The sequence below is a fragment of the Eublepharis macularius genome, chromosome 15 (genome assembly GCF_028583425.1).
Source record: "Eublepharis macularius isolate TG4126 chromosome 15, MPM_Emac_v1.0, whole genome shotgun sequence".
Classification (NCBI taxonomy): domain Eukaryota; kingdom Metazoa; phylum Chordata; class Lepidosauria; order Squamata; family Eublepharidae; genus Eublepharis; species Eublepharis macularius.
In genome coordinates this window covers 19235914-19380092 of record NC_072804.1, presented here as the reverse complement: position 1 = coordinate 19380092, position 144179 = coordinate 19235914, and the positions used below count along the sequence as shown (strand labels likewise).

At 45.5% G+C, this 144179-nt stretch overlaps 2 protein-coding genes and 1 long non-coding RNA gene across 3 annotated transcripts; 1 reads left to right on the top strand and 2 right to left on the bottom strand.

The window, feature by feature from the left end:
• Nucleotides 1-85798: 85798 nt before the first annotated feature.
• Nucleotides 85799-87146, bottom strand: LOC129342898 (uncharacterized). The gene is made up of 2 exons (XM_054998857.1): nt 86739-87146; nt 85799-86509 (listed from the first exon to the last, which is right to left on the bottom strand). The coding sequence occupies exons 1-2, from the start codon at nt 87144-87146 to the stop codon at nt 85799-85801; spliced, it is 1119 nt and encodes a 372-aa protein (XP_054854832.1).
• Nucleotides 87147-105734: 18588 nt separating this feature from the next.
• On the top strand, nt 105735-143391 carry LOC129342786 (uncharacterized). The gene is made up of 4 exons (XR_008598256.1): nt 105735-105830; nt 136624-136672; nt 139245-139340; nt 142777-143391. It is a non-coding gene; the product is annotated as an uncharacterized LOC129342786 (long non-coding RNA).
• Nucleotides 112171-118603, bottom strand: FGFBP1 (fibroblast growth factor binding protein 1). The gene is made up of 2 exons (XM_054998672.1): nt 118519-118603; nt 112171-113876 (listed from the first exon to the last, which is right to left on the bottom strand). Exon 2 carries the CDS (start codon nt 113850-113852, stop codon nt 113145-113147), a length of 708 nt encoding a protein of 235 aa, XP_054854647.1. The 5' UTR covers nt 113853-113876; nt 118519-118603; the 3' UTR covers nt 112171-113144.
• Nucleotides 143392-144179: the final 788 nt, after the last annotated feature.

The following is a 144179-nucleotide window of genomic DNA, read 5'->3' as shown; positions in this document are numbered from 1 at the left end:
TCCATTTCTCCCCTTTGCTACATGCTGAGTAGACACAGATGCAACCAGTTTTCCAACCTTCATCCACTGATTCTGCTGTTTCTTGAAAAAACAGTTCAAGAAAGAACCGCGTAAGAAAGGAAAGCGGGGCCAGAAGAAGAACCATGTTAAAATCTCAGGGACACAGAATAGCCCTTCAGGACAAGCTGCCAACCAGACAGACCTCTTGAATCCGGAGGTAATTCATCTTTATTTCCTTCCAGAAACGGAGGAACCAGCAGAGATCACGGCCGAGTTTATTTTTGAACAGCCTCCAAAGACACTATTGGTCTTTGGATGACACATTTACTCCTGTGACTCTAATCATCCTCCAGTAGCTTGTCAAGAGTTCCAGAAAATTCTCAGCAACTGTAATTCGGCAGGAAGTGCATTCCATGAAGCTTCAGTGACCTCCGGCATGTATCTTCACTGTTGTGCCCTAGAGGGAACATACATGCTTCAGCCCACTCAGAGCAAAGCGGCAAGTGACGCCTGACACAGGTTGGACACTTGTCAGCTGCCGTCAAGTTTGGATGGGAAATGTAGGCGTCCTGGTCTTACAGCTTGGCTCTCCATTACAGCTGCAAGACCAGGACGCCTACATTTCCCATCCAAACTTGAGGGAAGCTGACAAGTGTCCAACCTGTGTCAGGCGTCACTTGTAGCTTGGCTCTCAGGAAGTCAGCTTATGGAAAAGCAGGGAGGAGACTTGAACCCTTAGGATTGGCAGCAGCCAAAAATACAACTTTCATATTCCAGGCACAAAAGGGATGGTGATTTTTCAGAACCTGTAGCCAGGAAATAAGGATAATCCCTGGCCAAAGGAAAAAGAAAGAAGGGATATGGAATGGTAGGGCTAATATTTTTCTCCTTCCTTCCGAAATGATCCACCATAGAAATGTCCTTCCACAGGTTCAGTCAGTCCTGAAAAACCGGCCAGTAACGGATGGCAGTGTGCCAACGAAAGCTGCCCAAAAGAACCTGGAGGTGGTCCCGGGACCGTCTGTTGTAAGTTCAAAGCAAAAAGGGGGAGAACTGATGGCATTCTGGAGGGAACAATCTCAGATGTCTCCTTTTTCTTAAAGAGGAGCCAAAAGAACCACCAGAAGTCACAAGCGCATGTCCCAGGAATGCTTTATCTTTTTAAAAGATACACTAACCTAATTGCCCCCATAGCCAAAAGAAACACATCGGACCAAACATGTAGCTGACACTAAGATTTCTTTATTACAATCCAAATTGCCCAAAAGATCAAACGCTCCCCCCCTATAATGCAGGACCCCGAAGAGGCTGCCTCCATCCGCTCTGCAAGGCTTTGGGCAACGGACCCTGGCTCCAAGCCCAACAACCCTGAATGCCATGGCTTGCTTTTCCTCGTCTGCACCACACTTGGGCAGAGACACTCCCTCCACTGTCACACCACGCAGAGCGAAGGGTTAAGCGTTGAGGAGCATCCCCAAGCAAGTCCCACCCCCACCCTCTGCGACCACACTGCCGTGGCATCACACACCCATTCTTGCTATCCCACCCCACCCCGCCCCACTGGGCTGTTCCATGGCTTTGTAATGCAACCACCATACTGAAAATAGAAAGAAAACTCAGAATATCTATGAGTTTGCAAGAACGCTCTCGTCAGTCATGTGCTTTGGCTACAGAGCATCTACTTCCTGGCTCTTTCCATTTTAGACAGCCGCTGAAATGTCAGCAGATATTACCGACATGCTCTCATGCATATATCCTGACCTTGAAGTCCAGAAAGTTGCCCCCAGCATGAGAGTCTGTATTTTGCCCCTTCCTATCAGGAAACGGGAGGAAGCACAAAGTTATAATCTGCCTTCTCTTTCTTCTAGAGACCCAAGGAAACAATAACGAGTGGCGGAAAAAAGAAAGCAAAAAACCCAAAGAGAGCACCCAGATCGCCTCAGCCACCGAGTCCCCCATTTCGACCCCCATCGTTACCTCGACCCCCATCTCCTGTACGCCTTTTCCTGAAATGGCCCCCGGTTAGCCCAAGACTCCAACCCCCAGTTCCCGCAGCTCCCCCAAGATCTAACCATATCCTCATTCCATCCTCCCGACATTACTCAGCACCGATACATAACCGCAGTTCGTGCTCGATAACACCACCACCTATCAAGATCAGACGGACTATGTGAAGGGGATGGCTTCGTTGAAATCCTTCTTGTTCCAGCGGAGTAAGTCCTACTCCTACTGCAGTGCTTGTTTATTGTTGTTGGTATTGTTATTATTTATTAATTTCCATTAGGGATCAGGGAAAAGGGAAAACCAGTTTCAAAAATATCATACATTCTGCTTGAAACATCACTCTACTTACCTACATTTTCCAGGATTCATCATTTAACTGTGGTTACTAGTAATTACAATATTGCCATCATATAATTACAAAATTTGGGTCCTTATCTTTATTTCTCATCCAGTTGTAGAATGGGGACCACGGTGCAGCACAGTCTTCTTCCACTTGTCCTTTCATTAGTAAAGTCAATTTGTCTAGTTCCGCATTTTCCGTCATTCTCATAGTCAGCTCCTCCTGCTGGGGTATTGCTGGTCTTTCCCAATAAAACGCTAGTAGAATTCTTGCTGCTGTCGCTGCCTGTACAATTGCCTGTACACTCAAATATTTCTGCTTGTTTAAGCCTCTCTCACAGCAAATTTGCTCCACCTCTGCTAGCAGGACCTGTTTTTGATGGTTTGGCAGTGGACCACTTAGTCGAGAGGTTTCTTGAGGTTTTTCCCCCTGCTGCACGTGCCCTTGGTGTGAGGCCTGCCTCACCCCAGCCTTGCCTACCCGTGCCAAGTCCAGCTTGGAAACTTCCTGGCAATTTAAGGGCAGCACCAGGAGAAGGCGGAGTTTGGGGAGGGGAGGGGAGGGGAGGGAGCTCAGCAGGGATGCTTCTTTCGTCAGAGAAAGAGAAGTCCTGGAGCACCCACTCTCTGTAGCCGTTCTAGGACTTTCATTTTTCATACCGTGCACTCCACCCTCCAAAGCGCCTTCTCCTCCTGGCCCAGGTTCTCTGTCATCTGGAGATCAAAGACTGACGTGAGGATACAGCCAGTGCAACATTCTTGCACCAATTCCTTTTCCGGAGTTGCAAAGCAGTGCCTGCAATGGCACAATCGATCAGGTCAGGAAGAGTGAATGAATGAGAATTCCTCCTCAAAGTCCGGACCACAGATGATCGCTAAAGCTAGAGCTGTCCTCCTTTCGAGATTTGTAAGATCAGTTCTCAGGCCATCTGCACGGATGAGCCTCATCTCATGCTGTCTCCCAATGTTCCCCGTCAACTTGCAGTATACTCCTCACTTGTTGTCTTTGTCAGATACCGAAAGGTCCCTAAGAGGAGGTCTCTTCTCTGAAGAAAGGCAAATCTATCCACGGAGGGCTCCTCTAAATGTGACTTTGGCCCAGGCTGATTCACACATTGCAGAGTCCTTGTGGCCACCACAAGGATGTGGGAATGCTCCGGGAATTCCAAAGAGCATGGGGGTTCGATTGGATCAGAACTGTGGCGAACCTGGAGAAGGGGCTGCAGCCTTCCACCCATTCGTGGTTTCCTGACATGAAAAAACCCAGAGGTGCCACTGTTTGCGTCCTTGGGAAACGTGTCTGTCCCAGTGTCTTTGGGGACCAAGAGAAGGGAAACCATTCTGGATGCGGGGTTGTGGGATCCCTGGACTAGCATGTTCAGCAGAGGAGCCCTGACGTGATAAAAGTGGGACATTCTCCCCGAAACCAAGGAAGGGTAATGGTGGAAGGAGTCTCCCATCCTGCAGTGGAGGAGAGATCTGCAGAAGGTAGAGACATGCGGGCAGTGTTGGAAAATTAGCAGAGATTATGCAGAATTGCGCATTGGAAGTAATGAGAGTTGACACAGACTCCAGTGTAGCTTTGTAAAATTACTTTCCTAAGAGGATAACAATTAGGGTTACTTTGGAAGAAAATAACAAACTGCCAATAGACGACATCTTGCTAGATAAGACTAAATAGACATGGTACATGAGAGAGTGAGAGAGAGTGAACAAAGAGCAGTAAAACTTCAGTATAGCGCATCACTTAATTGCACCCCCGCCCCCGCAATTAACAAGTTGCCCAATCGGAAATCCCACTTCTACTTCATTATTCATAGAGACTTCCCTTTCTATGGCAGGAATCTTTACTTGAAGCCCTAATGGTTACATTCTAAGTAAGTTTACCAATTAAGTAACGCAAACAGTTTAACTCTTTTGCGACTGAAATGGAAACACTTGCTGCAGTCCCAGCAGGCAGAGGGGAAGCCCTGAGATTGTCAAGAATGGGACATGGTCACTTAAGGTCAAGGATGGCCATGGATAACTTCTCTCACCTAGCTTTGGCCAAGGAAACTGTCCAAAACTTTAGGGGCAGAGATTTTCCCTTCTGCCTGAGAGAACGTTTCCTTTCCCCCGCTTTCGCCTCCCTGCTGCACAGGAAAACAACAAGCAGTGCAGAGCAGATCCAGTGACTAGAACCAGGGATAGACAGCTTTAAAAGGGGATGCAAAGATTTAATAGTGGATCAGTCTATCAGTGGCTACACAGTAACCAATCTTGAGTAAGAGGGGATCTGGAGGGGAATCTCTGCTAGATCTGGTAGCACTAAGAAAGGAGGTTTTGGCAAGTCGGAAACAAAGTTTATTGCCTTAGAACACACGAATGTAACCCTGAAGTCTGCCCCTTCCGAGCACTTCTCAGCCGCAGAAGCTAAAGAGCACCAAGCCAGCTTCCCTAAAGGCGCAGCTCTCTCCAAAACTCCGTGTGCATTTCCCTGGGATTAGTGAGCAGGGGGGCTGCTGCCAGTGAGGGGGAGACTTCCTTCTGGGATAGCATGGGGCAGGCGAGCCTGCTCTGGAGAAGGACTAAGGTGGGGGGCATGCCAATAGTTTCCGGGAAGAAGTTCAGTTCAGGTGCATAAGGGAACCTGGACTGGTTTCCCATAGGAGGGCAACCTTGACCTCTGTCAAAGCGCTTATCGCTTTTTGCCCAGAACTTCCCATTTAGGATGCCTTTCTTTAATAAAGAAAGTTACGAGCTGATCATCGCTCCTCCTTTTGCTTTGACTATTTTTCAGGGCCATCGTTAAAATAAAACCTTTAAAAAGTTTGCTGGGGTTCTTTGTACTTTTCACACTCGGTGCCTGATCTGGCAGGTTAGATACTCTGGTGTAAACACTCTTCCCTTCTTATTCCTGCAGAGCACAAGAAATCTAAGAAGAAGAGCTCTTTTGTTGCTGCAGAAAATCAGCATTGTGCAGCCATTCAGCAGACAAGAATGACTTCCTTGGACCAATGGAGAAGGCAGGCAGGAGAGAGAGAACACACATTTACTCCCTGGAAGACCAATGGGATGAGCAGCATCAGCAGTGCCTGGGGGGTCAAGCAGGAGCGTTTCCATTTCCTCCCCATTTGGAGATCGAACTTTGGGACCTTGGATATTCTGACCTGGTGCCTTTTCACTGTGCCACCAATTCCCCTGCAGTTTCCTCTTCAAAGCTCCATATGCCAGGTGAAGGAAGCAGGGGTGGTGAGGGTGGCCTAATGTGACAATAGTTCTGGATTCAGGAATCAAAGGGAAGCTGGGGGGGGAGTACTTGGGGGGAGACAAGAAGGAACCAAGAATTTCCAGCTTGAGTTGTGAACATCCAGGTGGTTCCGTAGGTGGCTTGGAGGTCATTGTAATTCCAGGAGTTATACAGGCACCATCTGGAGGATCACACCTCAAGGATAGCCCCGTCTCCACAGTGTCGGATACCAGCTAATAGTAGCAGGAAAGGTGACAGTTACCAAATGTACGAAGAGGTCATGGTTCAGTGATCAAAGGGAAGCTGGGACAGGTAGGACTTAGTGGGCAGAAATGGAGGAACCAAGGGTTTCCAGCATGAGTTGTGAAAATCCAGGTGGCGGCTGGAGAATTCAAGGAATGAAAACTGACCGTCCGGTGCCACAGGTCACATCCAGAGAGAAAATGGCTGCTCTGGAGGGTGGACAGTACCGCAGATTAACCTGCTGATCTCTAGCCCTCAAACGCCACCCCCTTCAGGTTTCACCCCAAATCCTCAGGCATTTCCTAACCTGAAACAGACCACCCTATTACCAGCTCTCGGATGGAACTACCTGGAGATTTGGGGGTGGGGCTGGGGCCTGGGGAGGTCAGGGTTTCTGGAGGGGCTTCATTACAGCAGGTTATAATGCCATCTAGTCTACCCACAAAAAGAGCCATTTTCTTCAGGGGAGGTGACTTCTGTGGCCTGGAGATCATAAATATAATTCCAGGAGATCTCCAGCTGTGACTTAATCCTAGCAGGTTATAATGTCATCTAGCAATCGAGAAAAGAGCCATTTTCTCCATGCCTCTGTGGCCTGGACATCCCAGAACATACTTCAGTAAGCATGTTTCCGATGACTCACCTCAATTCCATTGTGCGGGTGCGCTCTCACTTGCCCCTAGAGGGAAAGAGCCAAATTCTTGGGGAGGACTGAGAGACAGGTGGGGTGTGTAGAGGAAAGGCAGGTAGGGAGGCAATGGGGTTTTGGGGAGGGCTGAGAGCCAGGTGGGGTGTGGAATGGAGAGGCAGGGAGAGAGATAATGGGGTTTTGGGGTGGGCTGAGCGCAAGTTGGGATATAGAGAGGAAAGGCAGAGAGGGAAGCAACGGGGTTTTGGGGAGGGCTGAGAGCCAGGTGTGGGGTGGAGAGAAAAGGCAGGGCAGGAGGCAACCGGGGTTTGGGAAGGGTTCAGAGGCAGGTGGGGGTGTGGACAGTAATGGCAGGTAGGGAGACAATGGGGTTTTGAGGAGGGCTGAGAGCCAGGTGGGGTGTCGAGAGGAAAGGCAGTTAGGGAGGAAGTGGGGTTTGGGGGAGGACTGAGAGCCAGATGGGGTGTGGAATGGAAAGGCAGAGAAGGAAGGAATGGGGTTTTGGGGTGGGCTGAGAGCCAGGTGGGGTGTAGAGAGGAAAGGCAGGGAGGGAAGCAATGGGGTTTTGGGGAGGGCTGAGAGCCAGGTGTGGGGTGGAGAAAAAAGGCGGTAAGGGAGGCAATGGGGTTGTAGGGAGAGCTGAGAGCCAGGTGGGGTGTGGAAAGAAAAGGCAGGGAGGGAGGCAATGCGGTTTTGGGGAGGGCTGTGAGCCAGGTGGGGTTTGGAATGGAGAGGCAGGGATGGAGGCAATGGGCTTTTAGGGAGGGCTGAGAGACAGGTTGGTTGTGTAGAGGAAAGGCAGGTAGGGAGACAGTGGGGTTTTGGGGCATCTGAGAGCCAGGTCGGGTGTGGAATGGAGAGGCAGGGAGAGGCAATGGGGTTTTGGGGAGGGCAAAGAGCCAGGTGGGTTGTAGAGAGGAAAGGCAGGGAGGGAAGCAATAGGGATTTTGGAAGGCCGAGAGCCAGGTGGGGTGTGGAATGGAAAGGCAGGGAGGGAAACAGTGGGGTTTTAGGGAGGGCTGAGAGCCAGGTGGGGCATGGAAAGGAAAGGCAGGGAGGGAGGCAATGGGGTTTTGGGGAAGGCTACGAGCCAAGTGTGGTGTGGAAAGAAAAGGTTGTTAGGGAGACAATGGGGTTGTAGGGAGGGCTGAGAGCCAGGTGGGGTGTGGAAAGAAAAGGGAGGGCGGGAAACAACGGATGTTTGGGAAGGGTTCAGAGGCAGGTGGGGGTGTGGACAGTAATGGCAGGTAGAGAAGCAATGGGGTTTTGGGGAGGGCTGAGAGCCAGATGTGGTATAGAGAGAAAAGGTGGTTAGGGAGACAATAGGTTTGTAGGGAAGGCTGAGAGCCAGGTGCGGTGTGGAAAGGAAAGGCAGGTAGGGAGGCGATGGGGTTTTGGGGAGGGTTGAGAGCCAGGTGGGGTGTGGAAAGAAAATGCAGGGCGGGAGGCCACGGGGGTTTGGGAAAGGTTCAGAGGAAAGTGGGGGTGTAGGTAGTAATGGCAGGTAGGGAGACATTGGGGGTTGGGGGAGGGCTGAGAGCCAGGTTGGGTGTGGAATGGAAAGGCAGGGAGGGAAGCAATGGGGTTTTGGGGAGAACTGAGAGCCAGGAGGGGTGTGGAATGGAAAGGCAGGGAGGGAAGCAATGGGGTTTGGGGGAGGGCTGAGAGCCAGGTGTGGTGTAGAGAGGAAAGGCGGGTAGGGAGGAAATGGGGTTTTAGGGCGGGCTGAGAGCCAGGTGGGGTGTGGAATGGAAAGGCAGGGAGGGAAGCAATGGGGTTTTGGGGAGAACGGAGAGCCAGGAGGGGTGTGGAAAGGAAAGTCAGAGAGGGAGGCAATGGGGTTTTGGGGAGGGCTGAGAGCCAGGTGGAGTGTGGAATGGAAATGCAGGGAGGGAAGCAATGGGGTTTTAGGGAGGGCTGAGAGACAGGTTGGTTGTGTAGAGGAAAGGCAGGTAGGGAGACAGTGGGGTTTTGGGGAGGTCTGAGAACCAGGTGGGGTGTGGAATGGAGAGGCAGGGATGAAGGCAATGGGGTTTTAGGGAGGGCTGAGAGACAGGTTGGTTGTGTAGAATAAAGGCAGGTAGGGAGACAGTGGGGTTTCGGGGCATCTGAGAGCCAAGTCGGGTGTGGAATGGAGAGGCAGGGAGAGGCAATGGGGTTTTGGGGAGGGCAAAGAGCCAGGTGGGTTGTAGAGAGGAAAGGCAGGGAGGGAAGCAATAGGGATTTTGGAAGGCCGAGAGCCAGGTGGGGTGTGGAATGGAAAGGCAGGGAGGGAACCAGTGGGGTTTTGGGGAGGGCTAAGAGCCAGGTGGGGTATGGAATGGAAAGGCAGGGATGGAAGTAATGGGGTTGCGGGGAGGGCTGAGAGCCAGGTGGGGTGTGGAATGGAGAGGCAGGGAGGGAAGCAATGGGGTTTTGGGGCGGGCTAAGAGCCAGGTGGGGTATGGAATGGAAAGGCAGGGATGGAAGTAATGGGGTTGTGGGGAGGGCTGAGAGCCAGGTGGGGTGTAGAGAGGAAAGGCAGGTAGGGAGGCAATGGGGTCACATCCAGAGAGAAAGTGGCTGCTCTGCAGGGTGGACAGTACCGCAGATTAACCTGCTGAACTCTAGCCCTCAAACGCCACCCCTTCAGGTTTCACCCCAAATCCTCAGGCATTTCCTAACCTGAAACAGACCACCCTATTGCCAGCTCTCAGTTGGAACTACCTGGAGATTTGGGGGTGGGGCTGGGGCCTGGGGAGGTCAGGGTTTAAGGAGGGGCTTCATTACAGCAGGTTATAATGCCATCTAGTCTACCCACAAAAAGAGCCATTTTCTTCAGCGGAGGTGACTTCTGTGGCCTGGAGATCATATATATAATTCCAGGAGATCTCCAGCTGGGGCTTAATCCTAGCAGGTTATAATGTCATCTAGCAATAGAGAAAAGAGCCATTTTCTCCATGCCTCTGTGGCCTGGAGATCCTATAACATACTTCAGTAAGCATGTTTCCGATGACTCACCTCAATTCCATTGTGCGGGTGCGCTCTAGCTTGCCCCTAGTGGGAAAGAGGCAAATTCTTGGGGAGGACTGAGAGTCAGGTGGGGTGTGTAGAGGAAAGGCAGGTAGGGAGGCAATGGGGTTTGGGGGAGGGCTGAGAGCCAGGTGGGGTGTGGAATGGAGAGGCAGGGAGAGCGGCAATGGGGTTTTGGGGTGGGCTGAGAGTCAGGTGGGGCGTAGAGAGGAAAGGCAGGTAGGTAGGCAATGGAGTTTTAGGGAGGGCTGAGAGTCAGGTGGGGTGTGGAATGAAACGGCAGGGAGGGAAGCAATGGGGTTTTAGGGAGGGCTGAGAGCCAGGTGGGGTGTAGAGAGGAAAGGCAGGTAGGGAGGCAATGGGGTTTTAGGGAGTGCTGAGAGCCAGGTGGGGTGTGGAATGGAAAGGCAGGGAGGGAAGCATGGGGGTTCTAGGGTGGGCTGAGGGCCAGGTGGGGTGTGGAATGGAGAGGCAGGGAGGGAAGCAATGGGGTTTTGGGGCGGGCTAAGAGCCAGGTGGGGTATGGAATGGAAAGGCAGGGATGGAAGAAATGGGGTTGTGGGGAGGGCTGAGAGCCAGGTGGGGTGTAGAGAGGAAAGGCAGGGAGGGACGTAATGGGGTTGTGGGGAGGGCTGAGAGCCAGGTGGGGTGTAGAGAGGAAAGGCAGGGAGGGACGTAATGGGGTTTGGGGAGCTCTGAGAGCCAGGTGGGGTGTAGAGAGGTAAGGCAGTTAGCGAGGCAAATGGCTTTGGGGGAGGGCTTAGATTCTGGAGGGGTGTGGAATGGAAAGGCAAGGAGGGAGGCAATGAGGCTTTGGGAAGGGGTCAGAGGCAGGTGGGTTTGAGGAAAATAATGGCATTTAGGGAGGCAATGGGGTCACATCCAGAGAGAAAATGGCTGCTCTGGAGGGTGGACAGTACCGCAGATTAAATTGCTGATCTCTTGCCCTCAAACGCCACCCCCTTCAGGTTTCACCCCAAATCCTCAGGCATTTTCTAACCTGAAACAGACCACCCTATTGCCAGCTCTCGGTTGGAACTTCCTGGAGATTTGGGGGTGGGGCTGGGGCCTGGGGAGGTCAGGGTTTAAGGAGGGGCTTCATTACAGCAGGTTATAATGCCATCTAGTCTACCCACAAAAAGAGCCATTTTCTTCAGGGGAGGTGACTTCTGTGGCCTGGAGATCGTATATATAATTCCAGGAGATCTCCAACTGGGGCTTAATCCTAGCAGGTTGTAATGTCATCAAGCAATCGAGAAAAGAGCCATTTTCTCCATGCCTCTGTGGCCTGGAGATCCTATAACATACTTCTGTAAGCATGTTTCCGATGACACACCTCAATTCCAATGCGCGGGTGCGCTCTCGCTTGCCCCTAGTGGGAAAGAGGCAAATTCTTGGGGAGGACTGAGAGCCAGGTGGGGTGTGTAGAGGAAAGGCAGGGAGGGAAGCAATGGGGTTTTGGGGAGGGCTGAGAGCCAGGTGGGGTGTGGAATGGAAAGGCAGGGAGGGAAGCAATGGGGTTTTGGGGAAGGCTGAGAGCCAGGTGGGGTGTGGAATGGAAAGGCAGGGAGGGAAGCAATGGGGTTTTGGGGAGGGCTGAGAGCCGGGTGGGGTGAGGAATGGAAAGGCAGGGAGGGAAGCAATCGGGTTTGGGGGAGGGCTGAGAGCCAGGTGGGGTGTGGAATGGAAAGGCAGGGAAGGAAGTAATGGGGTTGTGGGAAGGGCTGAGAGCCAGGTGGGGTGTAGAGAGGTAAGGCAGTTAGGGAAGCAATGGGCTTTGGGGGAGGGCTTACATTCTGGTGGGGTGTGGAATGGAAAGGCAAGGAGGGAGGCAATGGGGTTTTGGGAAGGGGTCAGAGGCAGGTGGGTGTGAGGAGAATAACGGCAGTTAGGGAGGCAATGGGGTCACATCCAGAGAGAAAATGGCTGCTCTGGAGGGTGGACAGTACCGCAGATTAATCTGCTGATCTCTAGCCCTCAAACGCCACCCCCTTCAGGTTTCACCCCAAATCCTCAGGCATTTCCTAACCTGAAACAGACCACCCTATTGCCAGCTCTCGGTTGGAACTACCTGGAGATTTGGGGGTGGGGCTGGGGCCTAGGGAGGTCAGGATTTCAGGAGGGGCTTCATTACAGCAGGTTATAATGCCATCTAGTCTACCCACAAAAAGAGCCATTTTCTTCAGGGGAGGTGACTTCTGTGGCCTGGAGATCGTATATATAATTCCAGGAGATCTCCAGCTGTGACTTAATCCTAGCAGGTTATAATGTCATCTAGCAATCGAAAAAAGAGCCATTTTCTCCATGCCTCTGTGGCCTGGAGATCCTATACCATACCATGTTTCCGATGACCCACCTCAATTCCATTGTGCGGGTGCGCTCTCGCTTGCCCCTAGTGGGAAAGAGGCAAATTCTTGGGGAGGACTGAGAGCCAGGTGGGGTGTGGAATGGAAAGGCAGGGAGGGAAGCAATGGGGATTTAGAGAGGGCTGAGAGCCAGGTCGGGTGTGGAAAGGAAAGGCACGGAGGGAGGAAATGGTGTTTTGAGGAGGGCTGAGAGCCAGGTGGGGTTTAGAGAGGAAAGGCAGGGAGGGAAGCAATGGGGTTTTGGGGAGGTCTGAGAGCCAGGTGGGATGTGGAGAGGAAAGGCAGGGAGGGAAGCAATGGGGTTGTAGGCAGGGCTGAGAGCCAGGTGGGGTGTGCAAAGAAAAGGCAGGGCGGGAGGCGACGAGGGTTTGGGAAGGGGTCAGAGGCAGGTGGGGGTGTGGACTGTAATGGCGGGTAGGGAGGTAATGGGGTTTTAGGGAGGGCTGAGAGCCAGGTGCGGTGTGTAGAGGAAAGGCAGGTAGGGAGACAATGGGTGTTTGGGGAGGGCTGAGAGCCAGGTGGGGTGTGGAATCAAAGGCAGGGAGGGAAGCAATGGGGTTTTGGGGAGGGCTGAGAGCCAGGTGGGGTGTGGAATGGAAAGGCAGCGAGGGAAGCAATGGGGTTTGGGGGAGGGCTGAGAGCCAGGTGGGGTGAGGAATGGAAAGGCAGCGAGGGAAGCAATGGGGTTTTGGGGAGGGCTGAGAGCCAGGTGGGGTGTGGAATGGAAAGGCAGGGCGGGAGGCAATGGGGCAGGTGGGTGTGAGGAGAATAATGGCAGTTAGGGAGGCAATGGGGTCACATCCAGAGAGAAAATGGCTGCTCTGGAGGGTGGACAGTACCGCAGATTAACCTGCTGAACTCTAGCCCTCAAACGCAACCCCCTTCAGGTTTCACCCCAAATCCTCAGGCATTTCCTAACCTGAAACAGACCACCCTATTGCCAGCTCTCGGTTGGAACTACCTGGAGATTTGGGGGTGGGGCTGGGGCCTGGGGAGGTCAGGGTTTAAGGAGAGGCTTCATTACAGCAGGTTATAATGCCATCTAGTCTACCCACAAAAAGAGCCATTTTCTTCAGCGGAGGTGACTTCTGTGGCCTGGAGATCGTATATATAATTCCAGGAGATCTCCAGCTGTGACTTAATCCTAGCAGGTTATAATGTCATCTAGCAATCGAGAAAAGAGCCATTTTCTCCATACCTCTGTGGCCTGGACATCCTATAACATACTTCAGTAAGCATGTTTCTGATGACTCACCTCAATTCCATTGTGCGGGTGCTCTCTCGCTTGCCCCTAGTGGGAAAGAGGCAAATTCTTGGGGAGGACTGGGAGACAGGTGGGGTGTGTGGAGGAAAGGCAGGTAGGGAGGCAATGGGGTTTTGGGGAGGGCTGAAAGCCAGGTGGGGTGTGGAATGGAGAGGCAGGGAGGGAGGCAATGGGGGTTTGGGGAGGGCTGAGAGCCAGGTGGGGTGTGGAAATTATAGGCAGGGAGGGAGGCAATGGGGTTTTGGGGAGGGGTGAGAGTCAGGTGTGGTGTGGAGATTAAAGGCGTTTAGGGAGACAATGCGTTTTTGGGGAGGGCTGAAAGCCAGGTGGGGTGTGGAATGGAAAGGCAGGGAGGGAAGCAATGGGGTTTTAGGGAGGGCTGAGATCCAGGTGGGGTATAGAGAGGAAAGGCAGGTAGGGAGGCAACGGGATTTTAGGGAGAGCTGAGAGCCAGGTGGGGTGTGGAATGGAAAGGCAGGGAGGGAAGCAATGGGGTTTTAGGGAGGGCTGAGAGCCAGGTCGGGTGTGGAAAGGAAAGGCACGGAGGGAGGCAATGGTGTTTTGAGGAGGGCTAAGAGCCAGGTGGGGTGTAAAGAGGAAAGGCAGGGTGGGAAGCAATGGGGTTTTGGGGAGGTCTGAGAGCCAGGTGGGGTGTGCAGAGGAAAGGCAGGGAGGGAAGCAATGGGGTTCTAGGGAGGGCTGAGAGCCAGGTGGCGTGTGCAAAGAAACAGCAGGGCGGGAGGCAATGGGGCTTTGGGAAGGGTTCAGAGGCAGGTGGGGGTGTGGACAGTAATGGCAGGTACGGAGGCAATGGGGTTTTAGGGAGGGCTGAGAGCCAGGTGCAGTGTGGAATGGAAAGGCAGGGAGGGAAGCAATGGGGTTTTGGGGAGGGCTGAGAGCCAGGTGGGGTGTGGAATCAAAGGCAGGTAGAGAAGCAATGGGGTTTTGGGGAGGGCTGAGAGCCAGGTGGTGTGTGGAATGGAAAGGCAGGGAGGGAAGCAATGGGATTTTGGGGAGGGCTGAGAGCCAGGTGGGGTGTGGAATGGAAAGGCAGGGAGGGAAGCAATGGGGTTGTGGGAAGGGCTGAGAGCCAGGTGGGGTGTAGAGAGATAAGGCAGTTAGGGAGGTAATGGGCTTTGGGGGAGGGCTTAGATTCTGGTGGGATGTGGAATGGAAAGGCAAGGAGGGAGGCAATGGGGTTTTGGGAAGGGGTCAGAGGCAGGTGGGTGTGAGGAGAATAATGGCCAGTTAGGGAGGAAATGGGGTCACATCCAGAGAGAAAATGGCTGCTCTGGAGGGTGGACAATACCGCAGATTAATCTGCTTATCTCTAGCCCTCAAACGCCACCCCCTTCAGGTTTCACCCCAAATCCTCAGGCATTTCCTAACCTGAAACAGACCACCCTATTGCCAGCTCTCGGTTGGAACTACCTGGAGATTTGGGGGTGGGGCTGGGGCCTGGGGAGGTCAGGGTTTAAGGAGGGGCTTCATTACAGCAGGTTATAATGCCATCTAGTCTACCCACAAAAAGAGCCATTTTCTTCAGGGGAGGTGACTTCTGTGGCCTGGAGATCGTATATATAATTCCAGGAGATCTCCAGCTGTGACTTAATCCTAGCAGGTTATAATGTCATCTAGCAATCGAAAAAAGAGCCATTTTCTCCATGCCTCTGTGGCCTGGAGATCCTATACCATACCATGTTTCCGATGACCCACCTCAATTCCATTGTGCGGGTGCGCTCTCGCTTGCCCCTAGTGGGAAAGAGGCAAATTCTTGGGGAGGACTGAGAGCCAGGTGGGGTGTGGAATGGAAATGCAGGGAGGGAAGCAATGGGGATTTAGAGAGGGCTGAGAGCCAGGTCGGGTGTGGAAAGGAAAGGCACGGAGGGAGGAAATGGTGTTTTGAGGAGGGCTGAGAGCCAGGTGGGGTTTAGAGAGGAAAGGCAGGGTGGGAAGCAAAGGGGTTTTGGGGAGGTCTGAGAGCCAGGTGGGGTGTGGAGAGGAAAGGCAGGGAGGGAAGCAATGGGGTTGTAGGGAGGGCTGAGAGCCAGGTGGGGTGTGCAAAGAAAAGGCAGGGCGGGAGGCAACGGGGGGTTTGGGGTGTGGAATGGCAATGGGGTTTTAGGGAGGGCTGAGAGCCAGGTGCGGTGTGTAGAGGAAAGGCAGGTAGGGAGACAATGGGGTTTTGGGGAGGTCTGAGAGCCAGGTGGGGTGTGGAATGGAAAGGCAGGGAGGGAAGCAATGGTGTTTTGGGGAGGGCTGAGAGCCAGGTGGGGTGTGGAATGGAAAAGCAGGGAGGGAAGCAATGGGGTTTTGGGGAGGGCTGAGAGCCAGGTGGGGTGTGGAATTGAAAGGCAGGGCGGGAGGCAACGGGGGTTTGGGAAGGGTTCAGAGGCAGGTGGGGGTGTGGAGAGTAATCGCACGTAGGGAGGCAATGGGGTTTTAAGGAGGGCTAAGAGCCAGGTGCGGTGTTTAGAGGAAAGGCAGGTAGGGAGACAATGGGGTTTAGGGGAGGTCTGAGAGCCAGGTGGGGTGTGGAATGGAAAGGCAGGGAGGGAAGCAATGGGGGTTGGGGGAGGGCTGAGAGCCAGGTGGGGTATCAAGAGGAAAGGCAGTTAGGGAGGCAATGGGGTTTTGGGGAGGGCTGAGAGCCAGTTGGGGTGTGGAAATTATAGGCAGGGAGGGAAGCAATGGGGTTGTAGGGAGGGCTGAGAGCCAGGTGGGGTGTGCAAAGAAAAGGCAGGGCGGGAGGCAACGGGGGTTTGGGAAGGGGTCAGAGGCAGGTGGGGGTGTGGACAGTAATGGCGGGTAGGGAGACAATGTGGTTTTGGGGAGGGCTGAGAGCCAGGTGGGGTGTGGAATGGAAAGGCAGGGAGGGAAGCAATGGGGTTTTAGGGAGGGCTGCGATCCAGGTGGGGTGTAGAGACGAAAGGCAGGTAGGGAGGCAACGGGATTTTAGGGAGAGCTGAGAGCCAGGTGGGGTGTGGAATGGAAAGGCAGGGAGGGAAGCAATGGGGTTTTAGGGAGGGCTGAGAGCCAGGTCGGGTGTGGAAAGGAAAGGCACGGAGGGAGGCAATGTTGTTTTGAGGAGGGCTAAGAGTCAGGTGGGGTGTAGAGAGGAAAGGCAGGGTGGGAAGCAATGGGGTTTTGGGGAGGTCTGAGAACCAGGTGGGGTGTGCAGAGGAAAGGCAGGGAGGGAAGCAATGGGGTTCTAGGGAGGGCTGAGAGCCAGGTGGGGTGTGCAAAGAAACGGCAGGGCGGGAGGCAACGGGGCTTTGGGAAGGGTTCAGAGGCAGGTGGGGGTGTGGACAGTAATGGCAGGTAGGGAGGCAATGGGGTTTTAGGGAGGGCTGAGAGCCAGGTGCGCTGTGGAATGGAAAGGCAGGGAGGGAAGCAATGGGGTTTTGGGGAGGGCTGAGAGCCAGGTGGTATGTGGAATGGAAAGGCAGGGAGGGAAGCAATGGGGTTTTGGGGAGGGCTGAGAGCCAGGTGCGCTGTGGAATGGAAAGGCAGGGAGGGAAGCAATGGGGTTTTGGGGAGGGCTGAGAGCCAGGTGGTGTGTGGAATGGAAAGGCAGGGAGGGAAGCAATGGGGTTTTGGGGAGGGCTGAGAGCCAGGTGGTGTGTGGAATGGAAAGGCAGGGAGGGAAGCAATGGGGTTTTGGGGAGGGCTGAGAGCCAGGTGGTGTGTGGAATGGAAAGGCAGGGAGGGAAGTAATGGGGTTGTGGGAAGGGCTGAGAGCCAGGTGGGGTGTAGAGAGGTAAGGCAGTTAGGGAGGTAATGGGCTTTGGGGGAGGGCTTAGATTCTGGTGGGGTTTGGAATGGAAAGGCAAGGAGGGAGGCAATGGGGTTTTGAGGAGGGCTAAGAGCCAGGTGGGGTGTAGAGAGGAAAGGCAGGGAGGGAAGAAATGGGGTTCTGGGGAGGGCTGAGAGCCAGGTGGGGTGTGGAATGGAAAGGCAGGGAGGGAAGCAATAGGGTTTTGGGGAGGGCTGAGAGCCAGGTGGGGTGTGGAATGGAAAGGCAGGGAGGGAGGCAATGGGGTTTGGGGGAGGGCTGAGAGCCAGGTGGGGTGTGGAATGGAAAGGCAGAGAGGGAAGTAATGGGGTTGTGGGGAGGGCTGAGAGCCAGGTGGGGTGTGGAATGGAAAGGCAAGGAGGGAGGCAATGGGGCTTTGGGAAGGGGTCAGAGGCAGGAGAGTGTGAGGAGAATAATGGCAGTTAGGGAGGCAATGGGGTTTTGGGGAGGTCTGAGAGCCAGGTGGGGTGTCAAGAAGAAAGGCAGTTAGGGAGGCAATGGGGTTTTGGGGAGGGCTGAGAGCCAGGTGGGGTGTGGAATGGAGAGGTAGGGAGAGAGATAATGGGGTTTTGGGGTGGTCTGAGCGCAAGTTGGGATGTAGAGAGGAAAGGCAGGGAGGGAAGCAACGGGCTTTTGGGGAGGGCTGAGAGACAGGTGTGGGGTGGAGAGAAAAGGCAGGGCAGGAGGCAACCGGGGTTTGGGAACGGTTCAGAGGGAGGTGGGGGTGTGGACAGTAATGGCAGGTAGGGAGGCAATGGGGTTTTGAGGAGGGCTGAGAGCCAGGTGAGGTGTAGAGAGGAAAGGCAGGGAGGGAAGCAATCAGGTTTTGGGGAGGGCTGAGAGCCAGGTGGGGTGTGCAAAGAAAAGGCAGGGCGGGAGGCAACGAGGGTTTGGGAAGGGGTCAGAGGCAGGTGGGGGTGTGGACTGTAATGGCGGGTAGGGAGGTAATGGGGTTTTAGGGAGGGCTGAGAGCCAGGTGCGGTGTGTAGAGGAAAGGCAGGTAGGGAGACAATGGGTGTTTGGGGAGGGCTGAGAGCCAGGTGGGGTGTGGAATCAAAGGCAGGGAGGGAAGCAATGGGGTTTTGGGGAGGGCTGAGAGCCAGGTGGGGTGTGGAATGGAAAGGCAGCGAGGGAAGCAATGGGGTTTGGGGGAGGGCTGAGAGCCAGGTGGGGTGTGGAATGGAAAGGCAGGGCGGGAGGCAATGGGGCAGGTGGGTGTGAGGAGAATAATGGCAGTTAGGGAGGCAATGGGGTCACATCCAGAGAGAAAATGGCTGCTCTGGAGTGTGGACAGTACCGCAGATTAACCTGCTGAACTCTAGCCCTCAAACGCAACCCCCTTCAGGTTTCACCCCAAATCCTCAGGCATTTCCTAACCTGAAACAGACCACCCTATTGCCAGCTCTCGGTTGGAACTACCTGGAGATTTGGGGGTGGGGCTGGGGCCTGGGGAGGTCAGGGTTTAAGGAGAGGCTTCATTACAGCAGGTTATAATGCCATCTAGTCTACCCACAAAAAGAGCCATTTTCTTCAGCGGAGGTGACTTCTGTGGCCTGGAGATCGTATATATAATTCCAGGAGATCTCCAGCTGTGACTTAATCCTAGCAGGTTATAATGTCATCTAGCAATCGAGAAAAGAGCCATTTTCTCCATGCCTCTGTGGCCTGGACATCCTATAACATACTTCAGTAAGCATGTTTCTGATGACTCACCTCAATTCCATTGTGCGGGTGCTCTCTCGCTTGCCCCTAGTGGGAAAGAGGCAAATTCTTGGGGAGGACTGGGAGACAGGTGGGGTGTGTGGAGGAAAGGCAGGTAGGGAGGCAATGGGGTTTTGGGGAGGGCTGAAAACTAGGTGGGGTGTGGAATGGAGAGGCAGGGAGGGAGGCAATGGGGGTTTGGGGAGGGCTGAGAGCCAGGTGGGGTGTGGAAATTATAGGCAGGGAGGGAGGCAATGGGGTTTTGGGGAGGGGTGAGAGTCAGGTGTGGTGTGGAGATTAAAGGCGTTTAGGGAGACAATGCGTTTTTGGGGAGGGCTGAAAGCCAGGTGGGGTGTGGAATGGAAAGGCAGGGAGGGAAGCAATGGGGTTTTAGGGAGGGCTGAGATCCAGGTGGGGTGTAGAGAGGAAAGGCAGGTAGGGAGGCAACGGGATTTTAGGGAGAGCTGAGAGCCAGGTGGGGTGTGGAATGGAAAGGCAGGGAGGGAAGCAATGGGGTTTTAGGGAGGGCTGAGAGCCAGGTCGGGTGTGGAAAGGAAAGGCACGTAGGGAGGCAATGGTGTTTTGAGGAGGGCTAAGAGCCAGGTGGGGTGTAAAGAGGAAAGGCAGGGTGGGAAGCAATGGGGTTTTGGGGAGGTCTGAGAGCCAGGTGGGGTGTGCAGAGGAAAGGCAGGGAGGGAAGCAATGGGGTTCTAGGGAGGGCTGAGAGCCAGGTGGCGTGTGCAAAGAAACAGCAGGGCGGGAGGCAACGGGGCTTTGGGAAGGGTTCAGAGGCAGGTGGGGGTGTGGACAGTAATGGCAGGTAGGGAGGCAATGGGGTTTAAGGGAGGGCTGAGAGCCAGGTGCAGTGTGGAATGGAAAGGCAGGGAGGGAAGCAATGGGGTTTTGGGGAGGGCTGAGAGCCAGGTGGGGTGTGGAATCAAAGGCAGGTAGAGAAGCAATGGGGTTTTGGGGAGGGCTGAGAGCCAGGTGGTGTGTGGAATGGAAAGGCAGGGAGGGAAGCAATGGGATTTTGGGGAGGGCTGAGAGCCAGGTGGGGTGTGGAATGGAAAGGCAGGGAGGGAAGCAATGGGGTTGTGGGAAGGGCTGAGAGCCAGGTGGGGTGTAGAGAGATAAGGCAGTTAGGGAGGTAATGGGCTTTGGGGGAGGGCTTAGATTCTGGTGGGGTGTGGAATGGAAAGGCAAGGAGGGAGGCAATGGGGTTTTGAGGAGGGCTAAGAGCCAGGTGGGGTGTAGAGAGGAAAGGCAGGGAGGGAAGCAATGGGGTTTTGGGGAGGTCTGAGAGCCAGGTGGTGTGTGGAGAGGAAAGGCAGGGAGGGAAGCAATGGGGTTCTAGGGAGGGCTGAGAGCCAGGTGGGGTGTGGAATGGGAAGGCAGGGAGGGAAGCAATGGGGTTTTGGGGAGGGCTGAGAGCCAGGTGGGGTGTGCAATGGAGAGGTAGGGAGAGAGATAATGGGGTTTTGGGGTGGGCTGAGCCCAAGTTGGGATGTAGAGAGGAAAGGCAGGGAGGGTAGCAACGGGGTTTTGGGGAGGAGAGAAAAGGCAGGGCAGGAGGCAACCGGGGTTTGGGAACAGTTCAGAGGGAGGTGGGGGTGTAGACAGTAATGGCAGGTAGGGAGGCAATGGGGTTTTCAGGAGGGCTGAGAGCCAGGTGGGGTGTGGAATGAAGAGGCAGGGAGGGAGGCAATGCGGTTTTGGGGAGGGCTGAGAGCCAGGTGGGGTGTCGAGAGGAAAGGCAGTTAGGAAGGCAGTGGGGTTTTGGGGAGGACTGAGAGCCAGATGGGGTGTGGAATGGAAAGGCAGGGAAGGAAGCAATGGGGTTGTGGGAAGGGCTGAGAGCCAGGTGGGGTGTAGAGAGATAAGGCAGTTAGGGAGGTAATGGGCTTTGGGGGAGGGCTTAGATTCTGGTGGGATGTGGAATGGAAAGGCAAGGAGGGAGGCAATGGGGTTTTGGGAAGGGGTCAGAGGCAGGTGGGTGTGAGGAGAATAATGGCCAGTTAGGGAGGCAATGGGGTCACATCCAGAGAGAAAATGGCTGCTCTGGAGGGTGGACAATACCGCAGATTAATCTGCTTATCTCTAGCCCTCAAACGCCACCCCCTTCAGGTTTCACCCCAAATCCTCAGGCATTTCCTAACCTGAAACAGACCACCCTATTGCCAGCTCTCGGTTGGAACTACCTGGAGATTTGGGGGTGGGGCTGGGGCCTGGGGAGGTCAGGGTTTAAGGAGGGGCTTCATTACAGCAGGTTATAATGCCATCTAGTCTACCCACAAAAAGAGCCATTTTCTTCAGGGGAGGTGACTTCTGTGGCCTGGAGATCGTATATATAATTCCAGGAGATCTCCAGCTGTGACTTAATCCTAGCAGGTTATAATGTCATCTAGCAATCGAAAAAAGAGCCATTTTCTCCATGCCTCTGTGGCCTGGAGATCCTATACCATACCATGTTTCCGATGACCCACCTCAATTCCATTGTGCGGGTGCGCTCTCGCTTGCCCCTAGTGGGAAAGAGGCAAATTCTTGGGGAGGACTGAGAGCCAGGTGGGGTGTGGAATGGAAAGGCAGGGAGGGAAGCAATGGGGATTTAGAGAGGGCTGAGAGCCAGGTCGGGTGTGGAAAGGAAAGGCACGGAGGGAGGAAATGGTGTTTTGAGGAGGGCTGAGAGCCAGGTGGGGTTTAGAGAGGAAAGGCAGGGTGGGAAGCAAAGGGGTTTTGGGGAGGTCTGAGAGCCAGGTGGGGTGTGGAGAGGAAAGGCAGGGAGGGAAGCAATGGGGTTGTAGGGAGGGCTGAGAGCCAGGTGGGGTGTGCAAAGAAAAGGCAGGGCGGGAGGCAACGGGGGGTTTGGGGTGTGGAATGGCAATGGGGTTTTAGGGAGGGCTGAGAGCCAGGTGCGGTGTGTAGAGGAAAGGCAGGTAGGGAGACAATGGGGTTTTGGGGAGGTCTGAGAGCCAGGTGGGGTGTGGAATGGAAAGGCAGGGAGGGAAGCAATGGTGTTTTGGGGAGGGCTGAGAGCCAGGTGGGGTGTGGAATGGAAAAGCAGGGAGGGAAGCAATGGGGTTTTGGGGAGGGCTGAGAGCCAGGTGGGGTGTGGAATTGAAAGGCAGGGCGGGAGGCAACGGGGGTTTGGGAAGGGTTCAGAGGCAGGTGGGGGTGTGGAGAGTAATCGCACGTAGGGAGGCAATGGGGTTTTAGGGAGGGCTAAGAGCCAGGTGCGGTGTTTAGAGGAAAGGCAGGTAGGGAGACAATGGGGTTTAGGGGAGGTCTGAGAGCCAGGTGGGGTGTGGAATGTAAAGGCAGGGAGGAAAGCAATGGGGGTTGGGGGAGGGCTGAGAGCCAGGTGGGGTATCAAGAGGAAAGGCAGTTAGGGAGGCAATGGGGTTTTGGGGAGGGCTGAGAGCCAGTTGGGGTGTGGAAATTATAGGCAGGGAGGGAAGCAATGGGGTTGTAGGGAGGGCTGAGAGCCAGGTGGGGTGTGCAAAGAAAAGGCAGGGCGGGAGGCAACGGGGGTTTGGGAAGGGGTCAGAGGCAGGTGGGGGTGTGGACAGTAATGGCGGGTAGGGAGACAATGTGGTTTTGGGGAGGGCTGAGAGCCAGGTGGGGTGTGGAATGGAAAGGCAGGGAGGGAAGCAATGGGGTTTTAGGGAGGGCTGCGATCCAGGTGGGGTGTAGAGACGAAAGGCAGGTAGGGAGGCAACGGGATTTTAGGGAGAGCTGAGAGCCAGGTGGGGTGTGGAATGGAAAGGCAGGGAGGGAAGCAATGGGGTTTTAGGGAGGGCTGAGAGCCAGGTCGGGTGTGGAAAGGAAAGGCACGGAGGGAGGCAATGTTGTTTTGAGGAGGCCTAAGAGCCAGGTGGGGTGTAGAGAGGAAAGGCAGGGTGGGAAGCAATGGGGTTTTGGGGAGGTCTGAGAACCAGGTGGGGTGTGCAGAGGAAAGGCAGGGAGGGAAGCAATGGGGTTCTAGGGAGGGCTGAGAGCCAGGTGGGGTGTGCAAAGAAACGGCAGGGCGGGAGGCAACGGGGCTTTGGGAAGGGTTCAGAGGCAGGTGGGGGTGTGGACAGTAATGGCAGGTAGGGAGGCAATGGGGTTTTAGAGAGGGCTGAGAGCCAGGTGCGCTGTGGAATGGAAAGGCAGGGAGGGAAGCAATGGGGTTTTGGGGAGGGCTGAGAGCCAGGTGGTGTGTGGAATGGAAAGGCAGGGAGGGAAGCAATGGGGTTTTGGGGAGGGCTGAGAGCCAGGTGGTGTGTGGAATGGAAAGGCAGGGAGGGAAGCAATGGGGTTTTGGGGAGGGCTGAGAGCCAGGTGGTGTGTGGAATGGAAAGGCAGGGAGGGAAGTAATGGGGTTGTGGGAAGGGCTGAGAGCCAGGTGGGGTGTAGAGAGGTAAGGCAGTTAGGGAGGTAATGGGCTTTGGGGGAGGGCTTAGATTCTGGTGGGGTTTGGAATGGAAAGGCAAGGAGGGAGGCAATGGGGTTTTGAGGAGGGCTAAGAGCCAGGTGGGGTGTAGAGAGGAAAGGCAGGGAGGGAAGAAATGGGGTTCTGGGGAGGGCTGAGAGCCAGGTGGGGTGTGGAATGGAAAGGCAGGGAGGGAAGCAATAGGGTTTTGGGGAGGGCTGAGAGCCAGGTGGGGTGTGGAATGGAAAGGCAGGGAGGGAGGCAATGGGGTTTGGGGGAGGGCTGAGAGCCAGGTGGGGTGTGGAATGGAAAGGCAGAGAGGGAAGTAATGGGGTTGTGGGGAGGGCTGAGAGCCAGGTGGGGTGTGGAATGGAAAGGCAAGGAGGGAGGCAATGGGGCTTTGGGAAGGGGTCAGAGGCAGGAGGGTGTGAGGAGAATAATGGCAGTTAGGGAGGCAATGGGGTTTTGGGGAGGTCTGAGAGCCAGGTGGGGTGTCAAGAAGAAAGGCAGTTAGGGAGGCAATGGGGTTTTGGGGAGGGCTGAGAGCCAGGTGGGGTGTGGAATGGAGAGGTAGGGAGAGAGATAATGGGGTTTTGGGGTGGTCTGAGCGCAAGTTGGGATGTAGAGAGGAAAGGCAGGGAGGGAAGCAACGGGGTTTTGGGGAGGGCTGAGAGACAGGTGTGGGGTGGAGAGAAAAGGCAGGGCAGGAGGCAACCGGGGTTTGGGAACGGTTCAGAGGGAGGTGGGGGTGTTCACATTAATGGCAGGTAGGGAGGCAATGGGGTTTTGAGGAGGGCTGAGAGCCAGGTGGGGTGTGGAATGAAGAGGCAGGGAGGGAGGCAATGCGGTTATGGGGAGGGCTGAGAGCCAGGTGGGGTGTCGAGAGGAAAGGCAGTTAGGGAGGCAGTGGGGTTTTGGCGAGGACTGAGAGCCAGATGGGGTGTAGAATGGAAAGGCAGGGAAGGAAGCAATGGGGTTTGGGGGAGGGCTGAGAGCCAGGTGGGATTGAAAGGCAGGGAAAGTGGCAATGGGGTTTTGGGGTGGGCTGAGAGCCAGGTGGGGCATAGAGAGGAAAGGCAGGGAGCCAAGCAATGGGGTTTTGGGGAGGGCTGAGAGCCAGATGTGGTGTGGAGAGAAAAGGCGGTTAGGGAGGCAATGGGGTTTTAGGGAGGGCTGAGAGCCAGGTGGGGTGTGGAATGTAAAGGCAGGGAGAGAGGCAATGGGGTTTTGGGGTGGGCTGAGAGTCAGGTGGGGCATAGAGAGGAAAGGCAGGGAGCTAAGCAATGGGGTTTTCGGGAGGGCTGAGAGGCAGATGGGGTGTGGAAAAGAAAGGCACGGAGGGAGGCAATGGCGTTTTGAGGAGGGCTAAGAGCCAGGTGGGGTGTAGAGAGGAAAGGCAGGGAGGGAAGCAATCAGGTTTTGGGGAGGTCTGAGAGCCAGGTGGGGTGTAGAGAGGAAAGGCAGAGAGGGAAGCAATAGGGTTGTAGGGAGGGCTGAGAGCCAGGTGGGGTGTGCAAAGAAAAGGCAGGGCGGGAGGCAACGGGGGTTTGGGAAGGGGTCAGAGGCAGGTGGGGGTGTGGACAGTAATGGCGGGTAGGGAGGTAATGGGGTTTTAAGGAGGGCTGAGAGCCAGGAGCGGTGTGTAGAGGAAAGGCAGGTAGGGAGACAATGGGTGTTTGAGGAGGGCTGAGAGCCAGGTGGGGTGTGGAATCAAAGGCAGGGAGGGAAGCAATGGGGTTTTGGGGAGGGCTGAGAGCCAGGTGCGGTGTTTAGAGGAAAGGCAGGTAGGGAGACAATGGGGTTTTGGGAAGGGATGAGAGCCAGGTGGGGTGTGGAATGGAAAGGCAGCGAGGGAAGCAATGGGGTTTTGGGGAGGGCTGACAGCCAGGTGGTGTTTGGAATGGAAAAGCAGGGAGGGAAGCAATGGGGTTTGGGGGAGGACTGAGAGCCAGGTGGGGTGTGGAATGGAAAGGCAGGGAGGGAAGCAATGGGGTTTTAGGGAGGGCTGAGAGGCAGGTGGGGTGTGGAAAAGAAAGGCACGGAGGGAGGCAATGGCTTTTTGAGGAGGGCTAAGAGCCAGGTGGGGTGTAGAGAGGAAAGGCAGGGAGGGAAGCAATCAGGTTTTGGGGAGGTCTGAGAGCCAGGTGGTGTGTGCAAAGAAAAGGCAGGGCGGGAGGCGACGAGGGTTTGGGAAGGGGTCAGAGGCAGGTGGGGGTGTGGACTGTAATGGCGGGTAGGGAGGTAATGGGGTTTTAGGGAGGGCTGAGAGCCAGGTGCGGTGTGTAGAGGAAAGGCAGGTAGGGAGACAATGGGTGTTTGGGGAGGGCTGAGAGCCAGGTGGGGTGTGGAATCAAAGGCAGGGAGGGAAGCAATGGGGTTTTGGGGAGGGCTGAGAGCCAGGTGGGGTGTGGAATGGAAAGGCAGCGAGGGAAGCAATGGGGTTTGGGGGAGGGCTGAGAGCCAGGTGGGGTGAGGAATGGAAAGGCAGCGAGGGAAGCAATGGGGTTTTGGGGAGGGCTGAGAGCCAGGTGGGGTGCGGAATGGAAAGGCAGGGCGGGAGGCAATGGGGCAGGTGGGTGTGAGGAGAATAATGGCAGTTAGGGAGGCAATGGGGTCACATCCAGAGAGAAAATGGCTGCTCTGGAGGGTGGACAGTACCGCAGATTAACCTGCTGAACTCTAGCCCTCAAACGCAACCCCCTTCAGGTTTCACCCCAAATCCTCAGGCATTTCCTAACCTGAAACAGACCACCCTATTGCCAGCTCTCGGTTGGAACTACCTGGAGATTTGGGGGTGGGGCTGGGGCCTGGGGAGGTCAGGGTTTAAGGAGAGGCTTCATTACAGCAGGTTATAATGCCATCTAGTCTACCCACAAAAAGAGCCATTTTCTTCAGCGGAGGTGACTTCTGTGGCCTGGAGATCGTATATATAATTCCAGGAGATCTCCAGCTGTGACTTAATCCTAGCAGGTTATAATGTCATCTAGCAATCGAGAAAAGAGCCATTTTCTCCATGCCTCTGTGGCCTGGACATCCTATAACATACTTCAGTAAGCATGTTTCTGATGACTCACCTCAATTCCATTGTGCGGGTGCTCTCTCGCTTGCCCCTAGTGGGAAAGAGGCAAATTCTTGGGGAGGACTGGGAGACAGGTGGGGTGTGTGGAGGAAAGGCAGGTAGGGAGGCAATGGGGTTTTGGGGAGGGCTGAAAGCCAGGTGGGGTGTGGAATGGAGAGGCAGGGAGGGAGGCAATGGGGGTTTGGGGAGGGCTGAGAGCCAGGTGGGGTGTGGAAATTATAGGCAGGGAGGGAGGCAATGGGGTTTTGGGGAGGGGTGAGAGTCAGGTGTGGTGTGGAGATTAAAGGCGTTTAGGGAGACAATGCGTTTTTGGGGAGGGCTGAAAGCCAGGTGGGGTGTGGAATGGAAAGGCAGGGAGGGAAGCAATGGGGTTTTAGGGAGGGCTGAGATCCAGGTGGGGTGTAGAGAGGAAAGGCAGGTAGGGAGGCAACGGGATTTTACGGAGAGCTGAGAGCCAGGTGGGGTGTGGAATGGAAAGGCAGGGAGGGAAGCAATGGGGTTTTAGGGAGGGCTGAGAGCCAGGTCGGGTGTGGAAAGGAAAGGCACGGAGGGAGGCAATGGTGTTTTGAGGAGGGCTAAGAGCCAGGTGGGGTGTAAAGAGGAAAGGCAGGGTGGGAAGCAATGGGGTTTTGGGGAGGTCTGAGAGCCAGGTGGGGTGTGCAGAGGAAAGGCAGGGAGGGAAGCAATGGGGTTCTAGGGAGGGCTGAGAGCCAGGTGGCGTGTGCAAAGAAACAGCAGGGCGGGAGGCAACGGGGCTTTGGGAAGGGTTCAGAGGCAGGTGGGGGTGTGGACAGTAATGGCAGGTAGGGAGGCAATGGGGTTTTAGGGAGGGCTGAGAGCCAGGTGCAGTGTGGAATGGAAAGGCAGGGAGGGAAGCAATGGGGTTTTGGGGAGGGCTGAGAGCCAGGTGGGGTGTGGAATCAAAGGCAGGTAGAGAAGCAATGGGGTTTTGGGGAGGGCTGAGAGCCAGGTGGTGTGTGGAATGGAAAGGCAGGGAGGGAAGCAATGGGATTTTGGGGAGGGCTGAGAGCCAGGTGGGGTGTGGAATGGAAAGGCAGGGAGGGAAGCAATGGGGTTGTGGGAAGGGCTGAGAGCCAGGTGGGGTGTAGAGAGATAAGGCAGTTAGGGAGGTAATGGGCTTTGGGGGAGGGCTTAGATTCTGGTGGGGTGTGGAATGGAAAGGCAAGGAGGGAGGCAATGGGGTTTTGAGGAGGGCTAAGAGCCAGGTGGGGTGTGCAATGGAGAGGTAGGGAGAGAGATAATGGGGTTTTGGGGTGGGCTGAGCCCAAGTTGGGATGTGGAGAGGAAAGGCAGGGAGGGTAGCAACGGGGTTTTGGGGAGGAGAGAAAAGGCAGGGCAGGAGGCAACCGGGGTTTGGGAACAGTTCAGAGGGAGGTGGGGGTGTGGACAGTAATGGCAGGTAGGGAGGCAATGGGGTTTTCAGGAGGGCTGAGAGCCAGGTGGGGTGTGGAATGAAGAGGCAGGGAGGGAGGCAATGCGGTTTTGGGGAGGGCTGAGAGCCAGGTGGGGTGTGGAATGGAAAGGCAGGGAAGGAAGCAATGGGGTTTGGGGGAGGGCTGAGAGCCAGGTGGGATTGAAAGGCAGGGAAAGTGGCAAGGGGGTTTTGGGGTGGGCTGAGAGCCAGGTGGGGCATAGAGAGGAAAGGCAGGGAGCGAAGCAATGGGAGGGCTTTGGGGAGGGCTGAGAGCCAGGTGAGGTGTGGAGAGAAAAGGCGGTTAGGGACACAATGGGGTTTTAGGGAAGGCTGAGAGCCAGGTGGGGTGTGGAATGTAGAGGCAGGGAGAGAGGCAATGGGGTTTTGGGGTGGGCTGAGAGTCAGGTGGGGCATAGAGAGGAAAGGCAGGGAGGTAAGCAATGGGGTTTTGGGGAGGGCTGAGAGGCAGGTGGGGTGTGGAAAAGAAAGGCACGGAGGGAGGCAATGGCGTTTTGAGGAGGGCTAAGAGCCAGGTGGGGTGTAGAGAGGAAAGGCAGGGAGGGAAGCAATGAGGGTTTGGGGAGTTCTGAGAGCCAGGTGGGGTGTAGAGAGGAAAGGCAGGGAGGGAAGCAATGGGGTTGTAGGGAGGGCTGAGAGCCAGGTGGGGTGTGGAATGTAGAGGCAGGGAGAGAGGCAATGGGGTTTTGGGGTGGGCTGAGAGTCAGGTGGGGCATAGAGAGGAAAGGCAGGGAGCGAAGCAATGGGGTTTTGGGGAGGGCTGGGAGCCAGATGTGGTGTGGAGAGAAAAGGCGGTTAGGGAGGCAATGGGGTTTTAAGGGAGGGCTGAGAGCCAGGTGGGGTGTGGAATGGAAAGGCAGGGAGGGAAGCAATGGGGTTTTAGGGAGGGCTGAGAGGCAGGTGGGGTGTGGAAAAGAAAGGCACGGAGGGAGGCAATGGCTTTTTGAGGAGGCCTAAGAGCCAGGTGGGGTGTAGAAAGGAAAGGCAGGGAGGGAAGCAATCAGGTTTTGGGGAGGTCTGAGAGCCAGGTGGGGTGTAGAGAGGAAAGGCAGAGAGGGAAGCAATAGGGTTGTAGGGAGGGCTGAGAGCCAGGTGGGGTGTGCAAAGAAAATGCAGGGCGGGAGGCAACGGGGGTTTGGGAAGGGGTCAGAGGCAGGTGGGGGTGTGGACAGTAATGGCGGGTAGGGAGGTAATGGGGTTTTAGGGAGGGCTGAGAGCCAGGTGCGGTGTGTAGAGGAAAGGCAGGTAGGGAGACAATGGGTGTTTGGGGAGGGCTGAGAGCCAGGTGGGGTGTGGAATGGAAAGGCAGCGAGGGAAGCAATGGGGTTTTGGCGAGGGCTGAGACCCAGGTGCGGTGTTTAGAGGAAAGGCAGGTAGGGAGACAATGGGGTTTAGGGGAGGGCTGAGAGCCAGGTGGGGTGTGGAATGGAAAGGCAGCGAGGGAAGCAATGGGGTTTTGGGGAGGGCTGAGAGCCACGTGGTGTTTGGAATGGAAAAGCAGGGAGGGAAGCAATGGGGTTTTGGGGAGGGCTGAGAGCCAGGTGGGGTGTGGAATGGAAAGGCAGGGCGGGAGGCAATGGGGCTTTGGGAAGGGGTCAGAGGCAGGTGGGTGTGAGGAGAATAATGGCAGTTAGGGAGGCAACGGGGTCACATCCAGAGAGAAAATGGCTGCTCTGGAGGGTGGACAGTACCGCAGATTAACCTGCTGAACTCTAGCCCTCAAACGCAACCCCCTTCAGGTTTCACCCCAAATCCTCAGGCATTTCCTAACCTGAAACAGACCACCCTATTGCCAGCTCTCGGTTGGAACTACCTGGAGATTTGGGGGTGGGGCTGGGGCCTGGGGAGGTCAGGGTTTAAGGAGAGGCTTCATTACAGCAGGTTATAATGCCATCTAGTCTACCCACAAAAAGAGCCATTTTCTTCAGGGGAGGTGACTTCTGTGGCCTGGAGATCGTATATATAATTCCAGGAGATCTTCAGCTGTGACTTAATCCTAGCAGGTTATAATGTCATCTAGCAATCGAGAAAAGAGCCAGTTTCTCCATGCCTCTGTGGCCTGGACATCCTATAACATACTTCAGTAAACATGTTTCTGATGACTCACCTCAATTCCATTGTGCGGGTGCTCTCTCGCTTGCCCCTAGTGGGAAAGAGGCAAATTCTTGGGGAGGACTGGGAGACAGGTGGGGTGTGTGGAGGAAAGGCAGGTAGGGAGGCAATGGGGTTTTGGGGAGGTCTGAGAGCCAGGTGGGGTGTCAAGAGGAAAGGCAGTTAGGGAGGCAATGGGGTTTTGGGGAGGGCTGAAAGCCAGGTGGGGTGTGGAATGGAGAGGCAGGGAGGGAGGCAATGGGGGTTTGGGGAGGGCTGAGAGCCAGGTGGGGTGTGGAATGGAAAGGCAGGGAGGGAAGCAATGGGGTTTTAGGGAGGGCTGAGAGCCAGGTGGGGTGTGGAATGGAAAGGCAGGGAGGGAAGCAATGGGGTTTTAGGGAGGGCTGAGAGCCAGGTGGGGTGTGGAATGGAAAGGCAGGGAGGGAAGCAATGGTGATTTAGGGAGGGCTGAGAGCCAGGTGGGGTGTGGAAAGTAAAGGCAGGGAGGGAGGCAATGGGGTTTTGGGGAGGGCTGAGAGCCAGGTGGGGCGTGGAATGGAAAGGCAGGTAGGTAGGCAGTGGGGTTTTGGGGAGGGCTGAGATCCAGGTGGGGCATGGAGAGGAAAGGCAGGTAGGGAGGCTTGAATTGTGAACATCTAGGGGGTGGCTGGAGAATTCCTGGAACAAAATTAGACCTTCCACTACCAGAGTTCACATCCAGAGAGAAAATGGCTGCTCTGGAGGGTGGACAGTACCGCAGATTAACCTGCTGATCTCTAGCCCTCAAACGCCACCCCCTTCAGGCTTCACCCCAAATCCTCAGGCATTTCCTAACCTGAAACAGACCACCCTATTGCCAGCTCTCGGTTGGAACTACCTGGAGATTTAGGGGTGGGGCTGGGGCCTGGGGAGGTCAGGGTTTAAGGAGGGGCTTCATTACAGCAGGTTATAATTCCATCTAGTCTACCCACAAAAAGAGCCATTTTCTTCAGGGGAGCTGACTTCTGTGGCCTTGTGATCATATATATATAATTCCAGGAGATCTCCAGCTGCCATCTGGAGGTTCAGAACTGAACCTCTACACCCCACCTGGCTCGCTCCACTTCAGTTCTGAACCTCCAGGTGGCAGCTGGAGATCTCCTGGAATTATATATATATATATGATCTCCAGGAGGAGCCAAGGGTTTCCAGCTTGACTTCTGAACATCCCCTGGTGGCTGGAGAATTCCAGGAATGAAGGGGGTCATAGAGTTCACAGAGTGTCTGCCCTAACGTATCGTAGTGGTAGCTATGAAGTCCTTACTGCAAGAGATCAATTGTCCGTTTTCAGGAAAATACTTGCTTACCTTGACCTCATCCCCTAATAAAAGAAAAGGCTTTCCTTGGTCCTCCAGGGCGAATCACTGTGGCTCTGCCAACGGCCAATTAATACAGCAGGTCCTCTTTCCGATGGCACTGCCAGAGCCAGACCTGTTCCGGTTGTCATCAGGTGCCATTCTTGTCTCACGCCTGCAGCCCTAGCTCCCAGTCGTCTCAGTTCTTCTTGCTTCCACCCCCCATAAAAAAGTGCAAAGATGATAAAGTCATGGGACCAACTTATCATTGACCAAATAACAGGACATTTAGCCAGCACCTCATCCACGTCCAAGTTCTATGAAAAATGGTGGCACTTTTTAGACTTTATAGATAAGACAGAAGCCCCCCCCCCCCAAACCATTTATATCAAAAACATTTGGATAGTTAGTTCCTCAAGCAAAATTACTTTGAAAGTATATTGTATATTACTTCTAGTTGTAAAGGTTAAAAACTACAGTATTTTGTTGTGAAAGCATATTTGTAAGCAACCTTATTGTTATTCAGCAGCATTACCTTCTGTGTTCACTGTTTAATATTTAATGTTTACTGGTGTTTTTTATTATTATTTTAAATAAATAAATAAATAGTTTTTAAAAAAAGATGATAAAGTCACTGCCATGTCCTTGGGGTATAAACAATGCAATTTACACCCCCTTATGGCCCATAAACACTGGACATGTGGCCTTTTTCAAAAAAGAAGGGACGAGCCCCCCTCCCATCCCACTTTCTCCCAGTGGTGCTTTCTTGGTTCACAGCAAGGATCTGACTTTATGCCCTTGATCCTTTCCTCCAAGGGAGGGCGCGCTCAATTCAATTTACCTCCCTGCCTTTTAGTAATCAAGCAACATTCATGTGAGCAAGCCCCAGGATAATGTACAACAGGTGGGCAGTTTTGCGACTAATTAGATTCCGGACAGCTTGTTTGCTTGTAGTAAAAGCATGTATATTTGCCGATTTCACACTTATTACAGTGACAACAGATTAGTCAAAGGCCAGGAGAGAATACTACATTACTTTCTATTAAGCCTTGATGTGGAAGACTGAAGCAAACTCCTTGACTTTGTTTTTTTTTAATAAAGACCAATCACTATGCTGTAAATAAGTTACAACGTATATAGTTGATGCAAACAAGGGTTTCTAGTTAGGTGATTCTTATTGGGTGTTAACAAAGCTGGGGGCGTGGTCTGGGGGGGTTGAAGTTGTGTATAAATATTTGCGGCTTGCCCCCTGTGTTTCAGCGATGTTCCTGCTGAATAAAGAGCTTGTTGAAATCACTTTAGAGTCTGAACCCACTACTTAGCACTCAGACATGTTGATTTCAAACATAAAACACTTACACACCAATGATGATGGGGCACACCCATTGTGGAAATGGCCTGTGACATTCTTAACACTCAGTGAAATGGAAGCCTGTCCCAGGCATGCTTGGGCCCGACCCCTCTTCTTTGGTCCGCTAGTTGTTTGCACCGAAGAGGGTGTGTGGTCCCTTTGGTCCATAAGCCTGGTGCCTCTGAGCATGTGCAGCGTCTCCCCTTTTATATACAGACACACAAACACACATACAGGAAGTTTCCTGAAAAAGTAATTTATGGTTCAAATTCCTTTATGCATTTGCAGAGGGCTCCTCCCAAACTCCCACACAAGGTAAACTTTTTTTTCCATTCTGTAAACTGCCCCAGCGCAGTTCACAATGTCTCTGAGAATATGCAGACTGACTTTGTCCTAACTATTCTTCCCCCTGGGAAAAACTGGATTCTTATTTATACTCACAAAAATCTTCTGGGATTTGGAGGCCTAAATTCCAATTCCTTCTTATCCCAGAAGCTTCCTTGGCCAGTCATTTAACACCTACTTCAGAGGGTTGTTGTACAGACAGACTGGGAATGGGTGCAAAGACGGCCTTCTAGGTTGCTTTGAGGTCTGGGAGAAAAGGGTGGGGGGAGTGGATAGATAGGTAAATGGCTTGAACCCAAATATCGACAAGAGCATTATCTCCATCTCTCTTTAGAGTTCAGATTAAAGTCTAACCAACCAAAAGATTAGGCGGGGGCATTTTTCTGGCCCTGTATTTATTAAGTATCAGGTTCCAGGTTGTAGAATGAAAGCTGCTGCTTTTTTCACTTCTGATTGCTTTTGGCAACCTGAGCCTTGCATTCCCCTCGGAGTCTCCCTAAACAAGACATTTTACATGGGGACGCTCAAGGGTAGGGAGATGCAATGTTAGCCAGGAAGAGTAGTTTCAAAAGACAGAGCTGGCAGAGATTGCTCCTCAATGGGTTTGTTAATTTCATCTTCCCCTCTCTGAAAGGGAGGTGAAATTGATAGAGCATTCCCAGAGCTGAAGATGAAATTTACAAGCCCTCTGAGGAGCTCTCCCCGCTGGCTCTGTCTTTTTGAACTATACTTCCTGGCTAACATTGCATCTCCCTTAACCTGAACATCTCCCAGGGCCAGATCAATGGGGGCGGGGTGGGGGGTAGTCTGCCCCCGGCTCCGCCAAAGAGGGGGCACCGGGCACAGCTTCCAGCCCCGGGAGTGCGCCTGACTGAGGGGCAGTGAGACCCCTCTGGCTGAATTTCCATACTAGAAAATGAATTACCCAATTTTTGGTTGGGCCCTGAAGAATTGGCAACCCACCAAGGTCTGGCCTGATCAGTTTCTCCCGGGCCCCCTCCCTTCTTGTAGCGTGCCAAGTGGGGGAGGTTATGTAGTCAGAGCACCACAAGGTCCTTTATATTCAAAAAAGTATAATTTATTAACTATATACAGAGCACTTGCACACAAAGCAAGTAAAGGCAACACACATAGGGGTAGACCCTTCTTTTCAGAACCCCTAGGGCAGAAAATCAAACTGAGGAGAACCGCCGTCTGCTTTCCCTACCCCACTGTTCCCTACTCTACCTTAAGGGGGGTGGGGGTCTCAGGGAAGAAGGTTCCCCCTTCCGTTCCTTTCTGCTGCCTCCCAGGCCCCCCACATTCAGGGCCCAGGCACCCGGGTCTCACCCCGCAGCAGGAGCCTCTCCTTCCTCAACCAAGAAGGCGACTCCCCTTTTTCTCCTCAGGATTGGCTGAGTCTATCTATTCAGGCTCCACCCCTTATTTTTCCCGCCCTTTCTTGGCCCGGGGCAGCTGGGAGTTGTAGTCCAGGAAGAAGGGCGTCCCACACCAAGACTCCTGCAGGCCCCTCCCTGGCCTCACAGCCCATCAACCCTCAGGGGGAACATTTCCTCTCCTTTCTTTAAAGACAGATTAAAAGCAACTGGCACTCATGTCACCCCTGGAAACCATTTCGTTACAACTACTATAACCTCTGGAGGTCGTGTTAGGCTAGCCATTTTCTCAGCCTCATCTGTAAACTAGGGCTGATACTGGCCTGCCTTATAGGGTTGTTGTACAGGCTACAATAGGCAAAGCACTTTGGAACACCGGATGCTGCAGAACTCCCATGTTTTTAGTTATAGGTTGTTGTTTTTTAAGTTAGATAGCTGTATTCATCTGTAGCAGCAAAATTGCAACAGGAGCCCAGTGACATCTGAGAGGCTAACAATGTGTTCCAGTTTAAAAAGCTTTGGAGATCTCATTTCATCAGGAGTCTCTAATCCATGAGACCTATGTGTTTATTTATCCCTCAGATCTGAAGTTGTCTCGGCTGAGTGCAACACACCCAAGATTCCCACCAAAGGGATGTTCTGAGGGGAACTGAAGAGGGATGGTGGCAGGTTTCATGGTCCAGAGTAAACACCCTTCCCTCCTCCATCATGCAGAGCCCAAGAAATCAGAGAAGAGGAGCCTCTCCTCAAACTGCACCCTCTTCAGGCCTCACCCCAAATCCCCAGGAATTTCCCAACCTGAAACTGACAACCCTATGGCCGGCTCTGGGTTAGGAAATACCTGGAAATTTGGGGATGGGGATGGAGTCTTGGGAAGCCAGAGTTTAGGGAGGAGCTGGAACTCAGCATGTTCTAATGCCGTCACCCACCAAAGCACCCATTTTCTCCCGGGGAGCTGATCTCTGTGGCCTGGAGATCAGGTGTGATTCCAGGAGATCTCCAGCCATCACCTGGAGGTTCACAACTCAAGCTGGAAACTCTACCTTAAGGGGCTGGTGGTCTGAGGAAAGGTTCACTCTTTTTATTTCCTTTCTGCTGCCTCCCAGGCCCTCCACATTCAGGGCCTAGGCAACCGGGTTTCACCCAGCAGCAGGAGCCTCTCCTTCTTCAACCAAGAAGGGTGACTCCCCTTTTTCTCCTCAGGATTGGCTGAGTCTATTCAGGCTCCACCCCTTGTTTTCCCCACGCTTCCTTGGCCCCGGGGCAGCTGGGAGTTGTAGTCGAGGAAGAAGGGCGTCCCACACCCAAACCCCTGCAGGCCCCTCCCTGGCCCTACAGCCCACAAAACCTCATGGGGAACAGTCCCTTTTTCTTAAGACAGATCAACTGCAACCAGCGCTCATCTCACCCTTGGTAACCATTTCGATACATGCTTAATGGAGGATTTCTCCCTATGAAGGGGAGGGATTATTTCTCTCCCTGCCTTAAACTACAGGGAAGTTCAAGTCTCAGGAGTGGCCCTTCCCATTTTGGAAGGGAAATGGTAGCCAATCCTGCGAAAGAAGGCAGGGATCTGGAGAGAGACCTCTGCTAAATCTGGTAGCAGTAAGAAACGAGGCTTTGACAAATTTGAATCCAGAACAAACTGTATTGTCTTAGAACATACCAATGTAACCCTGAAGTCTGCCCCTTTCGATCCCTTCTCAACCACAGAAGCTAAAGAGGTCCACTCCAAACCAGCTTCCTTAAAGGCAACGCGCCATCATCGAGACACAATGCCCTCTTCAAAGCTCTGTGTGCCTTTCCTTGGGATTAGTTATCAGGGGGGCTGCTGCCAGTAAGGGGAAGCCCTCCGGGTGGGGTAGCACGGGACAGGCTGGCAATGCTCTGGAGAAGGACTAAGAAGGGGTGTGTAAATTTTTTCAGCGAAGAAGTTCGGTTCAGGTGCTTAAAGGAAGCTTGACTGGTTTCCATTAGCACAGCAACCTTAACCTCCATCAACATGCTTATCACTTTTTGCCCAAGAACCTCCCATTTGGGATTCCATTCTTTTCACAAAGAGAGTTATGACCTGTTCTTTGCTACTCCATTTGCCCTGTCTATTTTGAGGGCCACCATTCCTATAAAACCTTTAAAATGTTTGCTGGTGTTCTTTGTACATCTCAGACTCAGAGCCAAGCTACAAGTGACGGATGACACTTGCCTGGCAAGTGAACAGACTCATGTGTATGCCTCCCTCTTCACTTGCGCTCCACTTGCGCTCCACTTGATTTGGGAGCTCCCATGGCAGATTGGAGGACTTGAAGAGAGCATTGTTGGCAGAGTGGAGGGCCTGACCCTGGATCTCCCAAATCCTAGTTTGACACTCTTTAACTGTAAACTGCTTTCTTTATTGCTTGGACATGGCCAAACTGAGGGAAGGAAGTGATTTTTTTAAAAAGTTAAATTGTGTTGCTGCTTAACAGGCTGGCTGTTTGTGAGAGGCTGTGGGCATGAGAAGGAAGTTGTGTAACACCCTCAGGTCACATGCAGTCCTATCCATGTAGGGGGGGGGGGTAGAAAAGCTGACCAGATAGGGCCTGAAGGTCACTAAGGGAGAAAAAACAAAGCAGAAAAGTTCCACTCTCAACCAGGTTTATCTATTTTCAGCCAGGACTGCTACTTGGGGTCACCTCCCCCTTTCCTTGTAGAGGGTGGGAGCAAAAACTGCTTACAATTTCTTTCTTCTCCAGCCGCTCCCTTCTAGACTTGCTCTTTACAATATTAAGCTCATAGCACTCACACGAGGAGCATGTTCTTAATGCAAGTAGTTAAACGACTTCCGGTTTGGGATTCATGGAGGTCTAGCGCAGCTCAGAGAAATGGGCTGTCCATGCCGCTGTTTGTGGAGGCTGGAGGGGTGCAAACTGCCCGCAGCCCCCTGTTCTCAGGCGGAGAACAGGCAAGTATGCTCAAGAACCTGAGGGCAAGTTGATCTCAGGTGTGAGGGGTGTTCTACGCAACGAGCCCCCATCCACCCTTGAGGTCCCACCCCAAGAAAGGTTGCCAAAATCTCTGCAGCGGCTCTGGAGTCATTTTCTGGCATAAGACCTACATGCCCAAGCTTCAGCAAATCAAGAAGGGAATTTGAATTGATTGGACAATTGAAGCAGCGATTACAACCCAAGAGAAACGTCTAAGAAGGTAAAGATTGCTATCTCTCAATACGGGACAGATTATAAAAAGGAATAAAGCGATAAAGAGATTTTAAAAACTGCAAGTGACCTGTTACATAAAGGAGAAAGTTCCGGCAAATTAAACTTTAAAAAGTGACATTGTAAAGAGAAGTTAGAGCAGAAAATTGATTATTGTTTACATACCTGCGGCTAGAGATAGCGGACTGTGAGAAAGTTTTAACATCGCGAGAACTGCTGTGAAAAGAAGAACAGGAAGTGCATCAGAACCATAAAGAGACTGGCGAGAAGCGGCTTGTTAACAACGGAAGTAGAAGGTCACCATTTTGAAACAGGGCAAAGCTGTGACTTCAAGGAAAACGGAAGTAGGCCATCTTTGGTGAAGGTAAGGGCGATTGCTTCAACATAAAACCATAGAGAAAAGACGCCCGACATTTTGGATCGCGCAAATATTAGTTTTTAAAAAATAAACTGAATTTGGACTTTTAAAAACAATGGAAAAGCAACTCAGATTTCATGGGATCCCGGAGGTTGTGGAAAAATCAGCCCAATAGCAGGGGACTTCCGGTTTGGGATTCATGGAGGTCTAACGCAGCTCCATTCGCGGAGCTGACCGGACTGCCGTTTTAACCGGCTGGAGGGGTGAAAATAGCCCGCGGCCGACTGCTCTCAGGCGGGGAGCAGGCAAAGAACGCTCAAGACCCTAGGGTGAGCTAGATCTCGGACGAGGGGGGGCTCTACCCAACGAGTCTCCCCCCGATCCTTGAGGTCCCACCTTGCGACGGGTCGGCTATAATCTCTGCGGCAGTTTTGGGGCCAATTCGGCTGGCATAAGACCTACATACCCAAGCTTCGACTGGGGAAGGAAGCTGAGAGGAGAATTTAAGATCGAAACAGTGATTACAACCCGAGAAAAGTGAAGAGAAGGTAAAGATCGCTATCTTTTGAAATGGGACAGATTGATAAGAACAGAGAGGAAAGGAAGTAGATTTTTAAACTGCAACAGACTAGCGAAAAGGAGGTGAAGACTCGGCAGGAGTTGTATTTTAAAAGAGACTAAGTTTAAAGAAGTTATTACAGAAAACGGACTATTGTTTTGAATACCTGTGGTTTTGGAGCTGTGGGAAAAAGACACCATCGCGAGACCTGCTGTGGGAAGACGGGAGACAGGAAGTGCGTAACAACAATAGAGTGGCTGGAGAGAAGCGGCCCTTGCCGAAGGACAGGAAGCAGGGAATCGCCATTTTTGAAAGGGGAAGGGTCGCGGCTTCAGCGGAAGAGGAAGTAGGCCATTTTGGATTACAGCAACATAGAGAAACCATAGAGAAAAGACGCCCGACATTTTGGACATTTTAAAATTCTAATTTTGGCAAAAATTGGGACATTTGAAAAAAGGAAGACGTTTAATTATACGCCACGGAGTTAAGGAAGAGAGCAGATTCGTGGGAGCGAGCTAAAGCAAGCCCCACGATGTCGAAAAAAGAGTGGCAATCGGCAATAGAAAACCTGGATAAAAATCTGGACAAAAAACTTGTAGACATGATTAAAGAACTTAAGGACACGAAATTGGAGCTTATTAAAGAGGTTAAAGAGGTTACTCAGACAGTAAAGTCGGAGCTGTCAGAAGTGAAAAAAGGTATGGAAACGATTAGTAGTGAATTACAAGGAACGCAGCAGAGAGTTAAAACAGTAGAAGACGCGATGGAGAATTTAATAGACACGCAACAAACAGAGATGAGATTGGTGAAGGGGAGGATGTCAGTTGCAGAAACTAAACACATGGAGAAGCAGCTTCGTTTTCGTGGTCTGCCAGAAGTGGAAGGGAAGTCAGCGCAAGAACAGATGACTGAGGTGTTGGCTGAATACCTGGGGAAGGAGGAGGAGGAAGTTGTGGCTATCCTAGATGTGGCGTACCGTGTGAACTCGAGAATTGCAACCCAGAGGAAATTACCAAGGGATGTGATTGTGCAGTTTACAACCAGAAACATGAAAGAGAGGATTGTGACAAAACAGTTTCAAGATCCATTGGAGATTGATGGCAAGACGATCATTATAATGAAGGAATTGCCCAGATCAGTGTTATTGGACCGGAAAAAATATAAAGTGCTAATTCAGACTTTGAAGGACATGAATATCAGGTACAGATGGGAGTTACCGGAAGGAGTGTCCTTTGAGTTTGGAGGGGCAAAAAAACGCATTAGATCTGAGCGAGAGATGGAGCGATTTATTAAGGACAATGAAAAAGACTTACCAACAAAACTATGAATATGGAGTGTAAAGTATTATCTTGGAATGTAAATGGACTAAACTCACCGAATAAGAGGAAAAATATTTTTCATTGGCTACTAAAACAAAAATGTGATATTGTTTGTTTGCAAGAGACCCATATTAGAAAACAGGATGTAAAATATTTAAAATCTGGAAAATTGGGCAAAGAATTTGTAGCGTCCTCTAACAAGAAAAAAAGAGGAGTGGTGTTGTATATAAAAGAGGAGCTGCAGCCAAAATTTGTTATGAGAGATGTGGAAGCTAGATTTGTAGCAGTGGAATGTATTTGGAATTTAAAGAGAGTGTTGGTAGTCGGACTTTATGCACCTAACAGTGCAAAGGAAAGCTTCTTTGAGGATTTAAGGAAGCATTTAGACGATCTTGTATATGATCAGATAATTCTTGCTGGAGACTTCAATGGAGTGACAGATTTGGAATTAGACAAAAAGACTACAACAGCACAAAAGAAAAGAGGACTATTGCCAAAGCTCTTTTTTGAGTTGATTCAACAAGAGACTCTCGAAGATGTATGGAGGAGAGAATACCCTAAAACTAGACAGTTTACTTTTTATTCTGCAAGGCATTTTACACTATCAAGAATCGACATGATCTGGGCCTCAAAAGACTTAGCGTTATGGACTAAGGAGGTAGAAATAATGCCGATGGTAGGCTCAGATCACAACCCAATTATGTGGAAATTTGGAAAAAGGAGAAAAAGGAAAGCCTGGAGAACAAATGAGGACTTGTTACAGGAAAGAGAGAATATGGAAATACTGAGAAGAGAGACAAAGTTTTTTATACAATACAACGTGAATAAAGAAGTACCAACCAATAAAGTTTGGGATGCGTACAAGGCGGTTGTAAGGGGCATACTAATGGACTTAAATGGCAGAGCAAGAAAAAAGAAAGAGGAGAAAAGACAAGAGATTGAGGAGAAAATAAAAGCCAAAGAAGTACAGTTAAAAAAGAGACCAGGGAAAAAGAAAATATACCAGGAAATTAAAATTCTTCAAAAACAGCTAACAGCAATGAGTAATAAAGAATTGGAGTGGAACCTTAAAAGACTGAATCAAAAAGCGTTTGAGGGTGCTAATACACCTGGGAAATATTTGGCATGGCAATTGAAGAAGAAAAGGGAAAAGAAAATAATAAATAAAATCTGTGAAGAAGATAAAACGTATTTGGAGCAGACTACCATTAGTAGAGCCTTTTATAAATTCTATGCTAAGCTGTATAATAAAAAAGAAGTAAACAAAGAATCAATAGCATCATACCTGGAGAAAACCAAACTTCCAGAAATCTCGGAAGCTTGGAGAAATAAGTTGAACAGTGAAGTAACTGATGAGGAAATAAGCAAGGCAATACAATCTGCAAATCTAGGAAAGGCGCCAGGGCCAGATGGACTTACGGCTAAATTTTATAAGACAATGGCCAATGAACTGGCACCATTCCTAAAAGAGGTGATGAATGGAGTTTTTAGGGATCAAAGGATTCCAGATACTTGGAGTGAAGCGAATATATCATTGATCCCAAAAGAGGGCCAAGACCTGACCAACGTGAAAAATTACAGACCTATATCACTACTTAACAATGACTATAAAATTTTTGCGAAGATATTGGCGGAGAGATTGAAGGGGTGGCTCTCGGAAGTCATAGAAGAGGAACAAGCAGGCTTTTTGCCAGACAGACAAATAAGAGACAATTTAAGGACAGTGATCAATGCTATTGAATACTATGACAAGCGTTGTGACAAAGAGGTTGGTTTCTTCTTTGTAGACGCTGAAAAAGCGTTTGACAATTTAAACTGGGACTTTATGTTTGCCACTATGGAAAAGCTACAACTGGGAGAAAGATTCGTCAGAGCAATCAAGGAAATTTATAGAGACCAGACTGCAGCAATTGTAGTGAATGATGAACTGACCAAGAAATTGACGATTAGTAAAGGAACAAGACAAGGTTGCCCGTTATCTCCATTGTTGTTCATTTTAGTATTGGAGATTCTGATGATACAAATCCGACAAGATGAGGAAATACGAGGAATAAAAATAAAGGATTATTCATATAAGGTCAGAGCATTTGCAGATGACATAATGTTAATTGTAGAAGACCCACTGGAGAACATGCCAAAAGTGATAGACAAGATCAAGGAGTTTGGAGACTTGGCAGGTTTCTTCATTAACAAAAAGAAGTCAAAGATATTATGCAAAAACATGACTAAGCAGAAACAACAACTGTTAATGGAAACAACGGATTGTGAAGTAACTAGTAAGGTGAAATACTTGGGAGTTGAGCTGACTGCAAAAAATATAGATTTGTTCAAGAATAATTATGAAAAATTATGGACTCAGATAGAGAGAGACTTGACCAAATGGAATAGATTGAACCTGTCATGGCTGGGCAGGATTGCAGCAGTTAAGATGAATGTGTTACCAAGAGTAATGTTTTTGCTACAGACAATACCAATCATCAGAGACTCTAAACAATTTGAAAAATGGCAGAGGAAAATATCAGATTTTGTTTGGGCAGGCAAGAAGCCTCGAGTGAAAGTAAAAGTTTTACAAGATGCAAAGGAAAGAGGCGGAATGCAACTGCCCAACCTGAGACTTTATCATGATGCAATCTGCCTAGTTTGGTTAAAAGAGTGGATGACATTAAAGAATAAGAAACTATTAGCCCTAGAGGGATATAAAAAAATTTTTGGATGGCACGCATACCTATGGCATGACAAAGTAAAGGTCAACTCGATGTTCCTGCATCATTTCGTAAGGAGAAGTTTGTATACAATCTGGAAGAAGTATAGAATTTACCTACAAGAAGGAACCCCCATGTGGGTGGTTCCATATGAGGTGATAGATCCGAGAGCTGTTGATAATGAACAACAATGTTTAACGTACAAAGAAATAACTAAAACTGAAGTATCTAAACTTAGAATAAAGACGCAGGAGGAACTATCACCTAACTATGATTGGTTCCAGTATAGACAGATTAGAGACTTATATAACTCGGACTCTGCAAAGGGGGGCATACGAACAGAGAACTCGGAACTAGAGCAGACCCTTCTTAAAGAAGACAAGAAAAGAATATCCAAGGTATACCAAGTACTGTTGAAATGGTATACTGAGGATGAGATAGTTAAAACACAGATGGTGAAATGGGCTATAAATTTTAATAAAGAAATAACAATGGAGGCATGGGAATACTTGTGGAAAACTACAATGAAGACATGTATTAATATTAAAGAGAATATTTACAAAATGATCTATCGTTGGTACATGACACCAAAGAAGATTGCGCTAGGGAATTTGAACACTTCTAATAAATGCTGGAAATGTAAGAAGCATGAGGGCTCCCTCTATCATATGTGGTGGTCATGTGAGGTAGCCAGGCAGTACTGGGGTGAAATAATAAGAGAAATGAGTGAAATTTTACAATTTCAAATAAATAAGAACCCAGAACTCCTGCTACTAAACTTGGGAATGGAGGGAATTCCAGCCCATCATAGGACGTTAATATTTTATATGACAGCAGCAGCTAGACTTTTGTATGCGCAGAAATGGAAAGTACAAGAAGTGCCAACTATTGAAGATTGGATCTACAAATTGCTGTATATGGCTGAAATGGACAAGATGACAAGAAAACTGAGAGATCTGGACTCAGGGCAGTTTAACACAGACTGGGAGAAGCTGAAACAATATCTGGAGAAGAAATGGGAGGTGGGAGGGAAACTGTGGCAGTTTGAGAACTACTGAAGTATAATAAAAGTATAAAAAAGAGGGGTGACTTTACCGGGGGAGGAAGAGAAAAGTGAATTCATAAGCAGTTAGATTAATAGATTGATATATATATAGATATGTATAGGTTAACTGATAGAACGTTGATAGAGAATAATTAATGATAAGGTTTAAACATGAGGATTGAGTAACTAACAATATTTTCTTTCTTTGATAAGATTTATATGCACCAAACTGAATGTACAGAAGAGTCAAATTGATTGACTGATTATGTGGTGAGCTATATAGAATTACCATAAAAAGATGAAATGAGTAATATATAGAGAACAAATCAAATTGTTTGATTTGTTTGATTTAAATGTGGGAAATTTTTATGGTTTATGATATATAGGTTTATGATATATAGAAATATTTAAAACTGGAAAATGGGATAAATTGTTTATCTAAAGACGTACAGTTTGGGTGTATAATAAGAAAAGTAGTTAAAGATGTACTGCTTAACATAATGGAGAATGTATATCTGTTTTAGACAGAGGAATTTAATAGAAGTAAGGGAAAAGGGACAAAGGGTGGGAAAGCTGTTGGAAGTCAACAAAAGGGGGGGAAAGGGAGGGGGTTAGAAATGAAAAATTTGGGAAAATTGAATGTAATGTAAAAATAAAAATATTCTAACCCAATAAAAATTTTTTCAAAAAAAAAAAGAAAAATCAGCCCAATAGCAGATTACAGAAATTCTGGCGGGTTATATTGTATAAAGACCAAGTTCTTTATACAATATAACATAAACAAGGATGTGCCAACTTACAAGGTATGGGATACTTATAAAGCTGTAATAAGAGGAATATTGATGGATTTTTTTTTTTTTTTGAAAAATTTTTTATTGGGTTAGAACATTTTTATTTTTACATTACAATCAATTTTCCCCTAATTTTTCGTTTCTAACCCCCTCCCTTTCCCCCCCTTTTGTTGACTTCCAACAGCTTTCCCACCCTCTGTCCCTTTTCCCTTACTTCTATTAAATTCCTCTGTCTAAAACAGATATACATTCTCCATTATATTAAGCAGTGCATCATTAACTCCTTTAATTATTATACACCCAAACTATACGTCTTTAAATAAACAATTTATCCCATTTTCCAGTTTTGAATAATTCTATATAAACCTATATATCATAAACCATAAAAATTTCCCACATTTAAATCAAACAATTTGATTTATTCTCTATATATTACTCATTTCAACTTTTTATGGTAATTCTATATAACTCCTCAGATACTCAATCAATTTAACTCTTCTATACATTCAGTTTGGTGCATATAAATCTTGTCAAAGAAAGAAAATATTGTTAGTTAGTCAATCCTCATGTTTAAACCTTATCATTAATTATTCTCTATCAGTTGACCTATACATATCTATATATATCTCAATCAATTAATCTAACTGCTTATAAATTCACATTTCTCTTCCTCCCCCGGTAAAGTCACCCCTCTCTTTTATACTTTTATTATATTTCAGTAGTTCTCAAACTGCCACAGTTTTCCTCCCACCTCCCATTTCTTCTCCAGGTATTGTTTCAGCTTCTCCCAGTCTGTGTTGAACTGCCCTGAGTCCAGATCTCTCAGTTTTCTTGTCATCTTGTCCATTTCAGCCATATACAGCAATTTGTAGATCCAATCTTCAATAGTTGGTACTTCTTGTACTTTCCATTTCTGCGCATACAAAAGTCTAGCTGCTGCAGTCATATAAAAAATCAACGTCCTATGATGGGCTGGAATTCCCTCCATTCCCAAGTTTAGCAGCAGGAGTTCTGGGTTCTTATTTATTTGAAACTGTAAAATTTCACTCATTTCTCTTATTATTTCCCCCCAGAACTGCCTAGCTACCTCACACGACCACCACATATGATAGAGGGAGCCCTCATGTTTCTTACATTTCCAGCATTTATTAGAAGTATTCAAATTCCCTAGCGCAATCTTCTTTGGTGTCATGTACCAACGATAGATCATTTTGAAAATGTTCTCTTTAATATTGATACATGTCGTTGTCTTCATTGTAGTTTTCCACAAGTATTCCCATGCCTCCATTGTTATTTCTTTATTAAAATTTATAGCCCATTTCACCATCTGTGTTTTAACTATCTCATCCTCAGTATACCATTTCAGCAATACTTGGTATACCTTGGATATTCTTTTCTTGTCTTCTTTAAGAAGGGTCTGCTCTAGTTCCGAGTTCTCTGTTCGTATGCCCCCTTTTGCAAAGTCTGAGTTGTATAAGTCTCTAATCTGTCTATACTGAAACCAATCATAGTTAGGTGATAGTTCCTCTTGCGTCTTTATTCTAAGTTTAGATACTTCAATCTTAGTTATTTCTTTGTACGTTAAACATTGTTGTTCATTATCCACAGCTCTCGGATCTATCACCTCATATGGAACCACCCACAAGGGGGTTCCTTCTTGTAGGTAAGTTCTATACTTCTTCCAGATTGTAAATAGACTTCTCCTTACAAAATGATGCAGGAACATCGAGTTGACCTTTACTTTGTCATGCCATAGGTATGCGTGCCATCCAAAAAAATTTTTATATCCCTCTAGGGCTAATAGTTTCTTATTCTTTAATGTCATCCACTCTTTTAGCCAAACTAGGCAGATTGCATCATGGTAAAGTCTCAGATTGGGCAGTTGCATTCCGCCTCTCTCCTTTGCATCTTGTAAAACTTTTACTTTCACTCGAGGCTTCTTGCCTGCCCAAACAAAATCTGATATTTTCCTCTGCCATTTTTCAAATTGTTTAGAGTCTCTGATGATTGGTATTGTCTGTAACAAAAACATTACTCTTGGTAACACATTCATCTTAACTGCTGCAATCCTGCCCAACCATGACAGGTTCAATCTATTCCATTTGATCAAGTCTCTCTCTATCTGAGTCCATAATTTTTCATAATTATTCTTGAACAAATCTATATTTTTTGCAGTCAGCTCAACTCCCAAGTATTTCACCTTACTAGTTACTTCACAATCCGTTGTTTCCATTAACAATTGTTGTTTCTGCTTAGTCATGTTTTTGCATAATATCTTTGACTTCTTTTTGTTAATGAAGAAACCTGCCAAATCTCCAAACTCCTTGATCTTGTCTATCACTTTTGGCATGTTCTCCAGTGGGTCTTCTACAATTAACATTATGTCGTCTGCAAATGCTCTGACCTTATATGAATAGTCCTTTATTTTTATTCCTCGTATTTCCTCATCTTGTCGAATTTGTATCATCAGAATCTCCAATACTAAAATGAACAACAATGGAGATAACGGGCAACCTTGTCTTGTTCCTTTACTAATCGTCAATTTTTTGGTCAATTCATCATTCACTACAATTGCTGCAGTCTGGTCTCTATAGATTTCCTTGATTGCTCTGACGAATCTTTCTCCCAGTTGTAGCTTTTCCATAGTGGCAAACATAAAGTCCCAGTTTAAATTGTCAAACGCTTTTTCAGCGTCTACAAAGAAGAAACCAACCTCTTTGTCACAACGCTTGTCGTAGTATTCAATAGCATTGATCACTGTCCTTAAGTTGTCTCTTATTTGTCTGTCTGGCAAAAAGCCTGCTTGTTCCTCCTCTATGACTTCCGAGAGCCACCCCTTCAATCTCTCCGCCAATATCTTCGCAAAAATTTTATAGTCATTATTGAGTAGTGATATAGGCCTATAATTTTTCACGCTAGTCAGATCTTGGCCCTCTTTTGGGATCAATGATATATTCGCTTCGCTCCAAGTGTCTGGAATTCTTTGATCCCTAAAAACTCCGTTCATCACCTCTTTTAGGAATGGTGCCAGTTCATTGGCCATTGTCTTATAAAATTTAGCCGTAAGTCCATCTGGCCCTGGCGCCTTTCCTAGATTTGCGGATTGTATTGCCATATTTATTTCCTCATCAGTTACTTCACTGTTCAGCTTATTTCTCCAAGCTTCCGAGATCTCTGGAAGTTTGGTTTTCTCCAAATATGATGCTATTGATTCTTTGTTTACTTCTTTTTTATTATACAGCTTAGCGTAAAATTTATAAAAGGCTCTGCTAATGGTAGTCTGCTCCAAATACGTTTTGTTTTCTTCACAAATTTTATTTATTATTTTCTTTTCCCTTTTCTTCTTTAATTGCCATGCCAAATATTTCCCAGGTTTATTAGCACCCTCAAAAGCTTTTTGATTCAGTCTTTTAAGGTTCCACTCCAATTCTTTGTTACTCATTGCTGTTAACTGTTCTTGAAGAATTTTGATTTCCTGATGTATTTTCTTTTTCCCTGGTCTCTTTTTTAACTGTACTTCTTTGGCCTTTATTTTCTCCTCAATCTCTTGTCTTTTCTCCTCTTTCTTTTTCCTTGCTCTACCATTTAAGTCCATTAGTATGCCCCTTACAACCGCCTTGTACGCGTCCCAAACTTTACTGGTTGGTACTTCTTTATTCACGTTGTATTGTATAAAAAACTTAGTCTCTCTTCTCAGTGTTTCCATATTCTCACTTTCCTGTAACAGGTCCTCATTTATTCTCCAGGCTTTCCTTTTTCTCCTTTTTCCAAATTTCCACATAATTGGGTTGTGATCTGAGCCTACCATCGGCATTATTTCTACCTCCTTAGTCCATAGCGCTAAGTCCTTTGAGGCCCAGATCATATCAATTCTTGATAATGTAAGATGCCTTGCAGAATAAAAAGTAAACTGTTTGGTTTTAGGATATTCTCTCCTCCATACGTCTTCGAGAGTTTCTTGTTGAATCAACTCAAAAAAAAGCTTTGGCAATAGTCCTCTTTTCTTTTGTGCTTTTGTAGTCTTTTTGTCTAATTCCAAATCTGTCACTCCATTGAAATCTCCAGCAAGAATTATCTGGTCATATACAAGATCGTCTAGGTGCTTCCTTAAGTCCTCAAAGAAGCTTTCCTTTGCACCGTTAGGTGCATAAAGTCCGACTACCAACACTCTCTTTAAGTTCCAATTACATTCCACTGCTACAAATCTAGCTTCCACATCTCTCATAACAAATTTTGGCTGCAGCTCCTCTTTTATATACAACACCACTCCTCTTTTTTTCTTGTTGGAAGCCGCTACAAATTCTTTGCCCAATTTTCCAGATTTTAAATATTTTACATCCTGTTTTCTAATGTGGGTCTCCTGCAAACAAACAATATCACATTTTTGTTTTAGTAGCCAATGAAAAATATTTTTTCTCTTATTCGGTGAGTTTAGTCCATTTACATTCCAAGATAATACTTTACACTCCATATTCATGGTTTTGTTGGTAAGTCTTTTTCATTGTCCTTGATAAATCTCTCCATCTCCCGCTCAGATCTGATGCGTTTTTTTGCCCCTCCAAACTCAAAGGACACTCCTTCCGGTAACTCCCATCTGTATCTGATATTCATGTCCTTCAAAGTCTGAGTTAGCACTCTATATTTTTTCCTGTCCAATAACACTGATCTGGGCAGTTCCTTCATTATAATAATCGTCTTGCCATCAATCTCCAATGGATCTTGAAATTGTTTGGTCACAATCCTCTCTTTCATATTTCTAGTTGTAAACTGCACAATCACATCCCTTGGTAGTTTCCTCTGGGTTGCAATTCTCGAGTTCACACGATACGCCACATCTAGGATAGCCACAATTTCCTCCTCCTCCTTCCCCAGGTAATCAGCCAACACCTCAGTCATCTGTTCTTGCGCTGACTTCCCTTCCACTTCTGGCAGACCACGAAAACGAAGCTGCTTCTCCATGTGTTTAGTTTCTGCAACTGACATCCTCCCCTTCACCAGCCTCATCTCTGTTTGTTGCGTGTCTATTAAATTCTCCATCGCGTCTTCTACTGTTTTAACTCTCTGCTGCGTTCCTTGTAATTCACTGCTAATCGTTTCCACACCTTTTTTCACTTCTGACAGCTCCGACTTTACTGTCTGTGTAACTTCCTTGACCTCTTTAATAAGCTCCAATTTCGTGTCCTTAAGTTCTTTCATCATGTCTATAAGTTTTTTGTCCAAGTTTTCTATTGCCGATTGCCACTCTTTTTTCGACATCGTGGGGCTTGCTTTAGCTCGCTCCCACGAATCTGCTCTCTTCCTCAGCTCCGTGGCGTATAATTAAACGTTTTCCTTTTTTTTAAATGTCCCAATCTTTGCCAAAATTAATTTTTTATATCCAAAATGTCGGGCGTCTTTTCTCTATGGTTTCTCTATGTTATTATAATCCAAGATGGCCTACTTCCTCTTCCGCTGAAGCCACGACCCTTCCACTTTCAAAGATGGCGATTCCCCACTTCCTGTCCTTTGGCAAGGGCCGCTTCCCTCCAGCCACTCTATTGTTGTTACGCACTTCCTGTCTCCCGTCTTCCCACAGCAGGTCTCGCGATGGTGTCTTTTTCCCACAGCTCCAAAACCACAGGTATTCAAAACAATAGTCCGATTTTTGTAATAACTTCTTTAAACTTAGTCTCTTTTAAAATACAACTCCTGCCGAGTCTTCACCTCCTTTTCGCTAGTCTGTTGCAGTTTAAAAGTCTACTTTCTTTCCTCTCTGTTTTTGTCAATCTGTCCCGTTTCAAGAGATAGCGATCTTTACCTTCTCTCCAGCTTTCTCGGGTTGTAATCGCTGTTTCGATCTTAAATTCTCCTCTCGACTTCCCTCCCCGATCGAAGCTTGGGTATGTAGGTCTTATGCCAGCCGAATTGGCCCCAAAATTGCCGCAGAGATTATAGCCGACCCGTCGCAAGGTGGGACCTCAAGGATCGGGGGGGAGACTCCTTGTGTAGAGCCCCCCCTCGTCCGAGATCTAACTCACCCTAGGGTCTTGAGCGTTCTTTGCCTGCTCCCCGCCTGAGAGCAGTCGGCCGCGGGTTATTTTCACCCCTCCGGCCGGTTAAAACGGCAATCCGGTCAGCTCCACAAATGGAGCTGCGTTAGACCTCCATGAATCCCAAACCGGAAGTCATCGAATATTGATGGATTTGAATGCAAGAGACAGAAGGAGAAAAGAAGAAAAGAGAAAGGAAATAATGGAAAAAATTAAAGCCAAAGAGATGCAACTTAAGAAAAGACCAGGGAAGAAGCGAATATATCAGGATATAAAAATACTGCAGGAGCAATTGACGGCAATGAATAATAAAGAATTGGAGTGGAATTTGAAAAAAAAGAACCAAAAAATATTTGAAGGCACAAATAAACCTGGCAAATATTTAGCTTGGCAACTAAAAAAAGAAAAAAGAGAAGAAAACTATAATTAAGATTCGAGAAGAAGACAGAACATTGTTGGACCAATCAGCTATTAGCAAAGCTTTTTATAAATTTTATGCAAAATTGTACCAGAAAAAAGATGTGAATAGAGATTCAATAGCGGAATATTTGGAGAGAATGAAACTCCCAACGATGTCAGAGGAATGGAAAGAAAAATTAAACAGGGAAGTGACAGAGGAAGAAATAAAAGAGGCCATCCAATCAACGAAATTAGGGAAAGCACCAGGACCGGATGGATTAACGGCAAAGTTCTATAAAATGATGGCTAGCGAACTGGCACCTTTTTTGAGAGAGGTAATGAATGAAGTTATGTTAGGCCAAAAGATTCCTGGCTCATGGAACGAAGCTAATATATCACTGATCCCGAAAGACGGACAGGACTTGACCAATGTTAAAAATTATCGGCCAATTTCGTTGCTGAATAATGACTATAAAATATTTGCAAAAGTTTTGGCGGAAAGGATAAAGGGATGGTTGTTGGAATTTATCGCAGAAGAACAGGCTGGATTTTTACCTAATAGACAAATTAAAGACAACTTAAGGACAGTAATAAACGCTATTGAATATTATGACAAGCATTGTGATAGGAAAGTTGGTTTCTTTTTCGTGGACGCGGAAAAAGCATTTGACAACCTGAACTGGGACTTTATGTTTGCCACTATGGAAAAGCTGAAAATGGGAGAAAAGTTCATACAAGCGGTTAAAGAAATTTATAGAGACTGATGGATATAGATTTGGAGGTTTTTTATATACTTATTTTTATATACTAAACCTATGCTTTTTCAGTATTACATGCTTTGCACTTTTTCTATGCTCAGGAGCCAAAGTAGTACTTGTAATGTAACCTGTAAGAATTTGATACTTGAAACAAGAAGACTTGAAACTCTGTAAGAACTGATATACTGCTTTTAGGGCTGCACTTATATTATATGTTATATTATTCTATAGATTCCAATAGAAATCAGTACCAGAGAGCCTTTGATAGAAAACTGATTTGACGCAGCAATCTGGTTTTGGCCACCTGTGGTATTATCTTCCTTAAAGCTGATAAGAAACTGGGGAAAAGGGCATGAATAGGAAAACATCCCTTCCTATCCACCAGATTGAGATTAATTGGCGCCCTTGAAAGTATTATGCCAAGAAGAAAGTAGGTAAAAGGTTAGACAGTGTCCTTACAAAATGAGGGCAGAGAAAAAAAAACTGTGAAGACTGGAATTCCCCCAAATAGAGGGGCCAGCCCAGAATTGCATCTTCAAATCAGAACTGACCCTAGATATGTTACGAGCCAATAAGATATCAAATACTAGAATACTGTAATATTGTTATGATTATCTGAAAGTATTAATTGCCTGTATTTCTATTGTAATTTTGATGAGCTCTGGACACAAGGAGACCACCTACTCCTGTGAAAATGGGCTCCTCCATTGTTTAAATTAAACAATCATATATTGCTTCATTCTACAGGACTCCGTGGTGTGTGTGTCTCTTATTGTGATTGGTGAGAGGGACACCTAAGGCACAAGTTTGTGCATAACAAGTGGGGGCTCGTCCTTCTGTGCCCTGGTGGCGCTGCCCTTGGCGGGCATCAACATCTTCCCAGAAAGTGCACTCCAGCTCGAACTTTGGCTGGCTGGTGGGAGTTGGTGGCCGGTGAGGAGTTGGCACCCCAGGAAAAAAAAATGCAACGTAATCCGGCAGGAGTCCTGAAGAAAGGAAGCGGAGGAAAGAGTGTGAGCGCGCAGGAGAAATGAAGTAAAAAGGGCCCCCTCCTCGGGCAGGGATATAGAAGACCTTGATAAGTCCCAGTAGGTGGGCAGAGGCATTATTTAACACGAGGAAGGGAGGTGGGATCCCACATAAATGAGTACAGGAGAGTAACGGGAACTGTGAAACCTAGGTGTGTGTGTGTGGAACATTGGCGCCAATAGATGAGTGTGTTTGACGGCCAAGGGTTGCCAAGGAAGGCACAGCCAGGAGCTCAGAGGAGCTGAGCAGAAGGGTTTGCAAGTGCCTCAATGAGAGCGCAACAGGTGTTCTGGCAAGAGAATGCCAAGTGGGTTTGTGCGGGGCTCAGTGGAGACCGCAAGGAGAGACTCATGGGTATGGGTCAGAGGTTTAAGCATGCTCCCGACGAGGCGGGAGCAGGCGGGCTCAAGAGAGTGAGCCGGGAGATGTTTGTGTAGACCGCGGGGAAGGGGCCGCCGCTTCTGTGTGGGGAGAGCCTGAAACATGGGCTTGAATTTACAGAAGCGAGGAAGAGTGAGCGCGTCGCTGGTGTAAAGGGATTTTCAGGGTTAAGCACATCAACTGCCCGAGGGTGTGCCAGACCTGGTGCAGCGATTGTAGTGAATGATGATTTGACTAAAAAATTGAAAATAAGTAAAGGTACAAGACAGGGTTGCCCTCTGTCTCCATTGTTGTTCAATTTGATCTTGGAAATATTGATGATTCAAACACGAGAGGATGACACAATCCGAGGCATAAAAATAAAGGAATTTTCCTACAAGGTCAGAGCATTTGCAGATGATATAATGTTAATAGTAGATGATACAATTGAGAATATGCCAAAGGTAATAGAGAAAATAAAGGAGTTTGGAGACTTGGCTGGATTTTATGTGAATAAAAAGAAGTCGAAGATATTATGTAAGAATATGACCAAGCAGAAGCAGCAAGAACTAATGGAGATAACGGACTGTGAGGTAACTAACAAAGTAAAATATCTTGGCATTGAACTGACTGCAAAAAATATAGATTTATTTAAAAACAACTATGAGAAATTGTGGATACAAATAGAGAGAGATTTGATAAAATGGAATAAACTGAATCTATCATGGTTGGGAAGAATAGCAGCAGTAAAGATGAATGTTTTACCGCGCGTGATGTTCTTGTTGCAAACAATTCCAATTATTCGAGACTAAACAATTTGATAAATGGCAAAGGAAAATCTCAGACTTTGTGTGGGCAGGCAAGAAACCACGCGTGAAAATGAAAGTATTACAGGATGCGAAGGAAAGAGGTGGTTTGCAACTGCCCAACATAAGACTATACTATGAAGCAATATGTCTGGTATGGTTAAAAGATTAGATAACGCTAAAAAACCGCAAATTGCTGGCTTTGGAGGGACACAAAAAAATATTTGGATGGCATGCATATTTGTGGTATGACAAAGTAAAAGCGGATTCTATGTTTTTGCATCATTACATTCGAAGAACCCTCTTCACAATCTGGAAGAAATATAAGGTTTACATGGAAGATGGAATTCCTTCATGGGTGGTACCATATGAAGTAATAGATCCGAGAACTGTCGACAATGAACAACAACGTCTAACTTACAAGGAGATAACACAAATACAACATTCAAGGTTAAGAATAAAAACAGAAGAAGAGCTGTCTTCGTGTTACGGATGGTTTCAATACAGGCAGATCAGAGATCTTTACAACTCGGACTATTTAAAAGGAGGAATAAGAATGGAAAATTCAGAATTAGAAGAAGTGATATTACAAGAAGGCAAGAAAGAATTTTCAAAGATTTACAAAGTACTTCTAAAATGGCACACTGAGGATGTAATTGTAAAAGTCCAGATGGTGAAGTGGGCAATAAATTTTCATAAAGAAATAACAATGGAAGCGTGGGAGCACTTGTGGAAAAACACACTGAAGATTTCAACTTGTACGAATATTAAAGAGAATGTATACAAAATGATTTATAGATGGTATTTAACACCAAAGAAAATTGCGTTGGGAAATACTAATATGTCAGACAAATGTTGGAAATGTAAAAAGCATGAAGGATCACGTTATCATATGTGGTGGACTTGTGAGGTAGCTAAGCAATACTGGGGAGATATAATGGAAGTAATTAATGAGATTTTACAAACCCAAATAAATAAGAACCCAGAATTGTTGCTACTGAATTTGGGAATGGAAGATGTTTCAATGCAATACAGGACATTGTTATTTTACATGATTACAGCAGTAAGACTTTTGTATGTGCAGAAATGGAAAGTACAAGAAATACCAACTATAGAAGATTGAATTTACAAATTGCTGTACATGGCGGAGATGGATAAAATGACAAGAAAACTTAAAGAACTTGATCCAGTACAATATATTGCAGATTGGGGGAAACTGAAACAATATTTAGAAAAAAAAATGGGATGTGAATGGTGGACTGTGGCAGTTTGAGAATTATTAAAATGTGATGTTATAAATGGAAGAGAGAAGTGACTTTACCATTAAGGGGGAAATTTAACTATTATAATCTAAGCTAGCATTATGTTTAAGAAAATTTTGTCTAGAATATATAGTTTAATTAAGGAAGAGTAAAATGGATATACTAGTGGATTTAATATAGTATATATATAAAAGGATTTGAATATGCTTAGAGTAAGAGATATTTTGCAGACATATGTGTTGTAGTAGAATATAAGTGAAATTAAGTTAAGTAATAAGAAGGGTTAAGGGTTGGAAAGCTGTTGGAAGTCGACAAAGAGGGGGGAGGAAAAGGGTGAGGGTTAGAGTAAATTAGATATAATGGGAATGTATGTATTAAATATGGGATATAAACTCACTAATAAAATTTTTTTAAAAATGCAAGTAGTTAAACAGTAGCATTCGCTGCCACGGGATGTAGTGAGGGCAATATGCACGGAAGGGCTAGAAGAAGATGAGACGCATTCATGGAGGAGAAGTACAAAAATGGCTTCTAGACATGGTGACCTTGTCCAGAGGTAGTCAAGCTCTGAATACCGGAGCTAGGAAGCACCTTCAGGGCAAGTTGGGCTCGGCTTCTAGGCCTTGTTCGTCGACCCTGCGGGGGAAATGGATGCTCAACAAAAGGGATCTTCTCTGGTCTGAGCCAACAGGGCTTTTCTGACTCCTTAGAGGTCTACATGGCTGCATCCAAAATTCTCTTCCAGATTAAATATGAGGTCATGTCTGATTTGGGGAATTAATAAGTCGTTCCATTGATTGAGGAATATTGTTTCTGGTTTGAAGGGTATTTTAAATCCTGTTATGTCTGTCTTGTATTTGGCTTATCACTTCTTTCCAAAAATTTTCTGTGTTTTGGCATCTCCTCCAGCAATGAACAAACATGCCAACTTAACTGCATCTTTTCCAGCAAAGTAAGGATTTTGTTGATGAAATCACTGACAGTTTTCTAGGGGTGAGATACTATCTGGTTATTATTTTGTATGTGCCATGCCTTCTTTGAGGGCTTTCCCTTTAAGGTTACCAATTACAACTGATCTCGCATCCAGATTACAGGAACCATTTTTCCTGAAGGAAATGGTAGCTTCAGTAGGTGGTCTCATCATATCCATGTTGATCTCTTTCCATTCTCTGCAATCTCCAACTTTCCCAGGCACTACCCCAAAATCTCCAGGAATTTCCCAAGATAGGGGTGGCAACTCTATCACCTTCTCTCTCCACCCCATGAACTGAGTAGTACAAATCCATCATCTCACCCTGCAAGGCATCTCTGCCCACCCAACCAGGATACACTGGGGTTTTCCATCTCTATATTAAAATAGCTCGTCTCGTTCCTTTAATCGTCTCATCTCGTTCCTTTTGGGGATCTCAAGAGGTCTTCATCCAGGAATGGGCCAGAACCGGACCTGCTTAGCTTCAACAAAGTTTTCAACTCATGTGTCTCCAGAGCACAGTGTATCATTTCAACTTTCTCCATCAGGACATGGCAATACTGAAGAATACTGCCTCAGTCACTTTTGCTTTTCTTTCATAGGCATCAAATGTGAAAGCTGGCCCATGCCAGGACCGGAGCACCGGATCACGGCCAATCCCATGCAGGAATTTGTTGGGGCTACTGGAGAGATAAGCAGACACCACAAACATCTCTTTCAGAGCTATAGGAAAAAATGCAGGAAGACCTACAAGAGCGAGAAGGAGATGGAGCACTGGAAGCACAACTTCATTCATAACATGAGGTATCGGAGGCAGCAGGGATGAGAAGCAGCAAGACCCGGTTTTGTTAAGTTCAGCCATTTCTCCACACACACAGATTTGGCTGACAAAAGGGGTCAGAAAAGCCCACAAAAGGGGTCAGAATCATGACCGTGGGTCCCAATGATCCATGGGGACAAGTACTGTGGATCTGTTAGGGTTATCCAGTCCCCTTTCTCTCCCAGTGGGAGGGTGAGTACAAGGCACTTGCTTTCACGCGGCCACCCCCATGCTTGTGTGATGACATCACTTTTGGTGACATCACTTCCAGGCGACGTCAACACACAGGAGCATGTGCAGGCTTTGCAGAGGGCTGCTTTGGACCTCAAATGGGTCCCATTTGGAGCCCAAATCAGCCCACTGTGAAGCATGGCTGGTGTGATGACATCACTTCCAGGAAGTGACATTGTCACACTGCCCCAAGAGCGCACCTGAGAGGCCTGTTCCCGTGCCTTTCCCCCCACTGGCCAGGTGAGTGGTGGCATGGGTTGGAGGGTGAAAACAGGGGATCCCTCACTCCCACCAGGGGACTGGTAAGCCTAGGATCTGTGCTGCATTCCCTTTTCCCCAGAGGTCCCTTCTCACCCTGAGATAGTTGATTCCCAGGGTCACAGGACCCAAACAGATTTATAGCCATCAGTAGTTTCACCAACAGGGGAATAGCAGGTCCTCTGGAATAGGCAGATCAGAAAAGAGGCATGAGGAGGGAAAGGTTTAAGCATCGTGGTCCTAATCTGGATCAGGCTGGATGTGCCTGGGAATTACAGCTGATCCAAAGGGCTTGGAGTGGCCGCACGGACTTTGCAATGTGAGAACCAGCCTTGATTTCTTTTGTCTTGCTGTCATTTCTGGACAAATGAGTCCTGCAGGTTTTACAATATAAACCTGCAGAACCTGGAAACAAAGGCGATAGTGGGATGAGTGGATGTGATATGGGAAAGGATGCTGCTATCATATGAGTCATCTGCCCCTCTTCAAAGAAGCTTAGGACAGTGTATGTGGTTCTCCCTGCCTCCATTTTATACCCACAACAACCTTTGCGGGTAGGATAAGAATGACTGGCCCAAGATCATCCCGTGAGCTTCGTGGCTGAACAGGGACTGAACGTCAGGCTCTTCTAGGTCCCAGGCCAGTCCTCTAGCCACTACAGCACCGTGATTCTTGAAACACCTTCATGTCTTAAACCGATGGTTTCTCCAGCTCCCTTTTCATTTCCTCCCAGATATATCCACTCCAAGAACTGAGCGAACCTGTCCTACAAGCTTGCTGTGAACCACCTGGATGATCATACCGCAGAGGAGATGGCAGTGCTGAGGGGGAGGTTAAAATCTGGTGGACCCAATAATGGGTGGTCTTTCCCATCGCAAAGCTATAATGACCTCAGCCTGCCAGACAGCCTGGATTGGAGGCTTTATGGTAAGCATACGAGCGTTTCGGGTACAGGTTCTCAGCTGGGTCCTAAATTTCTTTAACAATAAAAATATTGTCTTGCTCAAAAATGAAAAACCTGGTTCATAAATTCTGGGAAACCAGGTGGCACTGATTGGAGAAGGTAGCATTGACGACATAATTTCAGATGCTATTGGTGGATCATACAGGGGTACCTTTTGGTATGTGCACCTATGCTAGAAAATTCCCTGCACATAGAAAGTCCTTTCCCTCCATGCCCTTTTTCCCATTGCATGGAGCCAGTTGCTCACTCATTCACACACAGATCCACCACTGGCTACTAAAACGATGATCTATTCCTGTGGTTCTGCCATGTTATTCCTTTGCATTTATACTCATTAGGTAGGGTAGCCCGTACACTTAGTGAAAAATGTCTTGTCTAGAGGTTTAATTCTCCATAGAAGCTAAAATAACAAAACTGAGGCTATTGTACTTTGGTCACATCATGAGATGACAAGATTCTCTGGAAAAGTCAATAATGCTGGGAAAAGTGGAAGGCAGTAGGAAAAGAGGAAGACCTAAAACAAGATGGCTTGACTCGTCCTCCAAGAAACCACATCCTCCAGTTTGCAGTATCTGAGCAAGTCTGTTAATGATAGAACGTTTTGGAGGTCTTTCCTTCACAGGGTCACCATAGGTTGGAGGCAACTTGTAGGCCCACAACAACAAATAAGAAGTTTAATTTATAGAAGTTAGAGACAATTGATAGAAAATGGCAGTTGAAGCTTTTCATGGCATGGAGGTAAATCTTAGCACCAAGTAAATAACATCCCATTAATCCTCTAGAAAGGGACAGGATGTTTTTCACCAGGCCAGTTGGTGATCCTAAAACCAGGCCTCAGTTTGCATATTTGCTTGTTAGCTTAAGAATAAGAAACATGTCATTCTTCCATTTGCACACTGAAAAAATGTGTGTCTGTAACTAGGGGAGGGTTGTTTTTAAAAATTAGATAGTGACAGTGGTGCGTTAACACGTGTCCTTTCTTCTCCCTGGCCACCAATGAAGGTGCTGGACCCCTGCTGGACCCCTGTCAAAGACCAGGCCGTGTGTGGATCCTGCTGAAGTTTTGCTACCACTGGAGCCCTGGAAGGGGCTCTGTTCCTCAAGGTGAGAGTCAAGAGGCTTGAAGAGAGGAAGAACACTGTCCAGACCAGAATCGCTTCAGCAAAATTGTTGCATTACGTGCCTTCATAAGGGGTGTCTGTGTGTGTGTGAGTGAACATTTTCAAGTCTAGCTCTCACAGATAGCAGGTGAACCTGTTTCTGGACATATTCCCCTTCAGGCTGCTCAAGGGAGAACATAAGACCAACCCTGCTGGATCGGTTCAAAGGTCTGCCTAGTCCAGTAACCTCTTTCCCACAGTGAACAATTAGAAGACACAAAGGCCAACCCCCTGCCCCTAGTTTGGTATAGTGGTTAAGAGCGGCAGGACTCTAATCTGGAGAACCAGGTTTGATTCCCCACTCCTCCGCTTGAAGCCAGTTGGGTGACCTTGGGTCAGTCACAGCTCTTCCAGAGCTCTTTCAACCCCACCCACCTCACAGGGTGATTGTTGTGGGGATAATAATAACACACTTTATGAACCACTCTGAGTGGGCGTTAAGTTGTCCTGAGGGGCAGTATATAAATCTAGTAGTAGTAGTAGTAGTAGTAGTAGTAGTAGTAGTAGCAGCAGCAGCAGCAGCAGCAGCCCTCCCCAGCAATTAGCATTCATAGCCACACTTCCCACCCACCCCCCCCAAAATGGAGGTTCCATTTAGCTTCCATGGCTAATAACAACTGAGTTTTCCTCCACAAATCTCTTTTAAAGCCATATAAAGTAAGCAGCCAACACTACATCTTGGGGTAGTGACTTGCTAATTCTGCTTTGAGTTGGAAAATGTTTTTTTGTTGATCTGAAATTATCCACTGCATTCTTGAGTGTGATAGCGAGTCAGGACAAACATTCACGTAAGATATGACATTTAGTTTGAGCCAGAGTGACAGCTTTATGAGAGGGGGAGAAAAATACTCTCTCTCTCTCTCTCTCTCTCTCTCTCTCTCTCTCTCTCTCTCTCTCTCTCTGTGTGTGTGTGTGTGTGTGTGTGTGTGACTATTTTTTGTTAGGCATAATTGTATAGACACCCCCATCTCTCTCTCTCTTTTTTTAAAACTGAAAAGCCACAAATGCTGTAGACTTAGACTTCCATGGGGAAGGGAAGTGGAATGCTTCCTTGTGAAAAATGTTCCCGCACATACAAAACTAACATAACAAAGAAAAGATACAAGTTTCCCTGACCGTTGTCTGCTATTCACTATACAAAGGAGCTTTTAACCTACAGTCCTTTTTCTATTCACATACATCCTGTCTGTACACACCATTAGTTGCACAGTTTGTGGGGTTGCCCCTAAATGTACAATAACAACAACTAATAAATCTGGAGATCTGTCCATTGAACCTTGGTGATTTGAGTGCTGGCCTGACTCAGGAATCTTTTTTCCTTCCTTTCCCTAAGACTGGAGTACTGCCTCCGCTGTCTCAGCAAGCTTTGATTGATTGCTCCTGGGGCTTTGGATACCATGCTTGTGATGGCGGCGAGGAGTGGTATGCATAGGAGTGGATCATGAGACACGGCGGAATTCCGAGCACAGAATCCTACGGCCCTTACCTGGGCCAGGTGAGTCTACCAGTGACTTGATCGCCCTCACACATTTTTATCTCACAATTCCCCCAAGAAGCTGAGAAACACATGGTTCTTCCTTCCCTCATCTTGCAACAACCCTGTAAGGTAGGTTAGGGAGATAGAGAGTGACTGGCCCCTGAGTTACCTTTCAGGGATGTCAGACCACCGGGCGTGCCTGGGAGCTTCGGGGACAGGGCAAGAGTTGGACTTGATGTTCTGCTATAGGCTGACATCACATCAGGGCAAAAACTGGACATGATGTCAACATGTCAGCAGACACTTTAGAAACTCTATGCTAATCCAACTTCTGGTTTGAATTAATGGCGACCTGATGTTGTTCAGTTAGCTGAGCAATCAAGCTATATAGAAGCTATAAAGGCAATTTACCAAGACCAGCAAGCGACACTTTGTATAAATAATTATTTGACAGCAAAATTTGACGTAAGAAAAGGTACACGTCAAGGATGTCCACTTTCACCTTTGTTGTTTGTCATGGTTTTGGAAATACTGTTAAGACAGATAAGAGAAGATCAGAGTATCAAAGGTATAAGACACAGAGGTTTCGCCTACAAATTCAGAGCATTTGCAGATGATGTGATGTTTATTATTGAAGATTCGGTTCAGACATTGCCGTTACTGTTAAGTAGGATTAAAGAATTTGGGGACTTGGCAGGTTTCTATATTAACAAATCCAAATCTAAATTGTTCTGTAAAAATATGACGAAAGTGAAACAGGTTGAATTAATGAATATCACAGACCGTGAGGTGGTTCAAAAAACAAAATATTTGGGTGTAGAACTAACAATGAAAAATATAGATCTATTTAAAAATAACTATGAAAAATTGTGGATTCAATTGGGAAAAGATATGATAAAATGGAACAAATTAAATTTGTCACCACTGGGTCATATATCGGGTGTAAAAATGAATGTATTGCCAAGAGTGATGTTTTTGCTACAAACAATCCCAATTGTAAAAGAGAAAAAGCAATTTGATAAATGGCAAAGAAAACTACTAAGCTTTGTATGGGCCGGGAAAAAAACAAGAGTTAAGATGAAAGTACTGTGTGATGCGAAAGAAAGAGGTGGCTAACAATTACCAAATCTGAGACTATATCATGAAGCGATATGTTTGACATGGTTAAGAGATTGGGTAAATTTATCTAACCGCAAGTTGTTAGGGTCATAATAATCTTTTTGGTTGGCATGCATATTTATGGTATGATAAATATAAAATGGATGGTATATTTCAGCATCACTATGTAAGGAAAAATCTTTTTCCATTTGGCAAAAATATAAAAAATATGTAGAGGAGAAAAGACCTTTATGGATTATCCCAGCAGGAGTGATAAAGCCATATACAGACTATCAAGGGAAAGATTGGATAGCATTTAAGGACCTACTGATAATAGAAGGGAACACAGTCAAAATGAAGAAAGAAGATCTACCCTTTAAATATGGATGGTTATAATACAGACAAATTAAAGACCTATTTGAATTGGACAAAAGGAAAGTTGTTTTTTGTACCAGAAATGCAGAGTTAGAAGAACTTCTGTTAGGAGAGGGAACAAAGATAATTGCTAAGTTGTACAAATTGCTATTGAAATGGTATACAGAAGACGAAGTGGTTGATTCAAATGGTGAAATGGGCATTAAATTTTAACAAAGAAATTACAATGGAGGCATGGGAATATTTGTGGGAAAATACTATGAAAATATCTACATGTGTTAATTTAAAAGAGAATGGATATAAGATGATGTAGAGATGGTATCTAACACCAAAAAAATTAGCAAATATGAGTAATGCTATGTCAAACAAATGTTGGAAATGTAAACAACATGAAGGCTCTTTTTACCATATGTGGTGGACTTGTGATAAGACAAAACAATTTTGGTGTAAGATGTATGCAGAAATGCTTAAAATTATGAAGGGCAATTTACCGAAAAATCCTGAAATGTTTCTGTTGGGACTCAATATGGAAAATGTTAATGTAACAGATAGAACATTATTATGGTATATGACTGTAGCAGCGAGATTACTATATGCGCAATATTGGAAACAAGAAGAGATACCGGAAGTTGAAGAATGGATACAAAAACTGTTGTACATGGTGGAAATGAATAAGTTGACCAGAAAATTGAAGGAACAAAGTGCAAATGAATTTTTCAAAGACTGGGGAAAACTTAAAGAATATCTAGAAAATAACTGGGATGTAAAAGGCCAATTGTGGTCTATGGATAACTTTTAATGTCTATGTAAGAACTTTACCTTTGAAATTCAGGAGAAAGAATAGAATAGAAAGAATGTTTTTAAGAATTAAAAGGGTTTTAGTGCTGTTGGGGGTCTAGAGAGAGCGGGGAGGGAGGGTGGGAAATATATACTTCAATAGGTAATTGTAAGGTAACTGATATTTAGAGAATAAAATGAAAGTTGAATTTATATGTAATACTTATGTTAACCTAACCAATAATTTTTTTTCAAAAAAAAAAAGAAAAACTCTATGCTAATCCCATACAATTTCAAGAGCATCAGCTGACGTTGCATCGGAGGTTTTGCCTGGACAGGATGTTAGCACAATGTCATTGCCACTCCGCACTGTTCTCCTGCAGGCATGGAAGCGAGGGAGGGGAGGTCTTCAATAGGAGAATGACCATCCAAAGTAGGCGTGCGGCATCCCTACTGCCCAGTGAGATTTGTTTCAGAAGGGATTATCTGGTGAGATTTGTCTCGCCAGGCCTAGTTCAAACTCTAACCACAATGCCACACAGCATTGGATGTTCCAAACTAAAGCCATGTGATCTAGTTATTACACCCTTCTGTATCCAATGCTTAGGACTGCACTGCAATTTGTCCACTTCTTGTTTTCTCATAGGAACAACACACACACACACCCCAACCCATGGACTGGGATTGACAATCCTAATAATAAAAAATAATAATAATAAAAAAACTGCTACTAGCATGATATCACTTCTGGGAAAACTCAAAACTGATGTCATACCTCTGTAGGAATTGGCCAAAACTCTATGGTAAAACAGACTCCCCGCCATAGTCTCCCATCGCCCACTGGTTGCTAGGCCAGCCCAAGCAACCGTACTGTGGACACTTTGGCAATTCTGAGATCAGGTAGTAGGCACAATAACAAGATGGCTGCCACAGTGAAGGGACCAACCACAAAATGGCTGTTTCTAATCACAAAACACTGGGAGGTTTTACAAAACAGGAGCTTTTTAGCCAAACATCCTTCTGTGATGGAGACAGCTGTTTTTGAGTTGGTGCTCCCTTGAGATGCAAAGGGAGATGGCATCTTCTGAAGCAACTCTTACTCCTGTGAAGTGGAGGAAAGCACTTTGGGGAATAACCATCTGGGCACCAGGAAACATACTGGGAATATATTGGCAAGTCCCACGGTGCCCATGGACACCACCCGGTAGGAAATCACTGTTTTAGGGATCTGGCAAACCTGTAGCTTTTCTGCACTCCTACGGAATTATGATCCCCCCAGGTAGACCATTAGATTCATATCTTGCACCCAGCATTGGCAGTTTAAAAATCAGGTGGAATCTCTGAACTGTAGGCTCACAGCCAGATGTACAAGAGCTTTTTCACCCCCTTCTATTGTACTTACTTTCCAGAACGGCTATTGTCACTACAACCAATCAGAACTGATGGCAAAAGTCTCTGGCTATTTCAATGTGGAATCTGGAAATGCCACGGCCCTCAAGGCTGCTCTACACAAGCATGGCCCTGTGGCTGTGAACATCGAGGCCTCCCACAAATCCTTTGCCTTCTATGCCAATGGCATCTACTATGAACCAGACTGTGGTAAGTACAATTTGGCTCCTGAGCTTGAGGTCTCTTTGGTGGGTAGAAGTTTCGGTGGGTTTGACTCACACTATAGAAAGCTTCAATAAACTTCATCAGTAAAAGGGGGACAAGTCTATGGCTCCTTCCACGTGGCATGCCCTCCCCCCCCCCGCCCGGAATACATCATCCTTCCACATTTTTTAGAATTTCTAAGCATGACTTGCAGGGCTTTTTTTGTTTACATTGGATCAAAGGAGAACCTCCTCATCCGATTCAAAATAGGGGGTGGTGATAAGCAGAGAGAGTCCATGTGGACACTCTATCCATAGCCAATCCAGGCAGGGATGTGGAGCTAAATTTTGTCTTCAAAATGGCGGAACTAAGCTCTGAATTCCTATCCATGCCCCCTTTAACCCTTTAGCAGCGTCTTTTGATGGAACCATTCTAAGTTTTCTTTCCCCCTAAAAGATACAAGGTTTCTTGTCTGTGACAGACCTCTCCACACTTTCCTAGAACATGTAAGCTTTGAATAAAAGATTTAGACCGGTTGCATGCACTTGTGAATAGCATGTCTTTGCTCTGGTTGGGAGTTTGCAGAACCTGTGAACTTTGTACAACAACCAAGATTGAAGAGGATTGTCTTGGTCTTTGTGAGGAACTGTAAGATCTGGAAGCTGTACGACATGACAACTACCCCATTCTTTCCACATCATCTTTTGTAACCAGAGGACTAAAATCTTTGTGGGTTTTTTTAAAAGCCTGAAATTTTGCAGAGACCGGATTTGATCATTTGTCCCAACGTTCTTGCTTCAGCATAGTAAAGCCACTTGAATGACTCCCCTGCCAACTGGTATTTCATTTTTTATGTTTGCAATAATAGACCAGGTATGATCTATTAAGGCTCCTACTTCTCTTTCATCTTTCACGATCATTTTGAAAGACTTTTTTCTAAAGGGAGGAAATGGGGCAGATACAATGGGGCCGCTAACCTCCTCCTACCCTGCCATCTTCCTGCTTTATGTATTGGAGGAAAGGCAGGGGAGGTCAGAGCTCCTCTTCTCGGTCCTTCCCCTCTAAAAAGCAGCCCTGAAAGATGAGTGTCTTTTGAGCGTAAGATGATTGCAATAATAGTCCAACCTCTTCTCAAAAATAAGAGTCCTGAACTGACTTTCCCCTATTTTTTCTTCCAGGAAATCACACTGTGATGTTGGATCGTGCAGTCCTAGCTGTGGGATGTGGGGTTCTTCACGGGGAGAGCTACTGGCTTATCAAGAACTCCTGGTCCACCTACTGGGGAAATGATGGCTACATTCTCATGTCCATGAAGAAGAACAACTGTGGGGTAGCGACCGCGGCCACCTACCCGATCCTGGCCCGACAGCCCTCGAGAATACAGCAAACTAGTCGATATGCAACTGACCTGCTAACTTTGGAAGTGGCAACTGAACAGTATTTTGTAAAACCTCAACATTAGGACGGAGTTTCCTGAACAAGGGAGTGCCCCTTCAGGACTATCCATGCTATCATACAGCATCGTATTGCTGTATGCTCTAGTGAGCCGAATCCTGCAAACCATCACGTTTTCCCCAGTGCGAGGGGGAAACTCCTTGCAGTGGGGAAAAGCAACCTCATGGCATCCAGGCCAAAGCATCCTATGGAATTAACGCATTGCAATTTGGCCTAGATTGTGTATTTCCATGACTCGGCGTCTTTATCCATTTACTGTTTTGACAATTAATACAACTTTCATTGGCCATCATTGAAGGGGAATTTAATTTGAAGTACTCTGTGTTTTGTTCATTACCCCCTTTCAGCCAAAACACAATCAAGATACCAAAAGCAATATGGGTTTATTGTTTACATTAATAAATCCATGACACATCCACCATTTTAGGCTGAAATGTGTAAGGACCAGTAGCATTGGAGGGCTTTATATACCCCTCAGCCTCGATTGTTTACAGAATAATTGCTATTTGTTTACAGAATAAAAGATCAAAGTTTAGGATAAAACCCTGTCAAAATGATGCATACACTCTGTCAGAGTGATGCAAAATGATACATTTCCCAGAGAACAGGATATTTGACAAACTTGAGTGACAAATGAATTCTACAAACATTTGAGAAGCTGGAGCCATGTATCTGATATATTCCTTGGGAAGGAATTCATTCAGGGTTGAAATCTGACTTATCTAATTAGAATAACAAAAACAAGGCAATGTTTATACTTTGTTCAGTGATCTTTCTCATCTACCCCTTTCTGCCAAGCAGGATATGTGACACTTAGAGCAAGCCTTTCTTACTTGTTTACATGTTTTGTGTCCTGGCAGCTTTGAATATATGCTCAGAACAAGATTTTATGAAAAGGGGCCTAAAAATCCTTTAACAATCATGATCATCTCTAGGTCATGGAAAGAGATCGTATGCACTTTGTTGTGAGGAAGGGAGCAAGGAACAGCTGCGGCCAGTCACTAGAGAGACTCCAAAGTTGGGGATCTGAATTCCAGGGAATTCTATTTAGTGGTCTGTCCATTCCAGACCACCAAATCCTGCCTCTCTTTCTGTGTTTTTCTGCAGTTGTTGAATAATGCAATAAATTGTATGGGGAAAGCACCTGCAGTACGTTTCAAGGTTATTTTCTTAAAGAATGTGTCTCAATGGACAGAGACAAAACATTTTACACATTCAGCACCAGAATTCTTTATTCGGTACCAGCTGGAAAACTCGGTTTCTGAGATCAGAGTAAATTAGCAAACAAAATGTACACAGATGATAGGCTAGGATTTAATTTTGTTTGTTTGTTTGCAGAGCTAGACTTGCTGTATGAAAAGCTGACAGTCTATTCCCAGCTGAGGCCAACTTGTGACTGTAGCTTTCCCCCCTGCATGTGTTTTTGGGCACAAGCCCCTATGAAATTTTATTCTGCAAGCCCCATTAAAACAACATTGCTCTTGGACTGTAGATTTCCACTGCAATGACCAAAGCGCTTCTGATCAACTGCAGAGGGCTCTGAAATGGGTAGCTTATGAGTTCTACACGCGGCTGTCCTTGAGCAATGTGCAGACATTTCTAAATGTTTTATCCAGACGTATGGATCAAACGTTCTCTCTGCCATGTAATCATGAGCTATAATTTTCTCCACATAACCACCTCATAGGGAGAGCTCTGCTGGTTACCCGGAGCAAATTATGTCCTTCCTTATTGCATCTTGCTTAATAGCTGGGCACTGGCCTCACATCCCTCCTGTGCACAGCCTGTGGTTCACCATCTCCTTTTTTATTCTTGTTGATAACTACAATGATGCTAATGAAAGGACATAAAAGGAGCAAGAATTTCCCCACAGGGGCCAAGCAGATGCCCTGAAAGCCCCCAAAGCCTATCCCCCTTTTAACACCCCCTAGCAGGGGGTATTCAGAGGTACTGTTTTTGAACACAGAACTCCTCCTATTTTGCCATGGCAACAAATAGCCATTAATATATCTAATACAGTTTTAAAGCCATCCAAATTAGTGGCCATCAGGCGTAAGTGAATTCTTTGAAGAGGCACTTTTTCATATGTATCCTGAATCTACTACCAATCTACTTCATTGGGTTGTACCAAGAAATGTTTTCTCTCAGCTTTCTCTATGTGGGAAATAATTTTTAAAATCTCTATCTTATTCCTCCTTAGTCATATTTCCCCCTAACTAGGAAAAAGGCCAAGAGCTCCAAAATGGCACATGGGTATCAGATACAGTGGCAAAACTTCTTTATGTTTTTCTGAAAGGTGTATGCCTATGTATTACGTTTTGATGTGATAACCCATTCTGATTGGTTGCTTAAGCTTTTTATGATGTCACTGAGATGGCCAAAGCCAATTTTTCTTACCGTTTCTAATTTGAGCTATAACGTTATTCAAGTGACCAATTTCAAATTTTGCAAAAAGAAATTCCCCTCCTAATGCTAATAATGCCTCTATTCTTTGCCATTTTTGTAATATAAGCCATAAATCAAAGGAAACGTTTGAAAAAAAATCCCTTTTTTAAGGTTTATGGCATTTGGCATTTTCTAATCCAGATAGTCATGTAAAGTATATTAGACAATTGTAGCAAGACAATGTAGACTTAGACTTTTCAGAAAAACAAAAAAAACTTTTGCCACCTTACCTGATGCCAGCATCTAGTATTAGATGTTTGGTCCATGGACTAACAGTGCAATCCTAAACAGAGTTACACCAGTCTAAACCCTTTGATTTCAGTGGGCTTTGACTGGAGAAACTCTGTTTAGGATTGCACTGCAAAACCCGAAATTCTTTGGCCTTTCTTTTTAGGGAAAGTGCTCCGACACCTTGATTCTTTTGGGCGCCCTTTTGTAGCTCTATCAGTACCTTTTTGGAGATGTGAAGACCAGAAGCATTCCAAATACAGTTACACCTCAGAGCAGGGCATCAGGAAACATCCCACACCCTTTCCCAATAGTCCAGAGCACTTCATACCAATACTGAATTTACTCAGATTCAAGACCAGGTCTTTTTTCCAGATATGTTATAAAAAGGTACCAACATACAATGTCCAGTAATATAAAAGTTTCTGGGCAAATCATTTTAAAGGGGGTTGTCTTACATTTGGGGCCATCTTCCTTTTATGTAAATTCAGTACATTGTTGTCTTATACTCTTATTATACCATGATCTGTGGCTCTCCAAGGGTCGGTCGCTCGGTCGGTCGATCTCTTTCTCCCACAGGCAGCCTGAATAAAAACAGACTCGGAATTAGGATTAAGAAGTTTCACACCAAGAAGGATTTGGGATTTCTTTGCTGTCTATTTTAAGCAATTTGGGGGGGGGGGTCTCCCCACCCGTTTCAGGTGTTAAGTAGTTTTGCATAAGTCTTTGATTTTGCTTACTTTGATTTTTGCACAATCTTTTTTTTAATTTTTTTTAATTAGGTGAGTATATTTTTTACACAAAAATCATCAATTGAAACTTTAATATCAATTTCTCCCCCTTTCCCTCCCCCCTTTTTCAGACTTCCAACAGCTTTCCAACCCCATATCCTATTCTATTACTTATTTATCTATTCTTTCTATAAAACATTATATCATTGTTTTCTTTTACTTTGTTATAATACATTCTATCTGTTATTTTCAATTCTATTCTAAGTTTAAACTAACCACTAACTAAACTAATCAATACTTCACTTTATCTTGTAAAGATCCCCATCTCTTCTACTCCCCCCAAAATTAATAACTTTCAAATTGCCATAATTTCCCTTTCACGTCCCACTTTTTCTCCAAATATTGTTTCAATCTCCCCCATTCAGCAACGAATTCTTCTAAATTCTGATCTCTCCGTTTCCTTGTCATTTGGTCCATTTCCACCATGTACAGCAATTTATATATCCAATCTTCAATAGTTGGTACTTCTTGCACCTTCCATTTCTGCGCATATAGTACTCTCGCCGCTGTTGTCATATAGAATAACAATGTTCTATATTGCTTAGGAACATTCTCCATATTTAAATTCAGTAGCAACAGTTCTGGGTTCTTTTTTATTGAGATCTGCAGCACCTCATTTATTACTTCTAAAATATCTTCCCAGTACTGCTTAGCCACATCGCAAGTCCACCACATGTGATACAATGATCCTTTGTGCTTTTTGCATTTCCAACATTTATCTGACATTTTATTATTTCCATGCGCTATTTTCTTAGGTGTTAAGTACCACCTATATATCATCTTATAAACATTCTCCTTAATATTGGTACAAGTTGAAATTTTCAATGTATTTTTCCACAAATACTCCCATGATTCCATTGTTATTTCTCTATGACAGTTTCCCAAGGACGGCAGGAAGGCACAGACAGGCATGTAGACGAAAACAATCTCTCTCCCTCCTCCAGGCCTCGCACCAGCAAAAAGCACACTTAATATACTGACAAGGTTAAAATGGAGTCTCTTTGGCTTAAACATGCGCAGAACCTGACAGCAGCTTCAGGACCAGTATGCTGTGGTGGGGGGATGGATGTTGCTGTGCCACGTCATGGCATACCTCGTATTTGCTCCACTCTTTTCCATACTGGAACGAAGTGCATCATATTCTGAGTGGCACTGCAGCTGAGTTCACAGGGCTAAGAGCGGCTATGGGGCAGTGGTTAGAGTATCAGATGAGGACTGGGGAAGCGCAGGTTGGAAGCTTGGCCCTCGCATAGAAGATGACCGTCTTTTTCTCCCGCATGCCCATAGCCAGTCACACCCCCAGCCTATCCTGCGAAATGGCTGTGAGGATGAAAGATTCAGGTATGTTGTTATGAACGCCTTGGAGGAGGGTGAGATGAAAGAGATTGGTGAAGTAGCAGGAAGAATCTCCTGGGTCTAGCAACTCTAGGATGGCGGGCAGGTCTCTAATCTGGTTTGAATCCCAGTGAAAAAGGCAGACTATAAATAATGTGCAATAGCGAGGCTCACATCCAGAGAAGACAATGCTGGGAAAAGAGGAAGACCTAAAATGAGATGGCTGGACTCAATCAAAGAAGCCATGTTCTCCAGTTTGCAGGATCTGAGCAAGTCTGTTAATGATAGGATGTTTTAGAGGTCTCTCACTGATAAGATCGCCCGAGGTCAGAGGCGACTTGATGGCACACACGCACCACACAAATAATGTACATTTCAAAAATGTCTCCTATACTCTTATGGAATATTACCACCTTTGGAAGAACAAAATTCTAACTTTACAGGCTGTTCTGCACACCTTAATCAGAATGGCCAGAATAGCATGTGCAGTTCTGACTGTTACCTGGTGTATCTTTATCCCACCATTTTCTGACAGCTCGCTCTCCATACATGGTTTCCTACTATGTTTTCCTCACAACATCTGTGGCGGAATGGGCGCTGGCTCTCAGTCCGGGCAACTGAGCTGCCGTCAATGGCCTGCTAGCCCCATTATCCGCCTCCCACTGTCCCTGATGGGCGTGGTTCACACCCTTCGTCACTGCCACCACTCACTGATTTGCACACCGCCTGAGGGGCAGTGAGACCCCTCTGGCTGAGTTTCCTTACTGGGACGTGAATTACCCAATCTTTGGTTGGGCCCTGGAGAATTGGCAACCCACCAAGGTTTGCCAACCCTGATCCGTTTCTCCCGGGCTCCCTCCCTTCTTGTACCGTGCCTAGTGGGGGAGGTTACATAGTCAGAGCACCACAAGATTCTTTATATTCAAAAAGTATAATTTAATAGCTATATACAGAGCACTATATACAAAGCAGGTAAAGGCACAACACATAGGGTTAGACCCCCTTGTTCAGAACTCATAGGGCAGAAAATCAAACTGAAGAGAACAGCTGTCTGCTTTCCCTACCTCACTGTTCCCTACTCTACCTTAAGGGGCTGGTGGTCTGAGGAAAGGTTCACTCTTTTTATTTCCTTTCTGCTGCCTCCCAGGCCCTCCACAGTTAGGGCCTAGGCAACCGGGTTTCACTCAGCAGCAGGAGCCTCTCCTTCTTCAATCAAGGTGACTCCCCTTTTCCTCCTCAGGATCGGCTGAGTCTATCTATTCAGGCTCCACCCCTTATTTTTCCCGCACTTTCTTGGCCCGGGGCAGCTGGGAGTTGTAGTCCAGGAAGATGGGCTTCCCACACCAAGACTTCTGCAGGCCTCTCCCTGGCCCTACAGCCCATCAAACCTCATGGGGAACATTTTTCTCTTTAAAACAGATTAACTGCAACCAGCACTCATCTCATCCCTGGTAACCATTTTGTTACAACATCCCTGTGAGGTGGGTTATGCTGAGACATAGTGAACTTCCTGATTGTAGTGGGGTTTTGAGCCCAAGTCCCAGCCCAGCTCCCTGACAGCTGCACCGTACTGGCTCCCATTTGATCTTCCTGTGGTCCCTTGTCCCAGCTGCACTGGATGTATCGACACACTGGCTCTGCAGAGGTCTTGGGTTATACACAACACGCTGTTTACATAACACTGAGTAGATGAGAGAATCCCTGGAAAACAGCAGAGCGTAGGAAAATACCATAGAGCTGTTGCGTAAAACTTTGTGGCAAACAACGTGCTTAACCTTTGATTAAAATTTTTCATATTAACATTGATGCTTAATTGGGTTCTTCAGGTCTTATAACTAGGAAAAAAGGTCACTGAGATAAATTACCCCACTGAGGTGAGACCTAGGTTCTTTGCCTCTTTATCCCCCAATACACAAAGTAGTTATAGACAAAGTCAAACTCTTGAAAAGAATATGAACAATGTTCTCTTGCAGGAACATGTGTTATAGTATGGACGTTAGAACCCAACAGATGCGGTGTTTGGCCCTAGAAAGCAACTACATTGTACCCTTCCCACCTACCTGGGCTTAAAGCTGTTATAGGAAAGGGAATCTATAAGATCTTTTGAAAGATCTTATCTTTCAAAAAGATAAGCAAGTATTCATACACCACCACCCCCTTGAGTCTATGTTGGAGTCTCTCATTGAGCTTGGATCCTATTTTTATGCTCTCCTTTTGTGCTGTGCAGTACTGGAAGAATATCTTCTGCGCATAAGACTCTCTGTTGCAGAAGAAGGTACAGCGTAAGCAAGGCTTTGGATTGGTGTCTGGACTTTTTGTAGGTTATTTGCTTAACAGTGATGCCATTGCTTGGAAGGGGCCAGATTATCAAGACGTTGCAGGGTTTTCTGCTTGTCTTAGGGCCAAGCTACACATGACGAATGGCACTTGAACGGCAAGTGTATTTCTCCCTGTTCACTTGCCCTCCACTCAATCCACTTGCCGTTCAAGTGTCATTCGTCATGTGTAGCTTGGCCCTTAGTGTTTACAATGACGTGTGCTTTCTGAATGCCTGGCCTTTGCTATCGATCTTGGTGTTACTACAGGCTATTTCATAAACAGATGTGTCAAGATTACCAGTAATGTTCTCCAGACTTAAAACTCAAGAGCTAACGTGCTGTAGTGGTTAAAATATCAGACTGTGACTGGGAGACCGGGGTTCACGTCCCTATTGTGCCTTGACCTCAGCCAGTTACACTCAGCCTAACCTACATATAAATCAAATGTTGTTATACTTTGCAGGGTTATTCAGAGAGGGGAGAAGGAGTTTATTTTGGAGTTCCCACTGGGCAGCAGAACAGGGTTCAAATATCTGAGAGTTGATGAAAATCCTTTTTAAAAATTCTTTGAACATTTGACGAGCTTCTGTTCTTTCTAGGCGAATCCTGACCCACCCACCAGACTGGATTCTACTTCTCGGCTGACCTCTTCAGCAAAGTAAGACCAAGCTACCAACAGCATCTTGTTAACAATCATAGGTAGATAGCTGGATTAGAAAGCATATCAACAGCTACTTTGTGTTGAAAACACCTGGATGGTGACTTCCGGTTTGGGATCCATGGAGGTCTAATGCAGCTCAAAGTGCTGAGCTGTCCGTGCCGCTGTTTGTGAAGGCTGGAGGGGCGCAAACTGCCCGCAGCCCCCTGTTCTCAGGCAGAGAACAGGCAAGTACGCTCAAGAACCTGAGGGCGTGTTGATCTCGGGTGTGAGAGGGGTTCTACACAACGAGCCCCCATCCGCCCTTGAGGTCCCACCTGAAGAAAGGTTGCCAAGATCTCTGCAGTGGCTCTGGAGTCAATTTTTTGGCATAAGACCTACATGCCCAAGCTTCAGCAAAGTAACAAGGGAAACTGATTCGATTAGATAACAGAAGCAGCGATTACAATCCAAGAAAAACGTCTAAGAAGGTAAAGATTGCTATCTCTCAATACGGGACAGACTATAACAAGAAATAAAGTGTTAAAGAGGATTTAAAAACTGCAAGAGATTGGTTATATAAAGGGGAAGATTCCGGCAAGACAAAATTTAAAAAGTGACATTGTAAAGTGAAATTAGCACGGAAAATCGATTATTGTTTACATACCTGCGGCGGGGAAGAGATAGTGAACTGTGAGAAAGTTCTAACATCGTGAGAACTGCTGTGAAACACAAGGGAACAGGAAGTGCGTCAGAATCATAAAGAGGCTGGCAAGAAGCGGCTTTTCTATAACAACGGAAGTAGAAGATCGCCATTTTGAAATAGGGCAAGGTTGTGGCTTCAATGAAAACGGAAGTAGGCCATCTTTGAAGAAGGTAAGGGCAATTGCTTCAATATGAAACCATAGAGAAAAAACGCCCAACATTTTGGACTGTGCAAAATAGCTTTTGACAAAAACAAACTGAATTTGGACTTTTAAAAGTAATAGAAAGTAATAAATCAGCGCCACGGATCTAAGGAAAAGGGCAGACTCGTGGGAGCGAAGTAGAACTAGCCCCACGATGTCAAAGAAGGAGTGGCAAGCTGCGATGGAAAATCTGGATAAAAAAGTTTCAGAAGGAAATAAAGAGCTTAAGGACATGATGCTAGAGATGGCAAAAGAATTTAAAGATTTTAAAGAGACACTTAAATCGGAAATGGCAGAACTGACAAAAAGCATGGATAAAATACAAAACGACTTGCAAGCTACACAGCAGAGAGTTAACGTAGTAGAGAACACGGTTGATACTCTAGTAGATGTGCAGAAAACGGAGATGAGAGGAATGAAGGGGAGAATGGCCGTTGCAGAATGTAAACAAATGGAAAAGCAACTCAAATTTCGCTCGATCCCAGAAACTGAGGAAAAATCAGCCCAAGAACAGATTACAGAAATTCTGGTGGGTTACCTGGGGAAAGAAGAAGAGGAAATTGCAGCTCTCCTGGACGTGGCATACAGAATTAACTCAAAATTTGCGGCTCAGAAGAAGTTACCAAGGGACATGATCGTGCAATTTACGACTAGAAGTACAAGAGAGTTAGTTGTGAGTAAACAGTTTCAGGATCCATTAGAAGTCGATGGAAAAGTGGTGAGAATCATGAAAGAACTGCCCAGATCGGTGTTGTTGGAGCGGAAAAAATATAGGGAGCTGGTCCAGATGTTAAAGGATTTGAAAATCAGATATAGATGGGAAATACCAGAAGGATTGGCATTCGAATTTGGTGGAGTAAGAAAAAACATCAGATCTGGCCAGGAGATGGAAACTTTTATTAGGGAAAATGAAAAAGACTTACCAAAAAGAACAAGATTGTGACCATGGAGTGCAAAATCATATCTTGGAATGTAAATGGACTAAATTCACCTTGTAAACGTAAGGCTATTTTCCACTGGCTTTTAAAACAAAAATGTAATATAGTGTGTTTGCAAGAGACACATATTAAAAAGCAGGATGTAAAATATTTGAAACTTGCAAAACTTGGAAAGGAATTTGCAGCTGCCTCTAAAAAGAAGAAGAGGGGAGTTGTATTCTATATAAAAGAAGAGCTGGAGCCTAAATTAGTGCTAAGTGATGCAGAAGCCAGATACATAGCAGTGGAAATAATCTGGAACTCAAAGAAGACGTTGGTGATTGGAATCTACGCGCCTAATGGTGCAAAAGAAAATTTTTTCAAAGGTTTACAAAAACAATTAGATGAGCTGTTCTATGATCAAGTAATTCTGGCAGGCGACTTCAATGGAGTTACAAACTTGGAGGAAGATAAGAAATCTAAAACTACACACACACAAAAAAGAGGATTATTGCCAAAGTTGTTTTTTGCAATTAAGGAACAGGAAAGTCTAGATGATGTATGGAGGAGACAAAATCCTAAAAATAGACAATATACATTTTATTCTGCAAGGCATTTTACATTATCAAGAATTGACATGATCTGGGCCTCCAAAGAATTGGTGCTGTGGACTAGAGATGTGGAAATAATGCCCAAAGTAGGCTCAGATCATAATCCAATTATGTGGAGATTTGGGAAAAATAATAAAAGAAGAGGATGGAGAATAAATGAGGACTTGTTACAGATGGAAGAAAACATTGCGTTGTTACAAAGAGAGACCAAATTCTTTATACAATACAATCTGAATAAAGAGGTACCGAGTAATAAGGTATGGGACACATATAAAGCTGTGACTAGAGGAATACTAATGGACTTGAACGCAAGAGCTAGGAGGAAAAAGGAGGAAAAGAGATCTGAAATTATGGAAAAAATTAAAGCCAAAGAGATACAACTTAAGAAAAGACCAGGAAAAAAGAAAATATATCAGAATATTAAAATATTGCAAGAACAATTGACGGCAATGAACAACAAAGAATTGGAATGGAATTTAAAGAGGATGAACCAGAGGTCGTTTGAAGGCGCAAATAAACCTGGGAAATATCTGGCGTGGCAATTAAAAAAAAGAAAGGAGAAGAAAATCATAAGTAAGATCCGAGAAGAGGACAAGGTACTTATGGATCAAGCTTTTTTAAATTCTATGCAAAACTATACCAAAAAAAAGAGGTGGACAAAGACTCAATAGCGGAGTACTTGGAGAAGATGAAGCTTCCGACAATTTCTGAAGAATGGAAAGAGAAATTAAATAAGGAAGTGACGGAAGAAATAAAAGAAGCTATACAATCAACGAAATTAGGGAAGGCGCCAGGACCAGATGGATTAATGGCAAAGTTCTACAAAGTGATGTCCAACGAACTGGCACCTTTCTTGAAAGAGGTAATGAATGGAGCTATGCATGACCTAAGGATTCCTGACTCATGGAATGAAGCTAATATATCATTGATTTCGAAAGAGGGACAAGATTTGACTAATGTTAAAAACTATCGGCCAATTTCGTTGTTGAATAATGATGATAAAATATTTGTAAAGGTGTTGGCGGAGAGGATAAAAGGATGGATGTCGGAATTCATCGCAGAAGAACAGGCTGGATTTTTACCTAATAGACAAATTAAGGACAATTTAAGGACAGTAATAAACGCTATTGAATATTATGACAAACATTGTGACAGAGAAGTTGGTTTCTTTTTCGTAGACGCAGAAAAAACATTTGATAATCTGAACTGGGACTTTATGTTTGCCACTATGGAAAAGCTGCAAATGGGAGAAAAGTTCATACAAGCAGTTAAAGAAATTTATAAAGACCAAAGTGCAGCGATTGTAGTGAATGATGATTTGACTAAAAAATTGAAAATAAGTAAAGGTACAAGACAGGGTTATCCTCTGTCTCCATTGTTGTTCACCTTGATCTTGGAAATATTGATGATCCAAATACGAGAGGACGATACAATTCGAGGTATAAAGATAAAGGAATTTTCCTACAAGGTCAGAGCATTTGCGGACGATATAATGTTAATAGTAGAAGATCCAACTGATAACATGCCAAAGGTAATAAAGAAAATAAAGGAATTTGGAGATTTGGCTGGTTTTTATGTGAACAAAAAGAAGTCGAAGATATTATGCAAGAATATGACCAAACAGAAGCAACAAGAACTGATGGAGATAACGGACTGTGAGGTAACAAATAAAGTAAAATATCTTGGTATTGAATTAACTGCGAAAAATATAGATCTATTTAAGAACAACTATGAGAAATTGTGGATACAAATAGAGAGAGATTTGATAAAATGGAATAAACTGAACTTATCATGGTTGGGAAGAATTGCAGCAGTAAAGATGAATGTTTTACCATGTGTGATGTTTTTGTTGCAAACAATTCCAATTATCCGAGACTCTAAACAATTTGACAAATGGCAAAGGAAAATCTCAGATTTCATGTGGGCAGGCAAGAAACCACGTATGAAAATGAAGTATTACAAGATGCAAAAGAAAAAGGTGGCTTGCAACTGCCCAATATAAGACTATATTATGAAGCAATATGTTTGACATGGCTAAAGGATTGGATAATGTTGAAAAACCATAAATTTCTGGCCTTGGAGGGACATAAAAAAATATTTGGATGGCATGCGTACCTGTGGTATGATAAAGTAAAAGCGGACTCTATGTTTTTGCATCATTACATTCGAAGAAGCCTCTTCACAATCTGGAAGAAGTATAGGACTTACATAGAAGACGGAATTCCTTCATGGGTGGTACCGTATGAAGTAATAGATCCGAGAGCTATTGATAATGAACAATAATGTCTAACTTACAAGGAGATAACACAAATACAACACTCAACGTTAAGAATAAAAACAGAAGAAGAGCTATCTCCTTGTTATGGATGGTTCCAATACAGGCAGATCAGAGATCTTTACAAATCAGACTGTTTAAAAGGAGGAATAAGAATGGAAAATTCAGAATTAGAAGAAGTGATATTACAAGAAGGCAAGAAAGAAATTTCAAAGATTTATAAAATACTTCTAAAATGGCATACGGAGGATGAAACAGTGAAAGTACAGATGGTGAAGTGGGCAATAAATTTTCATAAAGAGATAACAATGGAGGCCTGGGAGCATTTGTGGAAGAATACAATGAAGATTTCAACTTGTACGAACATTAAAGAGAATGTATATAAAATGATACACAGATGGTATCTAACACCAAAGAAAATTGTGCTATGTCAGACAAATGCAGGAAATGTAAAAAGCATGAAGGATCATTATACCATATGTGGTGGACTTGTGAAGTAGCCAAGCAATACTGGGGAGATATAATTGAAGCAATTAATGAGGTGTTACAAACCCAAATAAATAAGAACCCAGAATTGTTGCTATTGAACTTGGGAATGGAAGATGTTCCAACGCAATATAGAACATTGTTATTTTACATGACTACAGCAGCAAGACTTTTATATGCGCAGAAATGGAAAGTACAAGAAGTGCCAACTGTAGAAGATTGGATTTACAAATTGCTGTACATGGCAGAGATGGATAAAATAACAAGAAAACTTAAAGATCTGGATCCAGGACAATATATTGCAGATTGGGGGAAATTGAAACAAATTTTAGGAAAAAAATAGGATGTGAAAGGGGAACTGTGGCAGTTTGAGAATTTTTAATTGAGATATCATAAATGGAAGAGAGAAGTGACTTTACCATTAAGAGAAAATATTAACTATTTTTAATCTAAGCTAGGACTATATCTAAGTATATTGCATGCAGAACTTATAGTTAATCATTGAAAAGTAAGACTGAGATACTAGTAAATTTAATATAGTATATATATAGTATATATAAGGGAACTTGAAAGTGCTTAGAGTAAGAAATATTATATAGAGATATGTATGGTAGAAGCATTTAAGACAAAACATGTTAAGTAATAAGAGGGGTTAAGGGTTGGAAAGCTGTTGGAAGTCGATAAGGAGGAGGGAAGGGGGGATTGGATTAAATTAGATAGGATGGGAATGTAAACAATGAATGGAAATTATACTCACCAATAAATTTTTTATATAAAAAAAGAAAACACCTGGATGGTGTTCCAACACTGCACCCACCACCTCTGCCTGGTCTATGATGACACGAGTTTCTTACGGTGGCCGTCGTCACACGGGCTTAAAAGTAGCAAAATTCCCACCTTATTCCAGCACTGTTGCGAGTCTGAGATTTCTCCTCCGGTCTCAATTTTCGCGCTATAATCTGCTTCCGTGTGACCATCCGGCATCGATTTCTATCCCATAATGACGGAATATTCCCTTTCTTATCTTGACCCGTTATCCCAGACGCCCTTTCGCGCTCTCCTGCAGCGAGCTCTTTTTTTTTTTTTTTAAACGTCCTTATATCGTTATAACGTCATAATATCATAAAATACACAAAGCAACGAAAGAGTGTTCTTTCTATGCTGCTCGATCACGGTTGTTCAATTGTGTTTTTATTGGTACGTCGTGATAGCGATCTAATGATCCCCTTTTTTTTTTTTGGTGGGAAAGATTCAAGTGTCTGCAACCGTTGCATTCACTTCCACTTTCAATTTTGCGGCACTGTAGGGTTTATCATCGCGCAGGGCTGCATCTTGGGCTTTGAGCGAACACTTCTCTCATCAAATCTCTTGAACAAGGTATCTGACCTCAGGTTTTTCTCACCTTGGTCCTTCTGTCATTTGAACAATGGCATACAGAGCAGAGAGTGGTGTTAAAAGGGGTATCTCCTGGAGACATAGGGAGATTTTGGACCTGCTTCACTTTTGGGGGGAAGAGAAAATCCAAGAGGCACTGCGAAACACGCACAGAAACCTGGATTATTTCGAAAGAATATCCGAGCAGATGGCTACCAGGGGCCATAGAAGATCGGCTCTGGAGTGCAGATCAAAGACGAAGACTATGCGTCTTGAATACAAAAAGGTGGTCGCACACAACAACAGGTTGGGCAATGCACCCATCACTTGCCCATACTACCGGGAGCTCGAGAGCATACTTAGAGGAGATGCCAGCGTGCACCCAAAACGGCTGGCACGGAGCATGGTTCTGCAGGTGATGGGCCAAGTCCAAACTGTACCAGTGGAACCTCAGGCTGGATCTGAGGAGCTGTTCTCTCACGAGCTGGTGACCATTCGTGCCGATGACATTATGATTTCCTCTCCTGGCCTCTCAGGTAAGAGCAGAAAAGGTAATGAGGGGTGGGGGCCTTCACGTTTTCTGACCATGAACTTTGGAAAAAAATTGGATTAAACCCTTGTTAATGAGTCATTGTGGGTCTGTGGGGGCACTCCAGTACTGCAGTGGAATTGCATGAATTTTAACATATGCCTGTGTTCAAAACATTAGCAGATAATGTCTCCACGCAAGGTGTGGTTCAAGCCTGCTCGCACAGTTTTGTGCAGTGCTCCCCTCAGAGGACCTTAGGACGCCCATTGGAAGAGTTAACATCATGTGGGCATCATATGTAAGTGTGATGTGTTTTCTGGAAGAAAAACTATTCCAACACCTTTGAATTTTTTTTCCATTCAGGAGAAATCAGTGACCTATATGATGATAACACTAGTGGTTTTGAAGTGGATCTGGATGCCACACCTGACATTCTCACTGATCAGGGTAAGCTCCAACCTGACACACCGTGCATTGAAATTTCTGTACTGACCATAACTGTGCACAATGACTTCCAAGGCACCCTATGGATTCAAGGAAAGCAAGGCTGCGTTCAGGGTGGTTGTGGTTGTTCACATGTGTTGAGATGACAGAGTGGAGACTGTACTTGTGATGGATTATAATGGTTTCTCAATGTGATTTATGAAATGATCTGAATTAAAATCAGCAAACAATTCCTAGCCTTGAAAAACTCTTTGGTTTAATTTCAATTATTTTTTTTGCTATTAATTGGATGCAAGGGGGGGAAACCACTTCTATCGAGGACCTGAGCATGGGTTTCTTTGTTATTTCTTTCAGCAGATGCTGAGCAATGCAGCGGCCTTGATCGGGAATCATGGAATAAGGAGAATGACCCTCCACAACCCCAATCCGAATTGGACGGTAAGCTATTGAGGCAAAATCTCAGAGATTAATGTGTGGATCCCTGTCCTCCATTGCGTTTCCATCACAATGGGGCGGATTTCTCACACTGCAAAAACAACCATTTAAAAAAAAAACTGGTTCCCGTTAGCTTGCTGTGATCTACTTTCCAAGTGTTTGAGTGGGGAGAGGTGGGAAGCAGCATGGAGTAATCATTCCATCAAATGTGTGATGTGAAGTTGCTCTATGTCCAAAAATTTCAATTTGTCTCAATCGCCTCCAAGTGTGAGAGGCAAGAGGACCATGTAGGCGGGAGAAATTTGTTGGTTTGCTGTGCTAGATTGCGATAGTGTGCATGCATCTTTGAACCTAACATTGACCACTCTCACATTACTATAGCTCCACGGCAGTGTGAACCAATGGTGCCTGCAGAAGTAGTCTCACCTGGGACACGTCTGGCAAACATTCGCCGTAGAAGGGGCGGTTCGGTCATCAACAACGTTACAGACAAATTCCTATCTCAGGCTTCAGCGGAACACCGCGAAGAGATGGCCATGCGTGAAAAGGAACAACAGGAGACCAGGAAGTGGCGTGAGGAGGAGAGCCACAGACAGCTTGAATTCCTAGAGGAGACACGGCAGGAACGCAGAATGTTCCAAGAATCGTGGTCAGATAACATAGATGTGATGCGTGCAGCTGTAGGAACACTGAAAGCATTGGGAGAGGCGATCATGCGCCAGCATCTTCCCATTGCTCAAGGGCAGGCCTCTGTTGTTGAAAGGCAACCTGAGAGCAAGGAAGAGGCTTGCAGAAAAGTGGCATCTAAGAGAGCCTGTGTGGGGAAGGCCAGAGATCGATTGACCCTTTAGATTAAATAGTTAAAACCCTGCCAGGTCTTGAGTGGTGTTCATGAATAAATGGAGACACTTTAACAGGAAAAAAACTTTGTTTTTATCTTTCAAGTTAGAAAATAACAGCTGTACAAAAGAAACATTTCTGTTGCTTGATCTTGCGCAAAAAATAATTTAAAAAACCACTACCTCAACAACAACAAACAATTAACAACAACAAACTATTTACACAATTAGACTCTCATTGTCTATGGGTCCTGCCCCCTTGACAGCATGTTCCGCTGGCGCAGCTCCCTCTGACGCTCTCTTCGCTCCATGGAGAGCAAACGACGTCCATGTCTAGCCAATCTGGACTCCAGGGCAGTCACCTGGCTCTGGATTCTGTTGACTAAAACAGAAGAGTTTTCACATGTGCACCAAGGAATCACTGGATGCTGTTGACTCCCCCCCTCCCCCACGCAAAAATAGTAGTGACACTTACTGGAGGAGAAGATCCGCTCCTCCAGTGAGCGGATTGCAGATTGTATGCCCCCCAAAGATGGCTCGCCTGTTGAGGGAGGTCTGGACGATTGGCCGCTTGTGGAGGGTGCTTCCTCGCCCCCATCTTCTCCCTGGGCTCCTCCTGCACTTTGCTCTGTAATTGAAAGTGAAGGATATTATATTTATTTTTAAAGTTAATTTACTGGAAAATTGAGCACCACCAAAGAACGTCTGCGTTTAATTTTTATCCGGGATAGTTATACAAGAGTTTTGCTAAGGGCTATGCGCCAAGGGATGCTAACATTGACTTGAATCAACACAGTTAAGTTTCCTGTTTTTTGACACTGGTTGACCAACTGTACCTGCCAAACAATTATTTGAGTCATGCTATTAGAATTGCTTCTGTGCTATGTGGTTAATGCTTGTTAATGATTGTGTTTTTTGAAAAATAAATATGTTATTTGGATTGTTCTTCTCCATTGTCATCAATGGTTAGCATTGCATTGTCAATTTTGATAGAGGGAGGTCACTCAGCTCTGTGCGGCATGGTGAGGAACATGATGCTGCTGGTGGAAAATGTGTCACACAAATTGCACATGGGCATGTTGACTTGAAAGCTGCATCAGCAGCCAGTTCATGCATGTGTCTTCTGCTCACCTGTGGGGGCATCCCTGGAGTGTTCCGCTATGGGTTCCTCCTGAGGTTCTGCCTCTTCACCGGCCTCCTCTCGGTGATGAGCACCTCATGGCAAGTCTGCAGCAGCCTCAGTTCTCTCTCTCCCCCTCCGAAGAGCTGAAAATGCATAAATGTGCAATTTTTAAACACACACGGTGAAACCATCATTTGTCCACTCTCAAGAGTTACACCAGAAAACATAGTAAGGTGAGTCAAGTCTGCAACCATTCCTTGCCATTGCGTCACGTAGACTACACTTGTGGGTAGACCAGACAAACAAACAATCCACCTATAGCAGTGTTGGCGTTATCACAATTGGTTTCTCCTGCTTGGGGAGATCTAAGAAGTTAAGCTATTGCATTTTTTTAAAAAAATAGCTAGTTTGTATTTTAAAGTCAAAGGCATAGTCAGAAACACTTTTCACAGCAGCAGGGGTGCGTTGTAAATAAGCCATGTTCTTTGGGTGATGGGTGGATTCCTGTGTTGTTGTCAATTCTTTAGATGTCATAACCCATGGCCAACTAGCAGAGAATCCTGTTTGAGACACCTGTGTGCACAACTCACTGATAATCCTAGGTAGTGGTCTGGCAAACCGTGGTTGGTTTGGTAAAGGGTCAGGCCCCTGGCAAAGACAGCTGGGGGAGGGCAGAAAATACTCCTTATGAAAAACATGCCTTGGACATCTAGAAACACAGGCATGTGCATGGGGTCATGCAGGGACAAGCATCCTCTTTCAAAACAAGCAAAACCGATGTTATGACCCAATTGATGGGGAATTGGGGGCGTCCAGTGGAGGACACACAATAGATGTGATATTATCACCTTTTTAGATGGCACTTACATGCATGCCGCCTTTCCTGCCAGTTCGGTCTTCCTGCAGCCTCCCATAGCCGCAGCATGCTCCCAAAGTGCGCTGGCCTTCCACTGTGCCGAGGGATGCCTTGCCAGGATTCCAGTGCCTGATAAAAATTGCCCTTTACTCTTTTGAATTTGGACCTGCACTGGTCCGCGGTCCGCTGAAATCCCCGTGCCGTCAGCCTTCTTGCAATCGAATGAAAGATGGCCCTGGTTGGCAGGTGGGTGCTGGACATCAGCCTCTCCACCTTCCCACTGCCAGAGATAATGTCCAGAAGTGCCTCCACCTCCTCATCGCACCAAAATGCCCCTCGTCGTCTTGGAGGCGTCCTTTTGAGACCTCGTTATAACGACTTAAGGGTTTTGGTCGCTTCTGAGCATGCTCAACCGCTCGGTGAGCGGGAAAGCCAGGTCAAAGTTCGGATTGAATGTTATTCAACTTGAAAAAAACAAAGCAAGCTTTAAAAATCATTTTCCAAGGAAAAAGCATGAAAAACCCCCCAATGTTTAACATTATTCAAACCATTTTTTTTTGCGTTTTGCAGTTTAATTTCGCAGTCTCGATAGGGTGTTTTTCTAGACTTGCAAAAGTATGGATTTACAGCAAATCACGGGCATTTACGGGGGAGAGGGGAAAAAACTTGTCATGATTTGGGTTGCAAAGAATCAAGATAGTACTCTCTGACTTCCTTTAGGCACATGTTGTAACCTTAACGCGTCCCATGGTAACTTAATATTGGACCTCTTTCATTCCACCAGGCATGTCCAACTATTATGAGCTCTGCTTCTAATCCCGCCGTGTTCGCCATCAGGGAACATCTCTTTGTGCCATACATATTTTTTGCTTGCCCCTATCTACATTTGTCGTTATAACGACCCAGCAAAGTAACTTTCCAATGTAATAAAACTTTTTAATTTAAAGCAAAGGTTGAGGGACCCTGCCATGCTCGTCCTTTGATGCACTGTCATGAAAACATGACCTCTCCAGAATTGGACAATCTGTAAAAGAAAAAAAACCAAGAAAACGTCTCCCTTTAAATTTTCAATAGATGATGGAATGGAGGAATCGCCTCTAATCCACCACTTGGCAATAAAAGCAATATACAGTCTTGTGCAGACAGCCTGATATCAAATGGCCCCCAAGCCTGCAAAACAGATTTATTTTCAGTGGATCCTTCCCTCACCACAAACCAAGAATCCCACATCCAAAATATTCTTAAGTGTCTTATTGGGAAAAACTAATTAAGCAGGGAAAATTTTTTCAAAGATTTCTTTTTATTATTGTAACAGAAAAAAAGACATGAAAAATCATCATCTTGCAAAGTAAAGCAACGAGGCAAATTAACACCCAATGAAACTTGCTCAAATGAAGGCACTCTATTATTTTCCACTAGCGCCTCATCTGAGATTCCATAAATGCAGCCAGTGCATCCCTGACCAACTTTCCCCCCTCAAGCAAAGTTTTGTTGCAGTCAAGAGAATCCACACCCTCCTCTGGCAACATGATTGGCGAAGGATCTCTCAGATCGCCTGGGAACCGCTGCTCCCGTGCCTCGCAAATGTTGTGGAGGATAACACAGGATGTTATAATTGTAACTAGATTTTCCTCCCTTGCCTTCATTCTATAGAGCAAACATTGCCAGCGTCCCTTCAAACGTCCGAAACTCTTTTCCACCTGATTTCTGGCTCGAGAGAGGCAGGAGTCGAAGTTCTGCTCTCTTCGTGTGATGGCCAGCTTCCCATAGGGCTTCATCAGCCATGGGCGCATGGGATAAGCTCCATCAGAAAGTATAATGGGCGGCACGGAAACCCCATTCAAGTTCAAAGTCGGGTTTCCAGGCACAAAACTTCCATTGTCCATGGCTGCGCATATATTGGAATTTTTAAACACAAAAGCGTCATGGTTCTTTCCACTCCAGCCGATTTCAACGTCCAGGAATCTGCCGGTATGGTCAACTGTTCCTTGCAGTAGCATGGAGGAAAAGTTTTTCCGGTTTCCATATTGTTCTGGGCTCCCACCAGGCGCACAGATCGGAATGTGGGTCCCGTCAATGGCCCCAATGCAGTGCGGGAAGCCCAGAGCAGCGAACCCATCCATTATCTGAAAAGAAATCAATTGGTTATTATAGCCTGTACGAAAAAGGTGAATGTCAAGCATGGCCCCCAAAAACTAAAATCGATCCTATTATCAGTAAGCAAAGAAATTGCCGTAAAAATAGCCAATATTTATGGAAGTCTCCAACAGTACATTGTTTTTTTTGACATAGAGATGTGGTGTTATAACGAAATAAAAACAAACAAAAAAATTTAAAAGGGAGGGGGGAACGTACCTTGCCGACCTCTGAAGACAGGCAAACCGTCTTGGAAAGCAGTTCGACCTCGATTGCTTTGCAGACCTCCAAAACAATGGTTGCGACTGTCGAGGCTCCCAACCCGAACTGATCACCTGCCACGCGGTAACAGGCACCGGTGGCCAAAAACCAAATGGTCACAGCCACACGATGCTCCACAGACACAGCTTCCCTCATATTTGTGTGCTGCCGTTCCAGTCTGTTGCGGAGGACGCTGACTATGCCATTGAAGGTTGCCCTGTCCATTCTGAAACATTCCAGCCACTGATCATCATCCCAGGTGGTGAGCACGATCCTTTCCCACCAGTCCCGACTGCGCTCTCGAACCCAAAATCTTCGTGGTGCCTTCAGGCTGGCCAGGGAATGCCACCTTGCGCGGTTCCTCATTCTTCTTCCCTTTCCTCCGTTAATGACAGATGGGGTCGGTTTTCCAGAGGACCGAAAAAGTCTTTCCGCTGCCCTTCGCCTCCGACGGAGGGATCGCAGGTGTGCATGGCACAGAGTGAACGTGCTCTGAAGCATCAAAACAACCAGTTGGGCCACCAGAACTACAAGTTCACTCGGTGGAGCCATGGTTGAGTCTTCGGCGATGGGGATCACGTCAGACAGGGGTTTTTCTCAGAACAAGAGTATATTTATGGATGTTCAAATTAGGAAGAAAAACAATCTTAGCCAATGTCCAAGCTGCTTCCAGGGCGGGAAAACTTGGCCCACCTATCCTGCTGTTTTGGGGTTGGGCTAACGTTTGGTTATAACGATGTAATGTCGTTATAACGCAATAAAGCGGAAAAAAAATTTTAAAAAAAGGGGGGGGAGGAGTTTTTTCTGTGCCCGTTCAAAATGACGGCACAGAGCGCTACGGTGTGAACAGCTCGAAGCGGGAGGAGACGGTATTTGACAAAAGATTGCATCATGGCGCCGATAGGAACCATAGCGCCACATACTGGAAATTCGACGGAATAAACGCCCGTGTGACGACGGCCGGTGACTGCTGGATGAATCCTGCGGATATGGGGCTGAGACAAGGCAGCGTGTGAAGGAGGAAATTCCCAATGGGTAAAACCTTTGAGCCAGATTTTCTCCCTATATTTGCTAACTTCACGCTAAGAAAGGGCACCCCTAGCTGAGTTCAAAGGGTGGCTGCTTGAAAGGGATGAATGAGCTCAGATTGGTTTGTAGGGTTTCTTGAGTTTTGCACCGTAGCTTTCCAGGAAACGGGGAGAATAACAGGATGGGGCGGTGACTTTTCCATCCAGTAGGTAGCGCTGGTCAGCTAGGGGCAGCAACTCAAGGGCCCTGCTGGCTTAGGCCAATGGCCTCTCTAGTCCTGCATCTGAAGCCAGAGTTGTCCCCTGGTGCTGGTACTCGGAGGTTAACTTTTTTTTAGTCATCTCACCTAGTCTCTTTAGTCATCTCGCCTAGTAGTCATTGATAGTCCTGTCCTCCGTGAATCTGTAGCTCCCTTTTAACCCATCTGGTACGGTAGCCATGACTACATCAACAAGCTGTAAATTTCCATAAAACTTAAGACTGCAGGCCTTCTTATTTTTCAAAATTTGAACACAATAAGCTATTAATGATTCTCACTTTGGTGAATCTTGCAGAACAAGCATATATACTCTTTAATTTGTATTCTGCTTGAGCTTTCAGCATATTCTGATCTGGGGGGTGCAGATAATGGCAAATGATTACTAAATTAATACATATTTGTTTTTTCCTTAGGATTTCAGAAGCTCTTCAGGAGTCAGATCTGTCTACAAAGAAGCTTTTGGACTAACGTTTTGCAGTTGAGCTTAAAGCTAATGCGAGCTATATAGAATTTTTAAAAAATAAAGTTTATTTGAAAAGAGAAATAGGACAATAGAAAGTACAGAATACAAAGTGCTACATTTAAACTACAACAGAAACATATATTCAAAATATGTGACAACACAACTATCTTCTCTCTCCTTGATTGCTTATACCTAAACTTTAATGTCAGTGTCAACTATTGACAAACTATATGGAATTAAAAGATTTCCACTCTTTTCCTGACTGTTGTGTTTATCTTACTTCTCTCATCAGACATTTAACAGTATGAGTTAAAAGCCTGTGAATTGGCTCCTTGCACACCAACTATCTGGCCATTTAACTAGCCTAACTTATTTATTTTATTTATTATATTGGATTTTTTTAGTCCAGCCTCCCCACCAGGCGGGCTCAGGGCGGAGTACAACATTTCAGTTTACATAAATACAGTTAAAAACAGATAAAACAGTTTACCAAAAAACATTAAAACAGTATAAAAATAACATTAAATACAAAAAACATTAAAAACAACTTTATACGATACAGCTTCTCTTCAGATGGCGATGATAAAATACTGCTTTTCACACAGTAGTTTAACTTAACTTACCACACAGCAGTCCTTACAGCCCCCTTCCTGGGGCTTAACACTCTTAAATGAGCTGTTTTAAGAGTAATTTTAGCCCACCTGTGAAATAGACGGGTATTGGGGGTGAAGCAGTTAAACGATGTCTCTAGAAAAATCAAGGGGCCTTGGGATGGGTGTGTGGGGTATGATTCCATTCACTGAAATGATTGAAATACTTTGCCGAATGCCGATCTGTAAATCTCACTCGCCCTTGCAATGAGGTTAGGTGCTGGCTGGGCTAGGACTTAAAACAGTGACACACACACACACCAACATGTGATGGCTGCTTTCTTCCAGTAAAGAACCAATCCTGTCTTTGCTCCACCTCACTGAAGCAAGAGGTGCTTCAGACACTTTCGGGAGGCATCACTTTTGTATCTGCCTTGCTGGGAACATCTGCCTCCACCGAAAGATGCTTGGCTTGGAGCTTCTTTGTATTTTGTGACTAGTGTTTCAGCCTCCATGTCAGCCATTTTGTTTGCTGAGCTGCTGTTTAGCCAATGCGGTGATGCCTGTGGGTTCAAATGCAGTTGAGGCTGACAGGGTGACTTTGTGTCAGGCACACATTATAGGGGGGGAAATTCAATATAAAGGACCTCCTTGCTGTAAGAGCTGGGTGGGCCTGTTTAAATAGGAGATGCTAAACTTGAATGGCTAATGGGTTACGTTGCTACTGTTTTCTCAGTAACTGAGTGGTTGTAGCCTGCCCATAAGCAATTTCTAGTGATTTATTACCCACCTAACCCACTGTTGTGTAAATTGTTGCTCTGCAACCGGGGACTAGTCCACCAGTTGCTTGGGTTTGCCTCTTTCCGTAGGCATGTAAAGAGTGCAACCTCAATTGATCTTTCCCTAGTACTAAACTGATGTCTCTGTTAAGATTAATGTGCCAGCTGCAAAAAGGTCTTAAGCAAGACTGGAAGTTTTTATTTAAAAAGGCAAAGGAGAATACAAGCAGAGAAACGAGGCACCAGTTCAGGGCCTCACCTCTGCTGAACACTAGAACACTACAGAGATAGATACAGAGTACAAAATCATTAGTTAGACGTAACAATAATACAAAACAATTAAGATATCTTTCCCTCCCCCAATCAAGGATCCTTGAGACCCCTCCATTGCAGAGAGCAGGGACCAGTGAGGTCCCTACCCTCTAACAAGAGAAGGGTCCCCGAGTATCTGGTTCGTCCCTCCTTTATAGGGAGATATCAAAGACTTGCATCATTAACATCCTAATCAATTACATTGTCTTTGTTCTTGAAAGACAGTTCCGTTGAGGGTCTTTCGTGTAAACACAAGTCTACACATCCTTTACCTCTGTGATAGACTGCATCTTTGATATGCATTTGTAATTTGCAAAGGAATGTTCACACTACACTAGTCATAGGATATCCTGTTCTCCCCAGAGATAAGCTGTTTGCTGTTTACCTTCGCTCTTTTGGTGATTTATATGAAAAAAGGCCAGAGGACTCAAAAAGGTCCCAAACAATTAACAACTTTTATGCCCTCATCTATTCCCTGTCACAGAGGGTGAGATCTTCCTAGGAAATGCAACTTTATTCTGCAGGGACAGAGCTTTTGGAAGATTTCTTTTTCCCAAACTATAACTGGATCTCTATTTCTAACATAGGCCAAAAAGGCCTGGTTCCGACCCACTAACGAAATTCTGACGACATGGACATTGTTGGCACATGAGGGCATATATCACGTTGGAGGATGAGCAGCTGTAAGAGCCAGAGATAGTGTAGTTGACGCCATTGGGTCCTGTAATTGTATTTCCTGGGTAAGTATGAGGGCAGAGCTGGCATCTGGGTCTGTTGCAGGGTCTGGTACCTGTGTTGGTGACTCTACTAGCCGATTTATGGTTGTAGGTGAGAAGTCGTTTAAGATTGGGGGGCTGTCTGTAGGCAAGGAAAGGTCTTCCACCCAGGACTTCTGAGAGAGAGGTATCATTTTCCAGGATGCGTTGTAGCTCACTGATGATACGTTGGATGGGTTTGAGCTGGGAACTGTAGGTGACAACCAGTGGTGTTCTGTTGTTAGTTCCTTTAGGTTTGTCTTGGAGCAGGCTGTTTCTGGGTACATTGGACAAACCAGCCAACCTCTGCGCAAAAGAATAAATCAGAAGCTACTGAAGTAATTTGATAAAGGTTGGTTAGTCTTAAAGGTGCTACTGGACTCTTTTCTATTTGGGGCTGTATCCACACAGGAACAGTTCTTGGACTTATTTCTGGTGTTAGGGCCCAACAGGGGGAAACTAGTGGAACTGTAGTCTTCACAACTGATGCATTCAAAAACTGCTCATTTTGTCTCAGGCCGAGCACGCCACAGGATTGCAGTGATGATTTGTGCATAACTGAAATGAGGTGTAATTGGATAATGCTTTGGCATCCATGCAATTGGTGCACAGTCACCATGCAATGGATTGCCGACTGATGTCCCAGGATCATCATGAGCAGATCAGGCATCATTTAAAATCTTGCATTTTGAGTGCATATCCAACTATCGTACCTACAGAGCCATTCATCATGTTGGCCCACACTCAGAGTTTAGGGGAAGGTTCTTTCTCTAGGCGTCTCATCTAGTCTTTTCAGCTCCCTCTTGCCACTGCTGGCTTCGCTTGCTCTCCTAAGAGCACTCTGCAGCCAGAGGGAGCCAAGATTGTGGATGGTGGCGTGAGGGAGCTGATTGCGCTGGTGGCAGTCAGAGAGAGCTGGCAGCAGTGATAGGCACCTTGTCCCTCTCGCCCACACCTGCATGCTCCCATTGCTCCCCTAAATGCTCTCAGGTGCCAGAGGGAGCTGAGCGCGCTGGCAGCAGAGGGCCAGCTTTACCCGCTTTCATGAGTGGCACAGCTGACTCATTTTATTATTAGAAGCACTAAGTACTAGAGGAGAAAGATTTGAGCAAGAGTGTGAAAATGCCCCAAGTGTCTTCAGGTTTCCCAGGGCTAAGCTAGAAGTGACGAATTACACTTGAACAGCAAGTGAACAGACTCACGTGTATTCCTCCCTGTTCATTTGCGCTCTACTCGCAGGGAGGAATACATGTGAGTCTGTTCAGTTGCCGTTTAAGTGTAATTCATCACTTCTAGCTTGGCCCCCTAGTCTCCTTCACCTCAACAGGCCTATACTCAGCTGATTTTGCAAGAAAGTCAGCTCGACAGTTACGTCTTCTGCCATTATCCCTGGCTGGCTGCGTTCCAAGGACTTACAGCTCCATTGATAACACCTTTAAAACTCGATAAGAGCATTGGCAGCTGTGTCTCTGGCTGTGCAGGGCCCAGGGGGATTGTTTACACACTATGGGCCTCTTAACCTTTCCTTTTTTAAACATATAAACAGCAGGCTGGTTTATTCTCCTTCCTCAGAAACAACCTTGTTTTGTAACTATGGTTGTTGTGGATTTTCCGGGCCTTCAAGCATGAAACTCTCTTTTTCAGCTAGCTCTATTTTTCGCTTCCTGGATGGAGAGGACCTCTATTCTTTCCACCACTTGAGGTCAAGATAGGCAGATCCAGCCCAATAACATAATAACTCGGTCACAACCATTGCTAAAAATTTAGCTTTATTAGTTACACAGATATCAATATAAAGCAGATCATTTTACGCCTCTCAAGCATGCATATTAGATGCTCCTTGCCTAACTTTTTCTGCCACTAGATGGCTGCAATGTATATTATTTCCCAAAGCCTTACACAGATGCGGCACGAGGTCCCGAACAATCTGATGCCTTCCAAAGTACCACTGCTACTTTTTCCTTTTACTAATTTTGTCGTATGTATCTCTTCTTGTTTTCAAACAACCAGTGGTACCGACTTCGGTAAGGAGATATATACACATTCTGTTTCTAGTTAGGGATACCCAGGGGTCATTTCGTAGAAAAAGAGCTGGAGGGACTCATTAGCATAACTCATTAGCATATGCCACACTCCTTGACATCACCGGAAGTGTGTCATTGGCATGGCTGATTTACATGTGCCACACCCCCTGACATCACCTATCCTGTCTGTTTTGGACCCAGTCCTGGCCATTCAGGGCCGAAATTGGGCCCAAAATGGTGAAAAGGGGATGAAAATGGCTGAAAAGGGGCCCAAAATGGTCAGGATCGGGCCGCTGCTGAGTGGGAGAGTGATCTACCACCCGTCAGAGGCCCGATCCAATTCAGGCTGAAACGGACCCAAAATGGCCGAGAGTCAGGTGGGCAGGGCCACCTGACATGTGACCTCTTTGGGGAACTGCCGGAACTGCAAATTAGGGTTGACTTGGCAACCCTAATTCCAATACAAAGAGAAACATAGTGCCACCCATCCCCCACCGTGTCCAAGCACGCTGACTTGCCTCTACTCTGATAGAAACAACCGCCTCCTTCTATTCCAGTCCTTCAAAACCAGACAAGCCAAAAGCTCCACCTGGCAGAATATAAGGCAAACAAAGGAGCGGGCCCTCAGTTGAGTGGAGCTACATTTGATGAGCTGCAAGGAAACCAGCCAGCTTAATCAAAGTGGGAAGGTCCAGCACTTGCACAGGAGACCTTCTTTCTGTGCCTCACAAGTTGCATTCCCTTACTGATAAAAGGAAGGTTGTGAATGAATTTCCCGCCCCCGAAGTTACTTTAGTTCCTGAAATCATTTGGGAAGGAACTTGAGCTCAGACGAGGCCCTGCTTTGGGTGCCCCCGTCTCCTGAGAGGCAGGTGGAAAACCTGGAGAGGGCCTTCTCAGAGTCTCTCTACACAGGGCTTTTTTTCTGTGAAAAGAGGTGGTGGAACTCAGGACCGCACAATGATGTCACTTTGGGTCAGCTGGAACAAGGGGGGAGTTTTTTAAAGTTTAAATCGCCCGCGGTGAAAATGGTCGCATGGCCAGTGGCCCCACCCCCCTGATCTCCAGACAGAGGGGAGTTTAGATTGCCCTCCGCACCAGCGGCGCGGAGGGCAATCTCAACTCCCCTCTGTCTGGAGATCAGGGGGCGGGGCCACTGGCCATGTGACCATTTTCAAGAGGTGCCGGAACTCTGTTCCACCACGTTCCAGCTGAAAAAAAGCCCGGTCTCTACATGAGATGAATTACATGCAGACACTCAAGTGAAGGGAGATGCAATGTTAGCCGGGAAAGGTAGTTAAAAAGACAGAGTCACAGGTTCTGGCAGTTTCACCTCTCTAGAGCCAGCAAAGATCGCTCCTCAGAGAGTTTGTTTCCTCTTTGCCTCCCCAAAGGGGATGTGAAATTGACAGAGCCTATTTAACTACTCTTCCCAGCTAACACTGTGTCTCCCTTCACTTGAGCATCCTCACGTAACTCGCCTTGTGTAGAGAGACTCTCTGGAACTCTCTCCCCAGGGAGATTCGACTCTCCCCTTCTGTTGCAATCTTCCACTAGTGGGTGAAGACTTTTTTTTTCTTGTGGCATTCCCACAACGATCCCTCCTCTAACCCTAAAATGTTAAAATGGTTGTTTGTATCTTTCACATTTATTTTAAGCTCTTGTGTTAAATTGTTTTAATGACATATTTGTGTGCTGGATTTAATAGTTTTTAAAATGAGGTTTTAATATGTACGTTTTAATTCGTTAGCCACCTAGGGGGCCCTACTGGGGCAGAAAAGCAGGACAAAAATATTGTCAATCAGGGATCATTTCCAGGGGGAACACGCCGGAACACAGTTCCCACAGTTCCCCCAAAAGTCACATGGTCCCACCCACCTGACTTTTGGACATTTTGGGCCGTTTAGGCCTCAATTGGGGCCAAAATGACCCTGATCGAGCCACTGCCATGTGGGGGAACACTCTCCTGTCTGGCAGCAGCCAAATCCCGGCGATTTTGGCCCAATCAAGGGGCTTGGCATTTGCTAATGATTTATGCTAATGAGTTCCTGCAGCTCTTTTTCTATGAAATGACCCGTTGTTAATAAACAACAAATACTAATAAATATCCTGTAGCTCATGGTTTTTGAGGCCCATGTCTCCACTCTCTTCAAATTTGTGGCTAGTTACTCATGCATATATTAAATAGCACTGCCTGTGTGGATCTCAAAGTCCTCCTAATGTGTCTGCCTTCTGAATTCATCCTAGTGTGTAACTTCAGAAAGAACCAGGAACCAGAGATAATGTGAGGTCAAAGGCTGAGAACAGTCACAACGATTGAGGTGGCAGGATGATTCCTACAGACGCCGTGCACATGGCGATTTTCCTGTCTCCTTCATGTGTACTCATCACCTCATGCCTCATGGGCAATAACAATACTACTACTAATAATAATAACATTTGATTTAAAAAAAACCCTTCGGGATAACTTAACACCCACTCAGAGCGGTTTATAAAGTATGTTGTTATTATCCCCACAACAATCACCCTGTGAGGTGGGTGGGGCTGAGAGAGCTACAACTGACCCAAGGTCACCCAGGTGGCTTCAAGCAGAGGAGTGGGGAATTAAACCATATTCTCCAGATTAGAGTCTTGTCGCTCTTAACCACTACACCAAATTGGCTCTCTAGCGTTAGAATGAGATCAAAATATTTGCTACCAGCTGCTGAGCTTGACAAATTATGCTACCCCAACCCCTGACCAGGCCAAGTTGGTTTCTACAGGAGGATTTGAGAGCAAAGAGAAAATGTTGTCCTATAATGGCACAATAACAAGATGTTATATTAAATTATAATCCTTATTACTTAGTAGTTATACAGCCCAATTGGTGGTGTGGTAGAAAGTACCCTCAAGTCAGAGCTTACTTATGGTGACCCCTGGTGGGGTTTTCATGGCAAGAGACTAACAGAGGTAGTTTGCCTGCCTCTGCAGCCCTGGTCTTCACTGGAGGTCTCCCATCCAATTACTAACCAAGGCTGACCCTGCTTAGCTTCTGAGATCTGATGAGATCAGGCTCACCTGGGCTATCCATACAGCCTAATTAATGGAAAGGGGAAAAAACCTCCCAAGGAATTTACCGTCTATATTTTAATGGCAGGGAAAACAAACAGGGGTGGACTAAGAGGCAAAAATGTCCCTGGAAATGGCCTTGCCCCCGCCACCCACCCCTGGCTTCACAACCCTGATGGAGGGGGCGGAACGGAAATAGGGAGAGGACCCAGCCCACCCTGGCCTAGCCCCCCCCCCTCCATGGAGGACATCGCCCACTGGGACTATCCCTAGTGGCCTTAATGGCCAATCCACCCCTGAAAGTGTAGGAAGTAGAAGGGGAAAGAAAGGAGATCCAGAAGTAAGAGACGGAGTAAAGGATCCCATGGTTCTGTTCTACTAATGGTAGCATTTCCCCCGGTGCAGGGACTCTTCGCTGAGCACAAGAGGTTCTTGCATTTTGGGAAGACTTCTTGCCCAGCAGGGAAGTACCGCACTTAACAGATCTTGATGGATCGCGTCCAAGGAGAGCAAATGCAATTGCATGCATTTTGCCTGCATTTCAGATGGGGATAAGAAAAAGGATGAAAAGGATGAGACCAAAGACTGTATAGAAAAGACTGGATTTTCAAGGCAGCAAGAGAGCAAAACGTAGGCATCTAGGCCTTAAGAGAAGAAAGGGAGAGCTTTTCTTACAGATTCACTCATGAAGAAAATTGTTTTCTGAAACTGTACAACAGAGCAGTATTCCATATTTTAATGCCCATCTATCTTGGCTTTTATATATTACTAAGACCTGGGTAGCCCAGGAGAGCCTGATCTCATCAGGTCTCAGAAGCTAAACAGGGTCAGTGTTGGTTAGTAATTGGATGGGAGACCTCCAACGAAGACCAGGGTTGCAGAGGCAGTCAATGGCAAATCACCTCTGTTAGTCTCTTGCCGAGAAAACCCCACTAGGGGTCACCATAAGTCAACTCTGACTTGATAGCCAGTGTCAGGTTCAGAATGATTCCCTATATGATGTAACCAAAGAAACTCCATTTTAATTCTTTTAGTGTTCTAAGTGCTTTCTTCACAGGTGCCAAGATGTTCCCTAGCAGCTATCTCTCTCCAGAGGAATGTTTTGACTACAGCTTTTCCAGTCCTGGGAAACTTTCACTTTCTCAGCTTCAAAGGGATTGTTTTGAGAACTATGGGGGGAGGCTGGGCCTACTGAGTCTTAATACTTTGTACTGTATTCTTTGCCTTTCATTCGTAACAATACACGTGTACCAACCCAGATATTGCATCTGGGCCCGTGGACTATAATGGTTGCATTTTTCAGTAAATCTTTTGAAAACAACGGACTCTTGTCTGATTGCAGAAGGTAGTCTGGATACAACTATTATTTAGCCACAGATCTGACAGCCAGATTTCATTCAAGAGAGCATTATATAAAACAGAGTGGCTCCAATTTCCTGGACACAGGTATATTTCTGATTGTGAAGTCCCTCACTACTAATGGGGCCACTGCTTTGTTAACTGGGATATGTGGCAGAACACCATGCCAGCCCCCAAACCATTGTTTGGAGAGGAGGTCCGCGAGAAAATCGGTAAGAATTCTGCAGGTTTCCCCCAAGCACCTAAGGTTCTCAGTTTGCAGAGAGGCTGAGGACTTGGTCTATGACAAAATGTATTCCCTCCCAGGTGGAGTAGATTTTTTTTCTTTTGTAGAAGAATCTCAACCACACTCCTATTATGTTTCATCTGCTAAACAATTTTTGCTGGCCAAGAGTGTATGGTCTCTTCAATGATGAAATGTTGCTTTGCAATCACTGATCGGACACCAGTTCTCCAAGCCATGCTTAAAGGTTCTCTACTACCCACTGAAATGATAATATACTTTTAGATATTGCAGTGGTGCGGAGGGCAATCTAAACTCCCCTCTGTCTGGAGATCAGGGGGTGGGGCCACCAGCCATGTGACCATTTTCAAGAGGTGCCGGAACTCCGTTCCACCACATTCCCAGTGAAAAACAGTCCTGCTTCTGGAACAAATCCCGGGGACCTGGTATGGAGAACCTTTGTGAAATTTACAAGAGTTTGTAAATTGCCGCTCTATATAGGAGCAGCCAAGGAGGATAAATATTTTTCACCATGGACCAGCAAAAGGACTCATCTTAGATGCAAATATTTTGTGGAGAAGGCCAAGTTATACCAGAGTTCTGAATAAGTGCAGCCACTAAGGAAAGAGCAAGATCAGGGCCCAATAATACCTTGAAGGCCAACTAGATTTCCAAGGTATGATCTTTCAAAAGTCAAAGCTCCCTTCAAATACGAGGAAAAAGGAAGGAATATTTATAATCCAGGCAGAGGGTGGGAGGGGTATTTTAAATTAGAGTGTCAGGAAGCTAGCTATAATACATGTTGTAATTAGCTTGATAAAACAGGGTTGCAAAGTACAGAAAATTAGCATCTGTAATGCAAGAAAAATCCTACATTCCAATTCAACTCAATGAAACACTGGGAATTTAGTGAATGTAGTCCCTTGGCCACCCCCAAACTGATACTGCCCTGGGGAACTGCTATTTGCCTCGTGTGGAAGAAAAATACAGATGTTTCAGCGGTTTGGACAGCCATAATTAAGAATCATGTTGGGTTTTTGTAGACCTTTGTAAGAATTGTAGGAATAAAAGGTGGGCTGTTACTTAGCCTGGACATGATCAAAATCACATCCGGCAAGCGGTCATCGAGGAGTCTGGAGACGATCCTAGCTGTGGTTCACTATGGTGAATGGGAGTTGGCAATTTTCCTGTTTATTTTTTTCTTGATCAGCAGGAGACTTGTTCTGCCTGGAGGAGATGGATTTAGATATGGGTGCAGCTTGAGCATATTGAAAAGGAGCCAGTATATATGCGGGTGCAGCATTTACAACAGAACCACAGTTCTTATACCAGTAGCATTGGGCTCATGTGCTCGTGCTGCCGGATGCTGCCCAAGGTATTTGAGCAGATTGATTTTGTGCAGAAGCATCTTCAAATGCCCTCCTGACTGCCCCGTCAACCAAAGAAGCGTGGTTGGTGGGTATGCAGGAGACAGCCTTCTCAGTGGCCACACCGCAATTATGGAACAGTCTCCCAGGAAAGTTCATTTGCCCCCCTCACTCTGTATCTTCAGGAAACAGCTGTTTCCTGAAGATGACTTTTGCTTAGCCACTTCTTAATGTATTGGTAGTTTTTAACTGTGTTTGTGATGAATTTTTATATTTGTTTCTATTTTATATTGTACGCTGCCTTCCTCTAAAGTGGAAAAGCAGACAATAAAAGTTTTAAATAAATAAAAACACATAACTGAAGCAATTCCTTCCAGTCTTTGCAGACCCTCTTCAGAGCTTAACTTCCATTCTTCCCGGTAACTGCAGAAAAACTCTCACAGGGCAAGCTTGGATTCCGGCCAAACATTTCCATCAGGATCGTTCAACTCTCCACGCATTTTCAGATGCTGTGCAGTAGCCGACCTCAAGGTGTGTCAAGAAAGGAGGGTCATTTAAGGAGCAGCAGGTTCATTTGGCTATGCAACAGGAAATGACTCTTAAATTTTTATAATACACCATCGGTATTGTGTTTTTTTTTTAAAATACCTGTTCCTTTTATTTTAACACAAATTTTTAGCACCATCGGTATTGTATGCTTTCAGGCGGGTGGTAAACACAGCTTTTTAGAGGTTTGTTTTTTTTCTGGGGAAAAGGTGGTGGAACTCAGGACCGCACAATGACGTCACTTTGGGTCAGCTGGAACAGGGGGGGGGCGGGTTAAAGTTTAAATCGCCCTCGGCAAAAATGGTCATGTGGCCGGTGGCCCCGCCACAGCGCGGAGGGTGATCTAAACTCGTCTCTGTCTGGAGATCAGGGGGCGGGGCCACCGGCCATGTGACCATTTTCAAGAGGTGCCGGAACTCCGTTCCACCGCGTTCCCGCTGAAAAAAAGCCCTGGCTGTTCCATTTGAGAGTCCTGTACCACCAAGACATTCTAGTGATGATGTAGCTCTTATGTATTTAAGCAAAATGGGAGAGTCAGGCAGAAGTTACAATCTCTCAGTAAATTCAGAACTGTCAATAGAACATTAGCTTACTCCAAAATCCCAAGATTTGTATGACCCTTGGTTTAAGCTAAGGAGCAGATCCAAGGGTCGATGACATCCTTGCCTCCCTTCCACTAGGCCCCATACCAAAACCCTGAAGCCTCCTGAAATGAGAAGGGTTACCTCCCAGTCACACGTCTTGGTAGTACAAAACAAATGTCATTACTTAAAACAAATGAACAAAAATGGTTCAGTGTGAACAGGATGAGATTCAATGCTCCCCGATTCCAGACTCCTTTAAGACGGCACTTCAGAATCCCTTGGACCAGCTTGAGCAGGCTCAGCACAAGTAAAACAAACTAGAAACACTTGGTCATAGATCCAGAGGAGTTAGCTGTGTTAGTCTGCAGTTGCAAAATAGCAGAGTCCAGTAGCATCTTTAAGACTAACCCACTTTATTGTAGCATAAGCTTTCAAGAGCCACAGCTCTCTTCGTCACATGCATCTGACAAAGAGAGCTGTGGCCCTCTCACACATGCTCCCCCCACAACTACCCTTCCCTCAGTGTGGGCCCCGAGGGATCTGGCAACCCTCCTCCTGAGAGCAAAAGTGGTAACACAACAAAGTATATATAAAAATGACATAAATAAATAAAACCTTACAGGGTGCCCACCCTAAGAGCCACAGGCCAAGAACCTGTGACTTATTCTGAGCCAAGAACCAGCTTATTCTGAGCTGAAACAATGGGAGAGGGATCCTGTTTGGCACGCTGTGGGGTGCCACATGCTGCAGTCAAGTGCCACGTGCATCTTCCAGCTGAACCCTGAGATTTATCCCACTAAGTTGCTTTCATCCTCCAATTGATGGAAGGGTGTGTGTCCCTAGATCCTAATTCCACCTTCCTTTGAGACCTCCTTTTTTATGGCAAAGGGATGTGTGTCACACAACCTCCTTTCTGTCGTGTAATTAGACTTTCCTTTTAACCCTCTTCTTACACCCTCTGGGTAGATTGCTGCCACCAGGAATTATATTCCAAAATAGTTAATTTACATTTCCCCTTTAATAATGTGCCCAAGGCTCCTTCGTGGGACTATGTGGCCCTGAGGATAAAAATGGGATATATATAGGAATAACGTATATCCTGGGATGAACAAAAAAAACAAAAAAACTTTTATTTTTACAAGAAGCATATAGGTTTCACACTATTACTTAAGCTTGATGGTTTCAACAATAGTTATCAGTAGAGATGGGCACGAACAAAATACGAACCAAAATTAAGCACGAACCAGGCCGGTTTGTGGTTCGCAAACTACAGTTTGTCAGATCCCATTTCTGACAAACCGCCATGAACTTTTAGGCTGGTTCATTTGGTTCATTTTTTGGTTCGTCACTGCAGACAGCCTGGTGCCAATCAATCACTTTCCTAGGCAACAGGGGATGGACTTCCTGCAGACCTTCTGCTGACCCAGAAGAGACCTTCTGCTGACTCAGAAGTGACCTTTTGCTGGCCCGTAAGTGATGATTTCCTGACCTGGATGTGAAGTTTTCATGAACCAAACGAACCGGTTCGCGAACCAGGGGCAGGTTTGTGAAAGATCATGGTTCATGGTTCGTGAAATTTGACGAACCACGAACTGCATGGTTTAGGGGTTTTTCCGGTTCATGCCCATCTCTAGTTATCAGTTCTTTCAGTTTCCTTACATAGGCTCAGTCACACTGAGATAGATAGATAGATAGATAGATAGATAGATAGATAGATAGATAGATAGATAGATAGATAGATAGATAGATAGATAGATAGATAGATAGATAGATAGATAGATAGATAGATAGATAGATAGATAGATAGATAGATAGATAGATAGATAGATAGATAGATAGATAGATAGATAGATAGATAACTTTCTCTCTCAGGTGCACACACAGTTTGCCTGCTTTGGATAGAATGAATGTTCTCTCACAGACACACAAAGTTCAGGCTTCCACACAGGTTGTCTGTCTAAACCAGAATCAATGTTCTCTTTCAGAAATAGATAGACTCCCAGGCTGCACACAGCTTGCCTGTCTAAACCAGAAAGCCCTTTTCCTCTCTACTCAGAAACTAAAATCTGCAGTTTACTCTGCCCCTAGAGCACTGACACTGGCCAATCAGATTTTTTTCAGCCACACTTCTCAACTCCACCCACTAAATCATCAACCAATCATAGGGTTGCCAGGCCCCCTTAACCTCCTGGCAGGGGATTGGGGCCTGGCACTTAACTGTGAGGGAGGGTGTGCATGTGCGCAAAGTGCGTGCATGCTCCCACAAGCACAATGATGTCACTTCTGGGAAGTGACATCATCACACGGCCCCTGGGAGCGCGCCCACACTCCGCAGGGGCCCAAATTGGGGATGCTGCAGAGCGCGGAAGTGCTCCTGCCCTCCACAGTGGCCAACGTGTCAGTTTCAGCCCAGATTGGGCTCGTTTTGGGCTCGTTTTGGCATGAATTGGGCCCATTTTGAGCCCAAACGGGCCCAAAATGAGCCCGGTTTGGGCTGAAACAGGTGCATTTGGGGCCACTGTGGCGTGCAGGAGCACTCCTGCACTCCACAGAGGCCCCAATCCAGGCCTGATCCAGGCCAAAACAGGCCCAATCCAGGTGGCTGCAGGGCACAGGAGCGCACAGCGCCGCGGGGGAGCGTGCACAGAAGGTACACTCCCCCCACTGGCCAGGTAAGCAGGGGCAGGGTGTGGGGGGCGGGGGATCCCCCACCCCTGGTGGGGGTCTGGCATCCCTAACCAATCATCTCACTCACTCACCCCTCTCTTTCAACTCCACTCATTATCTATATCACACCAAGCATTTCAAGAAATACACACACATTTAAAATCATTACAGGATGTGATGGTAGAGTCCAGAAATGTACCCCAGCTACACAGGAGCCAATGAGAGATGAGCTTTGAACAAGACAATAAGAGTTATATGCTCAGGAAGAGTTCAGATTTGATGGGAGAGGATTTAGTTGCTTACGTTTTTAGGGTTGGCATCTGGAGGCTGATAGTGGGGGGTAAAAGAGAAGGGCGAGTTTAACAGACGTAAGAATGAAAGATCTGCAAAGATCCCAGATCTTTGGTTAAATTCTGCTGTCTGAGTTACTGAGTATGCCAGCAGAGCTGCTGTAGCCCAGTGGTTGGCTGCGAATCAGCCCACTGCTGGTTCGAATCCCACTACTGCTGTGAGCTGAGTAGGTGGCCTTGGGTAAGCCACTCCTCTCAGCCCTAGCTCCCCAACTGTATTGTGGGGATAATAATAACACTAACTTGTTTACCACTTGGGGTGAGGCACTAATCTGTCTAGAGGAGCGATATATAAGTGCAGTTATTATTTGTTTCTTTGTTTTCTTCATTTATACTTCAGGTTTCTGTTCAATGGGAACACAAAACAGCTTACATCCTTCTCCATTTTATCCTCACAACCTTGTGAAATAAGCTAGGCAGAGAGTTTGTGACCGGCCCAAGGTCACCCAGTGAGTTTCCATGGCAGAGTGGGGATTTGAACTCGGGTCTCCCAGATCTTAGTCCAACACTCTAACCACTATACCTCACTCGCAGTGAGGTGGGTCCCGAGTGAAATCAGGATCCTGCAGGATCCTGTGGAAATTCTGAGCCCTCTTGGTGGAATTGCAGAAACTATGTCTTACTCGGCCCTTACTTGCAGCGGTACTGTATTGTACTGTACTATTGTACTACTGTACTGTATTTTATATGTAACAAAAAGAGTGTCTTTTTGCTTAGGCATGTATTATATAAAATCTAACATCCCACAATTCCTGGTTGAATATTAACATTTACCTCAGTCATATTTTTCTTTCTCAATAAACTTATTTCTTGTTCATCCTTCAAAAGAAAACTGCCTTGTTCTTGACATTTTACCAGATTTTCCCTCAATTATCAATCCAGGTTTTGGTAGGCCCTGGAGAGTCTATTCCCTCACACCTTTCTAAATTCTCACTGAGAACCCAAGTGAAGTGGGATAGGCAGGAAACTGTGAGGAAGAAAAATCCTTTGCAGTCATGGTGGTCAGCTTCCGGAAAATCCAATATATAGGCCCATTTTCTGGCAAAAGAAATCCTGTGATCTAGTGATCCCTGGGAACTAGGGATGCCACCCCCTTGATCAGGGCAGGTGATCCCCTGAGCTCCCACTACCTGCTCTAAACCCCATGGCGGTATTTCACTTCCATGAAAAACCCAGAAGTGACGGCAGGTGGACTCTAAAATTTTCTGACTATTCCCAGAGCTACCCGCCATCACTTTTCAGGAGTCTCTGAAAGTGATGTCATCATGCCCACAAACTCTACCCACCCACCAAGCCCCCTCTCCCAACTAGGGATCTCATTCTCCCAGTCAGGGCCTTTTTTCAGTGGGAACACGTTGGAACAGAGTTCTGGCACCTCTTGAAAATACTCGGCAATAGTGTGTGAAAATAATATTATTTCAAAGAACCCCATGTGTTTCTTCCTCATTTCCCTCTTGAGAGTTCCGCCACCTCTTTTCCAAGGAAAAAAACCCTGCCCCTAGTGGAGGTGAGGGACCTCCCATTTTCACCCTCCGCCCCCCACCATCACTCATCTGGCCGGTAGGAGAGAAAGGCACGGGAAAGGGCCTTTCGGGCACACTCCCAAGACGGTGTGACGATGTCACTCCTGGAAGTGACATCATTGCACCGCCCCAAGACCATGTGCACAGTTTGCAGCGGGCTGTTTTGGGCCCCAAACGGGTCAAATTGGAGCTGTTTGAGGCCCAAATTGGCCCGTTGTGAAGTGATTGTGTGCAACCGGAACCTGCACAATGACCTCACCCAGAAATGACATCACCGAAAGTGACGTCATTATGCAGGCATGGGACAGGTGCGGGGCTGAAGCATGCTGGGGCAACAAGGAAGTTAATTGCCAGGTCCCCAGCCTCCCACTGGGACAGTAAGGGGTCCTGGCAATCCTACCCCCAACTGTCCCACTGGTTGCCAGGTCTACTGGGAACTGGAAGATGAGAAGGCCTGGTGAAGTTAGCGGCACTTCCTGATAACTGCCCCCATACAAATTCTGTTGTCTGGCAGGTCCCTATCTTATGTGAAGGGGAGTAAACTCCTGTTGCTTTCCCCTTTCCCTATAACACATGAAGCTAAACCTATGTACTCCATATGCTGCTGAGGACATTCCGCAGACGCATGAGGGAACTGAATGTGTGCAACTAACATTAGGGAGCAACTTGCGGGGGATGGTAGGTGGTGTTCTGACCACCTGATTTCTTTTCTTTTTGCAAGGATTGACTGTCTCTACCCACAGACCCCCTTAATTCTTCACCCTTGGCTTCTGCACAGAGACTCTGTGAATAATCAACATACAGTGGTTGATTAAAGATGAAAACAGCCGCTGACTAAATGGTCTTGATTATTCTTGTCAGTCTTGATGCCTTAGAGGAGATCAAAGACCCGTATGAAATCTGGAGCGATAGATCTCTGTACCACCTTACTAACGCATCACTTTCCAGAAAGATGACTAAAAGGAAGCACTGCAAGCCAAAACCTGCGGCACTTCCGATCCTTTCAGTTCAATTCCCCAGGGTGGAATTTGACCTAAGCCCATAAAATTGTCAAATCAAAGGCGTGCCACACTTGGAGAAGCAAACAATTTAACAAAACTACCAGAAGGCAATGGGAACAGGGCAACTAGCAAGTGAGGAGTTGTACTGCCTCGAGCACCGTCCGCAAGACGGTAAGAAAGCAGAGGGCGGGGAGCTTGTTATCTGAGCACATAAACGGTTTGAATGAACGGAAAGGAATGCGTAAATTGTGTGCTGTGACTGATCTCTGAGCTGCCACCATGACTGGCCAGGCCAGATGAGACCATATCAGGCGGTTGCCTGTCATTGGCCCTCTGCTCGGAAGGGGAGTAAAAAGGGAACTGTTGTTGACTCAGTTACTATATTCCCAGTGAACTCTTAAGCAATGGGCTTAGAAGATAAGGTGCAGCTTGTACCAGAGCCAAGCAAGTGAATAAATGAAGGAAACTGTAAAAAGAATGGAAAGAGATGAAGACATTTCCATGAGGAAGGGAGGAATCCCTGAATGAATCACTAGGCAGTATGCAAAGGGTTAAAGGGCTTAAAGCTGAAATTCTTGATTGTTTTGCCCACAATTAGGCAGGGAGAGTCAAGCCTGTTGGGAAACAGGTCAGCCTCTCCCCAACTGCAAAGAAGTTCCCGCTCACCAGTCAAAGGCTTGGGCCATGACCCACTGGTGCAAGGGGTGGCCCCAGGGGTTGCCAATCTCCAGGTGGGGCCTGGCGGTGTCCTGGAATTACAATAGCTCACCAAATTAGAGATCAGTTCCCCTAGTGAAAATGGCTGCCTTGGAGAGTGAACTCTATGGCATTATACCCCTGATCAGAAATGTACTTTTCTGATCGAGGTAACCAATGTGTGCCTGCTGCTCTTAAAGCTTTCAATACTAAAATTGGAGCTCAGTTATTGTACGGGGCCCCGCTCTGGATTGATGCTATTGACAATTCAGTTGAACGTGTTCAGTCTAACTTTCTGCGTAAGATCATGGGGGTTCCTATGTGTGTTCCATATGCTGCCTTATGCTTAGAGTGCGGTCAGAATTTGTTGGCCACCAAGGCATGGCTTCACACTATTAAATATTGGTTGAGACTCCATTTTAATTCTGACCCACCCACCCCTAGTTATACGTATCATTTATTATCTGAATTTGTCACCTCTAGTTGGTCGGCCTGTATTGAAGCTAAAATAAGTTCCTTGAACTTATCTATAGAATCTTTATCCCTGCTATCTGAGTCTGGGGCCTTCTCAAAAATAAAATCCAGTCTTTTGGGATTAGAGTTACAAACTCTCTATAGTTCTGCTTAATAGAACTTGTTCTCCCTTAAATTTGGGGATTGTCCCTAATGTAAGCTTCCCAGCAGCATACCTTTACCAACTCCTGGCTCCCAATTTATGTAGAGCCTTTTCTCTGGCCAGACCTAATGTTCTTCCTTCAGCCATTTTATCTGGCAAATTTCATGGGATTCCTTATTATAGCAGGTGTTGTCCTTGTTTGATGGACTGTGTTGAAACTGTTTCCCATGTTTTTCTCCAGTGTACTTTTTATCTGGCGCCACTCCAGGATCTTCTACATCCTATATTAGCACAACTTTCAGAGTTTTCTGATGATTTTAAGGTTCAGTTTCTGCTTGACAACCCAGATGGGGAAATAACTGAAATAGTAGCACAGTTTCTCTACAGTGCCATGGCAAAAAAAAAAAAATACAGTGCCATGGCTATACGCCCTGACAAGTAATATCCTATATTGGTTTTGCCTGTCCCTATCTGTAATTTTTAATCTTACTCTGTATGGACTCATTTCTGTATTTAAATTTTTATATTATATATATGCCAATAAAGGCTTGCTTGGATTGGCATTATACCCCGTTGAGATCCTTACACAAACCCTGCTGTCTCCAGGCTCCACCTCCAAATCTCCAGAAATTTCCCATCCCAGAGTTGGCAACAATGCAAGCAAGCCCAACGCATCTCACCAACCATGCATAGTAGCCTCCAGGGGTTGAATACGTTTTCTGGCATAATAAGAGGAATAGTATCAAGCACCTGAAATGCATGACGGATGCAATGTTTGGTTTTGAGGCCCACACATGCTGCAGATGTGCTTTTCGAAAACAGCCTCATATGTCAGCTGTTCATTTCACATCCTACTTGTAAAACTAATGCATTAGAAATCATGTTTGTGAGATCTTGTTGCTTTTATGATGGCTAAATTCTGCAGCATTCTGATCCATACTATGAATCACAGCCACCCTTTTCTGATGAAGCTGGGTTTTGTTTGACATTTCTATTTTGTGATCTTTGGGTGGGGGGCAGATAAAACTCTATGATTGGGTATGGGGTAGAATTTAGGGTCACTGTCACTTAGTCTGCCTCATCTGCCTCATTGAGCCAGTAGTGATTAAGAGTGGCAGGACAATTATCTGGAGAGCCAGGTTTCATTCCCCACTCCTCTGCTTGAAGCCAGCTAGGTGACCTTGGGTCAGTCACAGCTCTGTCAGAGCTGTGGATAACCCTCCATTTTTTACCCCACTTTTAGATTTTTTCTGCAAACCTGAGTTGCCTTGTAGAAACATCTGTCCTTGGCCTCATTGTGTGAACTTTTAAAATTTGTACTACAGAGGCAAGTTCAGAATCAACATATATAGATATTCCAGTTTAACTACAATGACATTTCCTGAAAGAATCCTAGGAAGTATAGTTTGTCGAGGAAGGTGACATTGCTGTTCATAAGCCCTAGAGCTAGCATGGTATACTGATAAAGCGCCCAATTTGTGCATTCAGATCCCTAATTGGGAGTTGACTATACAGACATTGGGAGGTCCATACATGGTATTTTCTTCCTTTAAAAATCACGAGCAGAGATTCCAATTGGGGCTACAGTGTGATAAGATTTCAAGTAAGAGAGGAATGTCAGGATTAGGGAATACCTGTATGGCAGCTGAGATCTTGGTTGAACTTCCTTTCCCTCAATGTAGCCCTGACCTAGATAGCCCAGGTGAGCTTGATCTTGTCAGATTGCAGCTGCTAAGCAGGGTTAGCCTTGGCTAGTAATTGGATGGGAGACCTCCAAAGAAGATCAGGGTTGCAGAGGCAGGCAATGGCAAACCACCTCTGTTAGTCTCTTGCCATGAAAACCCCAGCAGGGGTCACCATAAGTCAACGATGATTGACGGCACTCTCCACACCCCCAGCAGGTATTTATCCTGAGTGTGGACAGAGAGAAAGGCAAGAGCAAAAGGGAACTTGGCCTTTAGCTTTTTGCCTGTGGCTCTGAGGGATTTGGACCAGTAGATCCTGGAGTAATCCAGAATGTGGTTATACTTTTGGAGCTTTTCCCTGTTTATTTAAATTATATTTTAGTATTTTGTAAGCCACTGTCTCCACTGGGTTGAAAACTGAGGAAATAATAAATATACCTTCCCCCTCCTGATCCATTTTGCTAATCTGAAACGGCCTTGGGGTGATGCTATTTGCTCCTCCGGGAGAAATGTTCTGGGGTCCAAGTCAGCACATGGCTTGAGCCCTTCCTGCACTCCCAATAGGAATTGTTGCTCTCCTGCATATACTTTAAAAACCAACTTCACAAATTCCATTTGTTGAAGTCCTGGTGTCATGTATGGATAAAGTTGGTGGACTAGACCCTCTCTCTTAGGGCCAAGCGACAAGTGACGAATGGCTGTGGAGCGCAAGTGAACAGGGAGGAATACACGTGAGCCTGTTCTCTTGCCGTTCAAGTGCCATTCCTCACTTGTAGCTTGGCCCTTAGCCAAACTTCATTTACAGGATTGTTGTGCGGCTAAGATGGGAGAGGAGAGAAAGATGCAGGGAGTTTTCACTGTATTGTACTATTTTTATTATGCTCTGATTTTGTTGATTGTATAATACTGTTTTCTTTAGCATGGTCTCTCATTTTGTTGGCTGTCTGTATTATACAGTTCTTTCAGTTTAAAGCTGTGAAAGTCCTGGAATATCTCTCTCTTTTAAAAAAAAATTAGAATTTGATTTGAAAAGAAAAATACAAGTAACAATAGAAAGTACATAGAAACTTATACAAAATGCAAAATACTAAATTTGAACTACAACAGAAAAGTGTATTCAGAATATGTGGCTAACTAATGGAATGTTTCTCCTCTCCTTCTCCTTAATTACTTAAACTAAAATTTCATCTCAATAATCTTTAATCAGTCATCTATTTCATATTTTATACTCAACATTTTTAAGGTCTCTATACTATAATTAATCAATTTCCATATTAACTGCTCCTGGAGTCTTAACAAGAAAGGCTAACTACACAGGAAGCAAATAAATGTAACCCATCCTAAGCTCTTAGTAGGAAATGCTCATTCCCTGCCCAGCACTATAGGTCCGCTGCTTCCCTATGGAGAAGGAATAATTATGAAGCTGCATTGGGTTCACAATTTAACTATTCCCCTACATTTCCTTCCAGGGCTTTTTTTCTGGGAAAAGAGGTGGTGGAACTCAGTGGGTTGCCCTCGGAGAAAATGGTCACATGGCTGGTGGCTCCACCCCCTGATCTCCAGACAGAGGGGAGTTTAGATTGCCCTCCACGCCGAGTGGTGCGGAGGGCAATCTAAACTCCCCTCTGTCTGGAGATCAGGGGGCGGGGCCACCAGCCATGTGACCATTTTCAAGAGGTTCTGAAACTCCGTTCCACCGTGTTCCCGCTGAAAAAAACCCCCTGTTTCCTTCTCTTATTTGCTAATTCCATCAGTTTAAGGCATGGGCAACTTTAACGTTTCTCAGTCATTGGTCACCATGGCTGGGGCTGCGTCTGTTTTTTGCCCCGTCTGACACAGGGTTTACTGTGAGCCATCCCCAAAACTGGCATTAAAAGCCACAACTCAATCGTGGAACATTTAAGGTACATGTAACATTTGTCCTTTCATAACCATAAATGAGCCTCATGCATCAATCATGAGAGAAGTGTTTTTCCAGGTCAGAGTCGCAGCACCTCTGCGCTCTCTCTCTCTTTTTAAATAAATCAGTGGCCTGGTGATTTCCTTACCTCAATCACTAGCTTAACCATGCAAACAACTAAGATCCCTTACAGCACTATGGACCACCCAGGCTGTTTTTAGTGGAAGTTGCCCTTGAGTTGTGTACATAGGGATTTTCACCAAAGGACCCAGTATACAGAGGTTTCCACTTTACTGTGGTAATCTTTAACATCGATATTCATTCATGAGATCTTGTAATAATACAGGTGGTTCAATAACTACCTGAACCCATTTTCTTGAAGTGAAATGTATTCAATGATTACTTGGAGTTAAAATTGTAGGAGAACTAGCTGCTTTTTGTTATTTGGGCAATAAGACTTACAGAAATGTTCTAGGACTTCACTTTATAACAGAACTTTGTGTGAAGCTGTTAATTTTCTATAATTTAATTAGCTAATAATAGGATGTACATTTAGGGTATGTATTCACATGTTTATGACTGACCCGTGTCTGAGACCCCATGACGTTTGTTTTTACTTGGGCTAAAAAAATGGATCTAAATAGATCATCAGTTGAAAATTTCTTGGGAGAACCTATAAGTCTAGCCAATCACAGGTTGTACACACTAACAAATATTTACAGCTTGTTAAATGGACCTTTGTACAAAATATATGCACAAATCCCTTCACTTTAGAAGGGGGCCCTTTGTCTCAACAATATTGCCATACTTTTTATGAAGTTTATGAGTGTGTGTATAAACAATCAATAAAACCGAATAGGATATACTACTCCCACACTTCCTTTATACAAAGCATTTGTTGAATCTCACAACCTCCTTCCTTACTACCTTGAAATCTAAAATGGAGTCCCTGAATACTATTAATATAGTATTAATAGTATTAATATATTGTGTGTGTGTGTGTGTACACAACAAGAACCAAGACAACTGAACTGACCTTATCTGTAAATTCCAGCCCTGGATTCTGTTTCTGAGGGCCAAGCTACAAGTGACGAATGACACAGGTTGGACACTTATAGCTTCCTTCAAGTTTTGATGGGAAATGTAGGCATCCTGGTCTTGCAGCTTGGCTCTCCGACTGCTGTCCAATGGACTTTTCAACTGTCACTTGTCCAACATTCCGCCAAGCTGCCTACATTTCCCGTCAAAACTTGAGGGAAGCTGACAAGTGTCCAACCTGTGTCATTCGTCACTTGTAGTTTGGCCCTTAGAGTCAAGCTAGAAGAGCAGGTTTTTAAAAAGCTAGGTCTTTGGAGCATGGAAGAAGCTTTCCCTCCCTGTTTTTACTGTTCCACGTGCACAGAAAAAAATGGGACAATACTCCCTCAGCTTGAGGGGAGGAGGAGCTCCTCCTTCTCTTGTGGAGGCAATCTGAAGCCTTTATTCTTTAACAGACATTCCACAAAGCTGTTGTGTGGCTGCAGGGAACTTGATCTGGGTCGGGGGAACCCAGGTAGATTAAGTACTCGTAACTCACACATAAAAAGAAATGTTTGCTAGATAACTACAACAAGCTTTAAAAGGCAAATAACTTTATTTTTAGCAACTCCAAATTATCAAAAAGTGCATAGCACTGAAACCATCCCTTCGGTAACAAATGCCAGGAGGGGAAAGAGGACACAACAGAAGGTAATATATACATTTTTACAGAGTTTGTAACATACAAGGGTAACAATTGTATAGCACTCCTATATAAATTATTTTCTCTCTGTAGGCAAATAAAATATATAGCAGTCTTGGCAAGCAGTAACCAGTGTCTTCTAGGGGGGGGAAACTCTTTTTAAAAAACCAAATGTTTAAAGTTTCCCTTTGAATGTTTACATCCCCCACTTCTGTGTGGGCATCTTTTGCTAACTGCCCCTGGGTTAAATCTGGCCCACTGAGTTGTACAATCTGATCCCCCCCCCACGCCCTCCACACACACCCAATTGATAACATGGAAGCAACGGGGAGTTGTTACCAGGGCTTTTTTTTCTGGGAAAAGAGGTGGTGGAACTCAGTGGTGGGACTCAGGACCACACAATGATGTCACTTTGGGTCAGCTGGAACAAGGGGGGAGTTTTTTAAAGTTTAAATCACCCTTGGCGAAAATGGTCACATGGGTGGTGGCCCCGCCCCCTGATCTCCAGACAGAGGGGAGTTTAGATTGCCAGCGGCGCGGAGGGCAATCTAAACTCCCCTCCGTCTGGAGATCAGGGGGCGGGGCCACCGGCCATGTGACCATTTTCAAGAGGTGTCAGAACTCTGTTCCGCCACGTTCCTGCTGAAAAAAAGTCCTGGTTGTTACTATCAATAGATTTGCCAGCAATTCTGTTTGAAAGTGGGGTGAGGGATCACTCCTTTACTCAGAGTGGACATCGAGTAAAACTAGTTGCTGACCAGAGCTATACTGTATTCAAAGGGCTGTATTCAAAGGGTATTCAACCTTGGACCTTGTGCTGAGTTAGGCTGCTCGTGCAGTATAATTTAGCTACTAACATTCTTGTATTTTACTTGCACTTTTTATCTTGTAACATGGAAACGAAAAAGTTACAGAGAGATAGCCATGACTCTGAGCAATACTGTTCAGCCACCTTTTTCTGATCGACATAATCAATGTCTTCAACACAATCACTGGATCCTTGTTCCGGTAGATTTTCAGAAGAAACAGGAGATCCTGTTCCCGTCAAAGTCTCCCTTCCATGGAGAACTGGCTTCTCTCGTTCAAAATTATGTGATGTTACCACCATTCTAAGGTGGGCACTTGCAGGTCCTTTCTTACAGATCTGAGATTTCAAGATGCCTTTTGAGTCCTCGCAGATGTTCTTCTGCCTCTTGAGAGACCTGGTAATTTGCTTCCAGAAGAGGTTTCGATTTTCTGAAAATTGGGGGCAAGTGGAAGGGTTGCCTGAAAACGTACAGGAGACATCGTGTCCCTCTCTCTTGCAATCTATTTTTAAGGTAGCCGCCTCTCCTTCATTCAGTGTCCAGGTGCACTGAGACTTCTCTTTGCTGATAAACTTGCCTTTATGGTTGCCTTTCTGTCCTCGGGCTTTCTGACCATTTCCATTCTGAGGACTGGATCCGGAATGTTGCCTTCCACCTTTTCCAGTGTTTGTTCGCTCTTTCTTTCTCTCTTTCTTTCCTTCACAGTCAGCATGTAATATCTGAGAGAGCACAATCAGGGTGCACAAAAGGGCAAGGCATCCGATCTTCATGGCTCCTGGTTCTTAATTGACAACCTGTTCGGGAAATGCAAACAATGTTAAAATTGCTCCTTTTTGTTCACTTGAGTACTTAGACTTTAAATTAGTTTAAGTTACATATAAGTTGTTGTAATCAATACAAATGAATCATATTGTACTGACACATAAAAGAGTATTCAGGACTCTATAAACTAAACTCCTATTTTTTGAGCCAGTTTGGTGTAGTGGTTAAGAGCGCAGAACTCTAATCTGGAGAGCCGGGTTTGATTCCCCACTCCTCTGCTTGAAGCTAGCTGAGTGACATTGGGCTAGTCAGGGCTCTCTGGAGCTCGCTCAGCCCCACCCACATCACAGGGTGTTTTGTTGTGGGGATAATAATAACATACTTTGTAAACTGCTCTGAGTGGGCATTAAGTTGTCCTGAAGGGTGGTATATAAATTGAATGTTGTTGTTGTTATTAAAACTGTATTTTGAAATATCCTTATCTCATTTTTAAAACAGTAAATATATTCAGACAACTTCCACGTGGAGATAAATGTAAAAGTTTGAAAGGCTGCTTGCAAACTTTAATTCTTTTTCACCCTCTTGGTTGCTAGGCCCCTTCCTAGATACCTACGGGATCACATAGTTAAGTGAGACCAGCACAGTCCACGTAGTCTGTAGTCTTCTTCATGAAATGTACAGGTGAAGACTTGCTCCATGTATTTCTGCAGTGGAAGTCAACTTGGACTTTTCCCCAGAATAGGAACAGATGGAGTAGCTGGGGCATTTTCTTTGGGAGGGAAGGATAAAATGGCCCCCTGAGGTCCAAAGTCCCTAAAATTTGGGGGTTCTTTTGAGGACAGTCAGGAGTAGGTCCCCTGAAAATTTGTGATTTTTGCTTGAAAAATGTCACCCTCATAGTTTTCTCCATAGGGAATGATGGAGATTGAAAGTGGCTGGGGGCACTTTCTCTGGGCCTCCCCCTGGTCCAAGGGGGGTTGTTAGAGGATAGTTAGGATTAGTTTCCCTGCAAATTTGGTGTAATTCAGTCAAAAATGACACACACTCGTGGCCACCAGGAAAAAAACCAAATTGAGTTTCCCATAGGAAACAATGGCCGAATTTTAACGAATTTGCTCTGTAATACCGAACCAATAGAGAATCAATTTGGTATTTGGGGAATACTGAATTTTTTTTCAGTTCGGTATTACTGAACCTAATTTACCAATTTTTTTCCTGTCCACATCCCTAGTCCCTGTTTGTCTTTAACGCCAGCCCATGAATTTTTGTTTTTGATATCACTTATGAACAGAAGTAGTTGGGATCATGTCCATTGGCCTAGAGACGTGAAGGCCCAGAAGAAAAAAAACAGAAAAAATCAGGAGTGAGGCGGGGGGGACTGGGGGAAAGGGGGAAAGTCATCCAAGGACCTCCCCCCCCCCATTTTTTTGCTATGAAAAAAATTGGCGAGCACTGAAAAAAAACCTCCTGTGAAATATTTTTTTATTTTTAGTGATAAGTGAAATGCTTTAGGTTTTAGTTGGATCGGCAAGGTTTTAATTAGTTTGAATGGATAAACCTGGAAAAAAATGAGGATTTTCTTTTCAATTTTTCCATCAGAAAATTTGAGTGATCACTGAAAAACTTTTATGAAATAGATTTTTCTTCCCTTTAGAAAGAGTGAAATGTGCTAAGAAAGCACTCGGAGCAGAAGTTTGAAACTGTCACTTTTGTACTGGTATATTTGAACTTTTGCTTCCAATTTTATACACTAAGTAATACACTAAGTAATACACTAAGTCATACACTAAGTAATACACTAAGTAATACACTAAGTAATAAATTATGTATTTTATGATGTTGTTAAAGCAGCAACTGTTTAGCATTAACAGGAAAGTACTCCCCCTCCCCCAACACATAAAACCCATTTTCACTAGAAATTTCAATATCTTTATGATATCCTAAACCCCTAGAAGTGGGCACAACTCCATTAGTACATTTCACAAAAAAATTCATAGTGCAAAATAATCTGGTTTCTAAGAATTTGGGTCATATCTACACTGCAGACAAATTCAGATGAACAAGGAAAGATGAGTATAGCGTATATATATATAGGCATGCTCAGTAATTAGGAACAAGAGCCATCTTAACTAAAATTACTATCTTTTAGCAAGACAGGTGAGAGTTTCAGTTTAAATTTAAGCAATAGAATGAAGTAATAGAATGTAACATAACATATTTAATGTATAATCTGACTTGGTTAGGCTATAACTGAGGCAGAACCAAATATCTCATTACTCATTCTGCCCCACCATAGAGATCAAAAAATCTCATAACAGGGTCATACAGTGACAGGTCAATATTTCTGCAAACCTGAGGGAATCCAGGTTCTGTCATTTGCCAACTTCTGTTTTCTTTCATTAGCGCTACTCGTGTGACTAGCAAAATGTGCAGAATTTTTAGCATTCACTTTGTATTCTTGTCCCAGAAGAAAGTTGTATTCATACTTTCAATATTTAGAAGTTAATGGCCGCAATCCAAAAAGCACTACTATATTCCACGTCGGTCAGGCACCACCTGGAGTATTGTGTGCAGTTCTGGAGGCTTCAGACAAATTGGACAAATTGGAACAGGGGCAGAGGAGAGCAACCAGGATGATCAGGGGCCAGGAGACCAAGCCCTACAAGGAAAGACTGAGGGACCTGGGAATGTTCAGTTTGGACAAGAGCAGGCTGAGGGGGAGACATGATTGCTCTCTTTAAGTAATTAAAAGGCTATCACTTAGAGAAAGGAAGGGAGCTGTTCCTGTTGGCAATAGAGGATAGGACTTGAAACAACAGGTTTAAACTATGGGAACGAAGGTGCCGGTTGGACATTTGGAAAAACTTCTTCACGTTAAGAATAATCCAGCAGTGGAATTGGCTGCCTAAGGATGTGGTGGGTTCCCCTCACTGGCCGTCTTCAAGGAGTAGCTGGACAAATACTTGTCATGGGTGCTCTAGGCTGTTCCTAGATGGTCTGTAAGGCCCCTTCCAACTCTGTGATTCTATGATTCTAAGCACTTCAAGCTCGGCATGTTTTTGTTCCCCTGCATACTACTGAATAATCAAACTGTTCTTTATGTTCTTTCCATGTAGTTTATAGTTCCTCACAACCCCATTGGAATGAAATTATAGGCAACCACCTCTCACTCCCTGTATCAAACATGGACCTCTGAATAATTGCTAGAAGCTGCAACACTCATTTATGTCCAAATAAACATGTACTGCCTGGGCCAGAAGTATTTTCAATAATATAATGGCCTTTTTTTTTTAAAGAAACAGTGAGATTGTACAGCAAAAGTGCAATGGAAGCAAATTGTTCCATAAACCCATCTCTGCTGATGTGCAATCTGTTTTGTTGCAACAAAATTTGCCGGTGTGGATCAGCTCAATTATTCACAGACCTGCAAGAAATGGCAATTAGTACATTACATGGAACAGCAGTTTGTGCTGGATTCTGAAAGTGTGTAATTATCTGAGCACACTTTCATTTTTTAAAGCAACTATACCTCCTCCAACAGACCATTTCCAAATGAGTGAGTATTCGCATTAGCAGAAGGCTGTTTGCTCACGTTAAACTTGCTATGTAATTAGAACAGTCTCTTTAACAGGAGATAACTATCTAACACTGCAGTCCATAGTAACCCACCAACTTCAGGATAAGAAATTAGATCACCCTAGACTAGGATGATTATTTTGGGTAGCAAATGCCAACTGCAATCCTGCAAATAAAAGCTGCAATTTTATACTCAGGAGGACAAACCCAATTGAATTCATCAGGACTTATTTCCGAGTGGGCATGTATAGGCTTGGGCTGTGTATCCCACTGAACTCAATAGGGTTTAACTAGCTTAACTGGGCACAGGATTGACTTCCATTGGTACTTCTTAGAGCCAAACCACAAGTTATGTACTTACATGCTTTTTCTTTTCCTGAAAAGCAGCCTTGGAGGCTGTAGCTAAGAACGGAAGGGAAGCTAGAATGATGTTGAATGGCTGCTTCCCTTCAAGTTATTTGCTTTCCCAAAGGCAGAGGAAAAGATATATATCTTCCCCATAAGGAGAAAAGGCCATTTGAGGAGGGCACCTTTGAATGGACAAAGATCCAGAGGAGTTAGCCGTGTTAGTCTGTAGCAGCAAAATCAAAAAGGGTCCAGTAGCACCTTTAAGACTAACCAATTTTATTGTAGCATAAGCTTTCGAGAATCAAGTTCTCTTTGTCAGATGCATGGAACAGAAACTGTTTCTGTTTATTTGACCAGTTTCTGTTCCATGCATCTGATGAAGAGAACTTGATTCTCGAAAGCTTATGCTACAATAAAATTGGTTAGTCTTAAAGGTGCTACTGGACCCTTTTTGAATGGACAAACTTCTAGAAAGAAAGAAGTTAAGCCCCCCTCCCCTTTCTGACCCTGTTTCTGCGTTCTCTGTTGTGGACTAACCCCAAGTACATGTAACGTCATTTGGCTCTCATCAGGCAGCTAGGAAACAAACAGTGAAATCCTAAGCAGAGTTATGCCATTGTAAGGCGGCTGAAGTCAATGAGCTTAGAACAGAGCAACTCTGCTTTGGTGAATGGCACAGTTAGCCTCGCAGTTCTGAGAGTTTCAGGTTTCTATAGTAGACAGAAAGTGCAAGACAGCCGCAACACATACCTTTTGCTTTGCCTTTTGAGGTTTTTTTTTCCAAACATAGAACTCAAGGTGAATCCCGTCTCTTCCAGTGTTCGGTACCTCAGTGCTTTATTTATACCACCAGAGACACACCTACATGCCTTCAAAAGATTATTACTACATAATGGCAGGCTTTCAGGCCTTATTTGCAGATCCTGACACACCTTCTGGCAACAGGCCAGGTCTTGCTTGTAACAGTTTTTCAACACACACACACACACACACACACAAATGCCCAATTACATTCCAGTTTGGAACTGATAGACGCACGTTTATGAAAAGGAAGACTCGCGCCAACTCCTTGCCTTTTCTGGCTTGACAGTGGGCTGAAATACGCTCCCTTGATAAACGTATCATCCAAACAGGGATGGGCCAATAAACATGAATAAACTAGAGGGGCAGGGGGGAACTGGCTACAATTGAAAAAAGCTGGTAGTTAGGCAAATTGCTGATTTTATAGCAGCCGGAATGACTTTCCCCGCTGGAAAAGGAAGTATGAAACGCCATCCAAAGGCCTGTAGTTCCACTTTCTCATATTCAGTCCTTTATGACTTTGTTTTCCTTTCCTTTGGCTCAGTTCAAACATAACACAAAAACCTGATTTCATCAATGAGAGTTGGTGTGCTTGTCTGAACTCAAGCCACTCCACTATGGTTAGTTAGGGTCCTGTAAACCAGAACCTGAAACCACGGTTTGAAATTGGTTAATTGAACCAGAACCAGGTCCTGGGACAATGGGCAGGAGAAGGCTGAAAACCGTTTGGGTTCCAACTATGCCTTAAAATGGTTCCATTTATGAACATAAAAAGTGCGTGTGGATGATTTACAGGCATTTAAAATGACTTGGGAAAAGATTTGGTGGGGTCAATAACCGTGTGGTCACTTTCAGAGTGGTTATATCATGGTGCCACACCTGACCCCTGTATAAGAGGTCTGATACTGCTGGTAGGTGGAGGTAATGACCTTGGGACATGACCCTTACCATTCCCGGTGTGGCCAAAAAGGAGTGACCTGAATGCAGTGAGTGTGAAAATGTCAAACTTTGCAAAGGGTCCTGTTTATCCTGCACCTCTTCCACTAGCAGAGAAAATGGACATGGGTGGTTAAACAAGAAAGGGCAATCCTGCAGTTCAAATTTATAATACTTCTCAATCTTCTGAGAAATTGTAGGGATGGAGTCTAGGTTTTCCCACATGCTGTGGGCAATGCCCAGCAGATCGTCCACTGGTGGGAAGGCTATCAAAGAAGTGGGGTTGGAATATAAGACCTGTAGCAAATTACCCTTTGGTTTTGGGGTAAAGGCCAAAACACCCAACTCAAGTGCTCTGGCTGTGCACACCATGTGTTCCAAGAACAGGCAGTAATCCTCATTTGGAGAAGATGAAGCAATATCACCCACAGCTTTCTCCCGTGATGGATCTGATGCCAGTTCTGAAGTGACATCGGCACATGAAACTCCAGACATGAAACCACAAAGAAAATCCAAGGTATAGACCCATTTTCTGGCAAAAGAAATCCTGCCATCTAGTGGTCCCTGGAAACCAGGGATGTCACCCCCTCGGTCAAGGCAGGGATTCCCCTGAGCTCCCACTGCCTGCCACGGCTCAAAACCCGGTGCCATTGCAGGTGCCATTGCTTCACTTGCATGCAGGGGTCATTTCGTAGATAAAGAGCAGGAGGAACTCATTAGCATAACTCATTAGCATAACTCATTAGCATATACCACGCCTCTTGACATCACCGGAAATGTGTCATTGGCATAACTGATTTGCATATGCCACACCCCCTGACATCACCTATCCTGGCTGTTTTGGACCCAATCCTGGCCATTCAGGACCGAAATTGGGCCCAAAATGGCAAAAGGGGGCTGAAAGTGGCTAAAAAGGGGCCCAAAATGGTCAGGATCGGGCCACTGCTGAGCAGGAGAGTGATCCACCACCTGTCAGAGGCCCAATCTGGGCCGTTTCAACCCCAATCCAGGACAAAACGGGCCCAAAATGGCCGAGAGTCAGGTGGGCAGGGCCACCTGACATGTGACCTCTTTGGGGAACTGCCAGAACTGTGTTCCTGTGCGTTCTCCCTCGAAATGAGCCCTGCTTCCATGAAAAACCCAGAAGTTAATGCTGTATTCCAGTGTTTCCCAAAGTTGTCTGGACCGCGACCCATCTAAAAAAAATTTCAAAGTTCGGGACCCACCTAATACAACAACCATATATAACGCACCCGTGCCTAACATGAAGGGGGAAAAGCAGCGTTATATTGCTGCTGCAGCATTTTCTCGTTAATACATATCGTAACTATTGTGAAGGACTGTTCAATTAAGAAAAAAAGAAAAACATCCAGTTATAATTGAAATTTTTACTTACTAAATATAAGATGTGACATTTCAATGAGAAGGATGTATTTGTTTCCTATTTCTTGCCATTACAGCTTTAGCATCGACTTCGAATTTAGTCACTTTTAATCGCAATGAATTTGTTACGTCCAACTTATTTCGGTATTTAGTTTTAATATGAACCATGACTGAAAATCCCACTTCACATAAGTATGAGGTAGTGAAAGGGAGGAGGACTTTCATGGCTTCATCAAACAGGCAGGGATAGGTGTCAGCAACTGACAGCCAGAATTTCATTAATTGCTTGCGATTAAAAGTGTTTTTCAGCGATGTATCTTCTGATAAATCAATAAGTTCTTCACTTGCTTTTGTTGACATTAAAGTTGGTATGTTGTCTTGAAACGGGTTACAAATCCAGCTCATGGTGTCGAACTTTTTCATCTCTTCCCCGAAGTAGGCGTCAAAGTTATTTTTCAACTCTGTTAAATGAGTGGAAATTGCAGACACTGCATTGATATCTGGCTGCACTTCATTTTCTATAATGAAAGTTTCAAATGTTTTAAAACAATCATACTTGCCTTCCTCGATACATCTCTTCCACAACATAAGCTTTTTCATGAACGCTCGAATTTTATCGTGAACTGCAAAAATGTCGGATCCGTCTGATCCTTGCAGGTACAAATTGAGTTTGTTTAACTTTGAGAAAATATCCGCCAAGTATGTGAGCTTGAGGATGAATTCTTCGTCCGGTAGAGATTCAAGATATTCATTTTTTCCTTCCAGGTAAACTGTAACTTCATTGCATAATTCCACTAATCTTATCAGTACTTTCCCTCTGGATAACCAACGTACCTCTGTATGCAGAAGAAGAGATTTATGGAGACAACAATTAATATAATTGTTAATATAATTAATATAATTAATATTATAACAATTAATATAATTAATATAATTTACAATTTTCACAGCGGTATTTAATACTGTTTTTAAATCATCAGGCAATGGTTTTGAAACCAGTGCTTCTCTGTGAAGGCTACAGTGTGTCCACGAAGCATTGGGACTTCGTTCAAGAACCCTCGTGACCACACTGCTATTTTTGTCGCACATAGCTCGAGCTCTGTCAGTACATATGCCAACACAGTTCTTCCATTCCAAACCTTTTTCTTTTGTATAAGAATCAATTTCTTTGAAAATTTCCTCGGCCGTTCCACGAATAATTGGTTTGCAGAACAAGATACCTTCATGCGTGTTGTTTTGCCATATATAACGCACGAAAACAAGTAACTGAGATAGGCTTTGCACATCAGTAGACTCATCCAGTTGTAGTGTAAAATATTTACTACCAACTACTCTATGGATTAACTTATCCTCTGCCCATTCGGACATCTTGTCAATTCTTCGTGCAACAGTATTATTGGAAAGTGGTATACGTTCGATTTCCTTTACTTCTTTTTCTCCAAATAACACGAATAATGGGTTTGCAGAACAAGATACCTTCATGCGTGTTGTTTTGCCATATATAACGCACGAAAACAAGTAACTGAGATAGGCTTTGCACATCAGTAGACTCATCCAGTTGTAGTGTAAAATATTTACTACCAACTACTCTATGGATTAACTCATCCTCTGCCCATTCGGACATCTCGTCAATTCTTCGTGCAACAGTATTATTGGAAAGTGGTATACGTTCGATTTCCTTTACTTCTTTTTCTCCAAATATCACTCCAACCGCATCTTTAATCGATGGCAACACTAAATTCTCACCAATGGTATGAGGTTTACCTGCTCTGGCGATTCTTAAGCTAATAAGATATGAGGCATAAGTAGCATTTTCATTAATATTTATGAAATGTGAAACAATATTCTTTGAAGATTTCATATCCAATAACTTTCTTTGAAAAAAATCCACTGGCTTATTTTTTAAATGGGAATGTTTTGTTTCTATATGACGTGTCAACTTACTTGGACGCATACTTTCGTTCGCCAATATTTCGCAGCAAATAACGCATTGAGGGTGTGGATCCACCATATCTTGATTCCACATGAATCCTAGTTTCAGGTATTCGACATCATATTTTCTCACAACTTTTCGAAGTTTTGTTTCATGTGAACTCGTAGAGGGAGCTAGTAGGTCAGGCTCAGTGTCACTTTTGTCATCCGAAATAACGTCTTCTATTTTTTCATCGCTCTGTACACAATCCGCCGCTGGCGGCGTACTTTTTGCTATCCGTTTCAACCACTTGTCCATTATTTAGTTTTAAGAAGATAATAAACACACAACATGCGATGACGAACACTACAGTGACTCGGGCTCACGAGTCGCCTTGGGCCGCCCCGCCCTCGCTCCGCGCCCACGACAAACGATCACACTCCGCGCCTCGCCGCGAGAAATTAAATTATTAGTAACCGTTCGGCTGCCGGCCGAACGACACAGCCCGGCCGACATGTTGCGACTGTCGCCCTATCAGTTTCAGGGCCCACCAGCTTTCCCTCTAGTGTGCGCTTGTGCACAATTGCGCACAGAATATTACCTCTTGGCGCACATGATTGCTTCAGGAGCGCAGAGATGATTCCTCTCTGATGGCCTGCTCAGCTGGCGCCCTCTGAACGGTAAGGATGTGGCAGGATGGCACTGAAGCAGGCTTGGCCTACACCGCTGAGGGCCCAGGGTGAAGGATGGCACCGGATGGTGCTGGGGCAGGCCTGGCCTGTGACACTGAGGCCCCAGGATGAAGCATGGAGCAGGATGGCGCTGGGACAGAATTGGCCTGCAATGCTGAGGGCCCGAGGATGAAGGATGGTTCTGGGGTAGGCTTGGCCTGTGACGCTGAGGGCCCGGAGTGAAGGATGGCGCCGGGGCAGGCCTCACCCACGATGTTGAGAGTGCAGGGATGAAGGATGGCACAGGGGCAGGCCTGGCCTGCAACAATGAGGGCCTGGGGATGAAGGATTGTGTAGGATGGCTCTGGATCAGGCCTCACCCACGATGTTGAGGGCCTGGGAATGAAGGATGGCACCGGGGCAAGCTTGGCCAGTGACAATGAGGGCCCGGGGATGGAGGATGGCTCAGGATGGTGCCAGGGCATGCCTGGCCTGTGACAATGAGGGCCTGTGGATGAAGGATGGAGCAGGATGGTGCTGGGGCAGGCTTGGCCTGCGACAATGAGGTCATAGGGATGAAGGATGATACTGGATGGCACTGAGACAGGCCTCACCCATGACGTTGAGGGCCTGGGAATGAAGGATGGCGCAGGAGGCGCAGGATAGCGCTGGGGCAGGCCTGGCCTGCAACAATGAGGGCCTGGGGATGAAGGATTGTGTAGGATGGCTCTGGATCAGGCCTCACCCACGATGTTGAGGGCCCGGGAATGAAGGATGGCGCAGGATAGCGCTGGGGCAGGCCTGGCCTGCGACAGTGAGGGCCCGGGAATGAAGGATGGCGCAGGATAGCAGTGGGGTAGGCTTGTCCTGTGACACTGAGGGCTTGTTGGTGAAGGATGTGAAATTCCTAGAGATTTAGGTCATGGAACCTGGAGAAGGCAGACTTTGGGGAGGGGAGGTACCTTGGCAGGGTACAGTACAATAGAGATCACCCCCAAAGCAACTATTTTCTCCAGGGGAAGTGATCTCTGTTGCCTGTAGATCAGTTGTAATTCAGGGAGATCTCCAGCCACCACCAGGAGAATGGCAAGCCTACTCCCCTTCTGCACATGTAGAAGAAATTCTTCCTCTGCCACCTTTGAGTTTGAGCATCAGGGCATTTCTCTGAGCAATCTCTGTCTCCTTTTTTGCCAGCATAAAGCTGACACCTTTTGTTTAAATGTAAGTAAAATGCACCTTCAGTGGCTTGTTGCAAGCACAAAACTAGCTCTCCATCTCTTTCTCATTCTCCCTCCTTTCCTTTCTTCTTCATAACAGGAAATCTCAGGATCTGCCTCACCAACAAACACCTCTGAATTTGGCTTGAGGAGGGTTGAACTGTAAGTTTAGCATTCGGAGAGAAGGAAGGCATGTGAAATTCTAAACAGACCCACTCTGCCTTGTGTCTCCTTCAGTGGCAATGGTGGATGGAGGGGGCTGGGGTGGGGGGAATAATCCCACGTGAGCAAGGCAAGGGACCAAGGATAGCTTGGCTTCAAAACCCAGAAGTTGCATCATCCTTGGGCCCTTTGCTGTGGATCTTGGCTCCCTTCCCCTTTCCTTCTTGCTCCAATAAAGTTTGGATCCTATTCAGAGGCAGTATCTCTCTTCTCTTTGACTTGCCCATATCCCCTGTTCCTTGACTCTGCTGCCAGGGAAGACATTTGTCCTGTATTTTATAATCTGGTTCTTTCACCCGCTTCTTTTTCAGTCCTGTTTGGCTTGGTACATTTTTCACATGAGTAGCTTTCCTCCCAGACTCCCCTCTGCTCCATAGTAAAGTGTCCAGTAGCACCTTTAAGACTAACCAACTTTATTGTAGCATAAGCTTTCGAGAGCCACAGCTCTCTTCATCAGATGCATCTGACGAAGAGAGCTGTGGCTCTCAAAAGCTTATGCTACAATAAAGTTGGTTAGTCTTAAAGGTGCTACTGGACTCTACTATTTTGCTACTACAGATTAACACGGCTAACTCCTCTGGACCCTCTGCTCCAGCCTCCTTTGGCTCAATATCAATAAAATACCAGTGTTTTCAAGTTCTGGAAAACAGAGAAAGGAAGAAGAGAGAAGTTAAATTGAAAGTCTCTGTAATGAAATGTGACTTATGTTTACAGGTATAATGTATAAAACATTCTTTAAAAACATGCTTAAAATACAGTTTAAAAATTAATTCTCAGATATTTATCAGGTTGTGGTTATAAGCTTCTACAAACTGGTTTATGTGGTAGCCAAATGTTTGTGTGTTTGTAGATTGCAGTTTTTTTTCTAAAAAGGCGCTCTCAAAAATTTTATGTGAGTCAGCTCACAAAATAAATTTTTATGCAAGTTTCAGCTCACAAAATACATTTTTGGCTCACAGCACTGCACATCTTAGAGGGAACATTGGGGCCCACCCAATATCTGCTCGCGACCCACCACGTGGGCCACGACCCATACTTTGGGAAACAGCGCAGTATTCTTTTAGCTTCGTTCTTTCTTTTTTGTAAGTGGATAACTTGCATTGCTGCTATATGCCAATAAATGCTAACTTGAACTTGAACCCAGAAGTGACTGCAGGTAGGACTCCAGAAATCTCTGGAATTTTCTGGCGATTCTCATCTCTGAAAGTGATGTCATCATGCCCACAAACTCTGCCCAGCCACCAAGCCCCAAGCCTCAACTGTCCCACTGTTGTCTGAATCCTAAAAAAAACAGGTGAATGAGATTGGATCTGACAGGGTAGAATGGGTGGAGCTCCAGGAATGGTAGCCATCAGAACTGAAAAGATCTGAACCAGAGGGGAGCTGGAACCAGTGGGATCGGAACCGACAAAAGGCCTGAAACCCACAGGATCAGAACCGATTGGAAGCCCTGGAATGGTGGAAACACAGGAGCAAATTGTAACCGATTTATGAAGTCCAGTTATTTACCGGAGCCGGCATTGGAACCATTGGTGGGAGGCAGTATTGTGAAACTCTTTCCAGCAATTCCTAGAGCTACTGCTGTCATTGCTGGGTTTTCCCTGGAAGTCACATCATCGTGCTTTGGATGCCAGTGAATTTTTAAAAAATTTCCCCGTCACTGCTACAAGCTTGGGGCAGGAGTTCCCCTGCCCTGACAGGCCTTAGTAGGCTAGCCTTGGTGATGCAGGGAAAGTTGGAGAGTTTTCCTTGTTAGCCAATCCACATGTAGTAGATAGCCAATGACAGTGTATTCTCAAGCCTTGATGTGCTCACTATAAAGGTAATGCTTTTTTTTCTGGGGAAAGAGATGGTGGAACTCAGTTGCCAGCACCTGGGGTATCTCCTGGCAGGAGGTGGTGACCCTGTCGCTCCTGAAACCATGTGATGATGTCACTTCCTGGAAGTGACATCAACGCAGTAGGGCACATCCCTTCCCAGTTCCCCCCTCCCAGCTGAAGTCCAAGGAAGCCCCAAAAGAGCGCTTTAAACTTCAGCTGGGAGGGGGGATTCCCCAGCTGAAGCACAGGAAAGCCGGAAATGCTTCAAACCCCGGCTTCAGCTTTCAGGCAGGGACTGTCAGCTGTGCAAGAAGTTTGTCGGTGTGCTCCGGATCTTTACAGAGCACACCGAAGAGGGTTAATAAGCCCTCCAGAGGAACTGATCCTTGTCTGGAGATTGGTGACCAGACATGTGATTAACTTCAAGAGCTGCCAGATCTCTGTTCCACCACGTACCAGCTGAAAAAAAGCCCGGTGCAAAACTATGGTTTATTACAGCAAGGGCTCATGTAAGTGTTCAGTTCACAATCATTTGACACAACAAGTACTAGTTTCATCACCTCCACTCTTCTCTCCATTTCAACACCGAACTGCAGAAGCTACCTGCACACTGCATATATTTGCAAACTTTTGTGAACAGACTCTAAATTAGACTCGGGGCCAAGCTACACATGACGAATGACACTTGAATGGCAAGTGGATTGAGTGGAGGGCAAGTGAACAGGGAGAAATACACTTGGTGTTCAAGTGTCATTTGTCATGTATAGCTTGGCCCTCAGAGCCAAGCTATAAGTGACACCTGACACAGGTTGGACACTTGTCAGCTTCCCTCAAGTTTTGATGAGAAATGTAGGCATCCTCAGCTTGCAGCTGTAATGGAGAGCCAAGCTGTAAAACCAGGACGCCTACATTTCCCATCAAAACTTGAGGTAAGCTGACAAGTGTCCAACCTGTGTCAGGCGTCACTTGTAGCTTGGCTCTGAGGCATAGCTGCAATTTGCTTTTTAAAAAAAATTGGGGAGAGGATCTCCCTGCATCTTCTAGCATCTCTTGCCATTTAACTCTGTATCACTCATGTTGTTCATGGTTTTTCAACTGTATGCCCAGAGAATTTCTTCTGCAATTTCAGTTTCGACACAGCTACTAGCTTGAGAACACAGCAATCTCAGTTCTCATATATGCCTGCAGACAGACTGGCATTTCACTTTACATTTTAATGCACTTTCAACATTAGTTGGCTTGAGCCAGTCAAAGTCCCTGTTGAGACTTGTTGAAATAGGAAGAAGCCATAAATGTACTGCCTCCAAACAATTTTTATTTACTAGAAGATATTTTTCTCTTGGAAAAATGTGCTTTTCTTGAATTGTACACATCCATTGATGTAATCTTCCCACTTTGTTGATGAAAGCACATTATATTTGTATTTAAATGGCAGTAATTGCTCCAACACTTCAGTTATTCAGGATAAAAGAGTTGCATCCAGAAAGTACTGGATACATCAATTAAAGTCTAGTGGATGCCAAACCAGGTTGTAAAAGCAAAACTACATGGAATCTAGGCATCACTTTGAGAGTTGTTTTGTTAATACACAAGTTAAGGCAGAAAGTTCAATTGAAATCTTTGCCCAATAAAACAGATTTTTTCAGCAGTGAAAACTGTTGGCTAGTGAAGGAAAGAGGCTGGAAATGTCTCAGCTGACAAAGAAACAGCTACTGTCTGAGCAGGAAGGCAACAGGGTAAGTACCTTCTCTTAATTCTGTGCAACAGTATGGGTGAACCACCTACTAGGTGCAGAGGAGTTAGCCGTGTTAGTCTGTAGTAGCAAAATCAAAAAGAGTCCAGTAGCACCTTTAAGACTAACCAACTTTATTGTAGCATAAGCTTTCGAGAATCAAGTTCTCTTCGTCAGATGCATGGAGGGCAAGAAGAAACTGGTCAGATATATAAGTGGAGAGGGGAGGGCAGAGTAGATGCAAACAGTAGCTTCTGATATGGAGATCAGTTTGTTTCTGTTAAGGAAGTCAGTTACTTCTGATAATGAGATAACCATTCATAGTGCCCTACTAGGGTACATCTAAATTCAGCTCTTATTGCAGGGGTACAGACGATGAAGCTATGTGCCTGTGAATTTAACTTCCCCCTATCCCAAGCCCTAGTCTGCACTTCAACCACGTTGTCCTCAGATGTGAACAGCAACTGAAGTTCTCTTGAAGTCTCTCATCTTGGTTACTGCAGTGTGTTATACATTGGCTTATCTCTGAGAGTCTCTTTGCACAAGACATCTCACACGGGAACACTCAAGTGACTTAGGGCCAAGCTACAAGTGATGAATGACACTTGAACGGCAAGTGAACAGACTCACGTGTATTCCTCCCTGCTCACTTGTGCTCCACTTGATCACCTAGTGGAGCGCAAGTGAACAGGGAGGATTACACGTGAGTCTGTTCACTTGCCGTTCAAGTGTCATTCGTCACTTGTAGCTTGGCTCTCAGGGTCAAACCACATGAGACAAAATACACTCGAATTACACTTGAATTACACTCAAATACACTCAAATTACAAAATACACTTGAATTACCCGTGTAATTCAAGTGCATTTTGTCTCGTGTGGTGAGACCCTTACTTTCTGTGTGGTCTTATATTCAAGTGCACTCTGTCTCTCTAATGGTGCACGTGTATCCACAATGGGAGAACAAATGTAAGATCTTTCATTTGAGCATCCCTGTGTAAGATGTCTTGTGTAGACAGACTCCTAAAGGGCTTCAGATGGCAGTGAGTTTAGGATTAGTCACTGGGTCTTACTGAGGCAACCATATTCCTCCATTATTTCTCTTTAATCTCTCTTTGTACTACCGTCTGTTCCATATTCTTCTTTTGATTTGTTTCTAGCATGTTCAATGACAGCTGTTTATTGCCATTCTTTTACATCGTTCTAGATATATAAACTGCCTTGAGGACAATGGTGCTGGAAATTGAAGTATATGGGAATGAGTCCATGGCTCAAGCATCTCTTCCTCAGTTCAAAATATAGTACTGCCTATTAAGAGCCAGTGTGGTGTAGTGGTTAAGAGCAGCAGGACTCTAATCTGGAGAACCGTGTTTGATTCCCCACTCCTCCGCTTGAAGCCAGCTGGGTGACCTTGGGTCAGTCACAGCTCTCTCAGAGCTCTCTCAGCCCCACCCACCTCACAGGGTGATTGTTGTGGGGATAACAATGACATACTTTGTAAACCAAATTACACAAACACGAGGGGTAACAAGCTTCAATTGATACAACAACAAGAGCAGAAAAAAGCACGCCCCAGACGGAAGAAATTACAAACACCCAATGATGAAAAGTATAATAACAATATTTCATCAGAGTTGTACGTAACTATACAAAAATATTTAATATATCCTAAGGACACACAGAGTCAGAATGATGTACATATATATCAACAGAGTCCAAAGGAAACCAAAGCAGTATTGCTGAGAAAATAGTCCGTCCAATTGTAGTCAATAGACTTCCCAAGTACGTGCAATAAGATGGAATACACTATATATCCAGGGGCAACCACCCAGAAAACCGCTGAGGGTTAACTTGAGCTGCTGCGAGAGGAAGGCAAGGCAACCGCTGAAGGTTAAACTTAAGCTGCTGCGAAGGCAAGGCAACGAGCGTCAGCCGGCCAAAAATTCTTTTTTCTCTCGTTTCAGTCTCTGACACACACGGATATGACTTGTTGGAAAATGAATTGTTCATATGACTTTGTAATATATGGTGGCCTGAAGAAGGACCCTCAGGTCTGAAACGAGAGAAAAAAGAATTTTTGGCCGGCTGACGCTCGTTGCCTTGCCTTCGCAGCAGCTTAAGTTTAACCTTCAGCGGTTGCCTTGCCTTCCTCTCGCAGCAGCTCAAGTTAACCCTCAGCGGTTTTCTGGGTGGTTGCCCCTGGATATATAGTGTATTCCATCTTATTGCACGTACTTGGGAAGTCTATTGACTACAATTGGACGGACTATTTTCTCAGCAATACTGCTTTGGTTTCCTTTGGACTCTGTTGATATATATGTACATCATTCTGACTCTGTGTGTCCTTAGGATATATTAAATATTTTTGTATAGTTACGTACAACTCTGATGAAATATTGTTATTATACTTTTCATCATTGGGTGTTTGTAATTTCTTCCGTCTGGGGCGTGCTTTTTTCTGCTCTTGTTGTTATACTTTGTAAACAGCTTTGAGTGAGCATTAAGTTGTCTTGAAGGGTGGTATATAAATTGAATGTTGGTATTGTTGTTGTTGTTATTGTTATAGTTGTTTTTATTAACAAGTAAGTAGCCCTTCAAGCCTCATTCCCATTGAAATGCCTGCACGAACACTTCAGACAGCAGAAAGGTGCTCATACAATGGGATGACCCTTCATGGAAAAAATCTCTGTACGTATAAAAAATTAGCACGGTGTGGGGAAGGCGTGGCTTAGAGCTGTACCACCTGATACACTGCATTATTATGTCATAGGGAGGAGCATTCCATCCCGTGAATCGCCATCAGCAGTCAGACGTGATGAAGTCCAGAGACAAGCTTAACACCGAAGTGAATGCCAGGCTTATGTAGCAGCTGGATCTGCTTGCAACTAAATGCAGTGTGGTCATCATCATCATCATCAACAACAACAATAATAATAATAGCCCCGTGGTGCAGAGTGGTAAGCTGCAGTACTGCAGTCCATGCTCTGCTCACGACCTGAGTTCGATCCTGGCGGAAGCCGGGTTCACATAGCCGGCTCAAGGTTGACGCAGCCTTCCATCCTTCCAAGGTCGATAAAATGAGTATCCAGTTTCCTGGGGGTAAAGTGTAGATGACTGGGGAAGGCAATGGCAAACCACCCCGTAACAAAAACTCTGCCAAAAAAAATTGTGATGTGACGTCCCCCCATGGGTCAGTAATGACTCGGTGCTTGCACAGGGGTCTACCTTTTTTACCTAACAACAACAACAACAATAATAAATTTTGCAACTTATATGGAAAAACTGCAGCTTTCTGACATAACACCTAGAGAATTTCAAAAGACGGCATTACTTGGAACAGTGTATATATTGCATCAATACCTGGCTGATACTTGGGTCTCTGGCAGAAACTTGTATCAGCTCAGCAAGGCCAATCAATGATAACATGTGATCTTTATTTATTATGGCTTGTGTTGTGTGTAATTTGAATGATGATGATGATGATGATGATTTGATTTGTAGTTCACTCTCTTCACAAGCAGATTCAGAGTGGATAACATCCACTTAAAACACAATACAACATAGACAATTAAAACTGGTATCATTAAGCCAGTTGCGGTTGCAATTACACAAGTCTCCCTGAGCAACACATATTGCACAATCCTGCATGTAATCATTTGGGTCCACAGGGGCGGATGGCAAACAAAAAATAAAAACAAAAATACGAAGAGGTTCCAACCACAAATGCAGTATATAAAGAGTCGATGACCACACGTGTAGGATGGTACAAAAAATTAAGACTAGTGAAAATCTCAGTGAAAGTGTATTATAAGGACTATGATATACTCAAAACCCGATGTTTCATTGTAATAACCTCGTTGGGTCCACCAAACAAGTGTAGTATAAAGAATCAGTCTCAGCATTTTCTAGAGGATGCTGAGACTGATTTATTTACTTGATGGTGCTATAAAATGTTCTTTATACTACACTTGTCTGGTGGACCAAGTCTTCGCCCCTGACGAGGTTATTGCAATGAAACATCAGGTATCTTGCCAGCCCTGTATGTTGGGTGACACGGGTACGTCTCTTGGCGTTCCACAGCCATTGGCACCACCTAAAAATAATGCAATAAGGAAAATTAATATATTGGGCATGAAAATGAACATATGATACTTACCTTGCCTTTGAGATTTTGTGGGAACTTACCTGTTGGATGCTTTCCCACCCACAGTTTTGCACAGCACCAGTTGTATAATGTACTTACCCGCTGGACGTCTTCCTAGTCAGTGCTGATTATTGTATTTATCTAAGTTTGAGTTTATGATTGAAAAAGGTTTTGAGTATATCATACTCCTTATAATACACTTTCACTGAGATTTTCATTAGTCTTGATTTTTTGTGCCATCCTACATGTGTGGTCACCCACTCTTTATATGCTACAAACAAAAAATAAAAGCAGAAGCCAGGGGGAGGTACTATCACCTATCTTTTCAAGTATCTGTAAAGCTGATCAGGACGCATTATGAATTCGCCAGCAGGCAGATGAGCCTGCCGTTGAGCCTCTTATTGCGCAAGGAGAATCGGGAAGAGGTTCTGTCGAAGATTGCCACATTATTACTACTGCCAGCGGCATGTACTGTTACTTATTTCCTACATTCTAATTGTAGGCCCTTAAAGGCATTGGGTTGGATCCAAAGAAACCAAGGAGTTTCTGTTACACAACCGGGAACTCCCAGCTCCCTCCCCCCAAACTCCTCGTCCGGACAGCCTTTAGAATGGATTGTGATTTGGGATGGAGCGCGAGGGCTGCAGTGTGGGGGAGGGGGGATTGGTGGGTGCCCATCAGTGGGGAACAGAAGCACCTTCCCCTGGTAGCCACCCTTTCACCTCTGAAGGCAGAAGCACTTGGAGCAGAGCTTCTGAAGAAGATTGCCATGGAGAGGATCCAATGACAGAAGGTGGCCTTCAGACACTTTTCAGTACAAGCCAGACGGTGACGTGCACGTTCTGACAACTCAAGGTAGATCAGGAACACGTGTGTGCCTATGAAGTTGGGAATGAGTTCATTGTTAGGGGTTTTCCCAAGGAGCCCTGCAATATGCTTTTATGTCTAGCTAGAGATACTGAGGACACTTGCAAAACTACGTTTTCCAGAGTTCCTTGTGGGAAGGCAGGGCACCCAAAGCATTCAGAAACCAAATTTAACTTTGCACCAAAGATAGTACACTCTCCCAATTTCACAACTGAGAATGTTATACTGGGGAAACAGGGTTGCACTTACCTGTAACTGTTGTTCATTGAGTGGTCTTCTGTGCAGGTACTCATTGGGACTGCACATACACAGGCCAGCCACAGAGAAGATTTCCAGAGCTTTCTAGAAGACAAGGAGCACTCCTCCTCTTTGGGGGCTTTCCCACCACAACCATTACATGACCAGGAGGAGGGGTGCCATTCCCTCAGTTCTCTCCATGCCACTTCCAGAGACCCCCCAGAAACTGGAGAGTTCACAGTGGGGCAGGAGGGAGGGACGTGTGCCTGCACAGAAGAACATTAGATGAACAACTGTCCGTAAGTGCAACCTTGTTTTCATCTTCATGGCTTCTGTGCAGTCCCACATTGGGAGAGCACTGAAGGAGGTGAGTGTGTAGCTCTCAAAGTAAGAGACTGTGGAGGACCACCTTCCCAACAGATGCTGAACGTCTCGTTGGCATTCACCCAGAGGCGTTTCTAAAGGAGCAGGGAGCGCTCTAAAAGTGCCCTGCCAAAATGCAAGCAGGGATGCAGCAAGGAATAAACGACACTCTAGTGAGGAGAGCTATACAAGGTAAAGGATGTTGAACAGTCATGCACTCCAGAAAGTATTCAAGATGAGGAGCCATATTAGTCTGCCTGGAGCAGTAGAAAAGAGCGAGAGTCTGAAGAAGTGAGCAGTGGCTCACGGACTCTCGTACCCTACCACCAATTTTGTTAGTCTTATAGGTGCTACTGGACTCTTGCTCTTTTCTACTGCTCAAGGGAGTGTGATAGCCTTTACCAACTCACAAAGAAAGGGTTGTGTGAGGATACGGCCAGGTCTCCCTAGGATCCTATGACTAATGCAACGAATGCGGTGCTTTCCATGGTCATAGCTCCAGAGGAGTTAGCCGTGTTAGTCGGTAGTAGCAACATAGTAAAGAGTCCAGTAGTAGCACCTTTAAGACTAACCAACTTTATTGTAGCATAAGCTTTTGAGAACCACAGCATCTGAAGAGAGCTGTGATTCTTGAAAACTTATGCTACAGTAAAGTTGGTTAGTCTTAAAGGTGCTAATACTGGACTCTTTACTATTTTAATACAATGGATACTCTTGTGAGACATGAGGACAGAAAACCAGCCCTTGGTAGGGAATTGTGGCCAGGGCACTGGACACATTAACATTGTGAAACACTATGAACTGGGGGACATAGGACAGAACCCACAACGTCCTCATTCCAAAGGTGGAAGTGCTGTACACAAAAAAGGAAGCACCAGGGAGGTGCAAACGTTTAACAAGGCGTTACACTCCTACTTTGAATGTCATTGGAGATCCTATAAGAAAGAAAAGTTTAGGCTGTTTGAACCCCAAACATATTCAATAGCTACAAGAAGCAGGGTCCAAGTCCTACTATAGCCTCAGTAGAGACTCTTACCCATTTAGAGGTGCAAGATGTGGTAGTCAAGGAGCAGCAGTTGCCACTCAGAAAAAAACTGAAACTACTGTTATAGTACAGGAAAAGGAGCTGACCAACACTGCCAAAGTCATCACTGGGAAAGAAAACGTAGCAGATCCACACCAGAATAGCATGATAGGGCCAAAGAGAAGATGGATAGTCTGCACCATCAATGAACCTTGTGCTGCTAGCTGAACTACCTGCCAGCAAAACCAGCCAGAGGATAAAACATAAAAACAGATTGCCTTGCCAGTGGGCATTCCCCAATGATGTGGGTGCCTGGCAGAAAAGGAGCAAACAAAAGGGCAGGCCATGGACCCTCACAGCACTTCAAAAGGCCCAATAGCTCATGTCTCCAATCACAGTACCTAGGAGTTGGTGCCAGTTAGTTGAGGAAATCATAAATGCAACGCATTGCAGTGACATGGAGTAAAACAAAGACAAAGAAAAGTAAGGTATGTCTATGAGGTAGTATGACAAAGTCATTTTGCAGCAGACCAGGAGCTACCTGGAGACACACCCTCAGGGCCTCCAAACTGCAGGGGCTGCCCTTGAGATGGCACTAAGTCTCAGAGTCCCAGCATCGCAAGAGTGGTCTAGGAAGAAGAGAGCACTGAAAGCTCAAGAAAGATGCACATTTGCTCTGTCTAAGAAAGAAGAAAATAAATTTGGGTATCCCTTTAAGTGTGAAACTTAAACTGAAGACAAATTCTGAAAAGGTGATGAAGTCAGGTATATAAGAACACAACTGAGAAAGTGAAAACACTGAACAGTCTTAGTAAAATGTGGATCGACTAAGACTGAAAAGGCAAAGGTAACTCTTTTTCAGTAGGACAAAAGGGGAGGGGGGTTGCCCTAGAACGAGTTGGTAACCAACCATCAACAAAGCAGAGATAAAAACCATATTGCAGTCTCAAGTGGGATACCCTAATCGACAGACATTTTATAAATATCCAAGGTGTTGGAATTCTGCCACTAGCATTCTGCTTCCCCAACAGCAGGGAAGGCAGAGAGATGTATAATAAGGTCCTTTCCGCATGGTCATTTGACAGCATTTCTGCTTCCATTCTGCTTCCCATATTCTCCAGAGTTCCACACATGCAAGTGAGTCATTGGATGCAGAAATGAATTTTGTCCATCTTTTCCCTGTTTCCCCCCTGCAGACATTCTGTGATTTTTTTTTTAGTACAAATAAGAGAGGCACCCCCAGTAAGAACCGCAAAGACCTTAGTGGGAAACTACTGGGGTATATCTGACAAACGCAATACAGAAAATATTGATAGAAATTTATATGCAATTCAAAAGTGCAAAGTGACTAATGCAGTAATAAATATTAACAAATATTTAAAAGATATTCCAAAAATCAGTCCACACTATTCTAGAAAGTAATACATGAAATACTTAGAGAGAAAACTATGATAACGGCCATGTAAATCGAAAAAAACTCAGTCCATTCCTGCTCTTGAGTTAAGGTTATTCATATGCTTTTCTTTCAGGTAGCTGTGCCAGAGAAAGATGCTCCAAAAGAAGACACTAGTTCAACAGGTAAGTGATCCACAAATATGTTGCTTCAAAAATGTAATCTGTTTTTATTTATATTGCAGGTGGAGCTGTGAAGATGGGAGAAGGACCCAGCCCAGTAAGTGGCTGGCTAATCAATAAACTTGTTTCATGTATTGCACTTCCTCAGGGGCCAATAAGTCGGTCCACGAAACAAATAGGAGTTCACAATATAAAGTAGACAAAACTCAAGTGCATTATTCTCTGCGTACCGCAAATTTGGCCGTATGGTGGAACAACTTTTTTGTACTGTTTAAGCAGACCCCATTCACAGGCAGCCCACAGAAACACTTGTGTGGGTCACAACATCCTTTTCCTTTAAAAAAAAATAATAATTAAGTGCAGCAACACTTAAGCGTTGCTTTTAATGTGGTCCTTGCGGCTCAGAGCAACCTGACAATTTGATAAGCATTGATTTGCTTCTGGTACCCACACACATCACGTCTTGAATGAAGATTTCATTTATTTGATTTCTTAAATGCTTTTAAAGTGCTAGGGTTTCTACCATCTCTATTTTGTGAGCAGTTACAAGATGGCAAATGGTGCAGCAGCAGACGGCTGCACAATTGATCACCCACACCCCACCCCATCCAATATCATGTGACTGGATGACCAATAGTGGAGAGTCATAGCTGGGCTCCAAAATCCTTTCATTCCCACTTCTCAGCACCATTTTCGGCAGAGATCAGAAGAGAAGGGTCCCTGATATGGTTGCTCCAAGGGCTGGTGGTGGCAGAGGGGTCTCTTGGCATGAGCAGGAGACACTGGATCTCCTGGAACTATTGGGAGAGGGAAAGGTACAGGAGGCATTGTCAGTATCCCACTGGAATAGTGACATCTTTGAGAAAATTGCAGAGCAGATGGTTGAAAGAGGGCACAGACAGATGGCATCAATGTGTTGCACCAAAAGTAAGGCCATGCAACGGGAGCACTGACTGTTGTTGCATACAATAGCCATTCTGGAACACTCCAGCATCATTCCCCTTCTACAGCCAGCTATATCGGATCCTGAGCAGAAATGCACATGTGAAGCTACATCGCTTAGTGAGAGGTCTTTCATTGCAGGTGGCGCTGGTAACCAACCCTCACCAGGAATACGCACGGGTGGGATCTGAAAGGTTATTCACACACTTGATGATAGGGCACTGAAAGCTCAAGAAAGATGCACATTTGCTCTGTCTAAGAAAGAAGAAAATAAATTTGGGTATCCCCAAATACTGAACTGAATATTTCAATTAATTAGAAGACAGGTGACCACTCCTGAGAGGACAGGTGGGAACGACCAGGGATCGTTTGAGCCCACAAAGCAACACATATGTGAAAAACAATTGTATGTAAGTAGTGGATATGGCAGCAGACCACTGAATTTTTATTTTCTCTTGTAGCGTAAATCATCACTGAGGACAGAAAAATGAATTTAAAGGATTCGACAGCAAGCCTGTTCCTCCCCATGGAGTATTGTCTGTCTAGACTGAAGAATTCAGTCTCAGTGTGAAGTCACAGTAACAGCTGCTATTTTAAAAGAAAACACTAAATCCTAGTGTGGACTAGGGCAGCCTCGTTCCAGATTAAAGGAACAGACTTGCCCCATAACTACAGTCATAGGCTGTGAAAGTCACAGATATCTGAAGGTGTAACCTGAATTCACAAAATTATCAAATAAATATTAGTCCTTAGAGAGTCACTGGACTTGCATTTGCCATTGGAGATGTTCAGTGATCTCAATTGTAACACTTTGGCCAATACCCTTTATGCCTTAGGGTGGGGTTAAAATATGTGTCATGCTCCCTTCAAGGGGGATAGTAAAAGAATCATAATGATCCATTAATTAGCAGCTTCAAGGAAAAATTGCAGCAGGGAAATTCTGCTTCCCACATAAGCCAACAGTTTATAGCATTCACACTCTACAGTCACTGAATTAGAGATAAAGTGCTATTTAATCTGCAGGCCATCCACAACAATAATGATGGAATAAAGTATAAATTTGCTAAAGGATTGCGGTAGGGACCCTGACAATAGTCAATTTAATGAAAGTTTGTGTGTTAAAGAATAAGGACTTCTTGTGGGGCATCCTGTCTGAGTAGAAACGTAAGACTTCCTTTAAAAAAATGGGTGTGGAGTTTATCTAAGCCCCACCTTTCAGCCCCAATGAGAACTCAAAGTGGATGCAACATTTTATACTTTTCCATTCCATCCACACAACAACCCTGCAAAACAGGCCAGGCTGAGGGAATGCAAAGGGCCCAAGGTCACAGGCAAGCCTTTTAGACAAAATGGCATTTGAATCTGGATTTCCCAGATCCTAGCCCAACGCTCTAACCACTATTTCTTGTTAGAAATGGTGTCATACAGGAATGATCCCAAAGACAGGATGAACAGAATTGCAATAACAACTCTCTCCTCGCAGTGGCAATTGTAATGCTGTGGAGTCTGTTTCATATTTTATGTTAGTCCCAGGATACTAGAATCTTACTTTTTCACTCATGACTGTGTAAACTGCCTGAAGGACTGCTAGGGAAGACCTGTGCTAGACATTATGTTGTTTTTGTTTCCGCAGCATAATTACTCTGTGCTGACTGCACATTCCTACATGACTGCTGAATCCTACAGCAATGAGACTAAGGACCATGGGAAGAGCCAGCAGCATTTCCTGGTAGGAAAAAGGGAATGTGGCCATACATGGAACAAACATTGGGCTTAGAGGTGCAGGTTTTTCATCTCTGTTAAAACAGAAGTAGCTGTGGAGCCCCAATCATTATATGAATGGTTCCAGGCTGCTATTTGTGTTCGCTCTAGCAGTAGAAAAGAGCAAGAGTCCAGTAGCACCTATAAGACTAACAACATTTGTGGTAGGGTATGAGCTTTTGTGAATCACAGTTGACTTCTTCAGATACAGAAGTGAGCTGCAACTCATGAAAGCTCATACCCTAGCACAAATTTTGTTAGTCTTGTGTTAGTTCTGTTAACCCTTGCTTCCAGGGACCTCACCTTGGACCCAAGGACAGCCTAGAAGGAGGAGGGACTCGTTGAGTCAGGCAGGCACATTTCCATAGGTACTGGGGAAAAGCCTCTCAGGCTCAGATCCTAGGCCTCTGCTATGTTACACCTCCAGGTATCTCCCCTCAGAGCCGACAGAGCGAAGGGAGTGGAGACGCTGTTATTTAGCCTGGCAGGCAGCCAAAGCCTTTAGAAAAAAAATTCCCAGTCTCAGAATGGAGACTTCTGTTAAGCTACATCTCAAGGTGTCTCCCCTTAGAGCTGACACAGCCAAGGAAGGGAGAGAATTTATTTAGGCAGGCATGGAAAAGACACTTGGAACTAAGGGCTCTATCAGGCCACATTTCTACGCTTCTCCCCTTGGAACTGAGGGGGGAAGGTGCCTTTAATCAGGTTGGAACACAGCCGCAGCCTTGAAGAGAGAGCTGTTGTGAGGAGGCTTTGATGAGCCACTCCTCTGGACTTAGTTGTTGGTACTCAAGGGTGCCAGGGAGGGAGCAGCTGCCTTTAAGCGGGCTGGCATTTTCAAGCTTCTTGAAGAGGCCTTTCTTGAGCCATAATAATGACAGGAAAGACACTTTACTTCTTTAAATGTAGGTTTTTTTCTTTACATCTTAAAAATAGCACCCCACTTTTGTACAATTTCTGACATCACCATTTCCAAAATGGAGGCAGTCAGTTATGATTCCATTTTAGTGGCGTCACGAAAAAGGAATCATAACTGCATGCCTCCGTTTTGGAAATGGTGACACCAGAAATTGTGTGAAAGAGCCACCAGGGTTCCATGAGTAGGTCGCTATTTTTAATATGTGGGGAAAGAGCGGATGATAGGAAAGAAAGAAATTTTTCTTCTTTAAATGAAGTTTTTTTCTTCATTGGAATGACAATTGATGGTTAAAAACTTTTAAAAGAAATAATTCTCCTCAGCCTCAAGGATGAGGTGAGGTAAAAGCAGAGAACAGCAATGGAGATCTCTATGGCAGCAAAAAGACAACTGAGGGAATAGCACCTCTCCTTGTGGTCATGTGATATTTTGGTGGGAAAATGGTATAATTCCAAGTGGTTGGAGACAAACTATTATAATTCCTATTCATAAAAAAGATGAGAGAGCAAATCCCACCAATCCAATTAGCCTTTTCATTAGGAAAACTTTATTCTTCCTTGTTATTTCTAAAGTTATTAGATTGGGTGGCTTCTGAAAAGATTCTAGGCCCTGAGCAAGCAGGCTTTGTTACTGGAAGGACTACAATAGACCATTGTTTAGTTTTATATTACTTAGCCAAGAAATATACATCAGCACCAAGAAGTAAACTATACATGCCTTTTATGGATCTCCACCCAGCCTTTGATGCAATTCCAAGAGATCATCTATGGGACAAACTAGGCAAATTGTTGATTGATCAAAGACTGCTATGTAGGGTTGCCAGTTCCAAGTTGGGAAATTCCTGGAGATCTGGGGGGCGAAACTGGGAGAAACCTGGAGAAAGTGGGGTTTGGGGAGGGAAAGGACCTTGGCATGTCATAATTCCATAGAGTCCACCCCCCAAAGTAGCCGTTTTCTCCAGGTGAACTGATCTCTGTGGCCTGGAGACCAGTTGTAATTCCAGGAGATCTCCAGCCACTACCTGGAGGCTGGCAACCCTACTGCTATGGTTAATAAAAAAGTTATATGATTCTCCTTCAGCTTGGGTTTGTTGTAGTTTTGAAGGCCTTTTGCCCAACTCTTCCTATTTACATAGATCAAGATGGGTAGACATATTAGCAGGGGTCATTTTGTAGAAAAAGAGCTGGAGGAACTCATTAGCATACCTCATTAGCATATGCCACGCCTCTTGACATCACCAGAAGTGTGTCATTAGCATAACTGATTTGCATATGCCACACCCCCTGACATCACCTATCCTGGCTGTTTTGGACCCAATCCTGGGCATTCAAAATGGCAAAAAGGGGCTGAAAATGGCCGAAAAGGGGCCCAAAATGGTCAGGATCAGGCCGCTGCTGAGTGGAAGAGTGATCCACCACCCATCAGAGGCCCGATTTGGGCCGTTTTGGCCCCAATCCAGGACAAAACGGGCCCATAATGGCCAAGAGTCTGGTGGGCGGGGCCACCTAACATGTGACCTCTTTGGGGAACTGCCGGAACTGCATTCCAGTGCGTTCCCCCTAGAAACGAGCCCTGCATATTAGTCTGTCTTTAGCAGAAGAAAGGAGCAAGAGGCCAGTAGTAGCACCTATAAGTGATGAAGAAATGAGCTGTGACTCACAAAAGCTCATACCCTACCACCAATGTTGTTAGTCTTATAGGTGCTACTGGGCTCTTTCCATTCATAAAAAGATGTTAGTTCGACAAGGATGCTTGTTAGCCCCATTATTGTTTAATTTGTATATAAATGACATGTCACAATTTTGGACAAACCCTAAATTTCACCCAACAATGTTAGCTGATACCCCAGTATCAGTGTTATTATGTGCAAATGACACACTTTTTCTATTTAGGTCTCCTGTGGGCTTTTGGCATTTGATGAAGGCCTTTTCAGAATATTGCAGTGCAGAAAAGTTGACAATAAACCATGGTGAAGGACATGTTATAAAAGACTAGTAACCACGCCTGTTTTTTTTTAAAAAAATTAACTCTAGAAATCAGGTGGATGCAGACCGCAGGAGCACTTCAGGGTTCATGGCGCTGCTCCAGCGGTGCTCCCGTTTGAAGCCAAACCAGGCTGGTTTGGGGCCAAAATCCGCATACTGCAGAGTGCAAGAATGCTGATGGGGCAGCGCGAAGGGCCCTAAAGTGCTCCTGCACTCCGCAGCAGGCCAAAGAGGCTGCTGCAGTGACAGAGAAGGGTGGCGTGGCCTCCCACCAGTGCGCTGGGCCTCCCTGCCCCCTCCTAAGCAAGCTGTACTGGCAACAACTCTTTATCCTCATGCAGGCCAGACAAGCCTGTGCAGGGATAAAAAGTGAGTCATCGCCAATACAACTTGCTTTTTATATAGTAGAATAACACAATATAACAGATTAATAAAACATTATGTACACTTTTACAGTCACACAGTGATTGTTTCAGCATGGTGTTCTTTTCTCTATTTTATAGGAATGAGCGCCGATGATGAGAACTGAAAGTCCTTGCCAAAATATGGCATGCTACGAACTGACAGCTAACATCAGGTCCAGTGGAATAGATGCTGGCCACACAAAATATCTCAAAGCAGATCTATCAGTCTTTGAAGCTCAGAGATCGAATGTACTGTAATATTCATGGCGTAACATTTTATAAGGCAGCTGAAGACCTCTGGGTTGAATCCAACTACCTGAGATGTGTCGGCTTGTAAATACTTCTTCTGTTCTTTTCCTCTGTGCTATTTGGAACAGCCCTCTGCTTTCATGCCTGCGTATATACAATTTGCAGATGGTATCACCACCACTGCAGGGCATTCTATCCCTGTTATTAGTTTATTTACTGCATTTATACCCTCTCTCTCCAATGGGGATCCAAAGTGGCTTACATAATTCTTGTCTCCAGTTTATCCATGAGGAAGGATAGGCTGAGAGTGTGTGACTGGGCCAAAGTTACCCAGCTAGTTTGTGTGGCAGAGTGGGGCTTTGAACCTAGGGCTCCCAGATCCTAACCCAACACACCAATCCCTACACCATACTGCCTCTATCTTTCTTTCCTTTTCTATACAACTATTAAAACGTATGGAAGCTCTTTTCCAGCCACCTGAGTCAAGGATTCTGTTCTGTGATGTTACCTTAGCACATCCACTCTGGGGTCTGCCGGGCTGCTGCAAGTGACACTGGCCTTGTGGGGCTTGCAACAGTGTAACTTCAGTTCTGCTGAAATTCTCTGGTTTCACGTTGGTTCTGTTGGGCTTTCTTGGTTCAACATGCATTGGGACCGGGCCCTTTGGCCAGTGGTTGCCCCTGTGTTTTTTGTTGAGGGATGAGGTTGCCTAAAAGCCAGGCTGGAACGTTTCCCCCCATAAAGAGCAATGGAGAGTTGTTAGGGCAGCTTGTTCAGGGGTCCATAAAACTAGACCCGAGTCCAACGTTTTGAAACTTATGGAGAATGTAGTGGACAGGAAGGAGTAGGTTCTCTGCAATTTTGGTGGGGTTTGCTTTAACCCACCGACCCACCCCAGTTCCCTGAATATTTCCCCCCTTAGGGACTCATGGAGGTAATGCATTCAGATTCTGGAATAAAACCTGGATCTGAGAGCCAAAACACACGTTAAGAAAAACCTAGGTTCAGCACGTGTTCTCTTACCTTAAGGTTTCCTGGGATCTGTAGGCGTCCTGGAAGCTTAAAGTTTAGCATTTACAGAGCAGCAAAAAGGGAAAGGGAAATACAGGCACCTGTATTTTAAGCTTTAAGCTTCCAGGACGCCTTTAAGCTTCCAGGACGCTTACAGATCCTTTAAGCTTCCAGGACTTTAAGCTTCCAGGACCCCTACAGATCTTTAAGCTTCCAGGACGCCTACTTTAAGCTTCCAGGAC

Bases quoted from the DNA above. Each gene is read 5' to 3' on its own strand.
- LOC129342898 (XM_054998857.1), bottom strand. From the start codon at position 87,146: ATGAGGAACCGCGCAAGGTGGCATTCCCTGGCCAGCCTGAAGGCACCA. The intron at 86,510-86,738 runs GTACGTTCCCCC...ATTTCTTTTCAG, and splicing joins TGTCTTCAGAGGTCGGCAAG to ATAATGGATGGGTTCGCTGC.
- FGFBP1 (XM_054998672.1), bottom strand. From the start codon at position 113,852: ATGAAGATCGGATGCCTTGCCCTTTTGTGCACCCTGATTGTGCTCTCT.